The sequence below is a fragment of the Euleptes europaea genome, chromosome 7 (assembly GCF_029931775.1).
Source record: "Euleptes europaea isolate rEulEur1 chromosome 7, rEulEur1.hap1, whole genome shotgun sequence".
Lineage (NCBI taxonomy): Eukaryota > Metazoa > Chordata > Lepidosauria > Squamata > Sphaerodactylidae > Euleptes > Euleptes europaea.
Genome location: NC_079318.1, coordinates 22,149,305 through 22,293,483, shown reverse-complemented (window position 1 = coordinate 22,293,483; position 144,179 = coordinate 22,149,305). Strand labels below are relative to the sequence as shown.

Sequence of the window (144,179 nt, the reverse complement as noted above, 5' to 3'; positions counted from 1 at the left end):
AAGGCCCCCCCGCCTGGCTTCAGGGAAGCCCCCTGAAGGCGCGCCCGCGCGGGGGGGGAAACAGATCTGCGCCTCCTGGCCGGGAGCTCCCAGCTGGGAGGCGCAGATCTGTTTAAAGGGCCCCCCGCCCGGCTTCAGGGAAGCCCCCTGAAGGCACGTGGGGGGGGAACAGATCTGCTCCTAACAGCTGTTAGGCGCAGATCTGTTTAAATGCCCCCCTGCGCGTCTTCATGGAAGCCCCGTGAAGGCCCGCGGGGGGCTGAATTTTCCCCCGAACTCCGGATCTCGCCCGAATTCCGGGGATATGAAGCAGGGGAGTTCGGACTTTGGCACGGCCCGAATTTAAAAGGGCCGAATTTTGCCGAAGCCAAACTTTACCGAATTTTTTTTTTTCAACAGCCCTAATGGCAACCCCATGAATGAAAGTCCTCCAAAATGTCCTATCTTTGACAGCCTTGCTCAGATCTTGCAAACTGACGGCTGTGGCTTCCTTTAATGAGTCAATCCACCTCTTGTTGGGTCTTCCTCTTTTCCTGCTGCCCTCAACTTTTCCTAGCATGTCTTTTCTAGTGACATTTGTCTTCTCATGATGTGACCAAAATACGATAACATCAGTTTAGTCATTTTAGCTTCTAGGGTCAGTTCAGGCTTGATTTGATCTATAACCCACTGATTTGCTTTTTTTTTTTTTTTTGGGCTGTCCATAGTATCCATAACACTCTCCTCCAACACCACATTTCAAAAGAATCTATTTTCTTCCTATCTGCTTTCTTCAATGTCCAGCTTTCACACCCATATTTGCCTTTCTTGCATTGTTTTTATTATTCTGTAATCTACCTTGAATCTCAGGGTGAAAGGTGAATGATAAATAAAGTCCAAACTCCCGGTTGCATGTGATTGCTATAGGAACTTGTAGCCATACAACAGCTGTGAGATCCTATGGGATCTTAATTCAGGAGTGCTGTGGGGGTTCAACTTGGACTGGGACCATGGTGTGGGGAGTGGAGGGGCTCTTAGCCAGTCCCTAAATCAGTCAAATTGTTTTACCTTCCACAGCTACAGGAAGTAATCTGTTCTCTTTTTTTTTTTTTTACTGTATTTGCTGGTCGTGGTCCGTAATAAATACCTTTGATTTGATACAGGAAGTAATATCTCTGTACAACGGAACGTGAAGAATCTCTCTTTGAAAGCAACTTGTTTCTCATCCACTGTTTTATTTTCACTATTTCTTATGGCTCTTTCTAAGCCTCAGCTATTCTCTACAAGACAGGGTCTGAGGGTTCCTTTCGACTTTATGACTTTCCTACACAGAAAGCACACAGAAAGAAAACATGAGAAAACTGTATGTAGATAATCATAGCTCAGTATTTTAGAATTACTTATGTTATTTTCCAAGGCCGTTTATGCATGGGCATTTTACCTGGGGTTCCATGCTCACTCGACTCACACTTTTCTCTTGCGAATTCCAAAATAGCTATGCTCCAGCAAAAGTCACTAAGCTCAAATCCTTGAAATGCTGTTACGGAAACCCAAGTGCATTTTAAAAGCAAAACAAAATGGAGTTCTCTAAAAGAAATGGAGGGGGGGAGAAGAAGCCCAAGCCGCCTTTTTAAAATCCTTTCTTCTGCTCAGTCCCCGCCCCTTGACACACTACTTTGTAATTGGCTTTGGTGCTTACTGGGAGAAAAATATCCTCCCCCCCCAAAGCTTCCATGTCCCACACTTTGGCTTATGCACAGAGACTTCACCAGGGCTGATCTCAGGAGAGATCGAAGAATTGGATTAAAACAGCAACGGGAAGACCTGGGATTTGCAAGGGCTGAGCGCAAAGTCTTCTCTAATGGGTGGAAAACTCATGAATAACTCCAACGAACAATTGAGTCAGACCAGGGGCGAACATGAGTGAAAGTACCCATGCATAACCGACCTTTGTCAAATGTTAATAGTCAGGATTGTGTGAAATCCTAGACGCATATGAGAAGGGGGTAAGCTTCTCCTTTTCTGTAGCTGGTCATTTTCATCTGTCATGGGGAATTCAGTCTTTCAACCTCTCTGCTCCTTTCCCACCCAACTCACAAACAACCTGGTATGCCAGGCTCTACCAATCTTTTTCGCCTTTTCCTTTCCCTCACCAGTCCTTTGGCCCTTGGACTGCTGAGGCGCACCGTAGGCAGGCCCTCAGGCAAAGACTATGCTGCCCCCCACACCACTCAGACCCCACCAAGTATTGTATGAAACAACCCATATGACTTGCTGTTAGTGTGAATAGGTTAATAAATTGAATGCTTTTCAGTTGTTATGTTTCAGCGAACATCCTAGGAGAGAGGGCACATGATCCTCCTGCTATGCTAGGGTTGCCAGGTCCCCCTTCACCATCGGCGGGAGGTTTTTGGGGCGGAGCCTGAGGAGGGAGGGGTTTGGGGAGGGATTTCAATGCCATAGAGTTCAATTGCCAAAGCGGCCATTTTTCTCCAGGTGATCTGATCTCTGTCGGCTGGAGATCAGTTGAATTAGATCAGTTGATGATCATCATCATCATCATCACCTTTATTAGGCATTTACATCAGCATACAATAAACAGAGTTGAGAAAACAGTTAAAACAGGTTACATTAAAATGACGTTACTTAGAAGTACGAGCAAACTGCTCGCGAATCCTTTGTGCAGACAGGAGAAAACTAGCTACTTGTTGGGTGACAGAGGGGTTTCTATCAGATAAAAGCAGGAGATCTGCTACTACCTGGCAGTTGGCAACCCTATGCTATGCCCAGTCACCGTTTCGTATGAATAGCATGTATTTTAAGCTTTGGTATGCACAAATACATACCCACAACAGCCCTGGGTTTTTGATTGCACGTACCAAAGCTGGAAAAATGTATGTTTCCCCATTCACACAAAAAGGTAATTGCGCATGTTGAGAGGATCGTACATAGTGTGTTCTCTCAGTACGCAAGGTGGGAGCACCAAAAACATAACTGAAAATAGCTTTGTTACCTTTATGTGCACCATACATTACCCCCAATCCCGCTTCTTCATATTTATACCCCATCCTTCCAAGAATCTCAGGGCAGTGGTCATGAGCTTTAATGTTATTTTAAGAACAACATGCCCTGACCTGGATGGCCCAGGCTAGCCTGATCTTGTCAGATCTCAGAAGCTAAGCAGGGTCAGCCCTGGTTAGTATTTGGATGGGAGACCACCAAGGAAGTCCAGGGTTGCTGTGCAGAGGAAGGCACTGGCAAACCACCTCTGTTAGGCCTAAATCGCATGGTCAGTTAGCCCAGTTCCAGCCCCGTTCCAGCCCAGTTCCCTCCCAGTTTCACCAAGGATCAAATCTTTGCAAATGTCCTGTATCGAAGCGAAATGTACCTGCCTTTTCCCATTCTTCTTCTGGGAGAAACAGAAACAGAAACGGGGAAACACAGATGATTGGCATCACTCACAGCCAATCACGAGGCAGTTTGTGAAGAGGCAGGAATTCAAATTCTTCCTGCCTGCTGCTACTTGGGAGCTTTTTCTGAGAAAAAGAAAGCCTTTTTTAAAACGAGGCTTGGATTCCCCCCCTTCTTTCAGGTAGCTCCGTTTTTTGTTTTTTAGTTCTTAAAATGCTTTTAAAATTACAAGCGGGGGGAAGCCTCCATTTGTCAATTCGAAAGGACCAATCACCAGGAGCTGGGGGGGGGAGGGCTTACTCAGCAGGAACCCGCATTTTCTGTTTACATGGATCCATTTGCACATAATTTCGTCCCTGCTCATTCCAGGTAATGTGGGTTCATTTGATCCTGGGTGGAACGGGGATGGAACTGGGCAGGAACTGTGCTAAGTGACTATGCGTTTTAGACCTTAGTCTCTTGCCATGAAAACCCCAAAAGAGGTCGCCATAAGTCGGCTGCAACTTGAAGGCACTTTACACACACACAAGAACAACACTGTAAACACCAATTATTCCAGCACTACTACTACTACTACAACTACAAACATGCACACAGAAAGAGAATCCTAAGAATCTCTGTTTTCATGTTGAAAAGAATACGTTTCTGTGAGTTTACACCTCATGATTATGAGTATCCAATAACGACTTAGACTAACATTGCTAGATCCCCCCCAGTCATTGTCAGGCTGGGGGGCGGGGCGGGTAGTGTTGCCAGATCCAGATTGGGAAACGCCTGGAGATTTGGGGATGAAGCCTAGGGAGGACAGGAACCTTGTTGAAGTAAAATGCCATGGAGTCCACCCTCCAAAGCATCCATTTCCTCCAGGGGAACTGATCTCCGTAGTCTGGAGATGAGCAGTAACTCCAGGGGATTCGCAGGCCCCACCTGGAGGCAGGCATCCCTAACTTGGACTCATGCCTAATTCCATTGCAGGGCTTGTAAGAGACACAAGATGAGCCTATTGAATAGGCTTCCTTTCTGAACTCTCTCCCTGAACCCATCTGCTAAAAAAAAGGTAAGGTAAAGGACCCCTGTTCAAGCACCAGGTCATTCCTGACCCATGGGGTGATGTCACATCCCGACGTTTACTAGGCAGACTTTGTTTGCGGGGTGGTTTGCCAGTGCCTTCCCCAGTCATCTTCCCTTTACCCCCATTTTACTGACTTCGGAAGGATGGAAGGCTGAGTCAACCTCGAGCCGGCTACCTGAAACCAACTTCCGTCGGGATCGAACTCAGGTCGTGAGCAGAGCTTTTGACTGCAGTACTGCAGCTTACCAATCTGCGCCAAGGGGCTCCTAAACGGGGAACCCATCTGCTACCCAATATCAAATATGAATCACTTTCTCTGATACCCTCTTCTCCCAGTTCCAACCACTCCCCCCACATTCCATAAAAATCAAGTTCTTTCATTTGCAATAATTTAAGAAAAATAGATCATTCAGGCAATTGTACTCTTTGTGGCTATTTTTATAAATTCTTTAAGGTTTGTGTGTCAGTTTCATTTCAAATCTTTGTGCTATTAATAAAAAGCTTTGGAATACTCCCGAGGGAAGAATTAAAGCCACACCCTAATCTTACCTGAGGCAATAAAGTCAGGAATGAAAGAGAAGTGAATTCTCCTCTGGAGTTCTCTTTAACTTTGATCATTTTCTGTGGTATAAAAGAGAGCAGTCCCCTTTGAATGCATGCATTGGATACCTTCTTTGTGATTTTTTTTTTTTTTTGCTGTGGGAGGATGGGTGAGGAACGTGGGTGAATTGGAAGCTGCTTTATATTTTCCCTGTGAGATCACTGTGTCAGCGGGACAGAGAGGAAACGAAAGGCAGGAGAAGAAAAAAACCCTTTAGCATGGGAGTCTTATCGCTCAGCTCACAGACGGAATGGAGTCCCCCCCCCCCACCTCAAGGAAAAGAAGCTGGGCTGGCAGAAAAAATGCCTGTGATTTTACATACTCTATTTTCCAATGTAAATAGACTGCAGGGAAAGGAAAACCACATTAACTACTCGGCAGCTTCCAGCTTCTGAGTGTGAACATTCCCCCATAGTGGTTGTGCGGTGTCTCTATCCAGCATCCACTGTCGAGCTGTAACACTGTCGGAGAGTGCTAGCAGAAATCACCCTTTGTACCCAGGGACCCCAGGCCAAGCCTCCGCCTCCTCAGCTGTACTAAGCGAGAAGCTGAAAACTTGTCCTGCCTGCTTAGCTGCAGCAGCTGAGAAACCTCTCCTGAAGGAGGAGAGGGGAGCTTTATAGCCTGGCCGGGCTGCAGAAAGGAGTTCTTTTCATCCGCCCTGTAACAAAAAAAAAAAGGTGCAAGGAGAGGGGGCTCGTGAAAAAATACACTCTTATTTCCCGGCAAACCCTCATCATAAATGCAGATGTCTCATGTTTGATTCAAACATGCATTTGAATACATGCGCATTTAGTGACTGAAAGGTGGATTATGCCGTAATTTGTTTTCCTGTATAAATGTTTCATTTGCACCCTGTCATATTTCAATGGGCTTATCTTGTATACTGCCTGTTTGCAGGCAATGTTAGCACACTGACATTGTGCCCGTTCAGGCTGCCAGTCACGGGTCGTTTCCACACCAACTCTTTATAACGTTAAATGAAACGTTATATTTATTCTTGTCTGCACCTCCCCCCCCCCCCGTTTCGGGTTGGAGCCGTCTTGCGAATGTTGTATCGCTGTCTTATCCACAAACACGATTTCGTATCCAGTTCCCCGCCCACATCGGTAAAAACACCCACTGCCTTCCCAATTTTCCCATCACCTCCCATCACTTCCCATCACCTCTCCTCTTGCTAATATTTTCCATGTATTTAAAAAAACATATCCTGAAGGAATGAAGGAACGTTGGATCTCTAGCTCTTTGAATTAATCTCCCTTTCCTTTGTGCATTTTCTGCTCTTTTTAATCTTTATTTCTTTTCTGAACTGCTATTGGACTACCAAAGCATCGTTAGATCTTTGAACTACAAAACCTACCAAAACGAACGTTGGAGCATTTGACCAACCCCCCCGTCACGATTTCTCTTTGTCCTGGCCTTTGCAGACTACCAACTTGAGGGGCGGCAGGGGAAAGAGAGGTCCTCGCGCATGCTCTTTGTTATGATCTTGATGAGAGCTCTAAAAATAAGTGATGCGAGCGGATACGCGGATGCACGGCTCTCCGCTCTGCTCATCCGCTTTCTCTGCTTTCCCACACAATTTACATGTTTACAGTGGCTGCGTGGGTCACCAGGCTGCACCCAGCAGAAGGGGGAAAGAGGGGAGGCAGAATCGAAGCCACGCTGGCTGGGGGTAAAAGAACCCATGCCCAAAGTAAAAAAAAAAAAAAAAAGGAGGAGGGGGAAGTGTCCTGCGCATGTCCAACATCACAAATAACGTGACGCTCCCCCTGGGAACATAACGCTTCCCCCCCCGAAAGTGCAGACATTCAGCCTAACCCAACTCACAGGGTTGTTGTGAGGATAAAATGGAGGAGCATGACGCAAGCTGCTCTGGGTTCCCATTGGGGAGAAAGGGAGGGTATCCATGAAATGAATGAATAAATAAATAATACTCTATGGAGAGGGAAAGGGTGTGTGTGTCATTCTTTGAGGTTACAAACCTTTGAAAACCAGTTTGCCCCCAGACTCAGAAACAAAGGCCATTTCCGCACTGACAACTTACACTGTGTTATCCTCGTGGTCGATCTTTTGGGCCATGGATTTAAAGTCTTTGTCTGCACCCCATTGTATCCCTTCTCCTTGACCACACTCCCCTGGGGAGCGTCACGTCATTCACGACATCATGGATGCTGCCCATCTGCCACTCTTGTTCAACGCCCTAGTGCTCCAATGTTTCTTTGGTAGTCCGAGTGCATTAAAAAAATTATACAAAATTACAAAGCCCAGAAATGGCTTCCAGGGGAAAGACAAGATGAGGGGAGATGGGAAGGAGAAACGGGAGGCAACACAGTGGTTGTGCTCAATGGAGGGGGTGGAGCAAAAGTGTGTTAAACATGTCTGTTTCTCTGGGGCATTCATCTTAGAAATGGCGAAAAAGGCAACATTGTGGTATAAGTGTTTGCTGATAACACTGACATTAAACGATTGCAAAACGTTTCCAGTACCGAATGGAGGGAAAATAGTGCCGACACGAGGAAATAAAACGTTTCATTAAATGTTGTAAAAACTTGGTGTGGAAATGGCCAAAAAGTTGTAGCAGTTTTTCAAATTATGCCCCAGAATAAAATGTACAGAGGACAATCTTTGGGTGAAAACGCATGGTCGCTATAACTCCCTTTATGCCCTGTTTCGCCGAACGTGCGTTCGATCCTGGCTAAATCCTGGCTGAAGCAGGGAATAAAGGAGGCTAAAGCGACTGTGCATTTTTGCACTTTGATTCCTTCCCCACCCCAGTTCCCTAACCTTGCTTTGTTGTACTTCAAATTTTCTTTCATTTTAGTGGATTTGGCTTGTGAATCTCCCCCCCCCCACACACACATCCTTTTCTATATATGCTAGGAACTTTAGCAGCGCAGCATGAGGGCTGAATTGAAAGACAAACCAAACTTCCCTTCTTCAATCTGCTTCTGTAGCAGCAGCAGCAGCAACCCCAATACTGTTATAGGTTTCTGGTGTTATGAAGCCAATTCTCAGCTTGTGGGTCTGGTTATATTTAGACCTTTACTCACTATCTTCAGGGAACAGCCCGTACTTCCTTTCCTTTGGAAAGGTAAAGTCTGAGAATCAGGAAAAGTGATTGCAGATGTCACATTAAACCCTGGCTTCCAATTCTCCCCCTCCTTCAAAAAAATCCTGCTTTGTGCAAGCAAAATAAAAATGAAACAATATTCTAAACTCCTTTGTATTTATTTTCTTTTTATGTTACTGAAGGGTGTATTAATAAATAAGTGTGAGGGTGCTTTTTTAAATATAAAAAGTACCCAGTCAATCTTTTTTTTTTTTTTTTGCATGGTCCTACCTTATTTGAACAGAGTGCAAATTGGCAGGCATATTTAAAACTCACAGCCACACTGTCTTTGGGGCAGCCATGTATTTGCTGAAGTTTTGCCAACCTTTCCATTCTAACTACCGCCCGTGCTTCTCTCATTTTCAAGAGGACGCAAATTTGGCTGCAAAAGAAAAGAAAAGAAAGAAAAAGAAAGAAAGTAAAGGAAAAGGTTCCAGACTGAAAATCTGGCACAGAAATCTCCTACCAGGTAAGGTTTTGTTGTTGTTTTTTAAAGGGAGGGGGAAACACATTCTGGTGGCAAAGGGCTGTAGGGTCAAATGTTTGATACTGTCAACATTCTGGTTGTCAGCTCTTCTGGGGGAAGTGCTCCTTTGCCTTTTATTGCTGCAAGAAAAGCAAAAATTCAGTAGATAATCTTTTCCTGGCAGACAACTGTATGAAAGCATGCTTTTTCTAGGTGCTCATTTTTCTGGATATTTGTGGGATTCCCTGTGTATATGCCTGAATAAATGACTTTGTAAATTAACTAAAAGAAGTTCACCTGGAGAAAATGGCCGCATTGATCATTGGACTCTGTGGCACTGAAGCCCCTCCCATCTCCAAATCCAACCCTCCTCAGGCTCCGCCCCCAAAATCTCCAGGTATTTCCCATCCCACAGCTGGCAACCCTACTTCAGATTCAGACTTGCACTCCGAACCCTCCACCCCAGAACCTGCTGCCACACCAGCAGTGTTTCTCCAACTGACCCCTCAAACTCCTCCAAACCCTAAACCACCTCATTACTTGCTACTGTAATCAGGCACAGCACCTTTAAATACTGGCACTTTACACACACACACACAGTGTATTCCTGGAGGGGAGAGGCCTGTATCTCCAACACCTTACAGTAATACTTGAGGCCTCAGTCCACCCTCCCCATCAAAAAGGACTGTGTGAATGACCATGACAGCTTTCCTGAACAGTCCATGGCAGATAGATCATGATGGGTAGCCGTGTTAGTCTGTCCGTAGCAGTAGAAAAGAGTAAGAATCCAGACTAACTAAATTTCTTGCAGGGTAGGAGCTTTCATGAGTCACTGCTTTGAAGGAGTGAGCTGCGACTCACGAAAGCTCAAACCCTGCCAGAAATTTTGTTAGTCCATGGCAGCTGTCCTGAAGAGGGCTGAGATTGGCTTGGAGAAATGCTGTTTCCTGGGGAATGGGAAGCAGGCAGGCTCCATTCAGTTCTTGACAACTGATTCATAATGTTAAGAGATCTGTGAGCCATTCCAGGAAGACTTTGACTGCCTCAGATATTACCTACTCATTCCAGTTCTGGGTAAGTTAGATTACTTTTATGGTTGGCAATATCTGACTGCACATCCTTAGATCTAGCTACAAAAGATAGATTGATGAGTAGAATCATAGAATCATAGAGTTGGAAGGGTCCATAAAGGCCATCTAGTCCAACCTCCTGCTCAATGCAGGATCAGCCTAAAGCATCCCTGACAAGTATTCGTCCAGCCGCTGCTTGAAGACTGCCAGTGAGGGGGAGCTCACCTCCTCCTTAGGCAGCTGATTCTACCACTGTACTACTATTACTGTAAAAAATGTTTTTCTAATATCCAGTTGGTACCTTTCCACCCATAATTTATACCCGTTATTGCAAGTCCTATTCTCTGCTGCCACCAGGAACCATTCCCTTCCCTCCTCTAAGTGACAGCCTTTCAGATACTTTAAGAGAGCAATCATGTCGCCCCTCAACCTCCTCTTTTTCAGACTGAACCTTCCCAAGTCCCTCAGCCTTTCCTCATAGTACTTGTTCTCCAGGCCCCTGATCATCCTTGTCACTCTCCTCTGCACCTGCTCCATTCTGTCCACATTCTTTTTGAAGTGAGGCCTAGGGCTGTCGATTCAGTTCGTCCTGAACTGAAAACCGCCGAATTTCCCCCGATTCGGCGGTTTTTAGTTCAGGACGAACCAAACTCAAAAAAAGGCGGGAAACGGGGGAGCCGAATTCGCCGACTTCAGGGTGTTTGGCAAATAAATTCTGCAAATTCGGGGTTCGCCCCTCCCCGCGCACCTTCACAGGACTTCTCCATGAAGGCACGCGGGGGGCTCTTTAAAGAGATCTGTGCCTCCCGGCCGGGACGCACAACTCTGTTCCCCCCGCGCGCCTTCAGGGGGCTTCCCTGAAGGGGCGGGGGGCTCTTTAAACAGGGCCTCCCACTCTTTGGAAGCCCCGTGAAGGCCTGCGGGGGGGGGGGAATTTTCCCCCGAACTCCGGATCTCGCGCCAAAGTTCGCGGATCTGAAGCGGGGGAGTTTGGACTTCGGCACGTCCCGAATTTAAACGGGCCGAATTTTGCCGAAGCCGAACTTTTCTGAATTTTTTTTCAACAGCCCTAGTGAGGCCTCCAGAACTCCATAAGGACTCCAGGTGCAGCCTGACCAATGCGGTGTATTGTGGGACGCTTGACCTCTTGCAGTTTGGATATCATGCCTTTGTTGATACACCCCAAGACTGCATTAGCCATTGTTGCCACTGCATCACACATACTGCTCATATTTAGCGTACAGTCCACCTGTACCTAGGCTTGCCAACCTCCAGGTGGTGGCTGGAGATCTCCTGCTTTTACAACTGATCTCCAGCCGATAGAGATCAGTTCACCTGGAGAAAATGGCTGCTTTGGCAATTGGACTCTATGGCATTGAAACCCCTCCCCTCTCCAAACCCCACCCTCCTGAGGCTCTGCCCCCCAAATCTCCAGGTATTTCCCAACCCAGAGCTGGCAATCCTATCTGTACCCTAAGATCATGTTCACACACACTCCTACCCAGAAGTGTAGATTCCCATTGTTTTTATACTGTTGTAAGAGAGGTTGAGGATCTAGTGTTAGTTGCTGAAATCTGTGTTTTGGGTTAAGGGCTAAATGAGAGAAACCTCAATACTTCCCCCTCTGTTCCTTGCTTAAAAACAAAGAAAAGATGTGCTGGCGTATCAAAGTCTAGCAAGCTGCAAAGAATGTGGTTGCCTTGAAAAGACACATAATGTATTAGCAACTAGTTGCAACCAGTTGAAGGCGGTGGGGGGAGCAAATCGCACACAAACAGCACAATTGTTTAGTGTTAAAGCAACTTCATCTAAAAGACACGGCCCAGGATCACTGCCAAATATGGACATAAGGATGTGCGTGTGTTTATAATATATAAGCAACATGGCAAATGGAGGTGGACTTGATAGTCACATGATTCTTTTGTTTGTGAACGTTGTATAAAAGATCAGAGAAGATGTGTGCGCGTTGGAATTCTGTATTCAAATAAAGTAAATTTTAAATCCTTTTCTATATCTCTGGGAGTCCAACTGGTGATGTAAATTGGGACTAATGCAGGCCAGCCACAAGAACCAATTTTGGAAACACTAGGAATATTCTTTTAGGAAGCAAAATTCCAATAAACACCAGCTCTTGTACTTCAGTAATTAGAGCTGTGGTTCTCAGACTTTTGTACTTTCAAAATGCTGATTGAAGCTGGTCAGATTGACTTTGGAGCTGCACCGTGCAAAGCCATGTCAATGAAATAAATTTTAATGTCACCTGCTAATGCTTTTCCGTAACTTCACAGTTTCCATAATTGTCTAGTTTGTGTGAGGAAAAAGAAGAAACCCCTTTCTTCCATTCACAACGCTCACATCTATGCCAGCTAGCACGGGGCAGCAGCTGTTTCATATTTTGCAGAAGAATATCATAAAAAGCAAAATCTAATATGGAATGCATAGAAAAAGAGTTGTTCCACATTACAAAAAGTTTTGACTGGATTTTCCAAATACTCATTCCACAAGACATTCAATGCTGGTTACTTTCTAGATATGATACAAATTCATAGGTTTTTATTCCCTGATATCAAGGGGGAAGTATAGTTTAATTTCTAGTTTGTGTTCATTTCAAAATCCTTCCTTGCTTTTATTATATTTATTTTTATATACCATTCTTTTCATTTCCCGGTGTCCACTCCTTACCTCCCCAACTTGCTGCCTAAGCCCAGACTGGTATTGCTGCTAGTTGCCTGGCATAGCACAGCTGGGCAGGAGGCTGGTGAGCCAGCACAGTTGATTAGGAAAAGAATCTTTCCTTCCACACGTCCCAGGCAAGTCCAGTGCTATTTCTGATACAACTGAGATATCTTGCATTTTGGACATGTCCTAGGATGCATGACATGTTAAGAGGAGGAGACGTTCCCTGGGAGATACAGTCTCTGCCCCTTTACATAGAATCATAGAGCTGGAAGGGACCACCAGGGTCATCTAGTCCAACCCCCTGCACAATGCAGGAAATTCACAACTACCTCCCAAGATCACCCAGCTGGCTTCGTGTGTAGGAGTGGGGAAACAAATCTAGTTCATCAGATTGGCCTCCGCTGCTCATGTGGAGGAGTGGGGAATCAAACCCGGTTCTCCAGATCAGACTCCACCGCTCCAAACCACCACTCTTAACCACTACACCAAGCTGGCTGTACACATATTCCTTTCTGCAAGTGGATGGGATCGTTTCAGTGAAATGCATATGGAAACTCTTGTGTTTGGTGGAAATTCAAATTGTGCAGCAGAACTCATATATCATTCAGCAATTTCTCTGTTGGGATGCAAATTCAAAACCTCCTTGTAAATAAACGAAAATCACTGTAAAGGAATGATGACCTTAAACTATGTGTTTTAATAATTAGACATCATTTCAAGACTAAGAAAGGAATTCTAAATGAAGGCGTTTTATGGTGGAATGCTCCGTAATTACCTATGTCTTATTTCCTTTAAGTCCTGCCACTGTGTTTCGGAGATAAAATTCGTTCTGAATTCCTGGAAGTCAAGTTAGAAAAGTAATACATCACAGCCTGTTTCATCTTGCAGCTGTTTTTAGATTATTTTCCTTCAGTATGCATGCTCTACAAAAATCCACTGATATTTTTCCAGCTGTAGATATCCATTATTCTGCTTACACCTCCCCTCTAGATTTATGTCACTTGTGATAATGTTATCTGCCCATACTTGGAAAAACCCATATCAGAACCTTCTCTTTTGATTTGTAACTAACCAATAGCTCTGCATATATGGATTTCCTCAAAACATTTAAAATGTTGAAATAAGATATAATAAAATATACCGATAGATTTGTATTCTTTTCTAGAATAAAAAAATTCACTTTAAAATTTATTAAATATTCATACGTAAATAGCTGAATGAGGAGACATGTCTGGAATTAGTAACAAGTGGAGGACTTGCAAGGGGGAATCTCACCCCCCCCCACACTATTTCCTTTTTTCCTTCCCTGAAAATCCCCATGTGTGTGTAAAGTGCCGTCAAGTTGCAGCCAACTTATGGCGACCCCTTTTTGGGGTTTTCATGGCAAGAGACTAACAGAGGTGGTTTGCCAGTGTCTTCCTCTGCACAGCAACCCTGGTATTCCTTGGTGGTCTCCCAGGGCCAATCCTACTTAGCTTCTGAGATCTGACGAGATCAGGCTAGCCTGGGCCAGTCCCCATACGTTCTCTTTCCACCCAACAGCCAACTTATCTTAAACTGTCCCCATCTTCAGCTTTTCCTCTTCCTCCATCTGGCAGCCTGTACATGGGAAAACTACAGCCCAGTTACATGGTGCCAGCTGCAGGGCCAGGCCCAGTTGCATAGTATGGAACCCTAAAGGGTTTGTGGGGGGCACCTCACTTTCCCTGGTAGTTCCCTCTGTCCCTCCTCCTGTCAACCCCCATATCCTATCCTTTCGCCCTGCCTCCTTCTCACCCATCCATCAACCTACCTTTTATCTGCCCCCTCCATCTTGTGTGTCTAACGGCGACCGAGGTAAGGGGCTTTCAAGGCAAATGAGAAGCAGAGGTGGTTTGCCATTGCCTTCCTCTGCTGCATCTTCCTTGGTATTCTCCCTTCCAAGTACCAACCCTGCTTAGCATCCAAGATCTGACAAGATCTGGCTATACCATGTCACTTTCCCCCCATCCCCCATCTTAAGCTATATTTATTATTTATTTACTTCATTAATATCTCACATTTCTCCCCAATGGGTACGCAAAGCTGCGGATCTCCCAGATCCTAGTCTGAAGCTCTAGCCACAACACCACACTGGCTTTTGTGGGCTGGTTGCTGTTCAACAGTAGCAAACAGCTGGGACTGGCTGAGTCAAGCAAATTGGGTGATATCTAGTCACCTGGAGGTTGCTGCCAGACGTGGCCTTGATGAATTCCAACTCAAATGGCGAAATACTCCTGGAAATAGCCCTGCCTTCTCCCCCTGCCTTTTACTGACAGAAACCAAGGTTTGAATGCTAGCAATACTATTCTGGTTGCCTAGCAATGGCCACTGAAGATATCAATTTCTTAAAGCTACAGGTATTTCTTTAATCTTTGGCCAAGGGAAGGGGGTGTTTAAGCCTCCCTATGTATTTTTTTAGATTTCAGATTTTTCTACACACCAGGTGCTTTTTTCAGGTTTACAGAAAAATCTGTCCTGTTTGTCCATGGCTCCAGTCTTCGGATTTAAGTATCTATAGATAGGGCCATGTTCAGAATTATATTGATGATATATGAAAGCTTATTACTTTGTACTCTTTGTTATTGTTATATATAAGAGTTACGAAATTTTAAAGTTTAAAAATAATTTATTACATTTTCTCTGAAATTAATCTTTTATAGATTGAAGTACTTGAAATGATGCTTGCATTATTTGGTTATTACAGGATATTTAAGTAGCTTTTCAACCTTGTTTCCAATCCATTAAGCCACCGAATTAAGAAGTAACTTAATAACGACAACCAAGCTTAAGAAGCAATTTTTATCACAAGCTCTGCTACTGTGTATATGGTATTTTGTTCTGTGCATGGTTACTTTTTGATAGGTTAAATGTAGGGTGTGTCTTTTAAGTCAAATAAGGCTCTCAAAAATTGAAGTTAAAAATGTCTTGCATTGTCAGTATGTGAAGGATTTCTATGTCCTATTGTGGCATTTCAGGGTATTATCTATTTGGCTGGACATTAAAAGCATATTGAAATATTTGAAATGTAGGGTATAGCTGTTTCCCCCTCAATGGAAAAGACAGTCTTCCATTCAAATATCAATCTGTATATCTATATATATCTACTGAACTCAAATAATTTTTAAAACTTCAAATATTCCTTTGAAAGGTATGTTATTCAATAATACTTTGGTCCAGGCGTATTCTTGTCTTTGCCTAACCAGAGAAACCTAATACTTCTGTCTAACAAGACTGGATGGTTTCTGATTTCAGTATTGAGGGCCAGTGCTATCAGGAAGCAGTGTCCAAAGAAAATATACTGCACTGTTTCTTTTCAGCTTTTTGGCACACAGAAAGTCTTCAGAACTGTCAGTCATTGGGTTACGGTTCTCTTGAATAGGAAGACTGACTGAGGTAGGGTTGCCAACTTAGGTTAGGGAAATTCCTAGAGACAATGCCTGGGGAGGACAGAGATTGGTGAGGAGAGGGAGCTCAGTGGGGATGCAATGTCCGAGTCAAAGTTCAGCACTTTCAGCTGTCCCCCTTCCTGTGAGGTCCCTTCCTCCCATCAAAACTCAGGTTTTAAATTTAAATTTCCCACCTCGTATCACTTTTCACTGCATTTTTCTGCTACATTACATCAGTTGTAGGTTGGGTTGCCAACCTTCAGGTGGTAGGAGAAAAAGACACCACTGTACTACTATCAGGAGATTAGGAAATCAGTACAGGGGCGACAAAAATGTACAATAACAATTACTGTTAAGTGCAACCAATGTTTATCCTATGGTGTCTAAATACAACTATACATATAAACATACAGTGTTATGTACAAGCATACAAAAATAACAAGCACAACCAAACAAGTCCACATGGATGGTGACACAGACACTAACAAAATTCCCAAAAATGCAAGGTCTTTGGCAAGGTGCTGCATTCTTCTATAAGTCCCATGCAGGCAAGTGTGCAATTCTAGCAGAAATACCAATTTTAGAGGAGTAACTTGATGGAGGATACGGCCGTTTCAAATTCTTATGGGTAGAATTCTTCATCAGTCCTTCATATAGATTCCTCTAATATTGCACATCTTAAAGATTAAATTTCAAAATGCTGGATGCATGTTAGTTCCCACGAAGGGTAGTTATCATTAAGGCAGCCATTAAGGCAGCCATAAGGACCTGCACTGTGTTACTGAAATTAAGCTTTAGCAATCATTTTGTGGCTGGCCCCACCTCCTGCAGCAGGCATTTTATGGCAGCCTTTTGGTTGCTGCACCCACCACGCCATGTCAGAATTCCCAATGTGCCTGCAGGCTCAGAAAGGTTGGGGACCCCGGATGTAGAAAAATCTTCAAAATCCTCTTCAGATTTTTCTCGTTGCTGAGAACAAAATTCCACTCTAAAGGCTCATACCAGGTCAGCCAATATCAAATTCAAATAACCTTTAATGGCATAAGATAACAATTAATATAAATTTCACTCATATATCAAACAACCATAGAAACATAGTTAAATACATCAGATTACCCCCAGTTCTCTTTTTGACGAATCTTTAGGACGTTATTAAGAAATTTGGCCACCTCCACAGTGATGTCGGGAAACACATCTTTCAGTACATGTCGTTCTTTAGCTTGATCAGTCAAGCCCATTAGGTTAATAAAAATGGGGTCGCACAGCCAATATCAGTCTCGTTCCTTTTTGAACCCCCCAACTGGCCTTTAGGAGACAACCAGTTTCTCCTAGTTTCTATGGTATACCGTAGGAGAAATGGAAGTTCTAGAAGCAGGGTTTCCCAATCTTTTCGAGCCTGCGGGCACAGTTGGAATTCTGACATGGCATGGTGGGCGCAGCAAGAAAATGGCTGCCATAAAATGGCTGCCACAGGAGGCGGAGCCAGTCACAAAATGATTGCCACAGCTTAACTTCAGTAACAGTGAAGAGCTGTGTGTTGTGGTGACAGCGGCTGTCAAAGCAACATTTAAAAAAATCAACACAGCCAATTAAATCTCCAATAGTCCACCAGAAGCCTTGCAGGGCAAAAGCCCTCCTGGCCCCATCCACTCCCTAAAAATACTTAGGCAAGAAGATGTATCAATGAGTACCAAGGCACCTTTGGTAGGGTAGCCTGCTCCAGGTTGGGAAATACCTGGATATTTTGGGGGGTGGAGCCTGAGGAGGGAAGGGACGTCAATGCCATAGAGCAATATGGCAGTTTTGCAACACTTTTGCAGTATTGTGATACACGCAAGCAGCATGCTGCTTTTCAGTCAGTTGCTTGTTGCTGCTTTATCTCAAAGATTTAGGAATGAGCTAAACACAATGACAAAGCGGGAAATAAATGTTTTATTCATTTTTCTTTGCACAGCCCAAACTTTGCTCTGGATCAATAGGGTTGCCAGGTCCCTCATCGCAACCGGTGGAAGGTTTTTGGGGCAGAGCCTGAGGAGGGCAGGGTTTGGGGAGGGACTTCGATGCCATTGAGTCCAATTGCCAAAGTGGCCATTTTCTCCAGGCGAACTGATCTCTATCGGGTGGAGATCAGTTGTAATAGCAGGAGATCTCCAGCTACTACCTGGAGGTTGGCAACCCTATGGACCAATGAGATATGTGTTTTGTTTTGCTGTAAACAAATAATTCACAGTTAAGCTGTAAAGTTGGTGCTATTGGTGCTGTTTTCCCAGAATTTGAGAGAATGCCTCAGATTTAATTTGATGACAGTCTGAACTTTATTTACTTAGACTTAAATTACTTGAACCACTAAAATTGTTCTTGGCATGGAAATTGCAGAGAGTTTCACACTAAAGCCTTCTGGTCAAACCCTTTGAGGGTCATAATATGCTCAAAACTTTCCCCCTACAATTATGATCAATGCCATGTTCTGCCAAAAAATGTGTTTGATTTTTTTTTTTAGCATATTTCAGATTGTTGTATTTTTACTCTTTTCTGAAGGGTTTGTTCAAGTGTGTGTGCTAGGATTGCCAGTCCCCCAGTGGGGGTGGGAATCCTTGCCCCCTCCTGCTCCCATTTCCCACTGATGCTTGGAGCAGTGGCAGAAGAAAAATAAAGAAATGGCCATCGGGCACACAGTTTGACATCAATTCCAGGGAAAGACTGGAAGTGATGTCACAACTCTCTAGCAATCACCAGAAAATCTGTGGTAAAATCTTAGGGTTTTCAGCAATTCTGAGAGGAGACTGACATCACTTCCAGATTTCTCCCACAAGTGATGTCAGTCCTCTCTAGGAATTGCTGAAAACTCTTTGGTTTTACCATAGAGTTTCTGGTAATTCCTAGAGAGGCATGACATCACTTCTTGGTTTTTCCAAGAAGTTATATGATACAGTCGCCAACGGGCACCTCCATGATCCTGCCTCGCTGGTCTCCTGCTAGTTGCCCAGCTGGACTTGGCAACATACGTGCACATATTTAAGAAACCATAAAACCACCTCTCATAACTGCAGAGGAAAGAACTTGTCTTTTTCAGAGCAATAGTAATTGTAATGTATGGAATTGGGAAAGCAAACCTCATGCGGAGCTTGGAGTTTCTCCAGGCTCCTTCGCCTGTGTGCGCCTATTGGACAATTGACTACAGCCACCCAATTACGGCCCGGGGGATGTGTGGCCCCGGGTGGCTGGGTTGGGCATATAAGCCGGTTGTTGCACAGTTCTAGAGTTCAGTTCTAGTTCGTCAATAAAGCAATTGCTGTTGGAACTCCATCTCCAGTCTCGTGTATCACCCACGCGTATATTACAGTAATCATGAGAATTTGTGATTAAGAAACAGGAAGGTGTTGATGAAAGAGGTGATTTATGATAGATTCTTCCATTTGCAATGGCATGAGACACATTTCCAAAATAAAAAAATTCAATTAAGATGGCTATTTCTTCGGAAAGGTGTCAATCAAAACATGCATGATAATCTTAAATGATAGGTGTATACCATTTGCCACCCAGCCAGGATTAAAATTTGTTGCTAGTCTCCATAATCCTTATGGGAATTGATAGGATCTGCCAATACTTGGGAACAGCTGGCGCATGAAACACAGCAGGTGTGTTTTACTTGGAAGTTTAATGTATAGTTCAGCAATGAACTATACATTAAAACTAAAGAACAAGAACATGCTGTGATTTCTGAAAGTATTCCAGTCTCAAAGGCAATGTAGAGTTCCAAAAACCTTAGACCTACTGGGGTTGGATGAACTCCTCTGGAACATTCATACCATTCAGTAGGCCTTCTTCCTACTCTGCAAATGAAGGTCAGTGATTACTGATGGTAGACTGAGACTACTTGGAACCCTGGAAATGTCTAACCATGTGCGTTCAGCTTCCCTGAAGGACTGCAAACATTTTGCCTTCGTCCACGATCAGTTAAACGGTAAGTGTTTATGTCACTACATAAAACATCTGCAAAAGTCAGGGGATGTGCTAACCTAATGGCAATAAAACACTGTGACTAGAGAGGGAAAGTTATAATTACATCTTGAGGGAAAAGATCAGTTGTGAGCTCCGGCTGCTTCCTATTTTAGCCTTTGCAAAAACAACAAAGACCCGGAAGACTTTAGAATGAGGCAAGCCTGACCTGATCGGCTGTTCAGCCTTTATAATAAGTCTTTGGGGTAAGATAATCATGCTAACTCATGAAACGGAGCAAGTTAGCAACACCCTCTGTTTTTTGCAGTCTGTTTGCAAAGCAGCAGTAAAGAATGTACGCAATGACTCATTATCACTTTCTCATGGAAAATGGGGTGCTTTTACTAGGAAACTGATACATTATGGTCAATAACGCATGACTAGAATGTCCTTGGATTGTTCCTCCCTTGTCTCACTCTTTTTTATCTTGAGTTCCGAAAACTGAACGCATGGCGACAGCCCTCCCACAGCATTCCCGCAACTGGGTAGAAAGCATGGTGCGTTTTGCCCCGCCTGTAATGTGGGATTTTCGGAGAGTGTTTGGGGGTTTCCCCATCATTTTTGTCACCGCTTTGTGATTGGCTGGAGGGTGACCCAAATGCTGGGGGATTTCCTGGTTGCTATTTCTTGTCCTTTTTTTAAAAAAAAATTTTTTTAGGCTTACCAATATGCCAGTATACTATTGCATCAGCAAAAAAAAAAAAAAAGCATACCCCCCACAGCCAAATAGAACCCACCCCCTAGATTGTTTGAAAAGGCAAATGGCACATGTCAAGGAAAAGCAACACCCAACACCGTGCAAATAACACATCTCATGTCCCTGCAGCTTGCCGCCCATAATCTCCCCATTTGCACACCAAACCACAGATCCACACAGGCACACATTTGCAGTTTGTAAAATGTGAACATAATGGTGTAACTTAATAGGTACACGGAATGTGTGTGTGTGTGTGTGGGAATATTGGATGAGTTTTGTGAGACTGTTAGGTGCCCCAGCATGCAGGAACAGCAGGGTCGAGCACCAGAAGGTTGTCTTTCTAATTTGGCTTGTTGGTATTCTGAGACCCCTCCCCCCAAAAGGGAGAACGGGGAAGCAGATGAGGAATGGCGGACAATGGCAGCTAAGGCAGATATGTTTCATGGGTCAACTGGAAAGAAACTGGGAGGAGGGCTGGGAGGGGGAAAGTTGAAAGGTGGCATGTTGGGACTCAAGGGGACCGTCCCACAAGCTGAAGCATGCTCTGGCAAACACTTGCATTTGCCGCAAAACTGAAAGTAAAATCAGGAGAAAACTGGGATGGGAAAACACAGAGAAGTAGCGAAACTGAAGTGAGTCAGCCCTGCAGGCAGGAGAACATCATGCGTTACGACAACAGAGAATCACGATATTCGTGGGAGAAACGGAAGACAAAACAACTATGCGTTATCGGCCTATGAGGCATAATAAAGCACTGACAGAAGTAGTGAAGAATACTGGAAGTGATTGCCTTACAAACTGTATGGTTGTTTATCCTCAGCAAATTCAGTGTTTGCTAAATATATTACTTCTTCTAGCACAGAATCCCCCAAAGCCTTTTCTGCCTTTTCAATTATAGCGTTGAAGTGATGACAGATAATAATTTCCTTGATTTTTTTCTTGAAGTGGTTAAACTTAAACCCAGTATAGTTTTCCTGCTACACTGACTATCATATCTAAAAACCCTCCTTGTTCTTACATGGCTCAATCTTCTAGGAAATGCTGTAGATGCGATTTATTCAATCTTCTGTCCTGGAGTTGCTCAAAGCTGTCATTTATTGCAGTGATGACCTTCATTTTATTAAATACCCAATCAAAATACGCCTCTGGTCTTCTGGGAGGGAGAGGTATAGGAAGCAGGCATTCTTTTGACATACAAAAGCAGAAGCCAAGTTAGACCATGGGCCATCCAGGGCAGTACTGACCTCTCTGTTTAGTAAAGCCTTTCCCAAAGCATCATGCCAGGTTGTGTTTCCCAACACTGCTAGATGAAACCCTTAAATAAAAATGCCAGGCAGGTGAATTATGTATTCTACCACTAAGATATTCTCATTTGAAACTTTGGTAGAATTGATGACTAGATTTAGGAGGGCCAAAATGATCAGGGGGCTAGAGCAACTGCCCTATGAGGAGCGGTTAAAACGCTTAGAGCTGTTTTGCTTGGAAAGAAGGCAGATAAGGGGAGAAATGATAGAGGTCTATAAAATTATGCATGAGATGGAGATATAGACCTCTATCATGTCTCCCCTTAACCGCCTTCTTTCCAAGAGTCTCCCTCTCTCAAAATACCAGAATGCAGGGCTATGTGTTGAAGCTGGAAGGTGAGAGATTCAAAACAGATAAAAGGAAGTATTCCTTAACATAATGCATAGTTAAATTGTGGAACTCCCTGCCCCAGAATGTGGTGATGGCTGCCAACTTGGAAGGCTTTAAGAGGGAAGTGGACATGTTCATGGAGGAGAGGGCAATCCATGGCTACTAGATGGCTACTAGTCAATATGAATACTAGTCATGATGCATACCTATTCTCTCCAGTCTCAGAGGAGCATGCCTATTATATTAGGTGCTGTGGAGCACAGACAGGATGCTGCTGCAGTCGTCTTGTTTGTGGGCTTCATGGAGGCACCTGGTTTGCCACTGTGTGAACAGACTGCTGGACTTGATGGGCCTTGGTCTCATCCAGCATGGGTTTACTCTTTATTCATTATTGTTGGTTGTCACTGCCAAAGAAACCTATCAACACATAGGAGAACCTATACACACTGTGTCTGATGGATACCTTCTGTTGCTTTGTGTGCCACACTGAGTGGTAGAGCAATTGCTGGAGAACCAAAATAATATCCTGACATGGCACATCTATTCCTGTAAACAAGAACAGGAGCTCACTAGCCCCAGTGGCTTTTAGCACACCTGTAATGGGGCTGAAGATCTACTGCCAAATACTGTCAACTCCTTACACTGAGAAGTTCTTGTAAGCCTGAAGCGTAACATATGACACTCCATTAATAACTGTTTTGTGGATCCATTCTTTCTAAAAAGTGAATGCTTTGGAAAGCCAGTTGATGCTGTAATCTTCGCTGTACATTTGCCATTTTTCATGTGGAAATAGGCTCTGCATTTTATTCAACAGTTGTAATTACTGACATTCTCAAACCTGAAGAGTTAAAATCCCCTTTGCACAGATAAAAGTCTGGTTCATACTATACTTCCTCCATCACTTCCACTGCAGCTGTACATAAACTGGGATTTAAACTGCACCATTGGGAGGCAGCTGTCTATGAGTGGATTCATGAATGCCTGGAAACCTCGGAGCCCTTCAAGGTTTGAAATATGGAAACTAAGCAAAATCTTCTCATTAAAATCTGTCTCATTAGAGGTTATTTCTTGCCGGTGGGCAAGTAGGAGACATGTGAGACAATTATATACATATTAGCATTCCCCCCTTAGGATATTTTCAAAAGATACCTTTAAAGTACATAAGAGATGGAAATCTGTAATAGTAAGTCTGTATCTCAGCCCAGTCACATAAGCTGTTGTGAAATAAGCATGGTGGTCTGGATACAAGGATTGCACAGTCAGCTCAATAGCACAGCTCAAGGTGGTGTACCAGGGGTTTGTGCTGATTAGGATTTTGTGGCAGAGCGGCAGCATTGGCTGACCCTATGTTGCCAGGAAGAATGGCTGTTGCTGGATGTAGCACAGCTGAATTGTACCATATCGAAATAGACTAAAGCCAAAAATACTTGTGTGTGGATCTCTTATCTCCCCTCCCCCTACAATGGCTTAAACAGCCAGGGTCAGGGGGAGGGGGAACCACTTCCAACTAGAGAAACAGCCCACAAGGGATAAACAACATTCTATTCACAGTGGGTAGCCGTGTTAGTCTGTTTGCAGTAGTCAAAAAGGGCAAGAGTCCAGTAGCACCTTAAAGACTAACAAAAATATTTTCTGGTAGGGTATGAGCTTTCGTGAGCCACAGCTCACTTCTTCAGATACAGCTAGAATGTGAATCCATCGGTCTTTAAGTAGAGGAACAGTATGTAAATGTGAATAGCAGGCTTGATTGGATTAGGTGTGATATGCAGAAGAGTCTGTGATGTCTGTGATTTCTCCACACCCATCTCTCCCCTGGACATCACAGACTCTTCTGCATATCACACCTAATCCAATCAAGCCTGCTATTCACATTTACATACTGTTCCTCTACTTAAAGACCGATGGATTCACATTCTAGCTGTATCTGAAGAAGTGAGCTGTGGCTCACGAAAGCTCATACCCTACCAGAAAATATTTTTGTTAGTCTTTAAGGTGCTACTGGACTCCTGCCCTTTTTAACATTCTATTCAAGTCATCTATATCAAAAAAGACCATCACATCATGATTAAATATCTAGTAACAGCGGCAAGAATAGTAATAGCGACAATGTGGAAATCTGATTGTATCCCAGACGCTACAACCTGGCTGGAAAAATCGAGCGAATATGCCAATATGGCGAGACTCACCGATCTTCTAAAAGACAGAACATACGAATACCATCAAAAACATTGGGAACCCGTTTATATATTCCTGAAAGGTTGTGAACGATGAAACGATAAACCCTTGATGTATAATATTACATAGAAAACAGAGAGGATAAGGGAGAACAAGGGAATAAAAAAGAGTAAGAATAACTCATAAGTAACTATAGGTCAGAAAAAAAAGAAAGTTCTTGAACAACACAAAACTGGTTAAATGGGGAATAAATGTTAATTAAACCAATGTTTGATGGAGGTTAATCTTAAACTCAAGCAAATATGTATGCATAAATGAATTTAGATTGACTATGACCAGAAAAAGGGAATATATCTGTAACTCAATTAGGATGTTAGAAAAAGTGGGGGTATCCCTTCCCCCTCCCCCTTTTTTATTTTTTTTATTTTTTTTCTTCTTTTCTTTGTATTACCGTTTATATGTGAAATTAATAAAACTTGTTAAAAAAAGTCATCTATAGTTGCCGTTAAGGGCAAAATGATATGTGTGGAGTTCCAGTCATACAGTTTGAGCTTTGCCCATAGTTTAACCATCTGAAGGGCTGTGATGGGGGCCGTATGGGGGACTGAGCTGGTCAAGAACCAACCACAGAGTCAGTTAGGTCAGCACTGCTCTGAGTGACTGAAATATTGTAGTTACATCTTAGATGCAACTGACATATCAGGCGTAATATTTCTGAACATAAAAACGCTAGGGATTGATTTGTATGCTGGCTTGATTCACTCAATCAATTATTTATCAAAACGATCAGTTTACTTTGACATCTTCAAAAAAAAAAAAAACCTGGCATGTGGTACAAATCAATATACCTAATTCTCAATGTAGACTCATCAGTGGATTTTGGAATTTGTTTTGGAAAAAAAATCTAGATATTTTCTAATCAGGGAGCCCTGTTCTGAAGCAAGCCCAGGGAAGCTCAGACGTCACTATTGGCTGGACCATCAAAGTTGTCAGAGTTCTTTCACAATTGTTAATATGCTGAAATTTGGCGGATCAACTAGTCCAGGACATCCTAATTCCTGGAAAAGTCTATAAAAGTCTGTAGCATGCCCAATAAAGTGATGTTAGGATTGCAGCATCTTCTGTTCTCAGTCTGCCAAGTGTATGAAAATAACTCCCTGAGGATATCAAGTTTATAAAATTAGTAGGCATTTTGGCAATACAGATATCCTGATTCCAGTACCTAAGAACTTAATGGAAATCATGAGTAGCATTTTCTACATTTTGTTTACTATTGTGCAACTGGTGGTGGAAAGTGCGGTGAAGTCACAGCTGACCTATGGTGACCCCATAGGGGTTTCAAGGCAAGAGACATTCAGAGGTGCTTGGCCATTGTCAAGCTCCATATAGCAACCCTGGACTTCCTTGTTAGTCTCCCATCCAAATACTAACCAGGGATGGGAGGGGCCATGGCTCAGTGGTAGAGCATCTGCTTGGCATGCAGAAGGTCCCAGGTTCAATTCCTGGCATCTCCAGTGAAAAAGATCGGGCAATAGATGATATGGAAGACCTCCACCTAAGAACCTGGAGAGCCGCTGCCAGTGTTGAGCAGACAATACTGACCTTGATAGACTGATGGTCTGATTCAGTATAAGGTAGCTTCATGTGGGTTCATGTAGGGATGACCCTGCATAGCTTCTGAGATCTGATGAGATCAGGCTAGCCTGGGCAATCCAGGTCAGGGGCATTGTGGAACTAAACGAAGCTAAAACAGGCAGTTAGTAAAAACAACAGAAGCAAATTCCATTTCATTCCATTGCCTAAAGCTCCTTCACTTATTTCCAGAAGTAGATGAAGGCGTAGTTGCCAAATGCATCTTGCGTTGCACCTATTTAAGGCACAGAAGCTCCAGAGGAATTGCTGGCAGCTGCGGTTTCTCCATCACTGGTGCTGGAAGATGCTATTGTATGTGCATGGCTTTCCTCTAATTGGTGGGGAGGGGTTTCCTACATTTAACAATAGTTGTTTTTTCTAAATCTTCTATTTTTGGAGAGTCTCAAATATTTATTTTACATCCATAAGGAAGGCAGCCTTTTTTGGGTGGGGGAGTTCAGGGAACAAATCCATGGTTTTTATGTAGAGCCTGGGCTGGCTAACACACAGTCAGGTGCTGTGAACGAGAAGAGCGCAGAGAAGGAATGGATTGAAACGATGATTTACCACTCCAAAAGGCTGCACACTTTTTTCCAGGCATAGGAATGTTCTCCTTTTTTTAATGCAATAAACCTCAGACTGGGAAAGTGTGGTTTCAAGAGCATTTTCTCCAAAATCCACTTGGTAAAAAAATTGCCTATTTGGGTGATTCACTCTTTTTTTTTTTTAGCAAGTCAAAAGCATTTGTTTCAGGATCATTTCCCCACACAAATACATTTTGCTTTTTATGGCTTACCTTAAATGGCTGGTTTTTTTTTTTTTTTTTGCTCTATCTGACTTTCTACCTATTTTCAGGGAATTGTTTAACTCAAACAGGCAGTGTCTAGTAATTCTGACACTCTTGAATCCCTGGTTTCCCCCCCAATTGCCTGTACTTAGATTACTTTTTGCCACCAAGGATGGTTTCCATATATATATATATGTGTGTGTGTGTGTGTGTGTGTGTATGTATGTGTGTGTGTGTGTATATATATATATATATATATATATATATATATATATATATATATATATATATATAAAACGGGCTGTAAACATTGTCCTTCTAGAATCGCTAGCATTACTTAGACAGTGGCTTTACCTCACTGGAACAAAAGGAAATAAATAAAATAGATGAAAAAGGCTTTTCTCTTGGTTTTTGAGTTCATCACCCAAGGCCAAACCATATGTGATACTGAAATTACATGACTGGAATTCCAGATGTGTTATTTGGTCCTCAAAAGCAACTATGGGTTGGGACTGAAGCCAGGGGAAGGGTGGATGAATTCCCCCCATACCATTTCTCTGAATAGAAATCCCTCCTCCCCAGTGCCTGAAACACCAGCTGTCTCGCTCCCAGGTCTTAAAGCACCCTGGAAGAGCATGTTTGATCAGGAAAATGGAGCGGGAGAGGAAGAGTTAACCCTCCATTTCCCAGCATAGGAGTCCCAATCCAGATCTCACCTCCCATACAGCTGCTTTTTAAGACCAAGTGCCACATCTGGAGTTTCAATTACAGATACTCACTCTTTTAAATGGTGGTGTCCATTATGACATCTCTATCTCTCAAGCAGCAGGGTAAGGGGAAAAAACTCTTTAGAAAGCCATTGGCAGACAGATACTTGGTTAGATGGACTAATGGTCCAACTCAGTATAACACATACTCATTTAATTGCTTAAAAGACTGATACAATTGTTGCAATGCATTTGACTGGATAAACACATTTAACGGAAGATTTTTCAGGCTTCTGAAATGAGACGATATTGCAAACAGGCCTCTGCAGAAGAGTATCTCTTGGAATATTCTTGGTAACCAGAAAAAAAATTCAACAATCCAAGTTGTATTCCTCCAAGCTAACATGGAAAAGAGGGTCCCCTAGTCAACACAAGTGAAATATATGGGCTTGATATTTCTCATGATACTGCTCCAAAACTTTGATAGGTATTTGCTGAAATTATACTGCATACCAAATGGACTGCAGAGGAATATCAGTCCCATCCAAAAATGATGCTGCTTTTTCCGTGAGCTAGAGAATTGTCTTCCACAAATAGCATGCAGCAGGAGAAAACCTGGCAACAGAATTTTGGTTGTTCTAAACAGGTACTTATTCTTTCTGCCTCCCTTGCCTCTTTCTCTTGACAGATTCTTCTTACATTCTGTTCAGTACATCACTCTTCTTTTAGAACTGCTGGTCTGTTCTTGGGAACATTTTTAACGCAGCTTCAGGTTTACAGAAATGGGATCTTTCTGAAGTTCTTGAGACATGGGAGCCATCTTACAGAGCAGAAGGAAAAAACGAGAACCATCTATATATGCCAGGAATGGAAATAGGTGTGGATACCAAGAAATAGACTTCTTTTATCTCCAGTACCTAGATAGGGATCGGTCCGGGCAATGCTTTTTATAAGGCATCTGTGCTTCTCAGGAAATTACCAAGGTTCCATAAACGTAGACCAGTCATCCTTAAACTGTGTCTATAAGATCAAGATGAAAAACAGGATATGAAAATCAGAATTCCCTAAAGCAATTTGCCTAAAGCAAAATTCAAGGTATATTAAGAGGGCCTGCTCATTGAAACATCTATAGGAACTTCAAGGGAGAGCGAAAGAAAGTTGGTAAAATGTAAATTGACAATTTTCAGATGTTTCAGAGAGGAGACCAGCTTGCTGCACGGACACTGCTATGAGTACAAGCAGTGGGAGTTTGTGGTACGCCTGGAGAGGCACAACCATGGCCATGCTTTTGGCACAGAGCCCTAGGCCTTTTATGCAGGGTCATTTTCCCGTGGTCACGACTGCTTCGGGGCTTCCTTTTGATTGTGCATGCGTTTTCCAACCTTCAGAGGTTGAGTCGCTCTCCCCGCACGGTTTGCCTGCATTTTCCCTAGCCTTCCTCTCCTGGGATGTATTATTGCCTGCTTCCCCTCTACTGGAATCAAAGTTTGATTGCAAATTGCAATCAGCCCCCTCGGACAGTTGGAAGAAAATGTTATTGTTTTATGAACTACTTCAGCCAGCATGGTGTCATGGTTAAGAGCAGTGGCTTGGAGCAGTGGAGTCTTATCTGGAGAACTGGGTTTGATTCCCTACTCTTCCACATGAGCAGCGGAGGCTAATCTGGTGAAATGGATTTGTTTCCCCATTCCGCCACATGAAGCCAGCTGGGTGACCTTGGGCTAGTCACACTCTCTCAGCCCCACCTCCCTCACAGGGTGTCTGTTGTGAGGGGAAGGGAAGGTGATTGTAAGCCGGTTTGATTCTTCCTTAAGTGGTAGAGAAAGTCGGCATATAACAACCAACTCTTCTTCTTCAGATTGTACTCAATTGTTTTGCAAATGTTTTGTGCACAGACATTCTCACACTGCTTGCCTGTGGCAATCCTGTCCGCCATCTTCCCAATTCACCCCATAGAAAAAAATTCTGACTAGCAAGACTTCCGAGTTGACTTCTTGGCAGAGCCTTCTGTAACATTGTAAATAGGAGGGCTGCCCCAGCCCTAATCCTATATCCTTGCCAGTGAAGGCTTCTGCCCGCCCGTTAAAAAAACAAGACATTAAATATTGTTGGGTGTTGCATCTTGTACAAAACCTGAATTTAGCAGTCTCAAAGGCTATTGTGCGCAGCAAAGCCAATCTAGTCTGCGTCTGTGCAAAGAACAAAGTTACACGGAGCCTCTCTTGTCTAGTCAAACTAATATGTTTATTATAGGAACTCAATGTCTAGATAGGATAGGGTAGAGACAGATTTCTAATCTATTTTTTAAAATATATTTTATTAAATTTTAACATGACATACACACAACGTCCACTGTATACATAACCATTCACATACAGATTGGGCTTCTTCCAGGGTTATTGTTTAACAATTCTTAAAATCACAATACGTAACTATCTTAACAGTTTGTATAATCATTCTATTCTGTTTGCACTATGCTATAATGTATTATTTATAGATTTTATATTCAAAATTATAATACCTATCTAGTATTTCTGCTACAATCTTATTTATCTTCTTAGCACATTTTCACTCAACTTTTACTTTCTTTGTCGAAGGCTTTCACGGTCAGAGTTCATTGGTTCTTGTAGGTTATCCGGGCTGTGTAACCGTGGTCTTGGAATTTTCTTTCCTGACGTTTCGCCAGCAACTGTGGCAGGCATCTTCAGAGTAGTAACTCTGTCCTTCAGTGTTACTACTCTGAAGATGCCTGCCACAGTTGCTGGCGAAACGTCAGGAAAGAAAATTCCAAGACCACGGTTACACAGCCCGGATAACCTACAAGAACCAATTTACTTTCTTTCTTTTGAAAATCACTACATCTAATCTCAAAACCAGCATATATCAATACTAATATAGATTTCTAATCTAGTCTAACTAACTAGGATGGAGGGAGATACAGGACCTATGTCCTCCCCTCCTGGTGGCAAGACAGAGAAGTGTGTGTGTATGGAGTTGTGAAAGCAGGAAGGAAGGAAGTTTCCCTGTATTAGTCTACACCTCAAAGGGATAGTATCATAGCAGTAGAGAAAGGATGCCCGGTGCCTTGACCCCTCTATCTCTCTGACTCTTTTGTTTCCCAGGGAGATCCAGAGCAATCCGCCTTTCTAACATGCTCTCAGATAAGAACATGGAGCTAACCTTTAAAGTGGCCAAATTTGGATGGCAAGCTATGAAGACTGGGTTGAAATTAATGGATGAGTGACTTTTATTTATATTGACTGCAATTATGTATCATATTTTAAAATCATGTTCTTAATGGCTCCCCCCCGAGTGAGTGACTATTTTTTATCAAATATTTATTGGTGTATATAGTCGTTAACCTGCTACTATGTATATATTTTTTATCTGCTGGTCTTGGACCATATTAAATTGATTGATTGATTGATTGATTGATTGACTCTTTTGTCTAGTCCTCTGAGTCTGAGGTTAAACTTTTTTTGTTTTGCAAAGATCACAGGCTTGCTGCTGTCCAGCTACTGGAGGTGTCTGTGCTATAAAGTGGCACGACCTCATAATTGTTCCTTAACTTGTGCCACAGTTGCAACAATTGTTGGTCGACACTGGCTTAAAAGAGTGTCTGAAAGAAGACATACTAGGTGTTCCCAGCGATGTATTAAGAGTTTGGAAATGTTATAAAAAATACTCTTCGAACTTTCTATGCATTCCCACCAATGTATTAAGAGTTTGAAACTGTTATAAAAAATACTGTTCACACTTTGTTTGGCCCCTTTAGCTGTGAAGACGTCTTCCAACCATTTTTTAACCGTGGCATCCAAAAACCCTTTTAAAGTGATGTTTTTTATAACATTTCCAAACTCTTGATACATCGCTGGGAATACCTAGTGCGGTAACAGCCATAATCTGCTGAAGGCAGGTAAACATGAAACCATGACGAGGGTCGCTGCCTGCCTGAGAGCTGACTACCTCATGGTGCTGCAGTTCAGCAGGGCAGGCAAGACAATAAAAACCTCATTTCTGGCCTGTGCGCAACCACAAGTACACAAAGCATCTTTGCAAGGGCCAGACAGAATCAAGAAAATTCTTCTGGGACTTTGCGTTACGGAAGCTTCAAAAAGCTTTTGGAGGGGGCTGTGACTGCAGTCTAACACAAGCGATTGCGATAGAGGATCGGGATGCAACCTTGAGCCTCGATTTCTGAGAAAAGTGGTGTTCCAAGTAGACCAGTAGACTGGAATCTCTGCTCCCTTTGACTCCACAAATCAACCTAGAAATCTTTCTTCTGTGACTCATACGTTATTCCATGAGGGTGATTTTTGCACACCAAATAGCTGAACTATCAGTAAACTGCTCTTCCCACCCTCTCCAAAAACAGTTATTTCGGATGACATCTTGAATAGAATAGCACATGCATAAGCAGGATTTATTTTTTTACATTTGGAAGGTGAAGAGTGAATCCATGCCAGATTTGACAAACCTAATATGGAAAGATAAACTTCTGTGCATTCATGCATGTGCTTCTTCAGCCTCCGATTAAACTTTATGTCCCAATGGAAAGACAGATTTCTGTAGAGCCTAGGTTCTTAACTTGGGGGTAATTACTCCTGGGGAGCATAATTAGGTGTGTGTAGGAGGGGAGGCAAACTAACTTATGGAAGTTTTAGGGACCTCTGGGATACAGCAGATTCTTTCTTTGTCACAATGTTCTCCTGCTAAAGCCTACCTGCTAAGCCAGTGCCATATAGATTGGCTGGGTGGTGTTTTGGTTTTTTGCTTGCTTGTTTTTTGTTGTGCTGCCCTGCTCTGGGTGCCTCCTTTCCCATGCTGCACAGGGCCATGCCAGGTGTGTCCTTTGCCGCTCTGGGTGCATCCTTTGCCAGCACCAGGACAGGCGAAGCCAGGGATGGTGAAGGTGGGACAGATGAGGCAGGGGCAGCTGAGTCCTGCACCAGGCAAGGCAGGACCAGGCCGGCTACATCCTACACTGGGCGAGGTGAGGCCGGGGGCAGGGCAGGGCAGGGTGGCCCTGGAGTGGAGGGGCAGCCCTTATGCCATCAGCCCACTGTGATTTTTCCCCAGTAGCCTTAATGGCCAGTCTATCCCTGGCTCTCATAAGCATTGTGTGTTGATTCCTTTGATTATTTTCTTTTTATGAGCTGTAAATGGATCTAGGCCAACAGGAAAATTTAGGATGTAGCCTTCAACTGAGGAGGCAGGGCTGGGAATAGGAGAGGGGGATGAAACTGTCATAACTAGAGGCACCCACACATACCCTATTTACTCGAAAGGAAAATAATCCTGAATGAAAGACGACCCCCCCTCCCAGAAAAAAGTTGTATGCACACACATTTTATTTACTGGACCTCACTGTAACTAATAAGCAAATATAAGATGACCTTATCTTTTTTGATGGCACTCCTCAGGGAAAAACCTAGTCTTGCATTTGAATAAATTCAGTATCAGTCATGATTTCAGGAAAGAAACAGTAATAGAAAGCAGTATTTTTACCATGGTGTTTCACAAGCATTGTTGACCACTGCATTGAAAACCTCAGTGACTTTTTGCAGTACGGTACAGAAAGCATGAAATCTAACAAATTAAAGGTCAACTTGTGAGTCAAGTCACATAGAGTTAGTACAAAATACTTTAAAAAGAAATAGGTCATTCTGATATCTTCTTAGGTAGCTTCAACTAGACACTTTGCTCAGGCAAATAAAGAAGTCCTTGAAGCTAAATTAAAGTAGTCCCACATCTTTCCCCTCAGCCATAACAGAAGGCCAGTATAAAAAGGTACCATTGGAAGAGCAGTTTTGTCCCTGTGGATCAGGGAGGATCGAGTCGATGGACCATATCATATTGCACTGTAGGTTTTATGAAGCAAGTAGAATGAAGCTTATTTCTCCAATAATAAAGCGATGGCATGGAATTACTGATGCCGAAATAAGCCAGAAACTATTATTTGAGACAAACCCGGAGTTTATATTGAATTGTGCTAGATTTTTAGCTTTAGCCCTTAAAATTCGCAAAGATAAAGTGGTGATCTAAATGAAAGGCTACCTAGTAAAGATAACTTTATTTAGGTGATTTGTTGGGCTTTATATGTGTATTTTATATTTATAGTCAGCTTCAAATTTTATTGTGGGGTGTTGTATCCCATCCATTGCATTTGGATGGCGGGTTAGTTTTACCCGTGCATTAGACTTTTTGCAACTTTGCTGGTTATGAACCGAATAAAGAAGTACATAAAGTAGTCCCATACAACTGGAGAGGATGCTGTCAAGCCATGTCTTAAAAAGCAGCAAGGCTTGTTTTTGGGGAACAACAGGTGAAAAAAATGTTCCTGATCTCACTTTTGATTGGCTAAGTGAGAAACCAGTTCTTCAGTATAAGCAAAGACATTTTGTACCAAGTAGTTACAGAAATGAAAGTAAGCCCTTACTTTGCACTGTAGCCAGGTGACTCTTCTGCTCTGTGTGAAAAGCCATTGGTTGGTATCCAGAGTCAGACTGCTGGATCTTAGATGAAGAAGAAGAAGAAGAAGAAGAAGAAGAAGAAGAAGAAGAAGAGGAGGAGGAGTTGGTTTTTATATGCTGACTTTCTCTACCACTTAAGGAAGAATCAAACCAGCTTACAATCATCTTCCCTCCCCCTCCCCACAACAGACACCCTGTAAGGTAGGTGGGACTGAGAGAGTGTGACTAGCCCAAGGTCACCCAGCTGGCTTCATGTGTAGGAGAGGGGAAACCAACCTGGTTCACCAGATTAGGGTCCACCGCTCATGTGGAGGAGTGGGGAATCAAACCTGGTTCTCCAGATTAGAGTCCACTGCTCCAAACCACCACTCTTAATCACTATACCATGTTGGCTCTTAAACGTTCTTAAGAATTTGGCAACGATTTTATATACATCCAAACCCCAGTAACTGTGCCTTGCTTTCTTGTGACCTGGTAACTTCTTAGCCAAAAGGAAACTATGAATATCTAGTGCTCTAGATATATGCACTGGAGGCAAATGTTTGCATGCTTTCTGAGAATAAATACAGGTATATTTTCTAAGTGCCAACCTATAGATAGTGCTGGCTGGCATAAGCAAGAAAACAACTTATTATACCAATTTTTGTGTTCCTGCTTTACATCACTAGGACTATGACACATTTGTGTTATCAGTCCCTGTCTTGGGTGACATAGGAAACAGAGGAAAATTAATGGCAATTAAAAAAAATTCGTGGAAATGTCACAGTATAAAACTGTGCAGGGACTGAGCAAACATGAAACCAGACTTGCCTTGTCTGCACATCAGCTTCAACTTCCCTTTTACTTTCTTCGCTTTACTGGATGGCATTTACAGATTATAACCTTGTGACACATTTTGGAACCCTCCCCCTCCAACATACACAGTCCTCTCTCTTCTTAGCATATTGGCTCTTGTGTAAAAGGAAAGAGTGTGTGGGAGAGGTGATGTCATTAGCGAAGAATGCCATTGGTTTATCTGAGATCCACAATCATAGTGGAAAACTAAACAGACAAGCACTGTCATATCAACAAAAAGAGAAGGGTGGCATATGTCACACATCATAAGCTTAATTTCCTTGGCAAAAATACACAGGCAGTACAAAAATCATACATTTGCTAAAGCACTTTAAAAAAATCTTCGTAGTCTCCTGATATTTTTTTTATTTGATTTGCAGCCAGTAAGGGTATGAATGGGGTGGCATGCAAAACCAGTTACAAAAGCTAGGAATGGACGATAATTGCAAGAGCTGCCGTGCAAGTCTTGTTTGAAGTTTAGGAAAGAATAGGGCTGTTGAATTTTTTTTTTGGTAAAATTTGGATTTGGCAAAATTTGGCCCGTTTTTATTCGGGAAACGCCGAAGTCCGAACTCCCCCTATTCGGATCTATGGAATTCAGCATTAAATTTGGTGTTCGCGAATAAATTCGGCCGAATAATGCCATTTAAGCACTTTTGCGGCTTTCCGCAGCTCTGGGGGGGCATTTTTGCAGTTAGAGGTCCCAAACTTTCAGTGTAGCTTGAGGGGACCCTTCTTGCAAGAACCCCCACGTTTGGTGCAGATTGGGTCAGGGGGTCCTGAGTTATGAAGTCTGGAAGCCCCCCCCTCCACTTATTGGAATGAAGAGGAGCCGGCAATCCTTAATGTGCATCAGAGAGTGGCAAATCCAAGGCAAAACCTCCCATTGTTTCTGGGGCAGCCAGAGAGACTCACTGACCCACACTGACCTCAGGCGAAGGTGGCAACTAGTGAAAACAGCAACAATCACACTCGCAAAGAGGAGAGAAGCCCCCCCCCAGGACAGGTCACCCCCCCTTTGGCTTCCCCCCCACACACAGTAGAAGCCAGTCTATGGCTTCTAAGAGCCGATGTAACTACGCTGAAAGTGCATCCCGCTCAAAGGGTAAGTATACAGCGTAACTAGCATGGGTAACATATCTTTTCATTTCAACACTGCCAAAGTGCATCTTATAACGCTAGTAGCGTAAGTGCGACCTGCGCAAATTCCGTATCTTCAGGATTGATAGATTTCATGCTGCTGGATTCAAATCTTCCACAGCAACAATCACACTCGCAAAGAGGAGATCAAGCCCTCCCCACCAGGACAGGTCACCCCCCCTTTGGCTTCCCCCCCCACACACAGTAGAAGCCATTCCGTGGCTTCTAAGAGCCGATGTAACTACGCCGAAAGTGCATCCAACAACGCTCAAAGCGTAAGTAAACAGCGTAACTAGCATTGGTAACATACATATCTTTTCATTTCAACACAGCCAAAGTGCATCTTATAACGCTACTAGCGTAAGTGCGACCTGCGCAAATTCCGTATCTTTAGGATTGATAGATTTCACTCGCAAAGAGGCAATCAGCCCCCCCCCCAGGACAGGTAACCCCCTCAAATCACACTCCACAGAGGCAATCAAGCCCCCCCAGCAGAACAACCCCCTCTCAAAGCAGTACGGCTCAGCTCAACCCCAAACAAACGAACCAAGGAGGAGGAGTGGGTGCTGAGCGGAGGGAGACTCACGCCGCACCGCCGCACTGACTAAACTCCAGGCGAGGGTGGCAATGGGCAAAAAAGGCAGAATGCACACTCCCGCAGAGGCGAGTGCCCCCTCCCTGGCAGAACAGGCAACCCCCCCTCAAACCAGTATGGCTCAGTTCAACCCCAAACAAATGAACCAAGGAGAAGGAGGCGCAGGTGCCGAGCGGAGGGAGACTCACGCCGCACCACCGCATTGACTCAACTCCAGGCGAGGGTGACAATGGGCAGAAAAAGGCAGAACACACACTCCCGCAGAGGCGAGCGGGCACCCCCCGGCAGAACAGGCAAAAGCCCCCCTTTGGCTTCCCCCCCAACCACAGAAACTGCTTCCCCACACACATACACACAGGAGAAAAGGTATAGAGAAACCCCCCCAAAATCAAACTGTGTGGATGTCTTCCAGCAGGAGCAGAGAGTAGTAGTAAATCCAATCCTATTCCAGTAAGCAGCTCAGCTCAGGATCTCTCAGGAGCAGCAGCACCAAAATGGAAGGAAATGAATACAGACTCGGGACAAGATGGGAGTTTTTATACTCTTCTCCTGGCCAATTAAAAAGAGAGAATCCCTGCTCTGATTGGCCAGAAGAAGACCCAGCTTGGGCCACCATTGGCCGCGGGAGAATGCTGATTCGGGGGCGCTGAAATTGTACGTATTTATCCGGTGTCTGCTCGAACTCGCTGAGTTCGGCTTGTCGTTTTCCCGCCTTTTTTTTACTTCGGCTCTATTTGAACTGGAAACCGCCGAATCGGGAGAAATTCGGCTGTTTTCCATGTCGGATGGAACCGAATCGAGAGCCCTAGGAAAGAACCTACAAACTAGAGAAACTGCACAAAACAGGACTTAGGAAAACAGTTGCAACTCTGGCTCTCTGATGGGAGACACCTGGGGAAGCTGGGTTTGGGATGATCCCGGTTAACTGGGAGCTCTTTCCTAAGGGCTTCTTCTAATTGGAAAAAAGAACAGAGTGGAGAATCAATGAGAATCAATGAGGTCAATAGAGGGTTGGAATTAACTGTGGAAAACATCTATTCATTCCAATTTAAGATGCACAGTGATTCTTTCTCAGAATAAATACAGGTATATTTTTCTTTAAGATGCACAATAAGTCTTTCTGTGATTCTTAAGGTGATATTTACAAGGGCTGCATGTATATCCACACCTATATCTATAGAAAGCAACAGAGAAAACAAATGCCTTGACAGTCACATCAAGACTTCCTGTTGACTGATAGATAGATAGATAGATAGATAGATAGATAGATAGATAGTTTACTTACGGCCCTTGCCCAGTTAAAACAAAATAAATGGATTAAAATAGTCTTACTTCCTGTTGACTGTATTGGTGGCACTCTAACATCAGAATAAACAGTGATTTAGCTTACATGGCAGCCATGAAAACAGACAAGCACTTCCTCAACTCCCATCCATTAATGCCCCTCTTAAACTTGAGATTTATTGATGACATTTTAATCATCTGGAACATGGGAAAGAAGCACTGGAGAAATTTCACCAGGCCTTCAGCAACTTTCAACCCACCATCAACCTGAACAAGAACTAATCCACATAAGAAATATATAGACACCACCGTGCAAATACATTATGGAAGCATAAAACCACCTTATACCAGAAAGCTACTGATCACCAAACTTATCTATGTGTCTCCAGTCACCATCCTAAACAGTCCATTGTCTACAGCCAAGCTTCACATTACAGCTGCAGTTCTGTCTTTCCCCCACTAGGGGGTAGGTACGTCATGAAGTCCATTGCAATAACTTCCCATGGTTTGGAGGGAGTCTCTAACGGTTGTAAAAGTCCAGGCGGTTTGCCCTGAGATCGTTTGGCCGCTGCACATATGGGGCAGCTGCGGATGAAGGAGTCCACATCTAACCACATGCTCGCCCACCAAAACTGTCTCCATAGCAAATGCAATGTCTTGAGAAATCCGAAATGTCCGGTGGCCTTGGCGCCATGAACCAAACCCAAAACCTCCCCCCGCAATACTTTCGGAACATACAATTTAGAATCTTTGTACCAAAACTCCCCGCGTTTAATTAGAGTAGCTGGAAGGGTCTGCGAGGACAGTTCTGCTTGACAACTGCGAAAGAGAGTCTCCTTAAAGGAATCAGACAGTCCTTCAACCCCCTTCAGAGAGGAGTCAGCAGGCAGCTTGACCGGGGACGGGGCCAACACAGGGAGAGGTGGAACCTAACCTGTCCATCACAGTATCATAAAAGCTTCATATGACTGGACAACAAAAGGCTTCCAGATAAATCTTATAATGGTGTTTGGAATCCACTCCATCCATACAGGCGCCAGTATTTTACTTGCTCAAATGCAAGGCAAACTTTCTTCGCAGGAAACTATTCTCCACAATAAATTTCTAAATGGTCTGGAATTACTGACCTGTTCAGTGCAGCATTTTGGGAATAAAATATGACAGATCTTCAAATATGCTAAACAGGTGCTGAAGATGTTCTGTGATTTATGATACAAAACGTCTTACATTTTGAGTCCCGAGGTGAATTCAGTTCTCTTACAGAATTTCATGTATGATACAAATCAACTATTTTCTTCAGCGACAGAGAAAACAACTGCAGGAATTTTTTTTTAATGGACACATACCACTATAACTGACAAAGGATTATAAAACTAATATATGGCAATTAGTACAATACAGATATGACACACAAGCAGGAGGATACTTTGTACAGTATTTGAAGGAAGTGGAATGTACATAGATCATGCACAATATCAGTGAGGATAAATTGGAAGGGCTACCAGGATCTCAGAATGCTCCTGTTGTAAGAATTGCAAGACAGGAGCGTTTCATTAGGTCCAATGAAAATGCAGGATTTTCATTACTTTCAATGCAATGCACTCACCTATTACTGAGCATCCTTGCATTCGTTCTTGATTTCAGTGGATTTTAGTATGTGTCCTGCATGAGAGGAAGATGTTTATGGTAGATCCTTTTTTACCTCCCCCTTCTAACAATAGCCCTCTGCACCCCACAAAAAGCATTGGCGAAGATCATGGGAATGCCATGGGGGCGGGGAAGCCACTTGACTTGGCCACAGCCTCTCATGTCCAGAAGCATTTTGTCCTCAAGGGTCCCATGCCACTGGCAGTTCCTTCTGGAGATTACAGAGGGCTGCTGTGGGAAGGGGAGGTCAGTGAAAGATCCACCACTACAAGTGCCTTCCACTTGTGCAGCTGCAGGATCCAGCCCATCATGTCCTAAGTAGGGCTGTTGAAAAAAAAAATTGGTATAGTTCGGCTTCGGCAAAATTCGGCCCGTTTTTATTCGGGCCATGCCGAAGTCCGAACTCCCCCGCTTTGGATCCCCGGAAATTCGGGGGGATCCGGAGTTGGGGGGAAAATTCAGCCCCCCGCGCACCTTCAGGGGGCTTCTCTGAAGGCGCGCAGGGAGCCCTTTAAACAAGCCCCTCTGCGCTGTCTGCGCAGGCAGCGCAGAGGGGTTTAAAGACCCCCTCCCCCCCTCCCGGGAAGGCAGGCGGGGGGCTATCTGCGCAGAGGGGTTTAAAGACCCCCTCCCCCCCTCCCAGGACTCCCGGGAAGGCAGGCGGGGGGCCGTCAAGCGCCTCTGCACTCTCTGCGCAGAGAGCGCAGAGGGGTTTGAAGACCCCCCGCGCGCCTCCAGGGAAGCTCCCTGGAGGCGCGCGGGGGGGGGGGGTCTTCAAACAGATCTGTGCCTCCCGGCCGGGAGGCACAGATCTGTTTAAAGGGCTGTTTAAAGGGCTTCCCTGGAGGCGCGCGCGGGGGGGGGGGGAGAAACAGATCTGCTGCGGATCAGAGTGGAGTCAAAGACGCCCAACAGCGACTGGAATGGAGATTGTGATCAAACAGAAGCATCCCCGAGATGGGAACCCGGTACGAATCCCATTTCACTATCGCTTTGACTATCGGGAATTAGTCGCAATGGATGAATATCTATCACATTGCTCAGTGTATATACACGTAGTATTCAAACGGAAGGCTAAATGGAAGGGGATTGCACAATGAAATGCTCCTCCATCTAAAAAGCTCCTTGAACACAGAAATCTAAATATCAGTGAGAACAATTCGAATGCCGTTTTCTCTCCCTTATGCTAAAAGTCTAGGGATTTTTTTCCTCTCCCTCATGGGGAAAGATTCAACCATGTGATCCACAGTCTGAAGCGCTGCAGTCCAGGAACAGCACCCCCTTGTCATCTGCTATTTGTGCGAATCAGAACTTACTGGAGCAGAAGACTTGAACTAGGAAACGGCAGAAGGAATCTCGAATTCAGCTACTGTTCAAGGGTAAGTTTAGTTCACAAAATCAATCTTCCAATTTAGAGGTGGAGCGGAGCAAAATGAAGAATTTCCTGCCTGGAGCTCCAAGGTTGCTGGTATGGCATACCGTTTTGCACTGAAAAGGTTTCCCCTGGCTGTTGCCTTGCAGCGGGACCCTGCGGAGCGTTCATTTTTGTGCTCTCGCGCTCTCTCTTTCCCCTTTGGAGTCCTTTCACTGTACAGCTTCCTCCAACATGCCAGCATCTCCAGAAGTGAAAAATAGAAACCCCCTCCACTTCAGTTCCCTCTGTGTGCCTGTATCCTGACACTGGAGCTGGGGAGGCAGCGGCCACTGCTGCTATCTGGCCTCGAGCCTTGCTTCGACCCAGCTAATGAGGGCCAGGTGTATTCCACACACTAGCGGCGGCTGCCAAGGAGACAGCATTGCTGGAAGCTGGAGAAGAAATCCACGTCAGGCATGACTTCCCACTGCTTTTAAAGTCTGGTGATTGGAACAGTCAGCAATGTGATACGGATGTGCGTGAACCACGCACCACTGTGTGCATCTCCCTTTTCATAGTCTGCTCTGCTGTACAAAAATAAATCCTTGACTGATCATAAATTGCAGCCAAACATAGTATAAATAGCCCTTTAATAAAGAACGGACAGGGAAACTCATGAGTTGTTCTCCTAGGCCCACTGTTTTTATTTCTGCTTTCCAGGTTGCTGGGGCTGTAGTCTATGGAGATTCTTGCCCAGGAGCCCCTTACTTTGCTAACAGATGTAGGCTGGCTGTGCATCTTAGCGGGGAAAGAAATGTGCTCTAATGAAGTTCAGAACCACTCCCACGTCGGTCTTGTCACAAAAGTCCTATGCAGATTTACATCCTTCTAAGATTTATAAGGGTGTAACTCTACTTAAAAAAAGAGCCCCGTGGCACAGAGTGGTAGGCTGCAGTACTGCAGTCCAAGCTCTGCTCACGACCTGAGTTCGATCCCGACGGGTTGGTTTCAGGTAGCCGGCTCAAGGTTGACTCAGCCTTCCATCCTTCTGAGGTTGGTCAAATGAGTACCCAGCTTGCTGGGGGTAAAGGGAAGATGACTGGGGAAGGCATGGGCAAACCACCCCGCAAACAAAGTCTGCCTAGTAAATGTCAGGATGTGACATCATCCCATGGGTCAGGAGTGACCCAGTGCTTGCACAGGGGACCTTTACCTTTTTTTAAAACTCCACTTAGGATTGCAACGCAAGTTCTGCAGAGCGCTATACATACCGCTGTAAGCTATGCCATCCTACTTTTGGACTTTGATATTTGTTATGTTCACCTGTGTGTTACCTGGCACACTTCCAAGTGTTAGTGCTTAGCTTTAAAGACCTAAGCAGGTTGGGACTGGGATACTTAGGGATGCATTGGGAATGCATAGAGTCCTGCCTACCATTTAAAATAATCATCACCAGCCCCTCTCACAGTGCCCCCACCCACAAGAACGAGGCAAGTGGCAATGAGGGACAGGGATTTCTCAGTGATCACTCGCCAGTTATAGAATGCCCTCACCCTTGAAGTGTGCCTGGTGCCTATGTTATTGTCTTTTAAGCATCAGGTGAAAACATTTCTCTTCACTCAGACTTTTAGATCATTTTAACCCACATTTGGTATTTGACCTCCTCTCTACAGCCTGCCCTCTCTGTAAAAAAATATACAGTTGATTTTACTGGCTATTGTTCTATTGTTGTGAATTTTATTGTTGGCATTGCCTCAATCGTTTCAGCACTGAAATGATTCAGTGCTGAAATGCAGCACTGTTCAGTTGGCACCAAAAAGGCTTGATTCAGGTTCTTCTGTCACACCTACCTGCCAGCAGGAAGTCTTTGCACATCACCTGCCAGGATGGTGGCTTTGACTAATCAGTCCTTGGGAACACTGAACCTGAAAACCGATTGATAGCTCAGCTCAAAAACGCCTGGAGGATGGGGGCTACCCTTTTGCGGGCCCATAAAATTGGACCCCCTGTCCCAAACTTGGTCTGATCCAGCATGGCTTTTCTTATGTTCTTATATTCTTATGTGGACATATAAGGAAAAATGCATTTCCTTGCAAGAGAAGGGGGTAGAGACTTCAGTATCTGAAGAAGTGAGCTGTGGCTCACGAAAGCTCACACCCTGCCAGAAAACATTTTTGTTAGTCTTTAAGGTGCTACTGGACTCTTGCCCTTTTCTATTACCGCAGACAGACTAACACGGCTACCCACTGTGATTTAAAAACAGTTCTATTGTCAAATATTTGGCCACGCCTCTAGCTATTTCTGGGTCCAAGCCTCCCATCAGCATTGGGAAAAGGTTCTTCGGTTTTGCCCTGGAAATGGCTTTGCGGGGAACAGTTTTGTCTGAACCGCCCCGCCAGCCGGCAAGGAGGAGGCGAACCGTTCATCTGGCCCAGACGCACGGAAGAATAGTTTGATATTCAAACTAAAGTCAATGCATTTACCTGGGCTGAATAAAGACCTTGCATTCATGGCTCATTACCAATTCTGATTTCTCCACACCCATCTCTCCCCTGGACATCACAGACTCTTCTGCATACCACACCTCATCCCATCACGCCCGCTATTCACATTTACATACTGTTAACATTTACATTTTACATTTAACATTGGCTAAACTGAGGCTGTCGTATCTTGGTCATGTCATGAGAAGACAAGAGTCACTGGAAAAGACAGTCATGCTAGGAAAAGTTGAGGGCAGCAGGAAAAGAGGAAGACCCAACAAGAGATGGATGGACTCAATAAAGGAAGCCACGGCCTTCAATTTGCAAGATCTGAGCAAGGCTGTCAAAGATGGGACATTTTAGAGGACTTTCATTCATAGGGTCGCCATGAGTCGGAAGCGACTTGACGGCACTTAACACACACATACACACCATTTACATACTAATGCTTGTCTGAATTCACTCTCCTCTACTTCAAGACAGATGGATTCACATTCTAGCTGTGTCTGAAGAAGTGAGCTGTGGCTCCCGAAAGCTCATACCCTGCCAGAAAACATTTTTGTTAGTCTTTAAGGTGCTGCTGGACTCTTGCCCTTTTCTACAACTTCCTAGAGAGAGCGTAGTTTTTGCTTAAGCATCACTTCTTGGAAACTTCATAGAACTCCACAGTTTGTAAATGCATTTACCTGGGCTGAGTAAAGACCTTGCATTCATGGCTCACTACCAATGCTGATTTCTCCACACCCCTCTCTCCCCTGGACATCACAGACTCTTCTGCCTACCACACCTAATCCCATCACGCCTGCTAGTCACATTGACATACTGTTAACAGTTGCATACTAATGCTTGTCTGAATTCACTCTCCTCTACTTCAAGACAGATGGATTCACATTCTAGCTGTGTCTGAAGAAGTGAGCTGCGGCTCCCGAAAGCTCCTACCCTGCCAGAAAACATTTTTTGTTAGTCTTTAAGGTGCTACTGGACTCTTGCCCTTTTCCTAGCACGGAAGAACGTGCGCTTAAAACAGGCGCCCGGGTGGAGGGGGAACGGGTATCTCTTTTTTTTCCTGAATATTAGAATTTTATAATTTAGAATATAATAATTAAGGTATACTGATACCCTTCTGTTTTTTTTTTTTGTATTTTGTGTTAATTTACTTATTGTTTTGTATTCATTTTTTTTGTTTGTTTTATGTTATAAAATTCAATAAAAATGTGTGTATATATATATATATGTGTGTGTGTGTATATATATTTATATATATATATATATATATATATATATATATATATATATATATATATATATATATATATATATATATATATATAAAAAGGCGCCCGGCCAGCCTTTTGTCTCTCGGGTCGCTTTCCCCCCCCCCCAAGCAGCCCCCCCACAACAAACCCCAGGGGGCTCTTCTCCGTCCGACGCCAGGAAATCCCTTCGACGGTTTAGGATGGGGGGGGGGGCAAACGGGGGTCGGAGTCCCCGGCGCGCCCCTGCTTCTGTGTGGCTCCTCCCCTCCCCAAAGGGGGTGGGGGGAGAAGTGTGGTGGGGGTGGGGGTGAGGAGGGGTCCTGGTTCGGGACGCGGCCGGGTCCGGGGGTCGCCTTCCAGGCAGGCGGGCGCGGACCGCCAGCTGGGAACGATGCCATAGCCGCCGAGGCGCGGGCGCGAACGCGTTTCCTCCGCTGGCCGGCTGACAGCGCGGCACAGGAGCCTATATAAAGGCGAGCGGCGAGCCGCGGGGAAGCCACTGCAAGAGACCCCGGCCAGAGGCGAGGCGGGGTGGCTTTTTCTCTCCCCCTCTCCCCCACCGCACGCGCCCCCCACCCCCCACCCGCACCGCCCCTCGGACGGCGCCGGGCTTTGCGCGCCTCTGCGGCCACTGGGGTCCCTCGGGGAGCGGATTGGGGAGCCTCACGGGAGACGTCTGGCGCCAGGTAAGGGCTGGGGGTTTGGACCCGGGGGGTGGGGAGGGGGGAGAGAGAGAGGGGGGGGGTGGGCGCGCGCGAAAGAGGCGCGCGGCGCAACCCTGCCGCGCGCCTTTCCCTCAGCAGCGGCAGCCGCTCCCGCAGCGAGGCTTTTCCCTGGACGGTCAAGGGTTCAATGGTCTGTGACCAAGCGGACCAGATCAAAAGGGGGTGTGACCTACAGTTGACCCATGCAATTGACCCATACAATGATGTGACCTACAGTTGACCCATGCAGTTGACCCATACAATGATGTGACCTACAGTTGACCCATGCAGTTGACCCATACAGTGATGTGACCTACAGTTGACCCATGCAGTTGACCCATACAGTGATGTGACCTACCGTTGACCCATGCAGTTGACCCATACAGTGATGTGACCTACAGTTGACCTACAGTTTGACCCATACTGTCGGTCACGTCCCCTTTTGATCTGGTCCGCTGGGTTGCAAGCAACTGAACCCTTGACTGTGGCCATTGACGCCCGGGAGGTTCTCGCCTTGGGGTTCGCCGCTCTCTAGAGGCACATTTCCCCCCCACCCGAATTCTCAAAACTCTGCATGGGGGCTTATTGTTGAGTTTGGGGCATTTGGGTGGGGGAAATGGGCATCTAGAGAGCGGCGAACCCCAAGGGAAGAACCTCCCGTGCATAAATGCCCCCTCTATGAATCAACGTCCTCCAAAACGTCCTATCCTTAACAGCCTTGCTCAGGTCTCGCAAACTGAGGGCCGTGGCTTCCTTTGTAGAGTCCATCCATCTCTTGTTGGGTCTTCCTCTTTTCCTGCTGCCTTCCACTTTTCCTAGTATGATTGTCTTTTCTGGTGACTCTTGTCTTTTCATAATGTCTGAAATACAATGGAACTCGCTCCCTAAGACCCAACATTCCCCCAGCAAAAAAGGCAAAAAGGCTTTCTCCTGTCGGAGATTCCCTCCCTCCCCAAAGAACTCTTATTAGTGACCTCCTCGAGGGAGGCTCGCGGTTGTCTTTCCCCGCTGGCAGGGCCGGGGCTGCCATGAGGCGATCTAGGCGGTTTCCTGGGGCGCAGACCTGGCCTGGGGGGGGGGGCACCGTTTTCAACGCACTGTGCATGTGTAAAGTGCCGTCAAGTCACAGCCGACTTATGTGTGTGTGTAAAGTGCCGTCAAGTCATAGCCGACTTATGGCGACCCCTTTTGGGGGGTTTTCATGGCAAGAGGCTAACGGAGGTGGGTTTGCCAGTGCCTTCCTCTGCACAGCAACCCTGGTCTTCCTTGGTGGTCGCCCATCCAAATACTAACCAGGGCTGACCCTGCTGAGCTTCTGAGATTTGATGAGATCAGGCTAGTGTGGGCCATCCAGGCCAGGGCAATGGGCATCTGTGTGTGTGAAGTGCCGTCAAGTCGCAGCCGACTTATGGCGACCCCTTTTTGGGGGTTTTCATGGCAAGAGGCTAACGGAGGTGGGTTTGCCAGTGCCTTCCTCTGCACAGCAACCCTTGTCTTCCCTGGTGGTCTCCCATCCAAATACTTACCAGGGCTGACCCTGCTTAGCTTCTGAGATCTCAGGAGATCCAGCAAGCCTGGGCCATCCAGGTCAGGGCTTTAAACGCACTGTGTGTGTGTGCCACTCATGGCGACCCTATGAATGAAAGTCCCCCAAAATGTCCTATCTTTGACAGCCTTGCTCAGATCTTGCAAACTGAAGGCTGTGGCTTCCTTTATTGAGTCAATCCACCTCTTGTTGGGTCTTCCTCTTTTCCTGCTGCCCTCAACTTTTCCTAGCATGACTGTCTTTAAACGCACTAGTTTCTTGAAAAAAATGCAACTGACAATTTATATATTTTTTGGTTTTAAGATAAGTACCGCAACAGTGCTATGGAATATAGTTAATTATAATGTCTTATCACAAGTTTTGTGCTTTTATTTTTTCTACAAGACATCTGTTTTTGAAAAGTGGTTAGCAATTGGGGGGGGGCACAAGTGGTTACACACAGGAAGCTGCCTTATACTGAATCCGACCCTCGGTCCATCAAAGTCAGTATTGTCTACTAAGACCACAGCAGCTCTCCAGGGTCTCAGGCAGAGGTCTTTCACATCACCTACTTGCCTAATCCCTTTAACTGGAGATGCCAGGGATTGAACCTGGGGCCTTCTGCATACCAAGCCACTGAGCCTCAGTCCCTCCCCTTGCCTAGGGTGCAAAAAGGACTGGCACCGGCCCTGCCTGCTGGGGCTAAGCAGAGAATTGATGCTTTGGCTAGAGAACAATTCGCCGGGAAGTTTTCCTGCCGTTGAAAACGCATGGGAGCTGTGCAAGAGCCGAGCGAATCATGTGCCTGCCCACAGCATCAGAGAAGGTAGCCTTTGGGACAGGGACCTTTTGGGTCCCTACAGCCCCATAAGGATCTGGATGAGAAAGCTGGTTGCTTCCAGAAGTGCACATGCCAAACTCTAATAGGCCCCAAGAGTCTGGGGCAAAATCCACGAGGAAGACCTCCGCAGTGCGCAAGCACACCAGTTCACTTGTGCAAAAGAAATTCCCTTTCTCCCGAGCATTTTTAAAGGATTTTCTATGTGTCCGGGTAGGGAACGTTTTTGCGTGCCAGTCTCTTTCCTAATGTCTTGCTAGGGTAAAACTACTCCAAAGTACTAATCACACACAGCTCAAACAAAACATCTTTAGATCCTTCAGCAGGTGAGCACTGTAAGCACATGCCTGAATCTTCCAACGAAGTCAGTAGGACAAAACCATTCCCAACTTTGTCTTGTTCCTAGCTGTATGTGTACCAAAAAGTAAAGGTGCCCTGTGCGAGCACCGGGTCATTCCTGACCCATGGGGTGATGTCACATCCCGACGTTTACTAGGCAGACATTGTTTGCGGGGTGGATTGCCAGTGCCTTCCCCAGTCATCTTCCCTTTACCCCCAGCAAGCTCATTTTACCGACCTCGGAAGGATGGAAGGCTGAGTCAACCTTGAGCCGGCTACCAAAGGAACCAATAAAAGCACACCTTTGTAATGGGTTAGAGCCCTTTCCCGATGTTCAGAGAATGTGGAGAGGTGGAGATCAAGGACTTGCCTGCTGTCTTAGGGGAGGGGCTCAGTGGTATATCTGCTTGGCATGCAGAAGGTCCCAGGTTCAATCCCTGGCATCTCCAGTTAAAGGGACTGGACAAGTAGGTGTTGTGAAAGACCTCTCTACCTGAGACCCTGTAAAGCTGCTGCCAGTCTGAGTAGACAATACTGACTTTGATGGACCAAGGGTCTGATTCAGTATAAAGCAGCTTCATGTGTCTATAGTTGAACTTCCATACATTAATATCAAACTCCCCAATATACAGAGAGAGAGCCAGCGTGGTGTAGTGGTTAAGAGAGGTGGACTCTAATCTGGAGAACAGGGTTTGATTCCCCACTCCTCTATATGAAGCCTGCTGGGTGATGTTGGGCCAGTCGCAGTTCTCTCAACTCTCTCAGCCCATGTGGAAGCAGGCAATGGCTAACTATTTCCAAGCGTTTCTTGCCTTGAAAACCCCATGGGATCGCCATAAGTCAGCTGTGACTTGAAGGCGCGCACACACACAATATACAAAGACTCTGGGAGTCTGGTTTTGACTGGGTTACTGGTTGTATAGCAAGAGTCTACATGCATATGGCTTTTTACAGGCTGTAGTCATACCTTCAGATGAAGGCATGAATGTCCTCTCCCCCCTCACACCAGTCCATGCATTCACTGAATCTGGGGAAAGCCCCTTGGTCAAACCACGTAAAAGTGCTTGATCCCTCATATGGAAATAGTTACCTTCTTCAAGCTGTCTTGATATTGATGTTATCTTTGGATACATCTGGTTTGTAATAGGGAAGGATAAAGGCTTAGAGGTTCAGTCCTACACAGAGGCATGTCCCGCTGAGTTCAAGAGGACTTATTTGCTACTAAGCACACTTGCAGCCTCAGAAATACCCTTCCAGGAAAGGGTAGCTAGGATTGCAAGCTTAAACACTAACTTCGGTTGGATCATGAGATTTTAAATTTTTATCACTAAAACAGAGAGAATTTATCAAGAAATGTGCACCCTATTTAGGCCATCTATTCCTCTGCATGTGTACTCAGAAGTAAGTTTCCTTGAGTACAGTGTAGCTTACTTCCAAGTAAGTATGCATAGGATTGTAGTCTTAGATCCAGACAGAGATAATCACTTCATGCTAATGTAAAAATAAAGAGAAGCAGACTGCTATTTTTACAGCACTATGTGTGTGTGTGTGTGTGTGTGTGAGAGAGAGAGAGATACTGAGACAGACAGACTGAGATTTGCCTTTGTAGCATAAAATGTAAGTTAAATTACTTGTGAAACCCTGCTGGAAATACCATTATCTTTCAAGAATGTGGCTCAACAGCTAGCCAAAAGTGGATTTAAGAGATGGCAATAACTAGCAGACCTATATCTGAGTGCCTGGATGTCTCATGGAAAATTCCAAAGACAATTTTATTTTTGCAGTGTATATTCCCTTCAGTTTATTAGGCAAGATATTATCCCCTTTAATTGTTTCTGCATTTCCAAGGAATGTTCTCACGACTACCACCAAAATCAATTTAGGATTATGCATACACATGATCACAAATGTAGAAGTAGGGGCAAAACTAAGGAATAGACAGCAGGATCAAAAATTGCAAAAATGTCTTCCTTTGCACCAAAGAACAATAAAATTGATATTGGAGTAGAATTTTCTTCCAATGTAATGGTTTTCATTGTAAATTTATAAGGGAATGTGTTAATCTCTGAAAACAGGCAAAGAAGACTCAGTAATGCATACATCTTGGTTTGTTCATAGGCATTATGGTACACAGGAGCTGGCTGTTGTGGCTAACAATTTTGCTGACATTGTGGATGTTGTCAGAGGCTCAAGGTAGGTCATGAACAGTACAATGCCATATAGAGTTTCTACATGCCCACTGAAATCAGTAGGATTAGACTAGAGTAACTCTGTAATCTGAGCCAGATTTTTTCATAGAAACTACAGTAACAAATCAATTCTTTAAAAAGATAGGCTGAGAAAAAGTGATACCTGTTCTAAAGAAAGAATGCTCTCTTATGATGGATTTTTTTTTGGGGGGGGCGGTGGTGTTTGTATCTTGTTTATCCTCAAGAAAGCCCAGAAAAACTCGCATGGGATACTCTGGGGTCTCCAGATGCTGATCCAATCCAAACTTATTAAACTTCAATAATGTCTCAGTATTGGGTTTTCATTGACAATTTACTGGAACCAAAGATTCCTGATTTAAACTTTTTTCCCCCCAGTTTCCCTTACTCCTTCCACTTGTTGGTCAAGCAGCAACAGCAAATAAGTTGTTTGCTGAATATGGTGTTTTGTGCTAAATAAGCTGCAGTTATCCATATGTCCATCCAGAGGCAGTATTGGATATAGCAACAAAGCTTCATACATACTGCTGTTCTCCCTTCCAATTGGAGGAGTCATCACTCTATGGCAGAGCTCATAATATTGAATGTTAAGTATCCCAGGCTCAGAGCCCAGCATCTCCAGTTATAGGATATCAGACAACAGACCTAGGGAACACGTTTGTTCTGCTGCATTTGAATAGATTGTTAGGCTAGATCAGCGGTTCCCAAACTGTGCTCCACGGAGCACTTGGTGCTCCGCAAAACATCTCCTAGGGCTCCGTGAAGAGATTGGAAAGAAAAATGCTACTGTCATTTGGTTTAGTTTATAGGTGCTAGGCGAAAATTAGTGACAAATTTCTCTCCTGAAAAGTGCTCCATTACTAAAAAAAATTGGGAACCGCTGGACTAGATGAACCGTTGGTCTGAATTGGTATAAGGCAGTGCTTGATTTAATTTGGTAATCTATCGATGGCCCTGGATACTTAAGAAACAGTCTCATGTCAATGATGGAGTTCCTGTGTCTTCTGGCAGTCATAGGCCATAGGTCTTGAGTCTGCCAGCCCTGATTTCACTCCTTGTATTTTAAAACTGTATTATGTCATTAAAGGTATTTGTATTGTATTTGTTTTGTATTGTATTGAGTCTGCCAGCAGGCAGGCTGTCGCAGTGCTAATCCCAGAAGCACATTTAGGTAATCTGAGAATCCTTGTACTATGTAGGAGGACCCCATACTGAAGCTCTCCCCAACACCAGTGTCAGTGCTTTAATGCCTGCACAGGAAGCAGCTGCTGTGCATGCTCTTCACACTTAAACCAGGGCTTCTCATGATGCTGGCTGGGGCAGGGCAAAATAGACCACTTCAGTAGCTCCCATGCTGCTGCTGCTGCTATGTTAACTACCTTGGATGAAATCCACTCATATATTCCTTCTTTATTTAGCCGGTGTGTTCAGTTGACAGTGCTGAATTCAGATTTCTGTTTAGATTTGAATCCTCTGGGTGGTCTAGAAAAAACTGGACTCTCAACCTCCCATCTGGAAAAAATGGAATATGAATAACTTAGCTCCTCTGGTTGTTGTGAAGGCAAAAGATAATAGCGATAAATCATCTGGTAACTTTGAAGAATCTTTATAGTTAGTAATGCTAAAAACTATGCTACAGAGAGAAAAGTGTTTGAGCTCATTAATGTTGAACGTTTCTCTGCTAACCATGTTGCTACATGTTGGTGGCTTCTGCAGATGGTGACAGAGAGGATGAGACTACTTTTGACTTACTGCAAATCAGCAATATAAACAGGAAGACAATTGGAGCAAAAGTGTTTCGGGGGAACATTTCCAGTGGCCCAGCATACCGTTTCATCCGGTTTGACCACATACCTCCTCTTAACAAAGAGAAATCAGAACAGATTATCAAACTGATCCAGCAAAATGAGGGCTTCATCCTCACAGCCACCTTGAGGCAGGATAGGAAGTCCAGGGGAACCCTCATTGGTCTGGAAGGACCTGGTATCTCTCAGCGACAGTTTGAGATTATTTCTAATGGCCGAGACAATACCCTGGAACTTTCCTACTGGGTAGATGGCTTCCGGAAGGTGTATCCTTTGGAAGATGTGGACCTAGCTGATTCCCACTGGAAGAATATCACAGTGCAAGTAACAGGAGAAAACTACAGTCTCTATGTTGGCTGTGACCTCATTGACAGCCTAAACCTGGAAGATCCTTTCTATGAACACCTAAAAGCAGAGAACAATAGAATGTATGTGGTAAAAGGATCCATCAGAGAGAACCACTTCCGGGTAGGTAACCTAAAAGAAATATACCCTAAAATGATGTTTGACTTTCAACATAATAATAAATGTGTTTACTTGGATTTATGTGGAGCCTGAGTTCAGTGAGGCTTGCCTCATGGAAAGTATGGTTACAGTGCAATCCTAAGCATGCATTCTTAGAAATTCATTGGGACTTACTTCCAACAAGTGTGTTTAGGATTGCAGCTATGGTGTTATAAAGTTTAGGCCAGAACTAGATGTGATGGACATCACAGGGCATTGTCCAAAACATCAACCCCTTTACAAATCCCTGTCATTATCTGCTCCCCATAATTTGTAATTAAGGAAATACCATCCTGGGATGAGGAAATGTGTGGTAGACAATAACAAAATGTCACACATTCCTTTTACTACACATCACTATGGGGAGAAAGCCTGACTCAGGATTACAGTTTTTGGCAGCAACCGTATGGCTCACTTCATGTCTAGTTCTGGCCTTAGTGTCAGGTTAACCACATAGCATTCCTGTGTAATTTCCCCAGGGACCATCAGTTTTTTTGGCTGTTTGCCTTTCCTCCAACTAGAAGGCTCCTTCCTCTTTTAATATGTACGACCAGAGCTTCAAGTGCTGATTGTTAAAGAATTACCCACATAAAGTACTGAAGTGTACTTTAGCACTATTGATTAGAACATCTGGGTGATGTACAGCACATCTGGAGACTGCTAGGTGATATACAGTGCATTTGGAGGTGATTATATAATTATTCCCTGGTCATTGATGGTTGCTGTACAGCTGTTGCAGTGAAGTACACAGCTGGAAAGGAGAATGAGGCTGTTTTCAACAGAGGGAGGGTCAGTTCACATGGTCTACATGAGGTGGTGGTCAACGGGTATTACCTTGACTCCTTTAATTGTTGTGTTCTTAAGCAGAAAGCCTACCTCTTACAGCTGTTTTAACAACATTGAACAAATACGAGAAACAGCACTACTGTTTCTTCCTGGAATTGCCCTCTTTGGCCTTTCTCACTTCAATTTTAGTACTTCAGTACACTTGTCTGAGTACCAAAAGTATCTGGGCACTGTCAAGGGTGAAGTTCTTATAGCTGGCTCCCAAGTGTTGCCACGCCACAATGTGTGTGAGGGGAGTGCATTACAGTGCAATTCTAAGCAGAGTTACACCATTCTAAGTCCACTGAAGTCAATAGACTTAGAATAGTGTAACTCTGTTTAGGATTACTGTGTTAGTTACTCATACCTTTTCGAAACTGCTTTTCTGTGGTTTTTGTAATTAGATCAACTACTCAGTAGTGGTAGATCAATCCTTTCCTTTCTTGATGTTGGTATTTCAGTTTTTTAAAAGGGACATAAGACCAAATTGAAAACTCATGTTCCCTGTACAGTGAATGGTGCACATATGTACTGTATTTTCCACTCCTGAGTAGAAAAATGAAAGTTACACACTTGTGTGATCAAGAATTGGACACTAGAATGAGGCTATGTGGAGGCAAGCTCATTTCTGAAGTCTACATTTTATTTCACATTCGGGAATGCAAGTCACAATTAAGACACAGTGGGGTTTTTTGATGGGGGAACTGCAGTCTGGCCCAGATGATGTTATGGAGAGAGGCGGTTTTGCTCCCTCCAACTATGTTCCTGAGTGCTGTTGCTTACTTTCTCTTGTTTGTCAATGATTCTCATTGACTGATATGGGACAAAGAGAACATGTTCAAAGAGGCAACACCGAGGAAGATAAAATCTGCCCCCGCACAATGCAGTGGGCAGAACATGGGTTACCTCATTCTAGCAATACTTCCAGGTGCACCCCTTTAATTTCTCCAATGCAGGCAAAAAGCTGCTCTTCATCTGCATAGGAAAATGTAGTACACTATAATTGAGAAAATAGGGCCATCGCGACTGTCTGTTTTGGAGGCTAGACTCTGGGGCATTACATCCTTGCTGAGCTCTCTCCCCAACCCTCCTCTCTACCCCCAAATATCTAAGGATTTCTCAACCTGGAGTTGGCAACCTTGGGAGCAAGGGTCCCTAGACAACCCCACAATGCCAATGTCATGGAGAAAAACTATTTATACCTCTTTTCTCAGTGCCATAAATGAGTTTAAAAACCTATACCAATTGCTTCTTTACAGCACAATCCTAAGTATAGACATACCCTTCTAAGCCCCTTGGCATCAATGTTCTTAGAAGGATGTAACTCTATTTAGGGTTGCACCGGTAGTCATTTTCCCCCTGTAAATAAAGAAGCCCTAAACATTTTGCAATGCAGTACTAAGCAAAGTTACTGGGGAAGGCACTGGCAAACTACCCCGTAAACAAAGTCTGCCTAGAAAATGTTGCGATGTGACATCACCCCATGGGTCAAGAATGACCTGGTGCTTGCACAGGGGACCTTTACCTTTACTAAGCAAAGTTACACCCTTCGAAGTCTATTGAAATCAGTGGATGCAGAAGGATGGAACTTTGCCTAACATTGTGTTGCTTTTCTTTTTCTTTTTTTGTAGGGGAAGTCCTCCAGCACTTTCATAATTTTGGTTGCTCTTTTCCATCTCTGTGATCTGACACATGGTACTGAAAAATCACTTTAATCCCCTTCAGTACATTTGGTGGTGGAGGAAAGTGCTGTTAAGTCACAGCTGACCTATGGCAACCCCATAGAGCTTTCAAGGCAAGAGACCTTCAGAGGTGGTTTGCCATTGCCTGCCTCTGTGTGGGCTGAGAGAGTTCTGAGAGAACTGTGACTGTCAGTCACTGAGTGCTCTATTATTCATCTGAGAACAGTAATAGCTAATTTATGTTACAGTGTTGTAATTAGGGAGAGTACAGTGCAATCTTTAAGTGCCTTTAAGAAGAAGCCCCTGAAATCATTCTTCGGGTCTTTCTGGGGGCACTGGTACAACCTGGATCAGTGAGGGGCTGACGTGCATGCAGGAGTAACGGCCCCTGGGTCACGCTGGCATGAAGGGCAGTGAAGAGGGAGAAAAGATCACCCTGTTTCCTTTCATGTTTCAACCAAGAAGAGTTGGTTATTCTTGCACAGGCAATCTTTGTTTTTTTCTTAGTAATGAGAGTTCGGAGGAGCCCCGTGGCGCAGAGTGTTAAGCTGCAGTACTGCAGTCAAAAGCTCTGCTCACGACCTGAGTTTGATCCCGACGGAAGTCAGTTTCAGGTAGCCGGCTCAGGGTTGACTCAGCCTTCCATCCTTCCGAGTACCCAGCTTGCTGGGGGTAAAGGGAAGATGACTGGGGAAGGCACTGACAAACCACCCCGCAAACAAAGTCTGCCTTGGAAACGTCGGGATGTGACGTCACCCCATGGGTCAGGAATGACCTGGTGCTTGCACAGGGGACCTTTACCTTTTTCATGAGTGTTTAGGTGAGTGGGTAAGGAAAATGGGGGAAAGGGGGTGTTGCCATGCTTGTTCAATGTTAATGTTTTAATTATATATATGTATTTATGGTTATAATTGTAAAAATTTTATACTGTTAGCTGTCCTGAGCCTGGCTTTAGTCGAGAAGGGTGGGATATACATATAAAAAAAATAATCTTAAGCAAAAAATGTTCTAAGCCCATTGACTTGAATGGATTTATAAGGATGTAACTCTGTTTAGGATAGGGTTGCCAGGTCCCTCTTCACCACCGGGGGGAGGATTTGGTGGTGCAGCCTGAGGAGGGCAGGGTTTGGGGAGGGGAGGGATTTCAATGCCATAGAGTCTAATTGCCAAAGTGGCCATTTTCTCCATAGAATCATAAAGTTGGAAGGGACCACCAGGGTCATCTAGTCCACCCTGCACAATGCAGGAAATTCCGAACTACCTCTCCCCCCACCCCCAGTGACCCATACTTCATGCCCAGAAGATGGCCAAGGTACCCTCCCTCTCATGATATGCCTAAGGTCATAGAATCAACATTGCTGGCGGATGGCCATCTAGCCTCTTCTTAAAAACCTCCAGAGAAGGAGAGCTTACCACCTCCCGAGGAAGCCTGTTCCACTGAAGAACTGCTCTAACTGTTAGAAAATTCTTCCTGATGTCTAGACAGAAACTCCTTTGATTTAATTTCAACCCCCTGGTTCTGGTCTGACCTTCTGGAGCAACAGAAAACAACTCGGCACCCTCCTCTATATGACAGCCCTTCAAGTACTTGAAGATGTTTATCATAGCCCCTCTCAGTCTTCTCTTAAGGCTAAACGTACCCAGCTCCTTCAACCTTTCCTCATAGGACTTGGTCTCCAGATCCCTCACCATCTTTGTGCCCTCCTCTGGACCCGTTCCAGCTTGTCCACATCTTTCTTAAATTGTGGTGCCCAAAACTGAACACAATACTCTAGTTGAGGTCTAACCAGAGCAGAGTAAAGTGATACCATCACTTTACGTGATCTGGACACTATACTTCTGTTGAAAAAGCCCAAGATCACATTTGCCTTTTAAGCTACCGCATCACACTGCTGACTCATGTTCAGTGTTTGGTCTACTAAGACCCCAAGATCCTCTTTGCACACATTACTGCTGAGACAAGTCTACCCCATTCTATAATTATGCATTTGATTTTTCCTACCTAAATGCAGAACTTTACATTTATCTTTGTTGAAGTGCATTTTATTAGTTTTAGCCCAATTCTCCAGCCTGTCATGATTATCCTGTATCCTGGCTCTTTCTACCGTATTTGCTACCCCTCCCAATTTTGTATCATCTGCAAATTTAATAAGCATCCCCTCTATTCCTTCATCCAAATCATTTATAAAGATATTGAACAACTCCAGGTGAATTGATCTCTATTGGCTGGAGATCAGTTGTAATAGCAGGAGATCTCCAGCTAGTACCTGGAGGTTGACAACCCTAGTTTAGGACTGCAACTGCACACTAGCTATTATCCCCCAGGGAACCCTTGGAATGGTAATTCTGTGAGTAGGTCTAGGGATCTGTGCGAGAACTCTCATTGTCTGTGACAAATTACAATCCTGTATTGGTTAGGAAGAACATGATTGGTATAAAGCTAATATGACTGTGTACTGTAGATGAATCCTGCCACTGCAGTGGAGTTTAGAATTCTTGGTTATGTGCCAGAAAGAAAGAAATTGCTTGAATATTATTTTACAAGCTGTAAAATTCCCACTATGTTTATTCACAAAACTATTCATTAGATAAGTAATATTTATCACAGACATAATTGTCTCTGTATTACTGAACTAACTTCAGTCATAGTGGAAAAAATAGAACCCGCAACATCTGTTATTAGCCTGCCCTTATATCACACATTTTTTTGGTTATCTAATTTTCAGGGTCTCCTACAAAATATTCACCTGGTTGCTGGAACTTCAATAGAGGATGTTTTATACAACAAAGGATGCCGAAAGGGCCAGTCAGGTAAGGAAAATTTTGTACTACTAGTTAAATCATATGTAGGCTGGTTTCTTCCACAGCAGCTATTAGAAAGTTTGATGGATTCAAAGAATAAGAAAAAAAAACATGACTGGCTGTAAAGCCTATTGATGATTGTGAATGGTTAGAACAGGGATTTTAGCATAGCTGGTAGTCTACAGAATTGGAAATAATTCACTTGGAACTTCTCCACTTGGCCCCGTTGAGATGAATACAACATGTGACATAAATAACTAGGCAATTCTTTCCACCATCAGTGAAGTTTGTACGGGGAAAAACCCTCTGTGGTAGAAGTCTTTTTTGCCATAAAGTTTTTGCCCAATACCAGAGTGTCCCTGTGTTGTCAGCGATGTGATGACATCATTTCCTTTTGCTGCTACAAAGTCCCCCAGCAGTCAGCTGATCAGCACTGAAGGTAGAGACCCCAAAGTGTTGAAATCTCCTTTCCCTGGTGGGGGCCTGGGAAGCCTATGGTGGATGGATATTTATCAGATAATGGCTGCATTCAACACATAGCAAAATGAGATTAAACGGAGGTAGGTTTCTGGGCTCCCCTGATTCTTCTTCTTGGTAGAAAACTTCCCAGTTTGATCAAGCTTCCATGTGATGTTTGAATGCAGGCACCCAGGTGAATGGCAGTTTGCTTTCTCCCCAAAATCCAAGATTCAAAGCTGGGATTGAACTGAGATTCAAAATCCCAGTTTGTGGGGAATACCGGTAAACAAATTCCAGTTTGCTGAAATGCCTGCGTGAGAGCTTGATCCAGCTGGAAAGTTTTCAGTCAGGCTTTGTGTGAGGGGAGGTGGGAGGAGTGAGGGGAGCATGTGAGCACAGCACAGCACTGACAAACCTGTGTTTAATAGTCTAAGTTTGTCAAAAAATGTCTGAATACAGCCAAAATTAATTAATGATAGCTTTATTACCTTGATAGGTGACTGATGTCTACAACTATGAATATGCTTGAACCATAACTCTTCAATTCTTGCTTTGAAAGTGTTATCATTGTATGTTGATTGGAAAGATTAGAAGTATAAATTACTGAAACTGCACATTAAAATGATACATGCAGAAATCCACATTGGGTTGCCAAGTCCAGACTGGGGAAATCCTGGAGATTTGGGGGTGGAGCCTGGGCAGGGTGGGATTTGGGGAGGAGAGGGACCTCAGTGGGACATAATGTGTCACAGCCCACTCTCCAAAGCAGCTGTTTTCTCTAGGGGAACTGATCTCTGTAGTCTGGACATCAGTTGTAAGTCCAGGTCCAGGCTCTACCAGGAGGTTAATAACCCTATCTACATAGTAGTTCTTATTCCTTCCATATAGCAGATGTACAATTTTTGCTTAATTGTCCTTTGAAAGTTTTTTGGGGGGCGGAGAAGTGATCAAATGAAGGAAATATGTCCCTGTAACTTCTATGCGCACAGTTAAGGAGTTTTATAGGCCAGTCAAAACTAACCAACAGAATCACTTAAACATGAGACACAGGAACGGGGCCATGGCAATTCTTCAATATCAGACCGCTGACCGCCTCCCTCCCGTTATAAACTAAGGAAAAAGAAACAAATAAACAAGAAACACATTTCCTGCAGTGTGCATGTGTTGATAGACATGTACAACACCTCAAAATAAGCTGGAGTAAAAATGAAAGACTCTTGGGAAAATATTTAAAATAGAAAAGAGCTTTATCAATTAATAAATAATTTTTTTAAATGTACAACAGAAATTTGATACTGGTAACAAAGACCAACTTAAAAATGCAAGACTTGCAAATAACGTGTGTGTGTTCACGTTAGGGATGCCAGCCTCCAGGTAGGACCTGGGGAACCCCGGAATTACAAATCATCCCCAGACAACAGAGATCAGTTCCCCTGGAGAAAATGGATGCTTTGGAGGGTGGAATCTATGGCATTGTACCCCACTGTCCTCTCCAGGCTTCATCCCCAGATCTCCAGTTTTCCAACCCTACCCTCCCATCCCCCACCAGTGGCCAGGGGGGACCTGGCAAGCCCAGTGCGTGTGTGTGTTACAGATGCTCCAAACTAAGATTGAAGCAATAAAACTAAGGGCAGACAAAAGGCCTGAGAAGAGTCAATCTGCAAAAAATTAGCCAAACCAAACAAAAATATCCAATAGCTAAGTGGCCTAATCTCAGAAGTGCACAGTTTCAGGTAGGGTGGCCAGCCTCCAGGTGACACCTGCAGAGCTCCTGCTATTACAGTTGATCTCCAGACGACCAAGATCAGTTGCCCTGGAGACAGTGGCTGCTTTGGAGGGTGGAATCTATGGTATTATACTCTGATGAGGTCTCTCCCCTTCTCCAAACCCCACCCTCCCTAGGCTCCACCCCCAAAATCTCCAGGTATTCCCCAATCCAGAGCTGGCAACCCTAACTTCAAGGCATGACCACACACATTCTCAGTCATGATTGCACTTACTCCTTCCAATATGGAAAGCATGTGACGAACCAAATGCAAAACTTGCGTGTCCCCAGAACAAGTTCAGGCCTCCCAGCAAATTCCCACTTGTAGATGTTGTCTGGTTATCGAGTGCCAGTAAGAACTGTGGTTTGAACATTTCTGAAATAGTTTGAATGTCTGTACCCCTGGTGGTGCGGTGCTCTGAGCCTTAATAAGATTCTTAAAGTGCTCAGGCCAAGGCATGATTGAGGTTGGTGTCAAAATCTGAAACTGATGATTGCAAAAGCGTTACATGTGCAGTTTCAGCACACAAGCTTTTATGCTCCTACATAGCAAGAATACTTGATTTCATTGAGTCAAGATGACACTCAAGCAAACGGCAGTCTTTGATGAATTGCTCTGTGATGCTGTCTTGCATTTTTAGGGTTTCCTGTCTGGAGGCCAAAATGGCCAAGTTATTTAAATTACTGAGTGCTGGAAATAATTGATTACGGACTTTGCAACACTGTTTGCTCAATAACTGTCACCATGATTAGATTGATGAGCTTTCCCGCCAAACCGTTTGGGTTTGATTTTTGTGTGTCTGATTATTTACAGATCCAATGTCTGGGTTTTGTTGTCATTTACTCTTTGCTTACATGGTGTTAGAATTTTATTGCTGCCCCAGAATTACTCCTGATTTATTTATTCATTAGATTTTTTACCTGCTCTTTCCCGACCAAAGTGGGTTCGGGTGGCTTACATCCAAAAAGGCTGGCTATGATGGAACCGTTGCAGCCTTCAACCATAGGCCTGGCAGAACACCTCTATCTTACACGCCTTGTGGAACTGAGCTAAGTCCTGCAGGGTCTGGGTCTCATTTAACAGAGAGTTCCACCAGGCTGAAGACAGAGCTGAAAAAGCTCTGGTCCTGGTTAAGGACAGCTGGATATCGCTCAGGCTGGGGATCTTGGGTTGCCAACCTCAGGGTACTGGTAAATAAAGGTTAGCCTGCTATGTAGTTAGTTACAAATCCAAAATAGCAGCAAATCAAGCATTCATTAAATGCAAAATAAGTTTTTGTTCGCTTCAGGCATGTAGTCATCATACAACTTACAATTATATAGTCATTGTTTGTGATGTATTATGCAAAATAAATCATAAACAACTTGTAGTCACAAGCGTTTAAATTAAATTCAAAAAGTCTTATGCTATTGTGATTACATCCACATCTTCTTGGTGCAAGTTTGGCAATATATTCGCATAAGACTTTTTGAATTTAATTTAAACACTTGTTACTACAAGTTGTTTATGATTTATTTTGCATAATACTGCACAAAAAGTGACTATATAATTGTATGTTGTATGATGACTACTTGCCTGAAGTGAACAAAGACTTATTTTGCATTTAATGAATGCTTGATTTGCTGCTATTTTGGATTTGCTAACCTCCAGGTACTAGCTGGAGATCTTCTTCTACTACAACCGAACTCCAGCTGATAGAGATCAGTTCACCTGGAGAAAATGGCTGCTTTGGACTCTATGGCATTGAAGTTCCTCCCCTCCCTAAACCCCGCCGACCACAGGCTCCACCCCAAAAACCTCCTGCCGGTGGCGAAGAGGGACCTGGCAACACTACGGGGATCTCCAGTAGGTTGTTATTTGATAGCGTAATGCCCTTTGAGGGGTGTATCGGAAGAGGCGGTCCCATAGGTACAAAGGTCCCAGACCATTTAGGGTATACCAGTTACTTATAGAGTTGCTCTTGGGTTTTGAGATTCAGTTTTAGGGCCTCAGAGCAACTGCTGAAATAACTTCTATGCATGTAAATTGGAGGCAATAACCTAACTACGTTTTACTTCTAGCACATAATTAATTTGACTTTTAAATGTTGTGAGAGTAGTAAGTAGAGCTTTCCAAAGCCACGTGATTGTGATGGCCAACCCTGAGTTTGGAAATTCCTCGAAATTTTGGGATGGAGTCTTTTGGTATACTGGTCAAAGACCACAATAATTTTTTATGGGGTGGTGTCTGGGAGGGCATAGTTTGGGGAGGGGAAGGACTTCAAAAGGGTACTCTGCCATAGAGTACGCCCTCCAAAGCAGCCACTTTCTCCAGGAGAACCGATCTCTGAAGCCTGGAGGTCAGTTGTAATTCCAGGAGATCTCCAGGCCCCACCCAGAGACTTATGACCCTAGTTTATTCACAGATGACATGTAGTACAATTCCTAGTGTTGTGTGGATGTACTACTGTTAGTACTGCTATTCAATATGCTATCACTAGGCCCTGTCCAGTGACAACACTGGGGCCTAACCCATGAATTGTGGGGGCAGGTCACCTGCAGGTGGACACCTACCTCCTGGCCAGGGCCCCCATTCCCCACTGTTGCTCTACAGGCCGGCAGGGGTGGTGGTGGTGGGGAAATTGGCGCAAACTGGAAGTAACATCAACACCTAGGGGAGCTTTGCCATAGTGTGTTGTGTGTTAAGTGCCGTCAAGTCGCTTCCGACTCATGGCGACCCTATGAATGAAAGTCCTCCAAAATGTCCTATCTTTGACAGCCTTGCTCAGATCTTGCAAATCGAAGGCTGTGGCTTTCTTTATTGAGCCAATCCATTTCTTGTTGGGTCTTCCTCTTTTCCTGCTGCCCTCAACTTTTCCTAGCATGACTGTCTTTTCCAGTGACTCTTGTCGTCTGGTGATGTGACCAAAATACAATAGCCTCAGTTTAGTCATTTTCACTTCTAGGGTCAGTTCAGGCTTGATTTGATCTATAACCCACTGATTTGTTTTTTTGGCAGTCCATGGAATCCGTAACACTCTCCTCCAACACCACATTTCAAAGGAATCTATTTTCTTCCTATCAGCTTTCTTCACTGTCCAGCTTTCACACCCATACATAGTAATAGGGAATATGATGGCATGAATTAATCTAGTCTTGGTGGCCAGTGACACATCCTTACACTTCAAAATCTTTTCTAGCTCCTTCATGGCTTGCCATAGAGTTTTGGGCAAATGTTAGAGCATTGCCCCCATACATTGACATCCCTTCCAGTTTGCACCGGAAGTGATACTGCAACTCCAGGGACACTGGAATTAATAGCCCTCCATTTCATTTAGTATTATTAGTAATGTTTCTGGAGAAACGAAGAAATGAACTGATTTCTTTATGACTAGATTTTAAGTCACAAACTCTTCTATGTGATTCTTCCTGTTGTGATAGTGCTTAAATAAAAATACTTTATAGTCACAGACGTTTCTGTAAGTAAGGTAAAACCAGTACGGACAACAATAATATCTGGCTGTCTTAATTGTTCTTGTGGATTTTTAAAGAAATATGCATTTTACTTTAAAAAATGTGAAGTGTGATATAAAATGGGCATCAGCAGACAGTCTGCAGAACCCCCTTTTGGTTCAGCCTTAGTTCTCACAACCTATAGTTACGATGAGAAATATCTCCAATAACTAAGAATTCACAGCTATTTTTTGAGGAAACGGATGTTAAATAAGTGTTCCTGCCCGAAAGACCAGTCATGCACAATTGGTGATTTATTTAGTTTGGGATAATCGCCTTTCCTTGAAGAGATTATAATTATAAGACAATTTTATTAATATATTTGCATTAGCTTTCCTGTTACAAACATTGTAGCTTATAGAAGAAGAAATATAAAAAAGTTTTACCTTTCCAGCATATTTTTAATTCTGAGATCAGAATGTTGACAGTAGTTCAGCTCAAACCTTTTGTTCACAATAAATACAATGTCTACAATTAGAAATATAAACGATCCCTTCTTGTTTATAGCATTGTATATTTTGGTATTATATTGTCTTCCTAAAGGGTTGTTTTCTATTGCTTCAAATGAGGCTCTTTTAGAGCTGGAATATAAACTGAAAAGGCATGACTATAATGGGAAGAGGATGCATCCAATCTTTTTCTTGGGTATAATTTGACATGAAACATGTTCAAAAAGAGAGGTCGTTAAAACCCACCTATTATCCCATTATTTAATTTGAGTCCAGATTTAGTCAGAGAAGAGCTGTTACATATACATAACTGGTCTTTCTTTGTTCTCTTCTTGTCAGCTGAAGTGAATACCATCAATGAGAATACAGAGATCCTTCATCTTAACCCTTCCATCATGACAGAATATGTTGGTGAAAAGACAGAAAAGAAGGCAGAGTTCTGCGATCGCTCTTGCGAGGAGCTTGGATCTATGTTTACTGAACTCACTGGACTGCGTATTGTTGTCAACGGCTTAACAGAAAATCTACAAAAAGTGGTAGGTGTGCCCCAAATGTTCAGACACTGTTTTGCGGGAATAGTTTTAGAAAATCTGTAAAAGCCAGAATGATGAGCCAAGAGCACAGTCCTAAGCCTTTTGTTTAGTTGTAAACTGGTCACTGCCATTGAGACCCATCCACCTTTTGAAAATGACCTGAAGCTCTTTGTTAATTGGTCTTTAAAGGGCAGAGAATGGAGGGATGATATATTATGATGTTATCCCCAGCGTTGGCTATGCTATGAAGCAGACTGCTGCCTCCAGTAATAGATTTTGAGTGCCAATTGTCAGTTATTTAAATTGTTATTATATTTTTAACACAAGATGGATACCATTTGGAGATTGTGCCTCAGCTGCAAATAGGGCTGCCAACCTCCAGGTACTAGCTGGAGATCTCCTGCTATTACAACTGAACTCCATCCGATAGAGATCAGTTGCCCTGGAGAAAATGGCCGCTTTGGCAATTGAACTCTTTGGCATTGAAGTCCTGCCCCAAACCCCGCTGTCCTCAGGCTCCACCCCAAAAACCTCCCGCCGGTGGTGAAGGACCTGGCAACCCTAGCTGCAAAAGAGTTTTGAGCTGCCACCATGTTACTGTGGCTTTTCACAATTTTCCAGAAATTCCGTATTAATTTATTCTCACTAGCCAGAGGAAGTGGTGTAATGAAAGAAAGCAGGAAGAGCCTTGCTGTGAGGGCAATACCTTACCAGGGGTGATAGCCATTTTTTAAAAATCAGAGATGTGTATTCCATCATTTCAAAGAATGAACCATTTTGAAGGATAAAAATGGGTAAGGGCAAAAAACAGAAGATGTCATTCCCCCCACCCCCCACCCCCCCCGCTGAGACATTTGAAATGATGGGTCTAGGTTGGGGTGGGAGGTTATGGCACAATGTAGGTGTAATGAGCCCAGTCCAGGTACCTGTGACAACCTCTGTCCCTACACCAAATGTGAGGTACTGTTATACTTGTTCAAGGGCAGGAATAGTTGTATTATAGCAATTAGCAGAGGAATAGGAACGCCCATCTTACCAACAACAGCGTTATTTGCCAAGACTACATTACTGGTGCAGATGGAATTAGGGACCAATGCAAAGTCATACTTTTGCAAAGGCCCATAATAGATAATCATCATAGTATTTGTATGTTGTGTGTCATAACTAGGGATGTGAATCGCATTCAGATTTGGAAATATTCAGAAATTCCAAATAATGCTATATCCAGAATAGTTACAAATAACTGTGAATCCAAATTTTATAGGCTAGGATGCTTTGCAAGAAGAGGAAAGTAAAACCTGTTCCTCAGACAGCATCGCCTGGCTTCTTGAGAAACGAAACAAACATTCCCCAAACAGCCAAGCGTGAAGGGTAGTGCTCCCTGATTGTAGTTTTACCATGGTTTCATGCCCAGATTGCAGTAATTTTCTAAGGCCTGGCACTGTTACTTGGCAATAATGGATGTTGCTATGTGCACTTGCCACATCTTCTCAATTTGGGGGGGGTTTGGCATAGGCACTGGGAAAGGGTCAAGGGACTGAGGAAAATCTTTTTAAAAATGGTTTTACCTTTATGTGGGTTTTTTTTAAGGTGGAAAATGGCTATTCCTATTGACTTTAATGGATATTGAACAACAAATAATAATTGCTGGAGCAAACAAGACCTGCTCACCATTTGTTTTTGGCCTCACTTGCACACAGAAAGTCATGGCCCAGTATTTCTCAAATTTAGTTCTCCCCCAGCAGCGTACGGCCTTCATGTTGGCCAGGCTAAATATATTTCCTTCAGCTATGGTTAGTGGCAGATATAAGAAAGTACCACGTGAGAAAAAGGTTTTGTAGTTGTCATCTTAAAGAACCAGATTCAGTCCATCATATCCTCTTGCGCTGTCCATTTTTTATTCAACACACACAGAGAGAATGATGGTATAGGATAAGAATGGTAACCATAGAGCTGTGTCAGTGTAATTGTCATTAAAGGGTCCAGATGCCTTTATTAGCTTGAAATATTAGAAGGAGATCTTTTTTAATGTTAGTTATATACTGATTTTAACTGATGGTCATTTTATGATGGAACACAATTTTTTTTCTTTTAAGGTGTCTGTACAAATGCATCTGGAAACACGGTTATTATGCCAATAAAGGTTTATGTATGTGTGTGTGACTTTAATGGATATTCAGAAATTCTGGATTTTCTAATTTCCGAATTCTGAATTTGAAGGATCCTGATTCTAAACTCCAGTCCCAAATCCAGTTTTTTATGCTAGTTCACATCTCTTGTAATATGTAATGTAGCTGTGCTGCCTTAATCTCTCTCTGTGTATAAATATAAATACACTCAGTATACAATTCATATACATACTGAAATGTTATTTAGGAGTGAATGAATGTTCCTTGTTTGTTATTACTTGGCTCTTGATTGCTTGTCTGTTTTCCCTTGTGTCATGAGTCAAATTCATACATTTGAAACAGATCTGAAGTACTTTAATGTGTGTCTCAAGAGTGAGATCATCTTCCATTCTAAGGAAGATGAGTGATGTTGGAAGGAAATTTTTGTTTTGTTTTTGTAGAGTGCATTGAAATTGTGTAATTTTGGCAAGCACTGTTAGTAAAATTAGCTGGAAAGTTTGGGTCTAGAGGAATAGTCACTGAATACTTTGCTTCTTTTTGGCTAGAACACTCAGTTGGGTAAAACAAGCATCCTTACTGAGTATTCTAGCTTTATAGTCAAAGGATAGGGTTTCATACTTGTTGGCTTGTGCACAGTGTAAAGGTCAGCTTGCCTTTACTGATGTGTTTTTTCTTTCATTGTACAGTCTAAGGAGAATGAAATCATGTGGGAATTACTTGGCCCCAACAAAACACTCAGGAACCAGTCAGCTTGCTGGCAAGATGGGCGTGAATTTGCAAATAATGCGCAGTGGGTTGTGGACAGCTGTACGAAGTGTAACTGCCAGGTGAGGCTTTAGCATGTATGTGACTAGTTTAAATTCATAAACTCACACACACTGGTTTGGGTGAAGTGACTTCTTAACTTCGCATCATCATCCAACATGGAGCAAGGAGCACTAAGTTCTTTGAGGAAGCTTCCAACTGTTGGGCTTTGAGTCTGAGCCTCGTTACAGATATAGATTGTAGTCTTGAACACATTTATTAGGAGTTGTTCCACTGTACACAGTGGGATATTTCCAAATGTACTCATTTAGGATTGCACTGGCCACCTGGAAGCCTTGCCATTTCAAATGTCCATCACACACTAAGCTATCACAAGTAGTGTCCCCAACAGAGGGGTTGAGAACTTTCACATGATAAGGTGGTGATCAGGAACTGCTCTTCGAAACCTTTCAGGGCAATCTGATTCAACAGACCTAAGGTTGCTCTTTCCTATGCCACTGCAGTCACCATGGCATGCTAACTCTGGCATGATAGCTTGCCTCTATGTATGAACACCTGTTCTGGGTAGAGTCTTCCGTGTAACATATGGGCAATTCTGCTTGTGTCCTTTGCCTCCAACAGTCAGAGCCCTTCCTTCTTGTTCTCAACAGTGCTGCACAAGTGATTTCTTTCATAGTGGCATAACCTTAATGGTGCACTAGTACAGCTATGGGAGAGGAGAGCTCTTTTGCCATCCTCTGGTGAGCTGGAGACCCCTCCAGGAGTGACTTGTTGGACTGTGATCTTGCTGCCACACAGATGCCTCCCCTCGGAGCAGGTGTGGTCCAGCTGGTCCATGGTAGTCTGGGAGGAGCTGGGCATGGGCTCCCAGAGCAGAGGTGGAAGTAATAGAATCATAGAGTTGGAAGGGACCACCAGGGTCATCGAGTCCGACCCCCTGCACAATGCAGGAGATTCACAACTACCTTCCTCCTACACCCCCAGTGACTCCTACTCCATGCCCAGAAGATGGCCAAGATGCCCTCCGTCTGATGATCTGCCTAAGGTCATAGAAACAGCATTGCTGACAGATGGCCATCTGGTCTCTGCTTAAAAACCTCCAGGGAAGGAGAGCTTACCACTTCCCAAGGAAACCTGTTCCACTGAGGAACCGCTCTAACTGTTAGAAAATTCTTCCTAATGTCTAGACAGAAACTCTTTTGATTTATTTTCAGTCTGTTGGTTCTGGTCCAACTTTCTGGGGCAACAGAAAACAACTTGGCATCATCCTCTATATGAAAGCCCTTCAAGTACTTGAAGATGGTTATCATATCAAGTCGACCCCAACACTGGATGCCAGTCTCATTTAGTCAAACAAAATTTATGCAATGTGCAGATTTTGGGGGGATTTTTGGACTAAAAGTGTGGAGGTGTTCAGTTGGCCTAATTTCTGAACAATCATTGTATTTTTGTTTCCTTTGAATGTAGGACTCTAAGACAATATGTCATAAAATCACATGCCCAGCAGTGCACTGTGTCAGCCCATTATTTATCGATGGCGAGTGTTGTCCTGTCTGCTCTTACCGTAAGTATGATATATAAGATGATGTACATTAAAAATCTATATAGTGAAGAGCTGCTAACTCATGCACTTTTGCCAAGTGCTTCAAGTACTGCCTACAAGGGCAGCCTCAGGCTGCTGCTGGCACTCACTAGACTTCCTGTGCTGGCTCTACTCACATTGCCAGCTTATCTGTATGGGTGTTGTTAATATATTAGCCCCCTTTAGTGACTTCGGAAAATATTATCCCTTGTATTGTTCAGGAACCTCGTGGCGCAGAGTGGTAAGCTGCAGTACTGTAGTCGAAGCTCTGCTCATGACCTGAGTTCGATCCCAATGGAAGTTGGTTTCAGGTAGCCGACTCAAGGTTGACTCAGCCTTCCATCCTTCCGAGGTTGGTAAAATGAGTACCCAGCTTGCTGGGGGTAAAGGGAAGATGAATGGAAAAGGCATTGGCAAACAACCCCTTAAAACAAAGTCTGCCTAGAAAATGTTGGGATGTGACATCACCCCATGGGTCATGAATAACCCGGTGCTTGCACAGGGGACCTTTACCTTTATTGTTCTCCTTAGTTTTTGATAGGTTCTCAAAGTATAGGGTATGGTTTTGAGGTGTGGAGGGAAAAGGGAAAGCAGTAGAAGAAAAGCAATGTTTGGGCCTTGTAACAACAAGAGTGGCTTACGGGTGGATTAACACTCCAGGCTGAATCAAACCTGTCATTTGGGTGGATAGGGTCTTCACACCAGAAGTTCTCACCCACAGTTTGGATCTCTGTCTGGATCATTATTTTATTAGGCTTCCACATACAAATACCTAACAAGGCAGAGGTAATCTCTTTTTTCCCCCTTCTGATTTGTAGCTGATGACAGTGAAGAGGGCTGGTCTCCATGGTCTGAATGGACAGAATGCTCTGTCACATGTGGTTCTGGAACCCAGCAGCGAGGAAGGTCATGTGATGTCACCAGCAACACTTGCCGAGGCCCATCCATTCAAACCAGAATCTGTTCCCTTGGCAAATGTGACAATCGCAGTGAGTGCTATAATGTTCCCCATTTTTATTGTAGCTCATCCTTTGGGAATTCAGTTTTATATATGAAATAATTGTATCCCTGTTGGGCAACACTCAGGTGACTCATTAACTTATAGGATTGCCAATCTCCAGGTAGGGTCTAGAGATCTCCCAGAACTGATTTTCAGACTATGGAGGTCAGTTCCCCTAGAGAAAAGGCAGCTTGGACTCTATGGTATCATGTCACTACTGAGCTCCCTCCCCTAACTCCACCCTCCCAGGCTCCATCTCCAAATCTCCAGGAATTTCCCAGACTTAGCAACCTTATTAACTTCACCATATGTTAAGATTTGACCTGAAGTATTTTGAAGTTGTCCCATTTTTCTACAATGAAAATAGATGTATCACTAGGGTTGCCAGGTGGGTGGTTTTGGCGGGAAATTGCCTGCCAATTCACCCGGCTTCTCTGGAGCATGGATCCTGTGCACATACGATGCGATGACGTCACTTCTGGGTTTACCCCCAGAAGCACTGCATTGCTGTGGCCGCTTTAGCACTCAAACAAGTGCTAATGCGGCCATGGCAATGCTGCGCTTCCATGGCTAAACACGGAAGTGACGTAATTGTGTCATGCATGGATGTGTGTGTGGTCACCCCAGCCCTGCTCCCTAAAACCTCCTGCTGATAGAGAGGGGGGACCTGGCAACCCTATGTATCCCATACAGCTGGCAGGTATCGCAGGAATTGCTCTGAGTGATCCCATATGGGAGCTTTTGTGGGGGCATTTAAAAGGCATATTTAACTGAATTCAGCACATGAGAATAGCAAACAGATGATTGCCTTCCCATAGGCTAACATTGCTTGAAGGAATCTGTTTGTACCAGCACACAGAAAAAAGACCCAAGACACCAAATATATGGATTAAAATATGTTTTAGGAATGGCCAGTCTGCATTAACAAAACCACTGCCCTAACTTTTACTGTGGGTTTACTTGTGTGTGTGTAAAGTGCCGTCAAGTCGCAGCTGACTTATGGCGACCCCTTTTTTGGGGTTTTCATGGCAAGAGACTAACAGAGGTGGTTTGCCAGTGCCTTCCTCTGCACAGCAGCCCTGGTATTTCTTGGTGGTCTCCCATCCAAATACTAACCAGGGCTGACCCTGCTTAGCTTCTGAGATTTGACGAGATCAGGCTAGCCTGGGCCATCCAGGTCAGGGCGTGGGTTTACTTACTTTAATTATATTTCTCACATGGCCAATTCAGCCCTGAACAACGTCACACTAAGATCAAAATAAGAAAAAGAAAAAGTAACTAACAGATCCATAAAGAAATTAATACTTTTTAATCTTAATTGTCTGGGAAAGAAATTTGGCAACAGCCAATGTAATGTTAGAATCCACCCCAGCTAAAATAATCCTCAAATTCTCCAATCTAGAGGCAGATTCACGGATAAAAGGCTTTATCCATCTATCCCTAGCCTCGCAGGTCACAGCCAAACAAAGCATGCTGAAGAGTGTCTATTTGGCCAGAACCACACTGACATACTCTCTCACAATACGAAACCCTATTTAAACGACCTATTAATTCCCCTGATGGAATGGCATTCAGTTTAGCCAGCATAAAAAGTCAACTGTATCTTGGGATTGTCATGTAACAGTGGCCCAAAAGATCTCCTGGTAATAATTGGCATCCAGACTGCTAGGGAAACTGGGGGAAGGAATGTCTACCTAGATACAGGCTTGCTCCCTGTGTGCTTTAAGTAAGTGGGTTAAGAGTCATGGAGTGTCAGAGTGAACTATAAACAATGATAGGAGAAACTGGATGAAACTGCAACTGTACTGAGCCGCCTCTATTTCTGTAGTGCTATCAGCTTTACCCTGAATGTGGATGGGTTGTCATATCTTGAATTTGGATAAATATCCCTTCCTCAGTATGATCGGGACTCAGAGATTTCTGCCCATTAGGGCCTCTGGGTCGCAGCTGCCAGAATAAACTGTTTTCTTGAAATAACGATTCGGGTCTCTCCCCCCCCCCCCCCGAACCCCTGGTTACCACAACAGTCAAAAAATCAAAATACATTGGGAAGGATTTACTGTGGGTTTCTGCTAACATCACCCTAGTATGGCCACCAGTGTTTTATTCAAACCCATCCATTGCCTTTGTTTATTGTAGCCTGCACAGGAAAAACCAGACCTAATTATAATTAAACCACTACCCCTGAACCACAAGGAACAGGAAAAAAGGCTTATTCCACACCTGTTTGAAAGAGGCCCAGAAATTCCTGCTTAGGGTTGCCAAGTCCCCCCTCTCCTCCAGTGGGAGGTTTTGGGGACAGGGCTAGGGCAACGATCCCACATGCATGGCTGCACGTGATGCGATTACGTCACTTCCGGGGGTAAACCCAGAAGTGTTGTAATCGCCTCGTGCGTGCCTGTGCATGCGTGCAATCCCTGCCCGAGCCAGCCGATCGCAATTGCCCATCAATCAAAGCAACCTGGCATCCCTATTCCTGCTTGACCCCTAAAATGTGAAGAACCCACAGCATGGATGGGCCAGCTTGTGGCAAAAAACTGCAATGGGGAGGGGAAGCCATTTTAAATAGCCCCTGTCAAATTCCCACTTCATTGGCTGGACTTCAGTGGGAAAAAAAATGGTCCTGCTCAAGGCCAATAAAAATCTTGTGTGTTGCTCCAAAAAGGGGGCTGGCACAATAACTGCACCCCAGCATAATTAGCTGTGAACTGAGCTTATTACGCTTTTATACTACTCGTCCTAAAAAAAGAAGGAAAAAACCCTCAGTGTAGCATGCATGGATCTCCCTTCTTCCATTTTACCCTCACAACAACCCTGGAGGGAAGCTTGGCTGAGAGAGAATGATAGATCCAATGTCACTATTAGCTTCATGGCTTAGTGGGGACTTGAACCCAGGTCCCCCAAGTCCTGGTCTTATTCTGATTCTTCAAACCAATATGTGCTAACTGCTAAAGGTGGCTGCGGAAACACTGGTAAAGACAGCCCTTAGCCAGTGGTTATAGAGTAGGATTTAACATTACAAATGAATATAGTTCTTTGAATGCTTATTAGACCTCTAAAGGGAATTTCTATTAGAATTTTTGAGAATTTTTGAGAATGCGAATGCGGGTACTTGAACTGTGATTATTTTTTCCCTCTGGCCAGTACTTCAGGATGGTGGCTGGAGCCATTGGTCGCCTTGGTCTTCCTGTTCTGTGAGCTGTGGAATAGGCAATATAACTCGCATACGACTCTGCAACTCCCCGATCCCACAGATGGGTGGGAAAAACTGTAAAGGCAGTGGCCGGGAAACTAAAGAATGTGAAGCAGCCCCATGTCCAAGTAAGTTTGTTGGTTTGAATATCTAGGTTACAAGTTCTGATAGAACAACACCTTCGATGTTAAGCATTCATTAGATTAAGCAAATTAATCTTTACCCTGTTCCCTTGGAGTCAGCATCTGGAGGCTCCTAGGCCCAAAGTAGCCCACTTAGAATTGCCATGTAGCCCTCCGATTGCCAACTAGAAATAAAAAAAAGTGTAGGCCAAATGGCATTTATGGCAACAATGCCAGCAATGAAAGTATGGCTTGAGCCACCTCCAAGCGCTTTAGCACTCCCATTTCAAAGAGAGCCCTTTCAGAATATCTGATGCTCATTAAGGCTATAAAGAGACTACAGTAATATGCTATCAGATACAATTGGATTCCTAGGCTAGCTTTGTCCTGGTGTGCTACTTGTTCCTCCACAGAAGTTTCAGAGATTACTCTTGTAGTTTGGGTTTAGCAACATGTGCATGAAAGAGTTCTATGAGGAGAGTAGAATGTTCTTTGTTGGTGTGTACCATCCATCATACTTGTTTATTTCACTGAAGTAATTAAAGGGGCCCCAAAACTTTAGCTCGAACAAGTGAAAATATTTCCAAAAGAGTTCAGGTTGAAGGGAGTGAGGAAGGAAATATTTTCCATGCAAATGACACTATTTCGAGTTTGTGTAGGTGTTCTGTGTTTCTAATGCAGCGGTATAGTGACTGTTGGTTTTTTTTTAGTACAAAATAAACTCTGAACATACTCTGACTCACAAAGGCTTATGTGGGAATAGGGTGCTGCCAGATTCCTGTTTTATTCAGCTACCCATCTGGATGATCGTCTTGGATGGTGTACTTTTCTAGTTCTAGAAAATGGCAAGGGCTACAGTCCACAATCCAGTCGTTCTACATTATCCCTCTGTATAAGCGCATTGTGAATACTGGCCAAAACAGATACAGCAATAGCTTCCAGTTGGGGCAGATTCTGTTGAGTGTTTGCAAAGATTTCTAGCTCCTTGGCAAGGCAAGAAAAAGGATTTGTACTTATTCTGTTGCGGTGAATGCAATGACATCTTGAAATCAATTAATTAAGATAATGTATGTGGTCACTGTACTGATGCTTATTGTTGTCTGGGCTGTATTACCTAAGCTAATTTCTCATGTTGTCTGCCTTGTTCCAGTCAATGGTCGATGGGGCCCCTGGTCTCCATGGTCTGCTTGCACAGTTACCTGTGGAGGAGGGATTCGAGAAAGGTCTCGTCTCTGCAACAGTCCACCACCTCAGTATGGTGGAAAGGCATGTGTGGGAGATGTCATGCGGTATGATATGTGCAACAAACAGGATTGCCCAGTAGGTGTGTATGGGGATATTCTGGGTAGCTTGCTTTTATTTATATAAATCTGCCCACGCCTGTTCATGTGAAATTTGAGCCCTGCAGAACGGCTGGGTTTCTTAACAGGGATCAGCTGTAGGAGGGGCCATATCAAAGTGATAGTACAGGATTTTCATGCAGAAGGTCCCACGCTCACCCCCTAGAATCTCCAGTGAAAAGGATCTTAGGCATATCCTCTGCCTGAAACCATAGAGAGTTGCTGACAGTAGGAGTACGTAGCACTGGGTTAGAAGGATCAGTAATGTAGTTCAATAGAAGTCAGTTTCATATGCCATCGTCGCTGTGCCTTCTTATGACCAAGTTACATAGTATATTTCATAACAAGTATACTCATAATAATTGTCAGTATAGCCAACTATTTATAATAGCCTACAAACAAAAAAGGAAAAAATGTTTATAAGTAGTACAGCCAGTCATTGTTCTACCACTTCTACCATTGTTCCCTCCCCCCCTCTTTTTACCTCCCTTCAAACAAGATTAGTTTAGTGTGGACACTACTGAGAACTCTTTTGTGCTCTTCTGGCAGATGGATGTTTGTCAAATCCTTGCTTTCCCGGAGCAGAATGCAACAGTTATCCTGATGGTTCTTGGTCCTGTGGCCCGTGTCCTGCTGGTTACCTTGGAAATGGATCATTCTGTGAGGACCTGGATGAGGTACACGAGGCTTCAGTTTGTGTGGAAATATATCTTTGACCCCTCCCATTGTCACCGTTGGAGGTTTCCCATTGAGATAACTCAATAAATCTTTCCGCTTGTTTTCTTGGCAGTGTGTGGTAGTGCCAGACATTTGCTTTAAATTAAACCAGAATCACCGTTGTGTAAACACAAATCCAGGATTCCATTGCTTGCCGTGCCCTCCACGCTACAAAGGAACTCAGCCGTATGGGGTGGGCCTTGAGGCTGCCAAGAAAGAAAAGCAAGTAAGTGTTGTTGAAAGAAGGCCAGTGGCCCATGACAAAATGGAAAATATAATGCATCTGGTATAAAAGGTATGGTGAAGGGAGAGAGTGCTGTGCCAGTCCCAAAATCTGATGAAAATAAAATGACCTTTCAATTTCTGTCTTCCTGTAGGTGTAGAAGTACATATGGCATGATCAGAGAGCATATAGAATAAGATACGTTTCAATTTTGCTTGACAAACAATGCAGTCCTAAGCACAGTCACACCCTTCCAAGTCCATTAAAGTCAATGAGCTTAGCATGGTAGTAACTCTGTTTAGGACTGCCCTAAGGTTGCCAACTCCAGCTTGGGAAATTCCCAGTCATTTGGGGATGGATGCTGAAGAAGGCAGAGTTTGGAAGGGGGGATGTTCAGCAGGGATGTGATTCCATAAAGTCCCTCTAAAGCTGCCGTTTTGTCCAGGGAAAGTGATCTCTGTAGTCTGGAAATCAGTTGTAATTCTGGAAGAACTTCAGGACCCACCTGGAAGATGGCAACTGTAGATTGCCCCAAAAGTCTTCTGTGTTGCTTGAAATATTATTCCTTTACCAAAGAAGTTCCAGTGAGACTGAAAGGTTATAGGACCAATCTCACCTGAGCGCAGCCCATCACCTGTACAGATGATCTGTTGTGTTGGCAACTCACCTGTTTTGTTGCCATGGTAGGCAACATGAACAGGGAGTTTCTCAAGCTTCTGGTGGGCTATAGTTGACAGTTGGGATGCATTTGGCTTGATAGGTCAAAAGGCATATACAACTTTGGGAAACACAATGTTTGTTCAGACCCAGTTATTTACTTACATTTGGGTCTCCACTCACTAGCTTTAAGTGTTTAAAAATCTGAATGACATTTTATACATATACTTCTGTCAAACCAGATTTGCAAAATGAGTTTCTGAAAGGCAGTCATACAGAAGCTTGTAAAATCAAGCTATAGTAGCACTCAACAACATTTCATAAATCTCAAAGTAATACTGCTGCTGTTTCAAGTATATTTGTTGAAAGGAAATGAGGTTTGCTGCATCAGAGCAGCCTTCTCTACACTCTATATAAGATCCTACGCCACAGTTTACTTTACATAATTCAGCTTTGGTTCTGTGTTGTTGTTTTTTAACATACCCTTAATTCTTACTGAATCTCAGTGTGAATCTTTGTGATCTACGTTTTCAGGTATGTGAACCTGCAAACCCTTGCAAAGACAAGACACACAACTGCCACAGATCTGCAGAGTGCATCTACCTGGGTCATTTCAGTAATCCCATGTACAAATGTGAATGTCTGACAGGCTATGCTGGTGATGGATTCATCTGTGGTGAAGATTCTGACCTTGATGGATGGCCCAATAATAACCTGGTCTGTGCTGCCAATGGTACTTATCACTGCATAAAGGTATGTAAGAAGAAGAAGAGTTGGTATTTATATGGCGACTTTCTCTACCACTTAAGGGAGAATCAAACTGGTTTGCAGTCACCTTCCCTTCCCCACAACAGACACCCTGTGAGGTAGGTGGGGCTGAGAGAGTGTGACTAGCCCAAGTTCACCCAGCTGGCTTTGTGTGTAGGAGTGGGGAAACAGATCCAGTTCACCAGATTAGCCTCCACCACTCATGTGGAGGAGTGGGGAATCAAACCCGGTTCTCCAGATCAGAGTCCACCGCTACAAACCACTGCTCTTAACCACTACACCATGCTGGAAAAGCCATTAATGGCATAATGGTAACAAAATGAGTCAGTTACTGACTGCAAAGGTGGATGATCCATTTGTTTAACTTCTGTTGATTGAAAGAATGACAAATGAAATATTTCACTTTTACTCTCTTATCCTCTTGTGACAAACTCTTAAAACCCTTGTAGGAATATATTCTTGGCCAACAATATCTATATTATTATTAAAGTCCTCTTGGGGACCATCAAACAGAACTGAATGTATGATTATTAGATTTCTGGTACCACATTTGGTAGGAATTGTTGTTGTTGTTTTGTAGTGAATCTCTTCTTTTGTTTTGCTGCTACAAACTAACATGGTTACCTATCTGGAACTACCAAAATTCACTTTGGAATGTAGGTTTTCTGAAATTCATCCTATGTGACAGTGGTATTTTTTGCCTCCTCAGTGCATCAGATATGTACTGATACATCAGCTATCACCATACTGTGTTGGTAATTTAGGCCAACCCTATTAGCAAGTAAATTAACCAATCTTATTAACAAATAAATTGAATAATTAATGAACCACAAACTGAATCAGAATCCAGAGCCATTAAGCCAAAAGCAATCAAATACCAGAGGAACAGCACACATGGATAACATAGTTGTCCAGAAACAGTTAAAAGTCCTGTGGCTTAACGACTAACACAGTTATAGTGGCAAAAACGTTTGTGGGCTACAGCCCAAAATGTTAAGATGAAATCCACAGGCTAGATGTTTTACAGGGCTGTCCTAAGCTGAGTTAAACTCTTGCTGTCCAAGGGCTATTGGGCTGAGAACTGAATATATAATTTACTACTACTCATCTTTAATAAACGTATAACAATTTTATTATAAAAAAGAACAGTATTTTATTGGAAAACATTTTATATTGGAAAATTATGGCCACAACTAAAATTAATGGCAACAGTGTTATTGACGCATTGGCAAAGCATGGGAAGGCTGGATGGGGGCATCAGCCGGCCCGTTGCGAACTGATGCGGCGTGAACTCCCAGCGGTCCTGCTGGGAGTAGTAGAGGATGACGGTATGTGGGATACACATGGGCTTGCGCCACTTGGTGTTCCCCCGTCACTCAGGTAGAGGCCAAACCTGCCGCCCCCTATGCGGCAACTCAACGCCTTGGCCTCCCCCAAAACCCCTTATTGGGGTCCCCCAGTTGGAGGAAGGGGCACGCAGGCCGCTTCCCCCCATCAAAACCCATCCAGCCCCATGCGCAAACCGCCTTAGTTGTGACAAATATAGCATAACATCAACATCTAAAGCCCTTAGGGAGGGAGGGTGGGCCAAAACCGGAGACAGACTGAGGCAACGGGCGGGAGCCGCCGGGACATGCGCAGTGGGGGAGGGAGCCGAGCCAAGCCTCCCCTGCCTCGCGACAGCCTCCCGGCCCTGCCCGATTGGTGGGGGGCAATCGGCTCCCTAGCCCAGTCAGGTGAACCCCCATGAAACGGGGGGGAGGGGGTGATACCAGGAGAGCGAAGCAACTCTGCCGCTCTCCGCCCCCGCCCCGGACACCAAAGCTGGCTCCAGGTAAGTCTGGAACCTTTGCTTCTAAGTCCACTGAAGTTGGTGGGCTTAAAAGTGTGTGACTCTGCTTAGGATGGCATTGTTAGTCCATTATAGCAGGCTTGTAGCCCTCAAAAGGCTATTAAATTTAATGGCACAGGTCTTCATAAGATCCATATGACAATGTAGGCTCAGAGTCCTAAATGTTTATTAAGGCTGGAATTCTGTGCACTTTTATTGGGGAGTAGCCCCTTTTGAACTTACCAGAACTTACTTTTTCATTGTCAGGTGTCAAAAATGGTAGTCTTTAGAGTGCCCTGACACTCTTTGTTTCAACTACAACAGACTACCGTAACATGGCTGCCTCTGGTTACCCTGGCCTACTGAATATGTGAATTTGCTTTGTACTTCCCCCAGGTGTTTCCGGGTGAATGTAAACTATATATTTTATACCATTCCCATTTTCCAAATATTTGGGATATCCCATCAGCTGTTTGAAACCGATACTGATTCTTTCAGGATCCATATAAAAATGCTGAAAGTGTGTTTTTACATGCAATACAAAATTAATTTCCATTGAGGTCATATTCATAACATTCATTATTTTCTCTGCATTATTATTGCAGCTTTGCATGAAGAAAGCATATTGTCTTCTAAACAACAAGGGAGAATAATATTTCATGCTGAAAACTGACTACCCAAAACTATGCACATTTACTTAAAAGTAAGTTCCATTGTAGTTCAGCTGGGCTTATTCCTAAGTAAGTGTGCATAGGAGCACTGAGTGAGATGGTATGAACAATATAGAAGGCAAGCAATATTTTGGAAGATGAATGAATTGTGTTTAATAATCACAAAATAATTCTAAAATGCAGATTATTGCAGATCATATCTGTTCCATTGAGCATGTTTCATAACATAGGCCATTTCCACACCAATAACCACAACGTATCCTCATGTTTGATGTTATAGTTTTGGCAGCGAATTCTAAGTTTTTGTCCACTTGTAGCCTCTTTTACTGTAGTATTCCTTCTGTTTTCACCCTATTTGCACTTTCCCAAAACACAATATGCTCCCTGCTCCAGCGGTCCGTTCTGTATTCCACTCCATGTGGAAACTGGCCCCTCCTGGAGTGCCAAGTGTTAACCCTTCAGTTGCTTTCTCACTGCCTCCTAGTTAAATTGGGGTGGGGGTTGTCCAATGCACCAACATCCCTTTGGTAGCCCAAGTTCATTAAAAAAAACCACCCTAGAAAATAACTGCTGGAAGGAGAGGGGAGGGAGAAGTGGGATTGGGAGGGGAGATGGCCTACACAGTGAGCAGGATCAGTGCAGGGCCTGGGAAATGAGTTGCATTCCAAACATGTCCACACCTTGGGGGAAGTCATCCTTAAAACAAGGTTAAAGGAAACATTGTGGTATAAGTGGCTGTAGATAACATGAGGATTAAACAACTGCAGAACGTTTCTAATCCCAAATGGAGAGAAAAAAGCATGGACATGAAATAATAACACGTTTCATTTAACGTTGTAAAAACTTGGTGCGGAAATGGCCATACACAGCATAACCAATGCCGGCTGTTCCAAAGATGGCTCCCTTCTCATACTGAGGCCCAGAGCTCTCCGTAAGGCGTAACCCATTTATTTTTCATAGAAAGCTAGATATTCCTCATTTCAAAATGTTTTATTCCTGATTTTTCATTCTATAGAGGGTTTCTGTGCAATTAATTATACTTCAGGGACTAAGAGACATGTTTGTAATTTGAAAATAGGATGTGATATAATAAGACTATAGGAAGGAACCAGGAATAAACATCTCTGCTCATGACCAGGAAGGGAATACTAGACTTTTCTGGAGTGTAAAATTCAAACACTGAAGTGTTTTGGCCTTGGCTGATGTCTGCTTGCTAGTTAGTTAATGTGGCCAACTCAGCATTTACACTTCATATTTCTTCCTCCCCCCCGTCATCAGGACATACTTCATTTGACTCAAGAAGCAATATGCAAGATATGCTTTTATGAAGAACCTAACATGCTGAATCCATTTAGAAGAGGCTCTTCCCAAAATCCCAGCCCATTATTTTTGTAATACGTATGTGGATTTAATAGAGGTTAAATGCCTTCTTTTAACAACCTAACAAAATTGTCAGGTAGTTACCATTATTACATATTGACAATATCATCTAGTCCAACCAAAGATTGCCTTCTATTACCAAGTCAAACTGAGTGAAAATTGATTACATATGCAATTTAATGTTCAGTCTCTAGACATGGCTTCAGAGTCTGATTTTGAACCTCTAGCCTCCCTTGTGGGGCATGCACATGTTTAACTAATGTTTGAAACTCTTATAAATGGAATGATGTTGTTTTGCGTGTACAGGATAACTGTCCTCTTCTGCCAAATTCTGGACAAGAAGACTTTGATAAGGATGGCAAAGGCGATGCCTGTGATGAGGATGATGACAACGATGGTGTAGAGGATGATAAAGTAAGCTCTTTTCCTTCAGTATGCCTGTCTTCAAAAAACCCACATATGGACAGCATCTTGAAGTTGCCAATATTTATTCATATTCTAATTTATCTAAGGAAATCTATTGGATCCATATATAATGCAGTGGAAGAAAGCGGTCACCAGGGCCCAATATCAGCTGAAGCTTCAGCACTGGAGAATAATTATTCCCCCCCCCCTCCAAAAAAACACACCTATTCTACCTTTCATGCTTTTTCCAGTTGAAAATGCCCCCTCCCCATGTGCTTTAATTCCAGATACGCAGAAAAGGCAGCCACAATCTGCCTCTTTTTATTTATCAAAGTTTAATACATCTGAAGATAGGGGAATTTTTTTAAATGAGGGAAACTGTAGAATGAGGAAAAATTAGTGTTGCAGACCTGACCCATATAAATCCTCTGTATCTACTTTTAAGGGGAAATAAGATATTGTGGATAATATATACCTTTTTCGAGCTGGATAGCTTACCGGGGACACTGAGTTTTATATTATCAACATTTAGTGTCAATACAATTTCTCAAAAGCTCTTTTCACAAATGACAGTGAACACATTTACAATTTGTATGCTTAATTTATTTTAAATACGTGGGTTGAATTACGTTTAGTGCGTGTACATCTGAATGTATGATACAAACCTGACCTTTATCCCGGTACTGGTCCCTAATTTCAATTGTGTTGGCTCTTTCTTACAAACATATGTACACATATGCATGCAATATGTACAGGTATGCATTGGAACATATGAACAGGGCTAAAAAATGGAACACTCCATGGGTCTAGGTTGGTTTTAGGCCTGTGTTGTGACACTGCACGATAACATGTTTGTCTGAGGAAAAGCTTAATTCTGCTGAGGCTAAGATGATCTATCATATTCATCCACCAGGATGTGCTGAACATTCCTCATTGAGTGATATATATTATTATTAGCATCAGAATGAGACCCATTTGGGAATCCCAGTGGGAACACCATTCTGAAGTGTATTTCATGAATAGAAGGGGGAAATCCTTATTATAGTGTAACAACTGGGAACCCACAAGGACTTGTGGGAGGTATCTCATCTCCCCTTCCCCCACTATTTCCTCTTTCCTTTTCCTGAAAAGCCCCCATAGCCTCTCCTCTTTTTCTGCTTCCTTCTCCCCTATGGTTGCCAACCACCAGGTGGGGCCTGGAATCTCCCAACCACAGAGATCAGTTCCCCCTTAGAGTTGCCAGCTCCAGGTTGGGGAGTGCCTGGTGGTTTGGGGGTGGAGCCTTGGGAGAGCAAGGTTTGGGGAGGGATATAATGGCATAGAATCCACCTTCCAAAGCAACCATTTTCTCAGAGGAACTAATCTCTGTTATCTGAGCCCAGCCTTCAGCTCTACACCATATTTTTCGGATTTTGGTTTATTAACCTGAAATTTTTGAATATCTGGTATAAGCCGAATACTTAATAATAATTTATTATTAGGTCTATGACCGCAGTCTTTGACCAAGGGAGGAGGAAAGGAAGGGAGGAGAAGACGAGGGAGGATAGGAAGCATAATACATAGTAAACGTAATAAGGATAATACAATCTTAAGTTAACAATGCTAAAAATTAGGCGTCAGCCCAGTAAGTAAAAATCCTAACTAAAATAAACTGGGGGCGGAGCGAACTGACTAAAAATTGCCAGAGGTAGGCGTTGAGAGTTCTTTCTTCTTAAGAGCAACCACTCTGGCCAAAAAGCGGGCAACATTCGATGTAAGCCGAATACTTAATTTGGCTATTTTGGATTTTTCAAAAAAAATCCCTGTCTAATAAACGCAAACCCCAAAAATACTAAAAAAAAAAAAGAAAATTGGTGCACACTTCTAGTTCTGAGAAGTTTTTTTTAACCCCCCCCCCTTTTTTTTAGATTTCACATTTTTTCTGCAAACCTGGGCTGTTTTTCAGGTTTGTAGAAAGATCCATCTTGCCTGTTCATAGCTCCAGTCATCCAATTGAAGTATCCTCAGATTTGGCTGACTTCGCTGTCAGTGTATAGACAAGTGGGGACCTGCAAGAAATTTGCAGGAGCAGCTATCCCATTCCCCCCACCTTTGCTTCCTGCCTTCACCGCCTTCTTCTCTCTTTCTCTCACTGTTTCTCCCTCCTGCCATCCCTTTTATTACTCTCTCTCCTCAATGCCTTTCACTTTCTCTTTCTTTCTGCCCCCCCCCATCATTCTTTCTCTCTCTAAGGGGTACCTGGCAACCTTGTCCAGATTAGTTGTAATAATAGTTGTAATAATCCAGGCCCTCCAATGTATTATTTTAAGATTTCACATTTTTCCACAAACCTGTGGCTTTTTAAAGGTTTTTAGAACGATCTGTCTTGCACGTTCACAGCTCCAGTCACCAGCTGCAAGTATCCTCAACGTTGCTTTTAGAACAGAAGAATATAAAATAGCTTTTTAACTTTACTTGTATACCTTATGTTTAATCTTGTTTTTCTTTTTAGGACAATTGTCCTCTTCTTTTCAATCCCCGTCAATTTGATTACGACAAGGATGAAGTTGGTGACCGCTGCGATAACTGTCCTTATGTGCATAATCCTGCTCAGATTGACACCGATAATAATGGAGAGGGAGATGCATGTGCAGTGGACATTGACGGAGATGGTATATTTATTCATTCTCCTATATCTTGTATTTATTCAGCATTGCAACAACAGGTTCAGAATAAATTTTATTTTTCCATTCGGAATAACTACTCGTACCCCCAAACAATGTCACATTATAGCCCAACATGCTCACACATGTGTTTAAAAAAGGCTGAGTGTGAGTGCAATCTACAAATTAGATAGTCCATAATCTCATTTTCTCCATGTCCATTCTCTTTGATTTATGTACCAAAATAACACATTGCCCAGTCCTAATAGTTGCTTAGGATAGAGCTGGCCACTGAAACAACACAACAAGTAATATTATAATGCTTTATAATATTGTTGTGCTTGTTCATGGTGCAAATTATGAAGTTGCTTTCACATGCTTGTTGGATCATTGACATAGGCCCTGATGTAGCTCTAGTTATATACACCAACAACCTGCTAATTTTGCAGCTAGTCGTGAAAGAATGCAAGTGAAGTTTCACATTTAAGTTCACACTAGAATGTGCATCCCATTCCGAGCAATGTCTTGCAGATAGTGAGGCACTTCTCACAGACCAATACTGCCCATAGTTATATATGGAAATTTCAGCCGTATGTTTTAAATCATTGCAAGAAACTGTCACAATCCTGCCATAGCTGTGCATTTTAAAATCCTATTAATTTCAATGGAAGAGTTAAGTGTGCACTTAAATCATTTCCAATGAACTTAGTGAGACTTAAAAGGATTCATTAAGCTTTGCTATGCCCTTTCTTTTTATTAAACCAAGTTTCTGAAGACTATTTCTGGCTTTATAATCGTTCCAACAATTTTTTAGATTTGTTTTTATTTACTTAGGAATTCACATCCTGCTTTTCCATGTAAACGTAAGGTGGCTAACTAATGGAGAAGCATAGTTCCAAATACAAAACATCATTAAAATAATTAAAACATCTCAATGGAAAATATACAAAGCTCAGTCCAATTAAAACCCATAAAACTAACCAACCTCCAGAATCCTCTGAAAAGGAAATGTTGAAGAGTACCATTTTACAGAAGGTTATAAAAGCTGCAGACTTGAGCTCTACTGTAACTTTCTTAGTGACTTATCCTGGTAACTTTCTTAGTGACTTATCCTGTCAAGTTTGGGGCCATACAGAAAAGACTTCATATCCCCTTCCCCATGAATAGCGGAACTTGAAGGAAGGCCTCTTCAGCAAGTCAGAGAGAGCACTCCTAAAGAAGCTTTACTCAGAAGTAAGCTTCCTTGTTATTTAGTAGGGTTTATATCCAGGAAAACATTCTTAGGACTGCAGCCGTAATGACCAAAGGCTTATATATAAGTAGGATAAGTTTAAAAAAAATAAAACAATCATATTCATTTAATACTTTTGAATAATGTTATAAGGAATAAAAGTATAATTATGGTTGAATCTTGGGTAATGACTTGCCTAAAGTATGCCTAGATGATGTGCCAGCCAAATCAAATGTCTTCACCAAACCTATTTGCCAAAAACCCTTGGGGAAGGAAGGAAAATTTCTCTTTGGGCGCTAGAGTAATAAAGATCCCAAATTACACTTCTGGCTGTGGGGTGTGTGTCAGTAAATGATATAGTGATATTTAGGGCTATTAAACTGGCAAAACTGACCTGAACAGAAGCCGAGTCCTGAAAAATCTACCAACCTAAACATCTTTGGTGTTTTTTGGAATACTTCAGGGTTTGTGGTTTGGGCGCAGATTGGAAGCAGAAGCATCAATGTTCTTTGAAAGGATGTAGCTGCTGCATATCCTGGCAGCTTAATCCCAGTTTTTCACACTGGGAAGAAATTAGCAGTTAAGCCTTGGATTTGGTCCAGTAAACATTTAAAATGTTGGCTGTGTCTGTCAGCTGAATTGCTAAAGCTTTTTGATCCAAGATGGTGATGAGGAAGGCGGACGCTAATACATGGAACTCTAAAACTTTTGAACGTTCCTCCTAGTGTTAAGTTTTTATGACTATTCAATGTAGTTTACTTACATGTACTTCTTAGAAATATATAACCCATCATCTGAAATTAGCCAAGGAAACATACAGCCATTAAAACACATATAGAAATTCTAAATATAACTATTACCATAAGGGAATCATTTTGTTTGGCAAAATCACAAGCATCATTATCCACCTTTCTCATTGAGATTCAGGATATCTTACAGGGTTATAAAACAATGCAGTAAAGACCAGTATATTACATACAATGACCAAGGCAATTAAATTGGATCGTACAATTAGAGAACAATGAAATAAAAACAGTATAATACATCAAATTGGAAAAATGATGCTTTGATTTCATCTTAAAATTGTATAAGATGGTCTATAGCTCTGTCTGTTAAACTCTGTCCATTTTATAGGAGCCATTACCAAAAATGCCTTCTTCCGATCAAACCTTCTTGCCAAACAGAGCAAACTTTGAGTTAGATGTCTCTTAAGATTTGCTGTACTCAGACTGCATAGGGCTTTAAACAGTATAGCCATGACCTTTAATTAAGCCTGGACCTTGATAGATACACAGTGGAGTTAACAGGCTGGTTATATTTTACCTTTCCACTACTGTAAGATAAAGTGTCACGTGAAGTTTTTGTTTGTATGGTTGAGAGTTGGGCAGAATAGAGCCATTGAGAAAGTGAACAGGAAAATAGCTCATTGAAAAAAGCAGTTTAACCAGCATGGAACCAAATGACAGATCCATACAGACCTCATACTTGGTTGTATCCATTTATAATAGGATTGCAGTTTACAGTAATATGGCAAGACAAAGGTACCCTATTTGACAAGCACAGAATTGTGCAGTGGCTATATAAGGGCATAACATTCACTGAGCCATTGTAAAACTGCCATCCCATTCTATACTACCCAAGCAGGTAGAGCTGTCAATACAAATATTTAAGAATGAAGAGTTACACATCCATTCTTAAAATGTGATTACTAAACAAATGAGAGTTTAGGACAGTGTGCAAACAGAATATATAGTGAGAAATTCATCTGTCTATTACATTCTTTTCTTCTATGATCTCAGAGCAACTGTAGTATAATTGTCTCAAAAAGGTGGTAAATCAGGGATGACTCTTTACAAGAAACTAGCAAACTCACGAAGGTTGCACTGTGAAAGTGGGATCTAAACTTTCAGTGTTGTTGGTATTGCTTTTTCATCCTGTTAGATGTTTTCAATGAACGAGATAATTGCCCATATGTCTACAACACAGACCAGACAGATACGGATAGGGATGGAGTTGGCGATCAATGTGATAACTGTCCACTGGTGCACAATCCTGATCAGGTAAATGAAAAATGCACTTCTGTATGGGGACTGAATGAAAGGATTCAACACACTCTGTAGAGATGTGATAAACTACTACGCAGTTCACTCTCTGAGCTATGCTTTTGGGTTTCTCAACAATCCTGTCTCCCCCACCTTCTTTGCAAGGCCTCAAGTGTAATTTGGAAGGAAAGGAGGTGGAATGAAGATCTGAAAGATGCTGTATATTCCCATCATCTACCTTTCTCTATGTATTGAGGAGAAACCATTTCAAGATATAGGAAAGTGAGAGAAAATAACTACTTCTCCTAAAGTTTCTTTCAGACCGATGTTGGGTTTCCACATGCATATTCATAATTCAGTAAATTCCACATGAAGACCTGCATGCATGATGCAGCCTAGACATAGATTCCATCTTGTCTTGTCTCCTGTAAGCACAATACCTTGCAAAGGAATCATCAAGTGAAACGTTTATAATGTTTATTCATGTGTGAATCTTCCATATGGCCAGCAGGAAAGCTAGCCTTGTTTTGGTGTGAGCCTTCATTCTTTCAGTCCATGTTTCAAGGTTAAACATGTGATTTGGGAAGAGGAAATAAGGGTTTTTTGCTATTTTGCAAGCACAGTACCAAAGCAAATACACTTGTTGAAAAAAAGTAAATAAATGCAGAAATGTAGCAGCAAAGCTTCCATTGCTCACTTCTTCTCATAAAGCAAGCTACAGGCACTAGTGTGGCACCTCCCTGCTTGGTCACCATCATGACAGGAACTGAACATTTTGTTGGTGGAGGCAGAAAATCCAACTGGCATCTCTGCTGATAAAATGCAGAAATAAATGAAATAATTGACCATTTGCTGCCCTTGAGGCAAAATTCTAGAGACAGGCTTTCTCACCCTGTCTAATGTAGGACTGACCCTGACAGGGCAAATCAGAAGCATCTTTTATAGTTCCCTAGAAAATGAAATATTCCTGAGAATCTCACCAAAGCATTGATTTCTACAGATTTTGCTCTAAAAAACTTCTCACCAGATTAATTTTGCTGTGGAGGAGTGCATGACTTCTGCATGTGGCTGGAATAAGTCATATGTGTGTAGGAGCGTGTGGGAGAGTAGAGGGGGTTTGTTGTTGTTGTTTGGCCCACCAGGCAATTTAAAATTAGTAACATCAGTCCTAGACCAAAATGGGCTTTTTAGTCTTGTATTCGTGCTGTACCCTACTTAATCAGAATTATGTTCTGGAAGGGAAACAGCCCAGTTTACATGGGACTAAGATTTTTCTGCTCAGAAACCCAATGCACTATTATATTAAAGGCAGCTATGAATAGTGAAGTCTGGAGTGAATTGAATGCACAGTTGTATGAAAAAGTCAGTCTTCAAGTTTGGAAAGCTCCAGTACTAAATGTTTGCCTTTGATTTGGGTGAATGGTTTGGAATTTCTAATTGTGCAAAGTTATTTCTGCCAGTTTCTCAGAGCTTATAAAAAGGGAATGTTGCTGAGGTCAATAGCAGCCACTCATATCTAAAGAATGTTGCCTAGGCAAGACAAGCTTCTTTGAAGAAGTCCAGTTTTTCTCAGTCTCATCTGTAAAATCTTACAAAGGGGCCTAAGGCTAAAATCAAGAACTTTGGAAGGGATTTCTGCATTGGTGCTGGGTTTGTAAAAACAATTGCAGCAATTTTTCCTTGTATATTGCGATGATGAATATTGCATCAAATATACACCCAGGACATACAACAATGCCTCCATGCCAGAGGACTAGGTCTGAGCCAGCCATACAGCTTTTGGAATTTTAACATTTTATTAGAGCTGATTTTATTAATTAAATGTTTTAAACTATCAGCCTTACCCCCCATTCCCAAAATCGACAAAATAAACAAAACCAAGCCAATGATCTGGTTTTTGGCCTTAACCAAACGCTGTTGCATGCAGGAAGTTAAGCAAAGATCTCTGTAAACCTCAGTTTCCTAAATATCTCTCAGTCCACACATTAAAACTAGAGGACACATGAAACAGGCTTATACAGAGTCAGACCGTTGGTCCAAATAGCTCAGCTGCTGCCAGTAGACAGTACTCTCCAGCAGATAATCCCACCAACTGCAACCTGGGATTCTTTAATGGGAGATGCTGACAACTGAACCTGGGGCCTTCTGCATGCAAGTAAATGTTCTACCATGGAGCCATGGCCCTTGCCCTAGGATTCAGCGTGGAATGCTAATCTAAATATTCTTATTGAAATCATAGAGATTTTCAGCAATGACTCATGTAGAAATGCAACAGGTAGTCAAGTGTGCTGCATCTTTGCATCGGGAGTGATTGGTTTATTCAATCCTGTGTGAAGCAGAGATGTAGAAGAATTACCTATGTCTTTTACTAGGCATCGCAACCAGCCTTTTTTCTTCTTTACCTCTCATTAGCATTGGCAGATGAAACTACATTTTGAGTTCTAGAAGATCCCAACCCAGAAAGTTGAAGCAACAGCCAGGATGCAAAATGTAATTTAGGAATTTTTAAAAGCAATCTTAATAAGCATTCAACATACTATTTCTGATTTTTAGAATTTTCTCCATCAGACGTTGTCACCAAACTACTGGCTCTACCAAACTACAGTTGTATAATTATTCTTTTGGATGTGCTGTTACCAAGATTCCAACGCTGGTTCTTTTCTCCTCTTTAGACTGATATAGATAATGACTTGGTTGGCGACCAGTGTGACAACAATGAGGACATAGATGAAGATGGTCACCAGAACAACAAAGATAACTGTCCTTACATTTCCAACGCCAATCAGGCTGATCATGACAAGGATGGTAAAGGGGATGCATGTGATTCTGATGATGATAATGATGGGGTCCCAGATGACCGAGACAACTGCCGCCTGACGTTCAATCCTGACCAGAAGGATTCAAATGGTAAGAAAATTCCACAACCACCAAGCCCAACTTTCTTTTTCATATGCATTGAAGCTGTGGCAGCCCATGGAGGTAATTATTGGTGTGGGGGGGTCTCCTAAACAGAACTTAACAGTGAATAGTATAAAGAAGGTTCTCTAAGTCCAAGCAAACACCTGGATTAGAAAGTCAACCCAATTTTGACCTATTTATACCACAGAAGAATCTGTTTAGGTGCTGATTTGCCTTTAGTGTTGGCTCCAATTTTGAAAGTGTTTTTAGACACTTTCAATATGGACTCTCTATTCTTCTGGAAGTGTGCTGATATTTCTTATCACTACAAATATTTGTTTACCTCCTTTAGAGTGTTGCTTTCTTTCTGAGACTCAAGATGGAATACAAAATTATAAAAATGCAAACAACAACAACAAAACAACCCACCAGTATACTTGAGGATGGTGAATTTGTTTGTGTGGGAAGAAACATAGGAATACATTCAGCATCTGCTTAGGTGTTGAATCAGAGATACATACAAATGTACTTTCTTGCCGAAATTCTCAAGTGGATATCCAGCAGGACCTCTCTCACTGTGTGTGTGTGTAAAGTGCCGTCAAGTCACAGCCGACTTATGGCGACCCCTTTTGGGGTTTTCATGGCAAGAGACTAACAGAGGTGGTTTGCCAGTGCCTTCCTCTGCACAGCAACCCTGGTATTCCTTGGTGGTCTCCCATCCAAATACTAACCAGGGCTGACCCTTCTTAGCTTCTGAGATCTGAGGAGATCAGGCTAGCCTGGGCCATCCAGGTCAGGGCACCTCTCTCACTAAATAGCTTTTTTTTGTATTGAAACTAAGGCCTTTGCACTTTGAAGATAAGAATGCCCACAGATCAGCTGAGCCACAGCAAAGCACTACATTTAGAACCCAAGCAAACCCAGTTCTGCTTACAAGACTCCAAGCATATGTTACAGCTGGAGCAAATATCTCTTCTCTATTAGATTTGTGAACAACTCTTCTGTGAGAGATTTCCCATAGAGTAATTGTCTTCACTGGGGCAGTGCTGTGGGGTGGTCAGAGTGTTAGACTATGGGGTATTTTTCACGGTGGATTTTGGTTCGGTTTCGAATCGGAGCAAACAATAAACTGATTTAAATAGCTTTTTCATGGCAGTGCAGATTCTCCCCCCATCCCGAGGCATTTTCAATTTTTCACGGGAGAAACAGCGCACTTCTCTGCCCTGCTTACGTCTGCTGCCGCTCATGACTCACTGCTCCAAATCCACCTAATCCCGCCCACTCTTCCCATGATCCTGTGTGTGTGTGTGTTTGGGGGGGGCATCCTGAGAGCGGCAAATCCAAGCCAAAACTCCCATCACCCTTCTGAAGAGAGGCAGCCAGTCTGCTCTGGGTCTCCCAGCTGGTGCGATCCTATGTGTGTGTGTGTTGGGAGGGGTATCCTGAGAGCGGCAAATCCAAGCCAAAACCCCCATCACCCTTCTGAAGAGGGGCAGCCAGTCTGCTCTGGGTCTCCCTCCAGCCGGTGCGATCCTATGTGTGTGTGTTGGGGGGGGCATCCTGAGAGCGGCAAATCCAAGCCAAAACTCCCATCACCCTTCTGAAGAGGGGCAGCCAGTCTGCTTTGGGTCTCCCTCCTGTCGGTGCGATGCTGTTAGAGTGGCAACTCCCCCAGCCAATCACCGTTCTTGGGGGAGGAGAAAGGAGACGTCCCGGGGAGCGAAGCAAACATTTTTTCATGGGCATCCGAGCAACAAAACGCTCTTCTACTCGAAAGTACGGCTCAGAAGTGGTTTGGATTGCCTCTCTTTTAACCCGTCTTATTTTGCTCAGTGGGGGAAAACACGGATCTGCAGTGAATAACCAAAATTTGCCTCCGACGCAAATCAGCATCGAAACAGCAGCAAATCTCCGTGAAGAATACCCCTATGCCTGGGGCAACCCAGGTTCAGATCTCCAAGTGTAAATCTGGGAGAACCTGAGACTTGGAGGCTGGCAACCCTATGTACATGGCTCCCCCTGATCCTCATAACAGCCACCCTATAAGTTAGGCAGAGACAGAGAATAACTATTCATGATTATCCAGAGAGTTGCATGACAGAGCCATGTACATAGGGTTGCCAGCCTCCAAGTGTAGTCTCAGGTTCTCCCAGATTTACACTTGCCCTCCAGACTGCAGATATCAGTTCCCCCTTCTCTCTCCCTTCTCTCCCTTCTCTCCCTTCTCTCCAAACACTAGGCATCCCCCCCCCCCAAAAAAAAAATCACCAGGAATTTCCAAAGACAGAGCTGGCATCCTTACACCTTGAAAGAAGGGTAGAATAAAAACAACAAATATTACATCTAGGACGGTAAGGACTATAAATAGAGCAGGCATGAAGAACCATCTTTGACATAACGCCTCCACAGAGCTGGAAAACGTGGTGGGTAGGACAAATGTTTTTGTTGTGTCTTGAAGGAAAGGCAGCCTTGTCTGCAGTCAGCACCAGAAGGGGCATTGACAACATATGTGATAGATAATTAAAACCTTATTTGGACAAAGAAATTACTACTTTGATGCTGACAAATGGAATAAAACTGGGAACATTCACTTTCCCCCTTAAGTATTAGGAGAAACGCGTTCTGGAGCGTGCACCTGGTCAGAATTTGCAGTTCAACTTGGCTGCCTGCCAAACAGCGAGTGGAATGTGGAGCCATTTTCTCACAGAAATGAACTGCAGAAAACATTTGAGGTGTCTTACTGTCTCATTCTCATTGGTTTTTTTTCTTTTTTAACAGTCCTTAAAAAATTCTTTTATAACAAAGTCCTTATTTTTTCCCTATATAACAAAGTCCTTAAAATTAAATCTTATGGTAAAGAAACATGCCTCTAAAACATACAGACTTCTCTTGATAAGAGAAATTAATGTAGACTCTTGGTAATAGAACATGTGAATTTTTTTTGCTCATGTGGAACTGGCTATTTTGGTAATCTCATTATTCTCTTTTTAGCCCTTAGCCATGCATTGCCAGTATAAGGGAGCCATGTTGCTATGGTATGGTCCCACACTGCAGTGGTCTATATATACATACTGGGGCCATGTGGGTTTTTTCCCACTATTGTTGCCCAGCTGGAAGGAAGGGTGGTAATCAGTTTGAAAAGACTTATTCAGCTGGACCTCCTCAGAAGGAGAAGAAGAAGAGTTGGTTTTTATATGCCGACTTTCTCTACCACTTAAGGAAGAATCAAACCGGCTTACGATCACCTTCCCTTCCCCTCCTCACAACAAACACCCTGTGAGGTAGGTGAGGCTGAGAGAGCTCTAAGAGAGCTGTGACTGGCCCAAGGTCACCCAGCTGGCTTCATGTGTACAAGTGGAGAAACCAACCCGGTTCACCAGATTAGCGTCAGCTGCTCATGTGGAGGAGTGGGGAATCAAACCCGGTTCTCCAGATTAGAGTCCACCGCTCCCAACCACTGCTCAACTGCTACACCATGCTGGCAGACAGCAGGGCCAGGAGGAACTTACCTGCCTCCTCCAAGCTGCAAGCCAGATCAAGACTGATCTGACATGCAGCTTGGAGTGGGAGGTGGGAGCAGTCCTAGCTCTTCTGTCTGCATGCTCTGACTCCATGGAGCGCGCAGACAGCGGGGCCAGGAACCCAGACATTTTGCACTGGGAGTGCACGCAGGGGGATTGCTCACCCCTTCCTGCTTCCCCACCTGCTGACCATCAGATGGTCAGCAGGCAGCCCGGTTGATTGGCGGGCAACTGCCCGCCACAACAGAGCAGTAGAGAACCCTAGTCAACACACAGAATGCTTCTATAACTTGGTTTTGTTGGTTGCAGTCTCTGTGAACTGGGAGCTGTGCCATAGATAACACATTAATCAATGGAGATTATAACTACATTCCATGGTTCAGAACAGCGGTTATTTTCGCCCCATAGTGTATTATTGCTATTTTCCTGGAAGGTAAACAATATCCACCATAAATGAAGAATGTGTAGCCAAAAGCTATTTTTTGCATGATTTACCATGATTTCTTACTGTAATGACAAAAATACACGGCCACAGTCTTAAGTATTTCATGAAAGAATGTTGCTGAAGGCATCTGATGACACAGAGATATAATTTGTAATTCAAGAATTCCAAAGCTCCTCTTTAATACCAAGCTCTGTAGCACTCAGGGCTTGTTATCAGGCCTTATTAGGATATGAAGGGAAGGATTATCGGTTGTTTTTCTCAGCAACTTTTATTTTTTTTGTTCATGTTCAGTTGAGAAATTGCAGATATTGCTTTTCAGGAAGATCAGTGGTATCCGAAAAATAGTGGTAGGATCTGGTGCATGCTATTTTTTTGTGCTTCTGTGTGGTTGTCGTGTAATAGAGCCTCCCATGCTTTGAATCAAAACATATTTTCTTTAATCTGGCTCTCATTCTGGAAGTTGTAGCTATTTATTAATGGCGCCATGAAAGACTTTTTAATTGACCAGCATGTCTCCATCTCTTGGGGGTACACCCTGATACATTACAGTTGTTGTCCTTTCGGCTTCTACAAAATGACTAATTTGCATTTACTTCTCTGGAAAGGAAGCAATTTCTCACCAGCATAATTTCATTCCAGTTTCTCCAGAGGGTAGCATGGCTGCTGAATTAGGGTTGCCAGGTGCCCACTCCATTCCTGCCCTCCATTGGCCACTGTTGCTCCATTGAGCAGTGGTAAGGAAAAAAGGGGGAATACATCATAGCTGGGGTTTTGATGTCATTTCCAGGTTAAGACCCAGAAGTAAAGTAGCTGACCCCTTGCGATGCTCCAAGACAGGGGTGTCAAACATATGGCCCCCAAAGGGCTTTTCTCTGGCCCTTGGAACCGAGGCAGCTAGTCCCCCTTTCCCCCTCCCCTGACCTTTTCTGAGCTTCCCGGAGCCGCTGTTGCCCCACGCACCAGCCGGGAAGCTTTCCCCTTCCCTTTCTGGGCTTCCCAAGCCCAGCCAAGATCCTTCCCCACTCCCTTTTTGTCTTTCGCTTCCTCGCTTTCATTCTCTTTTTCTTTCTCTCATCTCACTTTCTCTCCCTCTTTCTTTCTCTTTATCACTCTTTCTCTCTTTTCTCCCTTTTTTCCTTTCCCTTTGTCTCCTTTTCTTTCTTTCTTTCTTTCTTTCTTTCTTTCTTTCTTTCTTTCTTTCTTTCTTTCTTTCTTTCTTTCTTTCTTTCTTTCTTTCTTTCTTTCCCTCTTTTTCTTTCCTTCCTTCTTTTCTTCCCTCCCTCCCTACCTCCCTCCATTTATTTATTTATGTACACATAGCCCGGCCCGACCAAGTGACATTTATGTCATACCGGGCCCTCCTAACAAATGAGTTCGACACCCCTGCTCTAAGAACTGACCAAATATCTATGGTATTTTCAATGGAGTTTAGGGATTTCTAGAGGAGGAAAATGCGGCGGGGGGTGGGGGGAATACATTGTCACTAATGTTTTGATGTCACTTTCAGGTGACCAGATTTCTATGGGATTTCCCATAGAGTTTTGGAAATTCCTGGAGCATTGTGGGAGGGGGGCACTTACATCAATTCTGGTTCTTCACCCAGAGGTGACATCAAAGCATCAGCAATGCTTTCCCCTTCCAGACTCTGCCCCCAACCAGCTCCCAAGGAGCATGGATGTGAGCCTAGCATCCCTATGCTAAATTTACTGTATTTTGTCAGGTCTGACTAGGTTTGTCCAAACGTCATTCCATTCTGTACCTGGCCCCAGTGTCTAGGTATTTCAGTGTGCACCCCAAGGTCCAGTTGCAGCACTAGATATATGATATACTAGATATACACTGTACGTTTGCATAATTCCTTCTGGAGATAGATACTTTTTCCTACGGAGAAGAAGAGTTGTGAAGATAATCTGAAATAATACTATATGTGTGGTTTTTTCCCAACTTGTTTCACAGGTGATGGCAGAGGTGATATCTGCAAAGATGATTTTGACAATGACAGAGTCCCTGACATTCATGATGTGTGTCCTGAAAATGATGCCATTAGTGAGACTGATTTCAGAAAGTTCCAAATGGTGCCCCTGGATCCTAAAGGAACGGCTCAGATTGATCCAAATTGGGTTATTCGTCACCAGGGCAAAGAACTCGTACAGACTGCTAACTCAGATCCTGGCATAGCTGTAGGTGAGTATTAGAATAACCTGAAATCATAAGCAGAGTCTGAAACCTGTACCATACCTAATGCTAAATGGAAGAAGTGCAAGCATTTCAGCAAGTCCATGCATTCACCTGAACCACATAGTAAAGCTTGTCATGGAATGTACCACTTCAGGTTCCACATGTTTGAATATTCGCTATGGAGTAAACTCCCTGCATGTGGGGAAACAGCAAGTTGTGCAGAAGGCGAGACTAGACTGAAGAATCTTCCCTGATATGCTAGTGGTCCAAGTAAAGGGAATTTTTTTGTGGCAGATGATTCAAGCTTATGTCTCCTCCACTTGTAGCCTAAACGGAACAGTCTAGGAAAACCTCTTTCACTTTGTTTGACAGAAACACACAGCAGCTTTGAAAATACCCATAAACAAGTCATATTTTTACAGAAAAAGTAAGATTCTATAATGTAGCCCCGGTATGATCTGTTAGTAGCCTGCAGACTTCTAAGTAAATATCTTGAAATTGTTGCTTCTGTTTTCATTTTTAAAACCACAATGACTTATTTTTCATAGACCTGAACTGTAAAATGTGAAGGCACTTCAGTCAAAATTCTGTGTAAGCACCGATGAATATCTATTTCCTAAACAAATTTAATTCATTCAGTAAGGGAAGGGGCAGATAATGCATAATGTCAAGTAACAGACAAGTGAAAGGTACATAATATCTTGTTCACCCTGGGAAATAAGGAAGGTATTAAGTATAATAATAACAGATAGTAATAACAGATGCCTGAAACCAAGTAGACCATTTTGAAAGGTGAGCAAAATAAGGACATTTTACAATCAGGCTATTGAAGTGGCTTTCTGGTGAAGATGTCACCAGAATGTCAAAAACACTACAACTCCTGAGATGCTGAATTTGTACCCTTTTTCATTCTGCTCCAGGTTATGACGAGTTCAGTTCTGTTGACTTCAGTGGTACATTCTACGTTAACACAGATCGGGATGATGATTATGCTGGGTTTGTCTTTGGCTATCAGTCCAGCAGTCGTTTCTATGTCCTGATGTGGAAACAAGTTACTCAGACCTATTGGGAGGACAAACCCACCAGAGCTTATGGTTATTCAGGAGTATCACTTAAAGTAGTAAACTCTACAACTGGCACTGGAGAACATCTGAGAAATGCCCTTTGGCATACTGGAAACACTCCTGGACAGGTATGAGATTATAAATGAAGTCTAACTGTGGGCTGCCTGTATTAGCATCCCCCCCCCATCTTCCTTAACTGGTAATTATATTATAATCTAATTTTAAAAGCAATATGTGGTACTCCAGTTCTTGTAGGTTATCCGGGCTGTATGACGGTGGTCTTAGTATTTTCTTTCCTGACATTTCGCCAGCAGCTGTGGCAGGCATCTTCAGAGGAGTGTTACTCCTCAGAAGACACCTGCCACAGCTGCTGGCGAAACGTCAGGAAGAAAATACCAAGACCACGGTCACACAGCCCGGATAACCTACAAGAACTGATGAACTCTGACCATGAAAGCCTTCGACAATAATTTGTGGTACTGTTTAGAAGATTTGATTTACCCAACCTACAACACATGTCTGTTGATTCAGGCTTTGATTGCTGCAGTGGATATAACATTAGATATAGCTATGGAAGATCCAGGCTCCAATTCCTGCTGCGCATTTCATTTCCTACTAGGGAACTGTAGCTCACCCATGTAAGGCTTACTATGCTACTCTAGCTGGAGCTGTGTGTGGAATCCTGTGGGCCTTTTGGCCACTAGGCATGATGAAAGATAGCCATGACAAATGTACTCTGGTCATCTCTTATGGTAGGAGAAGAAACAGAATGGGCAGAATATATTGACACTCTCTAAGGATAGGGTTGTGCTTCAGCTACAGAAGCCACACACAGTCATTAATATGCCATTGCTCACTACTGAGAGGGTTTATTGCTCAGTGGTAGAGCACAGAAGGGCCCAGATTCATTCATTGGTACCATCAGTAAGAAGTATCTAAGCAGTAAAAGCTGGGAAAGACCTTTCTCTGCCTTAGACCATGGAGAGCCCCTGTTAGAGCAAATTATATTGAGCTACTAATAAAGATGGAACAATGATTTGACATCATAAATGGCAGACTAATATACAGATGACCCTCTTAGCATGTTTCCTTTATACAGGATCTATAACTGAGTTGTAAGATTCAGAGGGTAGCTGTATTGGTCTGTAGTAGAATAACTAGACTCAAGTCCAGTAGCACCTTACAGACCAACAAGATTTTTGGAGTATAATTTTTTTGGAGTTAAAACTCCCTTTGTCAGATACGAGGCAAAGGGAGCTTTGACTCTCAATAGCTTATTCTCTAAAAATCTTGCTGGTTTCTAAGGGGCAACTGGGCTCAAATCTAGCTGTTTGTGAATATTAGGTCCCAGATCTGAATTACATGGCAGTGAATTCCACAAGTTAATATGCTTTGATTGCAGAATGTTTTCTTTTTTCTGACCTAAATCTACTGCCTATCAATTTCATTGCCCCTCTAATATCTGGTATTGTGGGGGAAGTGACCCCCCATCTGTATCCACTTTCTCCACCCTCATGAATAGTTTGTATGTCTCTGTCACATTCTCCCTCAGTCATCTTTTCTCTAAACATAAAGACCCAAACTCTTTAGCCTTACCGCATAGTAAAGGCACTCCAATCCTATGATCATTTTGGCTTCCCTTTTCCAGAATACAATATTATTTTTGAGATACAGAAACCAGAACTGTACACAGTATTTGAAATTTGGCCACGCTATAGATCTGTGTAAGGGCCTTACTACCTGTTGTATTTTTACTCCCTTTCATTATAAGAGTTAGCAGAGACTTTAACTTTTTCTTGCCACACACTGAATAGACATTTTCATCTGCTTCAACCCCAGGATCTCATTCTTGGTCAGATATTGCCAGTTCAAACCCAATCAGTATATATTTAAATGGTATTTTACACATGAGGTTTCTCTTTTTAATTATCTCAGGTGCGTACCCTGTGGCATGACCCTAAAAATATTGGCTGGAAAGATTATACTGCCTACAGGTGGCATTTGATCCACAGGCCTAAAACGGGATTAATAAAGTAAGACATTCCTTGAAATCGCTGGTATTTCTTTTCCATCTGATCATAAAATGAGGTTTTATATTGTAGTTTGTAAGCAAATTCTAGTGCTGTGTCACTTGGGTCATGGCAGTCTGTCTGCTGGTTGCTGGTTGATTTGAGACAATCCTGAACAGTGTGCCCTTTCCCTTCAGATGTGTTCAATTTCCTTTGAATGCTTCAGAGAAACAAATCCATAAATAGATTAAAAAAATACCTCAAACTCCTGGAAAGTAATTTTTTTTTCTGAAATAACCCACACTTGGGAGTTGGGAGGGGAAATAAATATCAAAGCAAAGCTAAAAAGAAGATTGAAAGATGGAATTTTTCTTCTTTGTGCTCTTGGAACTTGAATAAAAAAATTAATTCAAACGAAGGCGTATCTAAGTAACATCACACTTGTGCTGTTACCTCCGAGCAGTCCTGATTGAAATACAAACATCCATTTATGCAATTATTCACAGAAGTTATTTCAATAAAAAATAAATCAAAACCCCTATTTACACAACAGTTCCCTTTTTATGAGTTTAATGCAATGACAACATTCCCGTTCCAATATGATGTTGTGAAAATGGGGCAGGCACAGGAACTGCTCAATGGACCTAGACCCAAATCCCCACTGAAATCAACAGTTTCTTCCAAGAGTCACTGATCTGTTGCCGGAACCATTCCTACAACACCACCTTAATGTGGGAATATTGTGGACAAATTCCAGACCAGTTATATGTGTTTGCACCTCAATACCAAAAAGAGTGCTAGTCAAGAAACGAATATATTTATTGCAGTGCACGCATGTGTAGGCAGCAACCTCCTCTGTTGTTTGTTGTTGTCTGTAAAAGATCTCATGCCATAATAAACAGGTTAGTCTCCACAGTAGTCTGTGTCTTTTCCAAGATGGATAAGTTTGCAAGATGGTTGGCAAAACCAAGTAAGGCCAAAAAGTTAGTACCCGGGGGGAAATCCAGAATGAATGAGATCATAAGGCTAATTCAAGCATTTAGAAAATAGGAAATGATAGAGCCTTATGAAATAAACCACTTTTGAACCGCAGGTCATGTGTTTGAATGGTCCCCAAATTAATGTCAGCTTTACAAATTCAGAGGACTTTTTAAAAACATTGGGAAGCATTAAAATACACAATTAATGGACTTATGGTCTAAAGTCCAGGGAGGTGTATGTCACAAGCTACTTTTGCATCTTTACACTGATTGTAGTTGTGCCTAGTTGTAACATCCTAGCACTTTCAGAGAACATACAGGAACAGCACCATGAATTCAAACATAGTAGTCAGCAGCTCTGTTTGATATATGATATACCAGTTTCCTAGTTATATGATATACCAGTTACCTGAACTGACCCTAGAAGCTAAAATGACTAAACTGAGGCTATCGTATTTTGGTCACGTCATGAGATGACAAAAGTCACTGGAAAAGACAGTCATGCTAGGAAAAGTTGAGGGCAGCAGGAAAAGAGGAAAACCCAACAAGAGATGGATTGACTCAATAAAGGAAGCCACAGCCTTCAATTTGCAAGACCTGAGCAAGGCTGTCAAAGATAGGACATTTTGGAGGACTTTCATTCATAGGGTTGCCATGAGTCGGAAGCGACTTGATGGCACTTAACACAGTTTCCTAGTCCCTCCTACACCAAGGAGGAGAAGTAATCTGAACAGGCCTCTAGGATATGGCATACTGGCTCTTTTCCTAGAATGTCTGGAAGAAGAAGAAACTCAGCTGGGGATGCACTACTCCACTTCTATGGTTGTATCTTAGTTCTGCACTTTAAAAATAGCCCAGACTATATGACATCCTGAACGTAGGTCTTCGATGTAACCTCTGCGTCACTAAATAAAATGTTGACTTGCCAGATTAGAACCATTCAAGTTTTAATAGCTGGTAATTAATTCTCATTTGACTCATAGTTGGTAATGTAATTCTCATTTGAGCCATAGAGTAACTGGCATTTTCCCCCCCAGGAGTCAAGTACCTTTTGATATGCATCCAATCCTCATGAGTCAGTACTGTGCCCACTATATACATTACACAGACAAGGTGATGCCGATCCAATGACTATTAGTTATGCTTCTGCCTTGTTGAGATTAATGCAACTTAAATTTGGTCACAGTTAACTTGTCCAATTGTTTTCAGTGGTCCTTAAGCATGGCTAACTTTCCTTGGTTTGGAGTCATATGGTACTCTGTTATCATTCATCTGCACTGTGCCAGGAGCAGTATTGCTATGAGTTTCTCCCACATTAAATCAGGTCTGCTTTGACTGTTTTATGTTTTCTCATGCTCCAGCATCTAGCCACTACTACTTGAGAAAGAGCAGAGACAAAGCGCTGTTGTAGAAAACCCCCAGTAATTCAACAAAACCAGAGTGGTTCTATTCTGGTCTTATGTCTTTGGCCATGAAATGTCTATGCTGTTTTTAATTGCCTTTGAACACAACACGAGGTAATGACTGTGTAATTTGGCTTCCATTGACTATATATATACCTCACAACATCATAAATCTGTCTCCTGAGAACACAATGACTTATAAGCGATTGCTACTTTCTCTTCCGAAAAGGGACTGAAGACTCATTGGCTAAGGGGGAGATGGGAACGTTGGAGGGAACTGTTGCTATGGAGTGAAATTGTTTTATTACCACTTGCTTTTATGGTCCTGGGCCAGCAGCAGCCTGAAACTTAAATTTCCTTTGCATACCAGAAATTCCATCATATCCTGGCACAAGAGCTTTTGCAATCATGATGACCTAATTTTCCCCCTCCCCTGCTTTTTTCACTTTTTAAAATTTTTGTTACATCTGGCCTGATAAAGAGTTCAAGGAAACTCAAAAGCTTGCACACTGTCATGTGCCATTGGGTTGGTCCTAATAAAAGGTATTACAGGGATTATATTGTTGGCTTTTTGGATTTTAATTGCAAAACCCAGAAACTAACGGTGCAATCCTATGTAGAGCCCAATCCTATGCCTTTGATTTCAGTGGGCTTAGACTGGAATAACTCTGCACAGAATTGCTATAACTGTTTAAAGTTAGGGGAAAGGGTTGCTTCAAAACAGACTCATCTGCTGTGATATACTTATCCCTTTCAGCTGAAGCACATTATAGCATCTGTTGTCAGACATCACCCGGTGTGCTCTGAGGCTATGGTGTTCTTTCTGCAACTTGTGTGTATGGCCTTCCTTCAGTCTTTTGTACCTTTGAGTGTGAAAAGGGAAAATCAGCTAAACATTAAATACTGTGGTGGCATAACAAGAGATGAGTGAGAGTTAAATTGTGTGTCTAGATCTCTCATCTAATATCTGATTGCTTATAGATGTACAGGATGCATGAACATCAAACATATGATGTTCTTTCTCAACACCAATCTGCCCTACCAGATTAGGCTTGCACTAAGAAGGAACTAGAAAATATGGTTTTGCAGAATTACTTATGGAGCATCATCGGTAGTGGAGGGGAAGGCTGTCTGTGGCAGTTGGCCAAGGTGGTTGGTGTCACGAGGGTTTGTAGGGTGGACCATGTGCTAGAAGTCATCTTCCTTGGAAACTTGTTTGAGACAGTGACACGACACTTCTTCTTAGGCTCTTCTTGCAGCTAGAACAATAAGATGTCATTTCAAGCACCATGCTTGACCTACATTGAATCCTTCCTTCACAGGGTGATAGTATATGAAGGAAAGCAGATCATGGCAGATTCTGGACCAATCTATGACACGACCTATGCTGGTGGGCGGTTAGGTCTTTTTGTCTTTTCACAAGAAATGGTTTATTTCTCTGACCTCAAGTATGAATGTAGAGGTAAGTTGATGCATTTGGAAAATTCTCCCACATGTAATATGTATAACCCGCAAAGGAAGATTGCAATGAATATGGAAACAGGCTAGTTAAAAAAATCATGTTCATTTCATTGATGCTGTATAATTGAGCATTCCCAGTTGTATGTGTGAACTGAGGTTATGGAAAAGCACAGTGATGGGCCATTGAGTGATGTGAACATTCTGTCAGTGGTACTGGATCTGAGATGTCTCATTCACATTTGTGCAAAACAGGAGGACCTCACCAGTGGGATCACTCAATAAAATACAACAAACATCTTTTCCCCTTCTGTACCATTGTATTTTCATCTCTGCTTTGGCTCATTCACATTTGCAAATTATTGCTTTCTCTTATGGTCATCAAGTAATGAATGTGGATGTGCTAATCAGCCCTTAGAGTCATTAACATTCATCCCTGATACTGCTATTAGTTCCATTTAATAGCTTTGAACTGTTCCAAATCGTTTCATATTGGAAGGAGAATTAACAGGCTGCAGTCTTTACATAAAGTAACACTTCTGAATAATCATGCTTAGGAATGGAGTGTTTAGTGAGGGGCCTGAAGCAGCCATATGTACACCAGCCTCAACATAGCTAAATTAGCCATGCTTTCAGACAATAGTCAACCTGATTTGCAGACTGGCATGATACACACTGCAACGTGTGCCATTGTGTAATCTCTACATGTGAGTTGTTTCCAGGTTAGGCTTATGAAAATAGCTTCAGTACTAGTGACGTTAACGCTGTTGACCAAACCCATCTGAATCCAGATTGTCATGCTTGACAAAGGAGGTCTAAAGTATAATGCTAAGCATTTTCTCAAATCATTATGTAACTGTAGAATTTGTAGCAATGTAAAAAAAGGAGCAAGAGGAAAAGGTTGTGTAGGAGGTAGAGTAATGGACTGGGGAGAGAAATTCTATCATAACCATTATGTTTATTGATCCTTCAGCAAGTCATATGGATAGCTTTGTTAGTCTGTTGCAGCAAAATTAAACAGAAGTCCATGCATGCATCTGATAAAGGGACCTCTGATTTGTGCAAGCTTATGCTGGGATAAATTCTGCTAGTCTTTAGGGTGCCACTGGGCTCCTGTTTAGTTCTTCAGTAAGCCACTATTTCTTATGTCAACCTGCAGCTCATGATTATTGTAAGGATAAAATGAAATAAACCTCCCATTAGCCATCCTGAGCTTCTTGATGGAAAGGCAGGATTCAAATCTGGTAACAGTTCATTGGTGCATATCAGTTTTATTGTGATTTTTTTATGGAATACTCTTGCTGTGTCCTGATAGTCTATGGTTTTTGTTAGCCTCTATGAGTCTCATTTATGGCCAGAATGAATAAATATGCCAGACCTTTTTGTGTTCAGTGTTTACTCTCCAAATACTAACCAATTGCTTTGCTCTGTTGCAGATGTCTGAGCTAAGGCTGTTGTGTAACCAGCAAAGTACTGTAGATGCTGTTCAACCTAGACACCTCTGTACATCCTGGTACTTCAACCCCCTCGCTCCCCTTTTGGCTCACTCCCCTGACTTTCTACTTCCATGCTGCCAGGAGAGATTCCCCCAATCCTATAACAAGTGCCTTTGAAGAGCTTCGACTGGCAGGGCCTAAATGTGAGCATTAAATCCACCACTGAAGCAAAAGCAGATTGATGTGTAGAATTAAAATATGGCAGACACATTGTTCATTGTTAACAAAATGGTGTTTACATTTAAAGCACTTAATGTATTTAAAGTACTTAAATACTTAATGTATTTATATAAATATGGGATAAAAGGGGGTCTTACATCATATAAAGAAGGAGCAGCAAGTTCTTAAGATGTCCACATTACTTTCTCAGATCAGGGCTGGGCCTTGGTAACATAAAGACTAGGAGGTCAATTTCAGCAAAATTAGGAAAGACCAAACCGTATCTTCCCTCATTAAATAACAAGCCATTGGAAAATATGGCACAGCCAAACAAGAACGTGGTTTATAATGTCCTTAAAATGTTAATGATTTTTGAGATGTATCATGTGCTTGGAGATTTTAGAATAGAGCTCCCTCTTGTAAAAACAAATTCTAACACAACATTTGGTGTTGTTTTGCTTTAATAAGAGGTATTGCATGGCTTTTGTTTTTTTAATTTCAACAGTACAGCTGGACATCCTGAAGGACTCTTTAGGTTTGCTATTGCTTCTATTCTATGAGAGTGAATTTGCAATTATTTTTGTGGGGTTATACACATAAGAATGTTATTTCAGAATAGTTCATCCAGTAATGTGGATTTTATTGAATGACTCCCCCCCCCCCAACCCCGTATACTCCATGGAAATGACTTTTAAGACTCCGGTTGTCATTCACCAATCCTTCAAAGGGTCATAAAATGACCCCAGCATGAAAATTCTTTCTGTGTGAATATGCACACAAAATTGTTCCATTTGCCTTCATGAACAAACCAGTACTGCACAAAATCCTGCCAGCATCACTTAATCAACATTCACTACAGCTGTTCTATTAACATTAATAGGACTGTTCTGGAGTAAAAAAAAATAGGCTGTGAATCACTCTCTTAAAAATGGGTTCCACTTGTCTAATTTACACTTTTCCAATTTTAATTTACATTCCCTCTTGTGTCTCAGACCCACAACCAGTATTTCACTTTATGCCGTGTAATATACTGCTCATGGCTGTGTGGAAGAGTACCTAGAGCTTGGCCACTGTGTTTTTTAACATCCTTAAACGTTACGCATGTATTCAGTGCAACTTAAGCAAAGGGCCGAATTAAACATTACTGTTTTAAGGAGCTGGTTCCAGGTTTCCTTGGAATGGTGCCGCGCGGGGGGCTTTTTCCTCCCCCCTGAAGTCATTTTCCCATACCAAAACCATCCCGGGGGGGGGGTTATTTCCCCAATTTTGGTGTGCCACGCATACAGATACTCTACATGGAGCAGCAAAAATGAGAAAATAAATCCCCCCTCCCAGTGCTGTTTTAGAGCATTAAACAGCCATTGGGGGGGCAGGAGCCCTACCCCCCTCACAGTGCCATTCCAAGTCCATTTGGGCTCTCTTCCTCACAGGTAACATTTAGTTTGGCCCGCAGTTACACCCTGCTAAGAAGTTTGAAGTCAGTGGGTTTAGAATAGGGTTGCCAACCTCCAGGTACTAGCTGGAGATCTCCTGCTATTTCAACTGATCCCCAGCTGATAGAGATCAGTTCACCTGGAGAAGACGGCTGCTTTGGCAATTGGACGGTATGGCATTTAAGTCCCTCCCCTCCCCAAACCCCACCCTCCTTATGCTCCACCCTGAAAACCTCCTGCCGGTGGTGAAGAAGGACCTGGCAACCCCAGTTTAGAAGGTTATACTTTGCTTGAGATTGCTCTGCCCCTGGACACTCTCAGAGGGTGGAACACTTCTCAGTATTTTCTCTTGGAAGAAAAGCATTACCAAGAACTTCATCTGCATTAGCAATGGAAGCATTTCTATGGGTATGCCAGTTCTGAAGAACTATTTGTGTGCACAGAACATTAAGAGGGAATGGCTTGTGGCCGTGTGGCCCATTTCCCCAGTACTGCTACAACAAGCACTTTGATGCCTAGATCTGGGTTTTTGAGGAAGTGCCAATGCTACCATTACCAAAAGCTGGTAACATATTACGGTTCCAGTTATAAGGATATCAATGCTATTTATTGTTATAATGTGCAGCTATGTTTGCCAGTAATTTATTTGTGAAGCACACCAGAGAGCACATTAGCAATGAAACACCTCAAAGAACATAGCTATGGAACGTAGTTAATGTTACATCTTGTAGGTATGAATGTATTTGGTTATATGTGTGATTATATGTTATAATTTTTAAGATACCCTGAATTGTCAAATAGTCATAACCAGTTGAGACCCTATGAGTAGAACCATAATATATACCAATGGCCTTTTTTTTTTTTAATGTATGTCTGCTGTATATAGGAATGTTAAGGAAAACTGAGCTGAAGATATGTCAGCTTTTATTCTATCCAGATACAACAGTTATTCAAGTACACAATAATATGCCAATATTTAACACTTTTTTTTAAGTTGAGTGAGTTTTGCCCATGAGTTGATGTAGTTTTATTCATGGATGAGGTTTTCAAGAGAAGAACCATCACACTGTTCCTGAGCCTTGTGCGCACTGCAGCACACATGGGCCTCTATCCCAGAGAATGTACATAAGCTAGGCTTGTACATGTGCAGCTGTGTAAAAAAAAAAAAGAAGCTGGGATCAACTGCTCAGCAAAAGAGAAGAGGACTAAATCTAGTTGCTATGTTGGAATCCAGTTCTCCTTTGTTTTTCACTTCACTGTGCATGTGCAACCCTGACCGATGTATTGGGTTGGGAAACCGCATGCAAGATTCCCCATCCAACCAAGGCTATGCACACAGAAGCCTCTAGCGGGATGAGGAGGCTAGAACATATGTGCGGATGGGCAACATGTTCCCATGCCAAAGGGATGTAGGCCCAGAGTTGGGCTTTGTCACACGACTGAAGTGAATGAGGCAGCCTGTGGGGATGGAGGCTCCAGGCGTGCATGAAAGCCTCTATCCCCACAGCATCACAGCGGCAATCTCTTGCCTCATTTGGGGGATATGACAAGCCTATTCATTTCAGCTGTTTGAAAACAAACTTTTAAATAGATTCTGATGCTATATACCTTGTAACGAATCAACAGTTTCTGACTTTATTGCACATTCTTAGTTTTGCCATGTTAACATTTTTTAAAGTCCTCTTTATGAGATACGTTTTTTTATTTGTTGGAAATGGTGTTTTTTGCGATTTATATTTTTAAATATTTTAAAAATGTAACCCAAGGTTTCAGAGAGATGAATTGAGGGGGGTTTCATTTCTGTAATGACTATGTTTCCTTTGAATAAACAGACAAGACCAGTGTTGGGACTAAGATGTTAATATTTAGATTGTACTATATTTGCCTATACTATGTAAATTATTTATGATTTTTCTTTTGTGCAAATGTGTGTGTGTGTGTGTGTGTGTGAGGGAGAGAGACCAACAAAACTTACATTTTGTTTTGCCAAAGAATGTAAATAACTATTTATTTGTCTGCATAGACAGAATTTTAACCATTTAATGTCCCTCATTTATTCAAATTTTTTTATACATTTAATTATAGACAATAAACCATAAAAAGTTTTATTGAAAGTGTTTTCTTTACTTTTCTATAGTTTTGTTTTTAATCAACAAGAAACCCAAGATGACCCTTCTTCTGGAACATCTCTTTTACTGAAACCAAGCACCCTTTCTGTGATCTTGTTAAATAGCTAGCATTGGCAGGAATGAAACTCAGCTTCTGTGGCTGATGCCACAACTATTCTCTCCTCTCCAGCTTTTAGTTGACCTTGCTATTCTGTTTTTTTAAAATTTCTTCTCAGCTTATTTTTAGCCAATGCTTCTAATTTTTATAAGATCTGTGCAACGGTAACCTGTTAGAATTGTTCCCAATTGTTGATTTTATTGTTCCCCCTTGTTATGCTGTTCTCATGCCTTTTATGTCATTCTTTACAATAGTAATCTGATACCATTTTATAGCAATATTTGACGAGTGGGATATAAATCATGGAAATAATCTCTTATTAAACTCCTGCTCGCTTTAATGGGGCATTTGCTGGAGATGCTCATTGTGAACTGTAACTTTGTTATGTTCCTGTAATCAAGAGATTCACACCTGTTTCTTGCTGTCATCAGCATTGTGGATGGGACTTTCTGCACTGAAACAGGGACAACTTCTTCAAATGGATCCATAAGATGACCATTTGCTCTTCTAAATTCTAGGTAGAACAAACATGCAGAAATCAGAACAGATGAAAGGATTAATTGAGGATTGGCCCTTAGTGTTTAAGGACGCAAATCATAAATGTTCTTCCAGATACCCTTTAACAGTACTTATTCCTTGCCAGACTATTTCTGCTGGTTAGAAATCCATAAATTTAGATGAGATTTCTTATTGGCAAAGCATAATGTCTTAAACTCAGCTGAGATGCAAGGGAAATACAATAAAATTATTACAGAAGGACGCAAATGCCCATTTTGGCTGGATCAAGTAGGCTCCCTAGCCCACACTGTTTTAGCATGTTCACAAAATAATCTTACACAGAATAAATCCCTAGATAAAACAGCTAATGACACTTTCTGAGAAGTAGATATGGCATTATCTGCTATCAAGTAGATCAGTGAATTGTGCGAGAGATGTGGCAACTTTTCTTTTTATAGTGTCCTGAAGAAATTAATTTTCATTTCCCCCCTTTTATTAATTGTGAAATGGCAGATTAATAGCTAATGGCTATTAAATCTAGGGAAAGGAAAGGAATTATTTGCTGACCCAGGGTTAATTAAAAGGAACGTCGCTGTTCAATAAATTCAAACATTTTAAAAGTTAACATTTTATTAAAACACAACTTTATTAAACAACAACATTATAAACATTTAATTGTAAGGAATTGGATTGATTTTGGAATAAATTGGCCACAGCTTGGAATTGGCAAACAGCTGCGACCCTTGTGGCGCAGCATGCGTGATGTGTCAAGTGCCCAGGCCGTGTGCACAACGGCCATGAAGTAACCTCCGCCCACAGCGCTCCCGCTGTGGGCAACTGGGATGGCAGTACCAGGATGACACCAGGACGAACGCCACTGGGTGTTATACCCACCACTTGGGAAGAGGCGGACACCTGCCCTGCCGCCAGGGCATGTCCCTGAAGCCTCTCCCCAAACCCCTGGGATAGGGTTCCCAAAACCAGGGAAGCGACCAATTCCTATGGAGCTTCCCCCCCAAAATGACACATCCACATGCTAAACCGCAACAAGCTGCAAGGAGACCGAACTCACTCACGGGCCCCTGCAGCCGCAGCGAAACCGAACTCAACTCTCGGACCCGAACTCAACTCTCGGACCCTTGCAGCTTCCGCCACACTTCACAGCTGAAGCCAATTCCTTAAGCCTCCCCGAACATTGTGCAGCCAGAGGTCCATGCCCCAGCTGGTGAGGTGCACGCCATCCCGGCGATAAAGTGACGCTATGCGGAAAGAAATGTCCCATTGTCGTATGATCATTCCGCCTAGTCTGATCACTGCCCTCCCAACAGCGTTGGAGATTTTCCTCCTTGCCACGTCTACCCTTTGCACATTGTGGGCACCTCTCCAGCACCTCCTTTCTAGGAGATCCGACCAGCAGATCACCGTTGCTGGGCATAACGATGCCAATGTCGAAAGATCACGACAAATCTCAGTAGCAAGGACTTTGCCTTGAGTATGTACTAAGTCGTTTTCACCCAGTTGGAGGACCAGTGCATGAGGAGCTCCAAACCTTTCAAGCAAGTGATGAAGGACCGGCATCAGCGAACACCAACGCATGCCTCGTTGGCCGAACCATCGCACCCGGACTGCTTGCTCCAGTCCCAAATGCTGTCCCCATCCAGATGCAGCCGCATAACGTCCATTCCAGAAAACGATGCTGTTGCCCACGACCCACACAGTCCGCCATGGTCCTAAAACTCGGAGCACAATTAAAAGAAAATGCGGTCAGGCCTGACATAAGACTTATACGATGCAGAACGCCATCGGCCGATGGCTTGTATCTGGCTGACAGCCATGCCCTCCCCAGCCGACTGTGTGGCTGCTCCTATATGAAAGGAATGGCCACTAAAATCGGACGTGGGGAAGCCCATGGAGCTGACCGAAGCCTTAAAAACACTGATAAATTGATAGTGGGTCAGCGGTGTGCAATCAGCATGTATCAATAAGCATCCTTTTATGTGTGGCCGTATAGCTAGAAACCTTTTTAAAGCTCTGACAGGGCAAGGCCGGACAGTGGTGGCCTTGTGCAGCCGGACACTCATCCCTTTTCCAGCCTGATCAGTCTTAGACCGACGAATGACGATCGTCAGTGCTGAGCTGTGAAGGCATATGTCACCCAAAAGTAAAGCCCTGCTGGTCAAATCATGCGGGATTGAGCCACAAGTTCGCTAAGTCGGAACGCCCCAAAGAAGGCTAAAGAAAATGCCGCCTCAAATAAGGTGGCCTCATAGCTAGAAGTGCACAAGGCAGTAGCCGTACAATCCTTTTTAGCATAGCCAAAGTGACTGGCCTCCTGACGTCCCTGATGGACGGTGCCTCGCGTTGCCAGCCCTTGACAGCCTTTCTGGCTCGAAAGGATGCACAAGGATCATTGAAACCATGTGCTTTTGAAAAGAAAGAAATAGCCGCCATGTGAACTCCGATAGTCCTAGCAGCGTAACCAATGTCTTTTAAATGGGCTAAGTAACGTAGAGCCAAAGTTTCTGTGACAGGCCACAGACCATCCCGACCCATAATGGACAAAAAAACTCTCAAAGTGGTGCACAGCTCTATCATATGCCCGAATGGTGGCAGGGGCCATTGAGCTCCGGATGCCGGTCATAATGACGTTTCCCCAAGAGCCCATAGCTCTGCTGGAAAAGGTTGTGGTAACCGGTCCACTTCTGGTGCCAGGAGACGGAATCTGTCCATCTGAAAACGAGACAGAGCATCCGCTAAGCAATTGTCTAGGCCTGGGACATGTTGGGCTGTCATAGAAATGTTATTGGCCAAAGATGTTAACACAAGGAAGCGCACAAGGCGCATGACCCTGACTGATCTGGAAGTTTGCCTGTTAACCACCCTGACCACAGCCTGGTTGTCGCACCAGAAGCGAACTCTTGTATTCTGAAAACGGTCAGCCCAGATGCAAACGGCAACCACGATGGGGAATAATTCTAAGAATGTTAAATCCCGGCATACGCCTGACCCCTGCCAACCCACAGGAAGACGCTGTGCACACCTTTGTCCATTAAAATCAACCCCAAAACCGATGCTGCCTGCAGCATCAGACTGGACCTGCAGATCCCGTCCTAAATCAAGGCTGTGTTGCCAGAGGGATATGCCATTGTATTGCTCAAGAAACTGAAGCCACGTTTTTATATCCTCTTTCATGCCCATGGAGACCCTGATACGATGGTGTGGGGCTCTAACGCCCCTCGTGGCTTGGTTAAAACGAGCACAGAAAGCCCTGCCCGGGGAGATAACCCGGCAAGCAAAATTTAGATGGCCGATAAGAGACTGTAACTCTTTCAAGGTGCATTTTGCTTTATTAGCAACTAAAGATAGCAAAGCCCTTAAAGCCAGGAGTTTTTCTTCAGGCAAGCTGGAAGTCCCATTGATGGTATCGATCTGAATGCCCAGAAATGTAAGGACTGGTGAGGGTCCCTCTGTCTTTTCTGCTGCCAGTGGCACCCCTAATTCCTCAGCCAGAGCGGCAAATGCTGTCAAAAGGTTGCCACATAAGGGGTCACCACGAGGTCCGATAAATAAAAAATCATCTAAATAATGAGTTACTGTGGACGACCCTGTACACCAATGTATTGCCCATTCCAAAAAGGAACTGAAGGCTTCGAATGCAGCACATGCTACAGAGCAACCCATTGGCATGGCCTTATCTACGTAGAAGGACCCCCCAAATTTAAAACCAAGTAAACAAAAATCTTCCGGGTGTACTGGAAGCAACCTAAAAGCTGATTGAATGTCGCATTTTGCTAACAAAGCTGAATGCCCACAAGATCTTACCAAACCCAACGCATGATCGAATGAGGAATATTTTACTGTTGACAGTTCAGGTGGAATCCCATCGTTAACAGATAACCCCTTTGGGTAGGACAGGTGATGTATCAGCCTGAACTCCCCAGGTGTCTTTTTGGGCACTACTCCCAGAGGAGATACTCTCAGATTGGGGATAGGTGGGCAGTTAAAGGGGCCTGCAATTCTGCCCAGGTCTAACTCTTTGTCGATTTTTTGAGCTACTACGTCAGGCATATCTATGACTGATTTTAGGTTGCCCGATGACATAGGTGGTCTAGCATTAAAGAATGGAATGCGGAAACCCACAGAAAAGCCCTTTAACAGATATAAAGCTCCCGCCCTATTTGGATAATGAGTCAACACAGATCTTAAATTGTCCAGTTTAATGGGTTGCAGGCCAGACCCTGTAGACGCCCGCGTCTACTTGGTAGCAGATGTGGTGGTATTGGTGGAACTGCTATCTTTCTTGCTACCTGAAGGGCCTGACCTGCCACCCCGAAAGGGCTGACGACCAAAAGTGCCGCCCCGTGGGCACGTGGAACGAGGGTGGGGGCCAAAACACACCTCACAGGAGTGGTCATATCTGCATGCTTTTCGTTGACATTTACCAAACCCATAATCCCAGCAGAAACGTCTATCGGGATCCCTACGAGGTTTTATAGGCCATGCGGCTTTGCTGACCTCGACTCTGGGCTTCATAATACATGGACCAACTTTGAGTAGCCATAAATTGCTATTGATGAGGTCCCAGCGAGTCCTCTGATTCTTAGACGCCCGTTTTCGGAAGGCTTCATTGTACTCTAAGGCAGCAGAATCACCTGCCAAAGACCTAGCCTTGAGCACATTACTCTGATAATTTAAGAGGTGCCATGCCCTTTCAGGGTAAGAAGAAGCAATGACACTCGCAAAGATAGTAAAACCGGCCATCCATTTATCAAATGACCTGTCCCCAACAAACGCTTTTTCTTTCCGCTTATCTTTTGAGGATGGCCTGGACTTACGGCCGTCTTCCTCCTCGGGCTTTATGAGGGAGAAGACATCTATATAATAGCCATTGAGAATATCCTCCCTCAACCTCCTGGGAAGGTGAATACCAGGAGGATCCTCGTCATCCTTAAATGCAGGAGGGAGGATGAAACCCCTGTTAAGTGGCATAGGTTCCCACGTCTCCCTGGCCTCCCCTTGACTTGGCTGTTTTGGTTGCTTCTTTAGACGCCTTAATGCCCAAGGAGGTAAACCAGGCACAGACGCAGCTGAAAGCCAATAATCATCTGCCCCATCAAGTGAGTCGGTAGAAGTGGAAGACTCACCGTCGGAAGAGGAAGAAGACGAGTCTACCGTTCGCCTCCGTTTCTCTGTCCTCCGCCTGCGCCATTTTTTAACAGCTTTCCCGCCTTTCTTGGGACGTCTCTGTTCAGGACTACTCGAGGATGAGCTAGAATGGTCAGAAGAAGGAGAGTCCCCGCCACCCCTAGTGCGCTTTTCTAGGCGACCCCTATAAGTGTTGAGGCCACTGGGGCCAGGCACAGCATCGTCCTCCATTTGACATGCATTCCACTCATTTATCTTATTAGAAAGCTGTTGAACAGCATAAGAAAGGTCCCGTAAGCCAGTGGCATTTGATTGAGCTTGTGCTTTAGACTTAGCCATTTGGCTTGTGGCTTTGGCCCTTCGAGTAGTGCTCCCAGTACGAGGAGATTGTACTGTGTTAGCTCTGGTTGTGCCTATACCAGTGGCCCTAGGGCTTATGCGTCTGGTTTGAGTGTGAGACGGCATTTGTTGAAGCAGGACCAGCACGGCGTCTAGTAGAAGCTAATGCGGCCCAAGAGCGTCTAGTCGCCCCGGCCCTCCCCCTAGTCATTGGGATAGAGCCCTGTTGTTCAAAAGTAGCCTTGCATTTTGAAGCCATGTTACAATGCAGCTGTATACAACCACTCTGAGTCAGAAGTTATAGGGGGATAATGTATGACAAGAAACAACAAGCTGTCAGCAGATTTAATTACAGGTCACTAAGATAGCAAGCAGGATGTAAATGCAGCTGTATATGCTTGAATGCCAAGACTGCAATGCAGCAGGTATGATAATTACAGATCACTGAGATAGCAAACAGAATGTAAATGCAGCTGTATGTGCTTGAATGCCAAGGCTGCAATGCAGCAGGTATGATAGTATATAGCCTGAATCCGCCTCCAATAGGAGGAGCGGTGACCCTTAACTGCCTCCAATAGGAGGAGCAGACAGTTAAACCTATCCCCAAATAATCAACGGGGGGGGGGGTAAAATAAATGCGCGATGACAGACGTGTGGCTAATTGCAAGATTGCCAGGCAGCCACTCTAACTACTTAGAATAAGTAGGAAAAAGGGGGGGGTAGTGATGCTTACAGCAAAGAAAGCATTAATTTCCACAATAAGCAGTGAAAAGTCCCGCCTGTTGTTGCCTCAGGCGCGCTGGGCTAGCGGCCCAGAAAGCTCCAGCCAGCCCCCCTTCTCTCAAAATGTCTATCTGGGCTTGTCCACTCAATTTAAACGTCTCTCTGTGCTTGTCCGCTCCCGTGCCAACTCGCCTCCACCCTTGGCGATAAGTTCTCTCTCGGCTTGTCCGCTCAGCAACACCACAGCACTGTGCTCCAATACCAACCGTTCCGTTTCACAAAGAAAACGGAGTGAGCTGTGGGCGGGCCCGTTCCCCTGTTATATACTGAGGGGCCGAGGCTAGCCACGCCCCCACCCAGCTCCCGCCTTTCGCCCCCATTGGCTGGAGCCCTTCCTTGCCCCAGCCAATGAGAAGGCTGTATCCGGGCAGATCGGGTCCGGCACGAGCCTCCGTGCGCGCGCAAACGCACATGTTGGCCGGCCGGACCCGATCTCCCTCCCCCTCTGCCGCGATCACTCCTTCCTCCCCCCGGGGCAGCAAACATGGCTCCTGAGAAGGCGGGAACCCGAGCTTAGTCAAACTTCCATGATCTCAGTAGTACAATATAAGTACTATATAGCACCAGAAAGGTTTATCACTACGCACACAAAAAATTACACCTTTGTACAGTTGGTTAATCTGGAAAGCCTCTCTTTGTTTGCAGATTTCGCAATGCAGGGTTTTTTTTTTTAACCACCACAGGATTATTGGAACAGGTAAGAAATTTCCCCAGCTATGTCATTAGAACTTTATAAGCTTAATCTTACATAATGATATTACATAGCAGAATAGTTGGAAATTCTCCCTTCTTCGCCAAACACAAGACGCCAGCATAGGCAGCACAGAAGCAGCAGCATATAGTACCCTTTGTGCATCAGACCAAGAATTGCCCTCCCTGATGCATTAAGCAGAGCGGAGGCACAAATGAAAATAAGGTGGATGCTGTCAGGGCCTCACTGCCTTTGTCTCCCTGGCAGCCTCCTAGCAGCAATGGATGTGGGAACAGACAGCAGGCAGACAGGTCAATGGGATTGCACAATACAACCTGCCTGTGCCACCATAGAGCTGATATTTCTGGAACCTTGTTTTCTGATTCTGCTATAAACCCGATCCTGACAAATCTCAGCAGCACAACCTACACAACAACTGATCCTTGACTGATCAACATAATAATATCTATTTAGTTACTGCTCCCCACATTTATGCTGCACTCCACTCTTCTTCCAAAGAGCTCAGCTGGCTTGTGTATGACTCCCAGATGGTGGTCTATGCAGACATGGGCAGATCTGCCTAATTTCAGCAATAAAAAGTGATGTAATGGAATCTTAAGTTTGTTTTAATTCCCCTAAGCTATTGGGAAAGGCAAGACATAAATGTTAAAGTGAAAAATTAAATGTGGCTTCAGATTATTTCCGGGGGGCGGGGAGGGGTGTCCATTTTCTATGTGCTTTGCATTCACTGAAATGTCATGGTTTTCCCCGAGACTGTCTTTAATGCTCCTGGGTATTTTATTATTTGTTCCTTCAAATTCAGCTCTTCCTGCATGCTCTTTGTGGTATCAGGTAGGGTTGCCAACTTCCACGAGATCTCCAGACCTCAAAACTCCATTCCCTGGGAGAAAATGGCTGCTTTGGAGGGGGGCCGCTATAGCATTCTACCCACTGAGCTCCCTCTCTTCCCCAGGCTCCACCTGCAAATCTTCAGGGATTTCCTAACCCAGAGTTGGCAACCCTAGTATTTTTTAAAATTTATTTAAAGCATTTTTATGCCAGCTTTCCTCCAGATTGGGGTCCCCAAGGTGGTGCACATAAAACATGAGAACAATTAAAAGCAACATTAAAATGATAAATCAATTTAATAAAAACACATGAAAAATAATAGTAGAGCTAGGGAGGAGGATCAATAAAGAAAGCCCTTTTTCAGGTTGCCTCAGATTGCGGGTGCAGCTGTAACAGGGCCTTCAAAGATAGCTGGAGTAATCGAGTAGGTTCATATGGAAGAAGGCAGTCCTCAAGGTATGTTGGTATCAGGCTTACAGGGATTTAAAGGTCAATACCAGCACCTTGACTTGAGCCTGGAAGCAATTTGGAGGCCAGTGTAGACGGAACAAGACTGGAGTGATATCATCCCTTCAACCCACTCCAGTGAACACTCTGGCCACAGCTTTTTGTACCAATTTCAGCTTCCAGACTGTTCAAGGGGAGTAATCTAAACTAGATGTTACCACACTGGCATGATCTTTCCCAGGAAGGGCCACAGCTGGCTCACCAGCTGAAGCTAGTAAAAGACACTCAGCCACTGCTGCTACCTGTTTATTCATCAGGGGACCTGGATCCAGGAGCACCCCCAACCTGCAAAACTGTTCCTTTAGGGGGAGTGCAACCCCATCCAGAACAGGGGATAACCCAGTTCCTGGGTCAGACCTTCCTCTCACCAGTAACCTCCCATAACCAGGCCGGAAACCGGATTAGAATGGACCCAAATAATATGCTTCGGGAATCTGAAGTTGCCCGGCCAACACTTGCCCATTCACCTTGCTCAAGAATGGTATATTTGAGACGGGACAGTAGCTATTTAACTTTCCTGGGTCCAGAATAGGGTTCTTTAGGAGTGGACACACCACAGTGCACTTCAAGGCAGGTCAACCATCCCCTCTATCAGAGAAGCATTTGCTGTTTCTTGGACCCAGTCTGCCAGCCCCCTCCCCCTGCAGATTTAAGCAACTAGGATGGGCAAGGGATGTATAACCAGGTGGTAGGTCTCAAACTTCCAAGAATCCTGTCCACATCTTCAGACTGCACAAGCTGAAAGGTATCCCACACAACTGAACAAGTCGGCATCCTGGGACATCCTTGCTCAATAATACTGTTACTGCTAATGAAGGGTCCAAGTTGGAATGAATGCATGAGATTTTATCTGCAAAATAGTTAGCAAAATGATCACAGCGGGCATGGGCTTGCACCAGTAGCAGGAGTAACCCTGGCTGTTGCAGTAACACCCAATTGCTGGCTTGCTGGTTCCTACTGCCCAGCTGCCAGCCAGCCTGCAACACTTCAAATTCTGCAGCTCATGCAGTGATGGCTCCTTCCTCCTCCTCCACTCCTTTGCCACCTTTCTACAGCTCATGTATCAGTGGGGGGGCATGAAAATGGCTCCTTTCTCACCCTCCCACTTTGCCACCCCTCAAAGCTCTGGCCAGCCGTGGCATTAAAAAAAAACCCTGTCTGCATTTATTTTTATTTTCCTACTTTTACAGTGTCTGACTGGCAATAAAACATTTGTACCTTTCCACTGAAAACTCTATGTTTGCCATCCTTCCTCATTGCAGTCATTTGTTTCCTTTCACAAAGTGAAAGTGGCTTCCTTCACAGAACTCTTCCTCCTCCCGTCCTGTCAGTCTGCCATTAGTTCCTATAGGGGAAATTTCAAGGGGGATGGAATGGCTGTTTTTCAACCAAATGACATGTAAATTGCAGCAGAGTGGATGCTGCCTGTCCACTAAACCCCAAGTTGCAAGCAAAGGGGGCGAGCCCCTGAACAAGCTGCCCCAGCTTTCTATTTTCCCAGCCATAGTGCTTGCAAAGAATAAAAGGGCTCCGTCACCACATGGGAGTGAGTGAGGATAGGTGTATTGGTGGGCACTAGCCCTGGAGACCAAAGGTAACCTCCACGTTCAGAGGCAATAAACCTCTGAATACCAGTGCCAGGACACAACATCAGAAGTTCATGGAAGATAGGGATATCCATGGCTACTAGTCAAAATGAATACTAGTCATGATTCATACCTATTCTGTCCAGTATCACAGAAGCATGCCTATTATATTAGGTGCCATGGAACACAGGCAGGATGCTACTGCTGCAGTTGTCTTGTTTGTGGGCATCCTAGAGGCACCTGGCTGGCCACTGTGTGAACAGACTGCTGGACTCGATGGGCCATGGTCTGATCCAGATCCAGCATGGCTTTTCTTATGTTCTTATGAGAAGGCCTTGGCCTCTATGCCTTGTTGTTGGACCTCCAGAAGAACTCTTTGGCCACTGTGAGAGACAGGATGCTGGACTAGATGGACCACTGCTTTGATCCAGCAGGGCTCTTCTTAAGTTCTTACATTCTTATTTAAGAGTGGCTTAGAATCAGTAGTTTAATATGTAAGCCACCAGTGAAGATTATGCAACTGTATAAATATTGTTATAAAGAAAAAGACTTACAATACAAATTGTAATAAAGTAAGAATGGAACATTTCTTAAGATACTCTTACAAATAGGATAGTCTAGTCAGGTCTTAGATTTTGGCTTTGAGACTTTCTTTTGAGGCTCATTCTCAGGGTGGCAAATTGAAATGGCAATGCTGCCAGCTAGACCACACAGGTGATGGTTTCTTCAGTGAATACTTCAGTATATACCTACATGTGGTAACTACTGCAATTGTAAATTGGAGAAGCAACACTCCAGCACTGAAAACGTATTTTACATTTAGCATAACAGTTAATTGAGAAATTATTTTCCTAAATTTTTGTTCAGTGCCCATGATTGTGACAACCCACATTCACAGATACCATTTGTTACAATTTCTAGCAGTGTGTGGATTTACTACCATCGGAGCTCCTATTTAATGTGATATCACCGGTGCCTGCCCCATGAGTCTCTGGGTTTGGTGTGCCGAGGACTGGCAACCTTTCTTACAGAGTTTCTAAATTCAATCTTCCTGTTTAATAATCATCGCTTGGTCTTCATGACCTCACCTAAATTTCCCATTGTCTACATATTCCATGACCACTATGTCTTCTTCCTTAGAAGGGTCTAGAATATCCTAGACATATTCTGGCAGAATTCCTACTTGTCTTTCCCAAGCAGGCAATTCACTATGATGGACAGACATCCCCCTATCTGCATTCATAGCAAATCTTTTACTCTGATCAACCTTCTCATAGCCATCTGTAGCTGGTAATGTGCCAGACAGTATCAAGAGTCAATAGCCAAAGCAACATTTCTATCCAATGCCTAAATAATCAGTAATTAATGTGTTCTTTGGCCCTGACCTGGATGGCCCAGGCTAGCCTGATCTCGTCAGATCTCAGAAGCTAAGCAGGGTCAGCCTTGGTTAGTATTTGGATGGGAGACCACCAAGGAAGTCCAGGGTTGCTATACAGAGGAAGGCACTGGCAAATTACCTCGGTTAGTCTCTTGCCTTGAAAACTCCATAAGGGGTCGCCATGAGTCGGGTGCGACTTGACAGCACTTTACACACACACAATGTGTTCTTTGACTAGAGGCTATTTCTTATAATCTTATGTTACAAAGTCTGACACCAAAGTCTTAGAACCTGAAGAAACTGGAACAATTTAATATGAAATGTTATTAGAAGTCATTAAGATATTTTTAATGTTCCTATTGAAACTAACTTCATGCTTGGATCTCTTCAACTATAATTATGATAGGAACTTATAATACAACACCTCAGAGAATCACAGCCTTAAAGAACAATCCTATAGACAGAGTAATATTGTTTCTTGGCATATTACTATTGGAAGACATATTACTATTGGAAGGGCCTGACAAATTGATTAATGTATAAATGTTTGGCTCATGTAATTTTGGATACAAAGCAAGTATTAGTCCTAATTAAATACCTTGAGATTGAAGCATACTAATTTACTTCATTTTAATGGTTTGAAAGTTCTCTGGGGACCCCCAAATCCAGCTTCAAGTATTTCTTGTTAAAACTTTGGGGACCATCAAGATGCAATTATAGAAGACAAAAGCCAGCTTGGAGCACCTTGCCCTTTCTTGGCTAATGGACAACTATTCTCTGTAATACATTCTTAAACACTAATGTTATGAGAGTTTTGTGACAGGAAAATTTCTTCACGACATCTGTTTTCATTTCAGTGTGTGAAAGTTTACATTACAAAACAAATGGAAAGGGGTAGGCCAAATTGACATGCAGAATGGGAAGATCCTCATCATACTTTCAATCTCAGATATTAGTTTCGCCCAGTAAATCATGCAGCAAAGAGAGAGGATGGAGAGTTACTGAAAATTTCCCTTGTACTTTTCAGTGTGCAAAGGAGTTAACTGTATCTCGTTTGTTATCAAAACATCCCTGTGGCATACTTTTTAAATATATTTTGGTTGTCATGCGAAGAATTGAGGCTACAAAACTGAACCCTGCACAAAACAAGCCAAAGAACTTCTGCCATGTTCCGGATCAGAAATCAGATTGGGGATCACTTCAGCTAGATCATGCGTGGATATACAGCTAACCAACATTCCAGTCCACCTTCGGCCATTTATGCATGGAAAGTTTTGCTTTGGATTTTCCGCTCTCTAGATGCACATTTTCCCCATCCAAATACTCAAAACTAAAAAATAAGCCCCCATGCAGAGTTTTGAGAATTTGGATGGGGAAAATGTGCATCCAGAGAGTGGCAAATCCAAAGCAAACAGGGTTGCCAGGTCCCTCTTCTCCACTGGCGGGAGGTTTTGGGGATGGAGCCAGAGGAAGGTGGGGTTTGGGGAGGGGATGGACTTCAATGCCATTTGGTCCAATTGCCAAAGCAGCCATTTTTTCCAGGGGAACTGATCTCTATTGGCAGGAGATCAGTTGTAATAGCAGGAGGAGGTTGGCAACCCTAAAAGCACAACCTCCCATGCATAAATGGCCTAAATCTCTAATCTGGCCTAAGACCAAAAACTGAAAAAGTACAATTCTGTTTAACAGACTCTCTTACATAACTGCTATATATTAGTGCAATGCACTGTATGTGGAGCTGCCCTTGAAAAGTATTCAGACACTTCAATTGGTACAGGATGCTGCAGCCAGGGTGCTCCTGAGTGGGTCATAAGGACCATATCATTCTAGTCTTGGTCCATCAGCACGGGTTCCAAATCTTTTTCCAGGCACAATGTAATCCAGGTGCTGACATGTAAAGCCCTATATGGATTTGGACCACCATACCTGAAGGACTGTATATTCTCTTTTGAACCAGCTTGACCACTACAGTTATCGTCTGAAGCCCTACTTCAGCTGCCTCTGCCTGGGACATTAGGTAGGAGCAATCCAGGAGAGGCTCTTCTCCACCGTGGCATCAAACCTTTGGAATTCTCTACACGGAGAGACTCACCTGTCCCCTTCTGTTGCTATCTTCTGCCAGCAGGTCCCCACTCCCTCGGTGTTCCCTCAGCGATTGTTCATTCCTGCCATATGTTTTAACTGTCATTTTTATATAAGTGTATTTTATTATATTGGGAGGGAAGGCAGCATGGTATAGCCTGATCTTATCAGATCTTGGAGGCTAAGCAGGGTCAGCCCTAGTTAGTATTTGGATGGGAGGCCACCAAGGAATACCAGGGTTGTTATGCAGAGAAAGGCAAACCACCTCTGTTAGTTTCTTGCCTTGAAAACCCCATAAGGGGTAGGGCTGTCTATTCGGTTCCATCCAACATGAAAAACCGCTGAATTTTCCCCAATTCGGTGGTTTCCAGTTCGGATAGAGCCGAAGTCAAAAAAGGCGGGAAAACGACAAGCCAAATTCGGCGAGTTTGGGTGGACGCCGAATAAATTTGGGCAAATTCGGCGTCGCCAAATCAGCATTCTTCCACAGCCAATGGTGGCCCAAGCTGGGTCTTCTTCTGGCCATCAGAGCAGGAATTCTTCCTTTTGAATTGGCCAGGAGAAGAGTATACAAACTCCCGTCCCATCCCAAGTCTGTATTCATTTCCTTCCATTTTGGTGGAGCTGCTTCTGAGAGATCCTGCTTACTGGAATAGGATTGGATTTGATTTACTTCTCCCTGCTCCTGCTGGAAGACATCCACACAGTTTGATTTTGGGGTTTTTTCTCTTTACCTTTTCTCGTGTGTGTGTGTGTGCGCGCGCAGGGGGGGGGAAGCCAAAGGGGGGCTTTTGCCTGTTCTGCCGGGGGGCTTGATCTCCTCTTTGCAAGTATGATTGTTGCTGTTTTCACTGGTTTCACAGTGTGGGTCGGTGAGTCTCTCTCTGGCTGCCCCAGAAACAATGGGAGGTTTTGCCTTGGATTTGCCGCTCTCTAGATGCACATTAAGGATTGCCGGCTTCCATTCATTCCAATGGGCGGATGGGGGGACCCCTTCCAGACCCCATAACTCGGGACCCCCTAACCCACTCTTAACCAAATTTGGTGGTTCTTGCAAGTAGGGCCCCTCCAAGCTACCCTGAAAGTTTGGGACCTCTTCCTCCAAAAATGCCCCCCGGAGCCATGGAAATGCCGCAAATGTGCTTGAAATGGCTTTATTCCGCCAAATTAATTCGGGAACGCCAAATTTCATGCCGAATTCCACGGATCCGAATAGGGGGAGTTCAAACTTTAGCATTTCCTGAATAAAAACGGGCCAAATTTTGCTGAATCCGAATTTTACCGAATTTGTTTTTTCAACAGCCCTAATAAGGGGTCACCATAAGTCAGTCGCGACTTGACGGCACTTCACACACACACATTCTATTGTATGGTATATGTTAACTAGGTTTTAACTGTGATAATGATGTGCTTTGCTTGGTTTTAATGGCTTTTAAGATGTATTTTTATTGTGTATGTTGTTACTCTGTTAGCCAGGGAGTATACATTTTGTTAAACAAATAAGTAAAAATTGATTCAGTTTCAGCTCCTTCTCTTCTCTTCAGACTTTTCCATTTGGCATGAATGCAGAAAGCACATCAGGAAGTAGTGTTTCTTACCAATGTGCTAGCTTTTCTATGTCCAGGGAGTACTTTGATGTCGGAAGGCATTCATACATTCACCTGAAGTCTAAAAATGTTCAAACCAACGAGGGCTATAACACATGGTGGTAGATCAGCCCTAAGTTGATGGTGGCAACTTACAAGATGGACAGAAATATTTTTTTATGAAACCAATGAAGAAGCCTCTTGGGGCAAGCAACCTCTTGGGACTTGCAAGCATTTTCAAGATCAGAACAATTTCCTATTTAGTGATAATTAAGACAACCCAAATTGACTTTTTGAAACCTCAGTAACAAAGCACCTTTATATAAATTGGTTGTTTGTAGAGTTTCTTTTAAAAATGGAAATTCAGATGTGTGAACAGCAGCATGTTTTCATATAACATCTATCAACATTTCTAGCCATACTTTGAATAATTAGTTTCAGATCGCACTTGTGAGATTCCACACGCCAATGCTTGACTTTGGGGGGCTTTATTTTTAGATTTTAAAAATAGAGACCAGACGTCCTGACAGGATTGGGGGTAGAGACACCTAATAAATCTATGCACAATTTTTAAATCTGGAGCTGCAGTACAGTATCATCTTCTAAGCAAGGTACAGAAACAAGTCCACTGGACCAAGAGGGCATTCCTAAGCACAGTTACACTCTTCTAAGTGCATCGAACTCATTGGGCAGGCAGCTCATTCCTGAAGGAGGGGTAGATCTGTGGTTGCTGGCAGTGGCACAGCTCCTCCTCCTCAGAGGCTTACCGGTAGGGTATTTCTGCTGCTTTTATTATAAATGTGCATATGTACAAAACAAGACACTAATGCTCATTCTGGCTGTGTAATCTACACATTATTTGCAGCCAGAAATGCCCTCTTTGAGCATATACAGCCAGGGTAGCTTTAAAGAGAAAAATGTGCTTTTTCTATGATGTCCTATGGTACGGAGGTACCCCCCCCCCCAATAAGGGTTGTAAATTATAAATACATTGATGCTTTAGGAAATGAGGCAGAACCTGCCACTCATAAGCCATCCTCATATGGATTCCACTAGCACCATTCAACAAGGGAATACTAACTTGCTCATTAATTTGTTTTTTTAAAATGCAGCTTCTCAGCCAAAAGACTTCCAAGGCTGCTTTCATTATGTTCATGGCAGGAAGCCAATCCACCTTGTGCAAACTTGAACAGAACATTGTAGGGTTGCCAGCTCCGGGTTGGGAAACACCTGGAGATTTTGGGGGTGGAGCTTGAGGAAGGCAAGATTTGGAGAGGGGAGGGACTTCAATACCATAGAGTCCAATTGCCAAAGCGGCCATTTTCTCCAGGTGAACTGATTTCTATCAACGGGAGATCAGTTGTAATAGCGTAGAGTTGCCAGGTCCCTCTTTGCCACTGGTGGGAGGTTTTTGGGGTGGAGCCTGAGGAGAGCGGGATTTGGGGAGGGTAGGGACTTCAATGCCGTAGGGTCCAATAGCCAAAGCAGCCATTTTCTCCAGGTGAACTGATTTCTATTGGCTGGAGATCAGTTGTAATAGCAGGAGATCTCCTTCTAGGACCTGGAGGTTGGCAACCCTATAATAGCGGGAGACAGAAACTGGGAAGCACTGCGTGAAGGAGCAGGCCTTACATCTCCTTGTTCCATCTCCCTGTCACATATTTTCAAGCGATCCTTTTGCATATGTCCCCTTGTCCTCTGCGGCAAATTTCAGAAATGCTGACTGGGGCTCAGGCCCACAGGAAGCAATAAAAACTCCCCTTTGAGGAACAGCAGCCTGCTACGCTCCTACAGCCACCTACCATCTGGGCCTCAGACGTGGTGGCCTTATTTCAGAAGCAGCAGCTAAACAGAGCTTCCTTCTCCCTTCAGGACTTCAAAAGCACAGTGTATTTCAAAAGCAAACCCACAGGAACTAAAGCGATTGCAGCACACAACTAAAAGCAGCACATATTCCATTAGCAGCAAATGCGACCACCAAGGAACATTCCTGAACAATTCTAGGAAAGCAGGCAGATCCTTAATATGTCCTTTCAGACATTTGTGCCGATATTTTTATAGCAGCAAACAGCACATGCGTACCTTCTATACATTAATTTCATAAGCATGCATACTTACATATAGCACTCCATATCCCAGCTCTGCCCCACAGTTCACAAAAAGGAATTCCCAGTTTGCAAAATGGAACCAAAATAGAAGTCCATGGAAAGTGTATATGGACTCTATGGCATTGAAGTCCCCCACATTCCCAAACTGTGCCCTCCTCAGGCTCCGCCCCCCAAAAACTCCCACCGGTGGCGAAGAGGGACCTGGCAACCCTGAGATGGATTGACTCTGTAAAGGAAGCCCTGGCCCCCAATTTGCAAGACCTGAGGAAGGCTATTAAAGATAGGACATTATGGAGGACATCGATTCATAAGGTTGCCATGAGTCAGAAGTGACTTGACTTGACGGCACTTAACACACACACACATGGATGAATGTAGGGTTACAGCCTCCAGGTGGTGGCTGGAGATATCCCGCTATTACAACTGATCTCCAAGCAACAGAAAAAATGGCCGCTTTGGCAATTGGACTCTCTGGCATTTAAGTTCCTCCATCTCCAAACCCCGCCCTCCTCAGGCTCCAACCCCAAAATCTCCAGGTATTTCCCAACCTGGAGCTGGCAACCCTAGATGAATGCCATAATCAGCTGTTCACAATTTGAAAACACAGGATTAGTTGTAGCATTACACATGTATCAGGAATCTGGAAGTGATGTAATGCCTCTCTAGGAATCACCAGAAACTCTATGGCAAAACTATAGAGTTTCCAGTGATTCCTAGAGAGGGATAGTATCACTTCAGGATTTTTCCTGGACGTGATGTAGTGCTGTTGCACTGGTATAGGGTTGCCAGGTCCCTCTTCACCACTGTTGAGAGGTTTTTGGGGCGGAGCCTAAGGAGGGTGGGGTTTGGGGAGGGGAAGGATTTCACTGCCATAGAGACCAATTGCCAAAGCAGCCATTTTCTCCAGGTGAACTGATCTCTATCAGCTGGAGATCAGTTGTAATAACAGATCTCCAGCTAGTACCTGGAGGTTGGCAACCCTATGCTAATGTGCCCCCCATGTCCCTGTTGCCCCAGACTGCCACTTATTGCAGTCAATATCTTCATAAGAGTTCAGAACAACATTTTTGTTTAATTGTTATTTATATACAGAACTACATCTGGATTCCTGTCATTTGTTATTCCTGAGTCATTATCTTAGAATAATATTTCAATGTGATTATTATTTCCTAGTCATTGCAATATTTGAACTGTATTTATTTCTCGTTAGTAATTTAATAATCATATGCAGTATATTCACAGAGTTTGCTATGGCAATGCATTTTTTCTGTTGGTCTGTTCCACTGCTGCTCCTGTGTCGTGGAATGGTCTCCTGGAATCTGCCAAGAAGGCTGGAGCTTGATGGCTTTCCACAGGGCTGGCAAAAAAGCATTCTGTTTAAATGGGCCTTCTTTTGAAGGACTCCAAGTCTGTCTGTCTGTACTTCCTTCCTTCCTTCCTGTAAATTCATAGTGCTCTGCAGTTTTGGGGACCTTTCTGCATTGTTTTAATTTGTATATGCTTGTCCTTGTGGTCATGTTTTAGAAGTCATTTGGGGCTGAACAGGAAAGGCAGGATATAAATTCATTTCTTCCTATGCCCAGTTCTGAGTCCCAGGAAAATGGGAAAGCTTGCGGTACTCCAGATAGCAGTCTCAGAAGTACCACGAGGATTCATAAACCTGCATTCAATTCCCTTTATGCATCCCACATGCACTTTCAATTCCCACTTACTTGCCTGCTGCTTCAGTAAGTGGTAGCAGCTGTCACTTCAGCCATGGAGAGAGCAGGTGGAAGAAGTCTTTCTCCCAGCCTCCATCACCTTGTTTTTCCTTTCATTCCTTTGATACCAAAATACTGTTTTGGTGGGATCCAAGGCACCACCATGTACATCCAGGGCAATGCAGTCCCCCAGGATATCTGACATTAACGCTGAAGTCTGGATAGAGGGAGTTGCTTTTTTGTGGAGCAGCTTAAGAGCTTTGGGAGTGCTCATGGACTTGCTGTTGGAAACACAGGTCGGTGCAGTGGCTAAGAGCCGTGCTTTGGTAATCTTGTGATTAGATTACTGCATTACATTGGGCTGCCCTTGAAGACAACCCAGAAACTGCAGCTGGTCCCGAATACGGCAGAGTGACTATTGTTATGGACTAGCCAACAGGAGCATATCTTGCTTATTTTGAAACTGCTACATTGGCTGCCAGTTTGTCTCCAAGATCAGTTCACGATGCTGGTTATGACCTTTAAAGCTCTGCCCACATAGCTGAAGGGCTACCTCCTCACGTGGGTTCCAGTGCGCCAACTATGGTTTGCGCGCAGGCTGCTACCTGCTTGCTGTTCACTTGGGGTGGCCCTTCTGACATTGACCAGCGCCTGAGCCTTTTCCATCGCAGTTCCCGATCTAAGAAACTGGCCATAGTTTTAAGAATGGAACAAAACATACTACCACACGTACTGATTAATTAGATAATCACTGGGGAACAATATAATGTGATTTGATTTGGTTATTTTTGTAGTTTTAAAATAAAATATAAAAGAAGTATAGAAAGATGTTAGTGTTCCTTGCATTGTTGACGGTAGTCGTCCGAGTTCCAGGACTGGTTATAAGAATCTTGTGTTGTATCAGCCGTGATACTCTTCACCTTGAGATCTGAGGCTCTGCTCTGCCCCTCATCTGAGAAGCATCTGTAAATCGACTTCTCCTTTTCATGCTGTTCAGGGCTGAAGTAGCTTTGGTTTGGTTTTAACCTTACTGCAGCCTCACCAAACAAGTTCTTTATGCTTGACTTGAGACGATGGAAATACAGACTTGTAATGGCTAATTTTAAAAAACATAACCCAACGAATATTTTTCAATACAGACTGATTTTCCTCCCTTGGAAATTCTGTAAAAATGTAGATTAAGGAACACTTTAAAATTGCCAATCATATATTTTTTTTAATAGAGCAGCTGTGCTTTTCCTTCTCTCAGAGCGTTTTTATTTTTTTGGGAGTACTTAAATTATTCCTGGAGTCTAAAATACATTGCCAAGCCATGGGGGAAAAATTTTGCTGCATGATTATAAAACAAAAATTTCCAGTATTGGATATCATAGGTCTGATCGTGCAAAGCCTTCCATATGTCAAACACACATTAGAGTCAGTTGGAATCTTATGTGGAACGTTTTACAAGTTATTCAAGGTATGCAGAGCACAGTCAACTGAAAATTTATCAATACTGAATGGGCGTACCTGCCAAACAGGAACTTGTGTGGTCCAGTAGAAATTATACCTGAAGTGGTCAGAGACATGTATTCAAACTTGGGTTGCCAACCTCCAGGTGGTAGCTGGAGATGTCCCGCTATTACAACTGATCTCCAGGTGATAGAAATCAGTTCCCCTAGAGAAAATGGCTGCTTTGGCAATTGGATTATGGCATTGAAATCCCTCCTCTACAAACTCCGCCCTCCTCACGCTCTGCCCCCAAATTCTCCAGGTATTCCCCAAACCGGAGCCTGCAACCCTTATTCAAACTCCATTTTTTTCAAGGGATTCACTGAGTGATTTTGAGAATAATGATAGGAATCAGCCAATGAAGTAGGGTTGCAAAGTCATAGCCTACAACCCCCAGAACAATTTAAGGGGCTGGGGCTAAGCCCCACAGCAGCCCATATTGTCTTTATTTACAGCTGCAATGTTCTATGCGGGGAATCATCTGTGGAACCCATCCCTGTCCTGAAAACTGGTACGTTTCCAATCCCAAGGCACGTGTTCCTGCGTAATGATAAAATACCAGATAAAAAAGAATCTTGATGAAATTGTACATATAATATCATCAATATTATGTTTTTGTATTGTTTTATCTTTCCTTCTTTGCTTCTGTGACCCATAGATCCTGAGCAGTTATTTCTTAGAGGAAAATATGATGGAGAGATATTTCGCCACAGCCAGTGTTATATTTGGATCTCTGTTCATCAGCAAAAAGGGGACTATTTTGTCTCTTGTTATGGGGGCAGGAATTCTCACCAATAGGGGGGTGATCCATTTATCTCGGTGTTTAAAGAGGGGGCAGTATTGTTTTATCATGCCTGCATGTACAGAGGAAAGGAAAAGACATGAACGAATTGCAGGAACTGAAAATTATTGGATAGCGATTTCCACTGTTCTGCCCCATTGGGTTGACATAAGACGTTCTTTTTAGTTGGAGCGATGCAAAGGTTCGTTGCTCTGAAACAGCCCCCTGAGATCAAGCTGTCCATCTTCTTATGATCAAGTTCAATGGCGATTGCATAGAACAACTGTAGATACAGGACTCTGGGATGGGAGGTGTTCACGTTGTTCTTACACACTGGTTCGAGAAAAGCCAAACAAAGGCTTTGCCTGACTGGGGGGGGGGGGAGCGCGGGAATCACATTTCTGCATTAAACGAGCCATGTGGTTCCTTCCAGCAAATTCTTCCCCCAAATTTTGAGTGGAGAGGAAAAATTTATTCTGGTTGGAATTCTGTTCTACTGTTTTATAGCGAGTATATCTAATTAGCGTAATTAGAGAAGCTGCTTCTAGGAGAAATGTTCCATTTTTTCATGCTTTGGCTACAGTGTCTCGTATTTCTGACAGCGTGGAGAGCCTACTTAAAGGGCCTTTTCTAGCAAGCTCGTGGAATATTTCAGTCCTGGGCCAGGATCTAGTTCAGGGATCCCCAACATAGTGCCGATGGGTGCCATGGTGCCAGCTGGCCCCTTCCCTGGCACCTGCCAAGTGTTTTTAGACAATGGGTGGGGCCAGGTAAAGCTTTTTGAGCTTTTGATACTTATGGTATAATTCAGACAATAGCTTCATGTGAAGTACTTCACCTGTGCAAATAGCAGACTGATATTCTAAAAACACAATGGGACCTGATTCGGACTAAATATAATTGGGCTGCATAGCTAAAATGCTTAATGCACCTAACTGGGACTTCAACCAAGGTCATCATATCTTCCCAGTTTTAATGTATTTTTTTTTAATAATCCAGGTAGAAGTTGAGAATAACATCACTACATCAAATTCAGCTCACTTTACAAAAATCATTTATGCTCTTATATATAAAAAAAGCTAGATCGAACCTCTTTCCCTGTACACACATGCGAGGAGCTCTCACCAGCCCTTCAGCACCAACTGTTGTTGTGACAAGTAATAAAGGGTAAAGGTAGTCCCCTGTGCGAGCACCGGGTCATTCCTGACCCATGGGGTGACGTCACATCCCAACGTTTACTAGGCAGACTATGGCCGAAAACGCACGGGCACTTACTCCTGTCTCCGCCCAGTCTCCTCCCCCTTCCACCCCGGATTTCACGAACCCGGGCTGGTGGACAATCTGTGCGGTGAGCCTGGTCGAGACTGCATGCTGCTCCTGGCTTCCAATTTCAAATCGCCGGACACACGCAATCTCTTCCCGGCATGCGCAGCGCCATGTCTTGATTGGTGGACTCAAATCAACCAATGACAGCCTGCCATCCCTTTTTTTTGAAAACTTTTGTTAAAAATTCGCCATATCGAGCATTCGAGTTTCCAAACCGCAATCCCTTGTGACGCTTTAGCGTGCTCCATGACCCGCCAGCGCTTAATGTGAACCCTCGAGACCTCTGCAGAGTTTCTCGGGATGGAAAGTCTCCATGTGCAGGCAATTTTGATTGGAATCTTGGTGGGGGAGATGCGAGTGTTACTGGAAACTGTGCTGACGGCCGTCAGAGGCGCTTCTGTGATTTTGTCCTCCTTTTCTGCAAGAAGGGGCAAAAGAAGGCGAATGATGAGAAAGCTGACCCTTGGTAAAAGACCATTCAAAGCCAAGCCATACTGCCCCGTTACAACTTTCTTCAGAAGATCCCGAAGACAATTTTTCACCCTGGCCAGTGTCCCCATGCAACGTCGTGATTGGCAGTACCCCAAGAGCACGGACTGGTGGGAGCGCCTGGTCTCCCGTGTTTGGGGCGACGAACAGTGGATACAGCACTTCCGCATGACCAGAGCCACTTTTTTCGAGATGGTGGGGCGGCTTCGGGGAGGTCTGGTAAAGCGGACAACTGTCATGCGGTCACCCATTTCGGTGGAGAAGAGGGTGGCGATAGCACTGTGGTACCTTGCAAATGGGCATGCTTACAGGGTTGTCGCTACCCAATTTGGAGTGGGCCCCACCACCGTGGGCGAAATAGTGCGTGAGGTGACTGTCTGTATTCAGCGTGAGCTGTTCAGTAAAACAGTACGCCTGGATGGAGAAGTGTACAAGGTGCGTGGTCCTGTGTTTAACTTTCGCATGCTTTTCTGATTAGGATTCTGATGTATTTGTTGATTGTGGGGAAGGGTGGTGTGTGTTTCGTGGGACAGCCGTCAAAGAAAAAAAAGTGTTTCTGTGAAGCATTTGAGGTGAAAAACGAAAACGCCATGTGTGGAATAATGGCTAGCACTCCCGTCCACGCTGTCATGTCGGACGCATTCCCCCTTCTGTTAATGCTTTGAGCCTGAACAATGCACTTCCACACCACAGAGAAAAAAAATTTACTCCCCTCAATCAGCTTTATGATCACATCACGGCCATCATCAATTTCTGTGTCTCCTTTTCCTTAAGGTGCTGCGAGATTCATAATACGATGGTGGCCACGTCTTGACCTCGTGGTTTCTTAACCATGGTTTCCGAATCCTTCCAAAAGAGCGAATCTGAGAATATTTTTTGATACGCTTTGCAATCTATTTAACCTTTGAAAACATTGCTTTTCAGAACATGGCGGGCTTCGCGAGCCTGGGGATGCCCCACTGTGTGGGGGCCATTGACGGGTGTCACATTCAGATCCGGAACCCAGGAGGAAAGGTGGCAGAGTTTGGCAATAGGAAGAATGTTTCGTCCATTCAATTACAAGGAACGGTGGACCACACAGGCTGTTTCATAGACTGCGAGGTGGGCTGGTCCGGCCGAGCTCACGACGCGTGTGTTTTCGCACGGTCAAATCTATGCAGGGCAATGGATAGTGGGGTTTTTATCCCAGGTAATCCAACCATCTCTTTGGGGGGGGTTGTTGTCCCCGCTTTGATGATCGCGGATGGGGCATACCCCATGCGGCGCTGGCTAATGAAGCCTTACCTTAGACCTTCCTCTCGAAAGGAGAGGTTATTTAACCGTGCCATCTGTCGCTCTCGCAACGTTGTTGAACGAGCATTCGGTCGTCTGAAGGGGCGATGGCGCTGCTTGTTTGGTCCACTGAGTGTGGCTTTGGGTAATGCTAACGCAATTATTGCGTCTTGTGTCGCATTGCACAACATCTGTGAACGTAAAGGTCACGCATGCTGTTGCTTGCTTGACAGAGTTAACGTGTCTGATTGTCAGGAAGAGAACGATGTGGTGGTTCATCGAGAGGCTTCTGAATCCTACAACCCTCACGATGAACGTCACCTTAACATGGGCAAGCGGATTCGGGATGTTATAGCCACCCACATTTGCAGTAACACAACTCACTGAGATCAGAGAGTTGGAGCCTCAGCAATGAGCATTTCTCCTACACGTTACCGCGTTCTCAACTTTGGATTGTGTTTGACACAATAAATTTTGATTTTTTCAGTTGACATTGTGTGTTTTACCTAAATGATAACTGTCAATAACTTGGAATATGACCGTGTGAAAGTATTTTGACAAAAAAATGAAATCCGTTAAAAAAAAGGATGGGTGTCTTTAAAGGGGAGATTTCCTCACTTCGTATTTCTAAAACTGTGGGGCCACTCATGCTCTCAGCCTCAGGTGACACACGAGCAGATTAAGATCAGGCTCTCTAGAAACTTACTCTCTGCTAAGCAACTGGCCACATGACGCTTGCGATGCTTTGTGGTTCAGACTGTCTTCACTTTCACAATTATTAGTGTGAAAAATTATTTGGATGATAATTCCTCATCACTCTGCCCCTGTCGCGAGCAGAACTCCCTCTGTGCTGCAATTTGGACTTATAGATTTGACGTTTGGGGTATGGGCTGTTCACTGCAATGATGACCACTAATAATGGAAAAATGATTCCACGCAATCTTTCTCCGTGGGACATCATTCATGTGCATCAAACATTTGTTTTTCTGAGACAATTCTTTAGGTATACACTGGTTGGCCAGAGTGAGAAAAACTCTTCCATGAATTTGCGGAGTCTACAACGGCTCAGATTAATTCTCATTGAAAAATAGTATCACTTTAATCACTCACTGGTTAACTGTGCATATTGGCACCTACAAAGTTTTTTTTTGATTACAAAAGCCTGATTAATCACGCATTTGAAAAGAGAACCGGGAGTACGCACAGGTGGTGTTCAAGGTGACTTCAGCGGGAGAGATTTGAACGCATTGGATCCTGAAGCGGGGGATATGTTAAGGAGAACAGATGCTCTGGCGACTGAAGCACTTTTGACAGGAAAGCATTAGTCTGGTGAAGGCAGAGCGGGTGGGAGCAGGGAGTTATCAACAACTAAGGAGGGGGTCCATTTCGACAGGAATGTCCCTTGCACAAGGAACCATCCGGGTTCCGGCGTTCAATTATAAAAGAGGCTTCGAAAGCACTTTCTGCAGTCAGATGACAATGCAGGTTTTCCCCCCATCCCCCCTCTGTGGCGCGGTGCATAAATTATTAAAAGTTTGCCCGCACACTAAATGGAAGTTCTTACTTATAAAATACATACTAAAAAGAAGTGACGCGAGGAATAGGGAAAACAGGTTCATGAGCTCAAGCAACTTTATTTTGCCGGGGTGCATGGATATCTCATCCCTTTCAAAAAACCCATGAAAATAAAGGATTTTCCATCTGTGGGTCTGGGAATGTACAGCCATTGGCCAAGATTTTTAATTAGGCGGGGTCCTTTAAAAACAATATCAATAATTGAGTCTACTTAGCCCGTGTTAGAAGTGTAGCTTACCACCCTTATTTGCAAGAAAAAAAATATTGTTTAGTTTGGGGTATTAGGGGACGTCACAACTGGGCATGTGCAGAAGGGATTGGCAAGGTCGCTTCAACGGGATTTCGATATCGCGATCATCTCGTGGGAAACACGTGTCCTCAAGCGCTTGCCCTTTCCGCTTGCAAAGAGCCTCATTTCCGAACCCTTTGACCCCAACCGAAGCAGACACTATTGAAAATGGAGTCGCGTCAGTGGGGCCTTGAGGAACTGAGGCTCATGATCCGTTTTCTGGATGCTCGGGGGCTTGGTTTTAATGTCCTGGGACACCCAGAGACCGCGATCGAATCACTTTTCGAACAGATGGCAAGTTCGCTCACGGCCTTCGGCTGGTGGGGGAGGAGTGGAAAACAATGCTTGGCGAAGTATCGCGGTCTTTGTTTGGAGTTCGAAAAAGCGCGTACTCTACTGGCAGCGTCTAGAGTGCAAGAGGTGGAGATGCCAATGTTGCACGTGCAAATGATGCAGCGTCATTGGTTGCATTTTCTGAATCCGGGGGCGTTCGATCCAGATGGACAGACAGAGGGATGTGTGGGTAAGTCCCAGTATTTAATACTCTGCAGTGGTAAGACTTAAGTAGAGGGAGGATTACTATTGATCTCCAACTCAGCACACCCCATCGTTGGTTGAAATCACCCTTAACGGAGAATGCTTCTAACAACCAAGCTCTCAGGGGGATGTACTAAAACGAATGACAAAGTCAGCCCATTGGCAGCAATGGGAGAGGCTGTACAGCCCATTGAAGATAATGGGGGAAAAGAGTGTCGGTTGACTTGCATTGACTCCATTGAAAGACATTACAGCCCAAAAACGGTTGCAAAGAAAACGTGGAATGGATTTCGCAGTACGGTTTCTAGACTGTTCTGAGGTGGGGATCACAGACCCCAAAGGGGATTGAAAGCCCCTGGGACCCACAGAGGTGTTCTAGCCCCTGGGACCCCCAGAGGTGTTCTACAGTGGGGATGACAGACCAGCAAGGGAATTGAAAGCCCCTGGAACCCCCAGAAGTGAACTTAGGTGGTGATGACAGATCCTCTAAAGGAGTGAAAGCCTCTGGGACCCCCGGAAGTCTTCTTGGGTGGGGATGACTGCCCCTGGGACCCCTGGAAGTGTTCTTAGGTGGTGATGACAGATCCTCAAGGGGAGTGACAGCCTTTGGGACCCCCAGAAGTCTTCTTGAGTGGGGATGACAGCCCCTGGGACCCCTAGAAGTGTTCTTAGGTGGTGATGACAGATCCTCAGGGAGAGTGAAAACCTCTGGGACCCCCGGAGGTGTTCTTGGGTGGGGATGACAGCCCCTGGGACCACTAGAAGACTTCTTAGGTGGTGATGACAGATCCTCAAGGAGAGTGAAAGCCTCTGGGAACCCCAGAGGTCTTCTTGGGTGGGGATGACAGCCCCTGGGACCCCTAGAAGTCTTCTTGGGTGGTGATGACAGACCCCCAAGGGGAGTGACAGCCTCTTGGACCCCCAAAAGTCTACTTGAGTGGGGATGACAGCCCCTGGGACCACAAAAATGTTCTTAGGTGGTGATGACAGATCCCCAGGGGCTGTGACAGCCTCTGGGACCCACAGAAGTCTTTTTGGGTGGGGATGAAAGCCCCTTGGGACCCCTAGAAGTCTCCTTAGGTGGTGATGACAGATCCTCTAAAGGAGTGAAAGACTCTGGGACCCCCGGAGGTGTTCTTGGGTGGGGATGACAGCCCCTGGTACCCCAAGAAGTCTCCTTAGGTGGTGATGACAGATCCTCTAAAGGAGTGAAAGCCTCTGGGACCCCTGGAAATGTTCTTGGCTGGGGATGACAGCCCCTGGGACCCCTAGAAGTCTCCTTAGGTGGTGAGGACAGATCCCCAAGGGGAGTGTAAGCCTCTTGGTCCCCAATAAGAGTTCTGTGGTTGGGATTAGAGGTACTGACAAACCTAGAAATTTCCTTAGGTGGTGATCACAGATACCCAGGGGGAGTGAGAGCGTCCAGGACACCCATAACTGTCTTGGGGTGGGTAATACAGTCCATGAGAACACCGGAGGTGTTCTTGGGCGGAAATTAGAGGTCACCAAGGGAACAGAAAGCGTCAGGGAGACCAAGAACAGTAGTTGGGTTGGCATGATAGCCCCTTGGATCCCTGGAAGTGTTCTTGGGTGGAGATGACAGATTCCAAAGGCCAGTGACAGCCTTGGCGAGATCAAGAAGTGATCTTGGTAGGGGATGTCGGCCCCTGGGACAACTTGAAGTGTTCTTTGGTGGAGGTGACATATCCCAAACGTGAGTGAAAGCCTCTGTCTCCCAGATGCTTTGACTTCCCGTTGGAATCTGTCATTATCAAGAAAGAACACTTCAAGGGGTGCCAGGTACTTTTATCCCTGCCCAGGAATACTTCTGTGGCTCCCGGGGGATCTCACTCCCATGGTGGATCTGTCATCATCCCCTAAGAACCCCTCTATGGGTCCCCGGGGTTGTCATTCCTATCAAAGAACTCTATTGGGTATCAAAGAGGCTTTCATACCACTGGGGGATCTGTCATCACCACCAAATAATACTTCCGGGGGTCCAAGGGGCCACTGTTGCCCACCCCTTAAATTACTATGGCAATCCTGGAGTTGTGTCCTACCATTGGTGATCTCACCTCACCACCCAAACACATTGCTCGGGTTGCCTTAGGCTGAAATCCACTCTCAATAAATATTAATGCTGAACCAGAGGCTTTCATCACCCTTGGGGAGCCTTCCGTGTTCCGGAAGAGTTCAAAGATTTCTGCTGAAGTTCACGGATCTCTGGTTAATGGTTAGGAAGTAAATTTAAAAGGTGGGGTTTTTTTTTTTTTAAAGGCAACATTTCAAGTATAAGTTTGAATTCAGAACTGACTCTTCTTTCAACAGTAAAAAAGGGGTTTTGACAATGGCCACATGACGTGGTCCACAAGAGTCAGGAGTAAAAGTAAGGGCTGGAAACGGGCCAGCATAATGAACCTCGACATTGCTTGTCTAGTCATATTTTCAGGGGTAGGGATTCTCCGTGATATCACTGCGAGCCAGGGGAATGCATGAGAATGTATCCCCAAAACCGACATTTCAGCATGGGCTACGTCGGCTGCGAGGAAAGGTTTTCTAATTCACAGATGATGACTGCACTTGGGTCTTCAAATTTGCTTGCTGTTGACGTGTGTGGCCATCGGATCAAGGGGTTCTTTGGGAGAGTTGATAAAGCCTGAGCTAGTCGGACAGATGAAAAAAAAGACCCAAACAGGAATGAAGTTTTCTGTAGAAGGGTGGCACCTTTTTTACAGGGTCCAATTTTTTTGGTGAAAGGCGGTTCTCCTCTCATCAATGATTAGTGCGAATGTGCTAATGCCGAGCGGATGGATGGATTACTCATTGACTCAAGATTGTGAGTTTGAAAAGAGAGAGGATCGGTGGCGAGAGTTCAGTGTAGATTCACAAAAGTACAGGTGAACTCTGTATCATTTGTTAACATGCAAAGTATTTTCAATAACGTCACCATTTTCTTCCATACCGAACAGGGGAGGAGGAGAGAGTGGACCTCGCATGGGCCAATGTCAACCCGGGGGAGAACACAGTAAGAGGTGGGTGCGTTGTTGAAATGCTTTCTCGTAGAATTTCTGGTGCTGTTGTTCAGCGCTCACTCGCCAATCCTGATCATGAAATAACATTTTTTTGATATATCATTTCCTGAAAACGCCTTGAATTAAGGCTTAACTTACTTCAGACGGTTGCGCTAATCAAAACCAGACCAACTGTGTCTTTAGTCTGCCATCTTACCTTTGAAATGCCACGGCGATCCAGGCCCTCCTTCTGTTCCTATTGACTCTGTTGTTGTAGCCTCACCGTGTTGTTACAGGAACATGACAATCAGATTTGCTATAAGACTTAAGTTGTTAAACACCCCTCTTTTTATGATCACAATTAGAGTTCCTGGACCACAGCAGTAATGAGATGACCAGTTACAGTGATTTCCCCTACATTCCGCCTATAGTATAGGAGAACCTTATCATATTTTTTTCCAATCAGGGGAAGATGGAACTCAAAAGGGGGGGGGGAAACTCTCACACAATGTGGTTTGGGGAACTGAATACTGTGCTCAATCGCTGATATGATTTCCGGATGTACTATTGGCGGTTTTTATCTTACCAGGTCGAGGAATTTGTCCAAGCTATTTACTCCTGGCTCAGATGGAGAAACGTTGGAGTTATGACAGTAAGTTCCAGTGTGATGAGCGGCCATTTTTGAATTCAAGAACTAGGGGCCAGGTTTAGTAATGCAGTGTTAGCCAACGCACGGGGCAGATCTTTTCTCGATTATCAAGAATTGAACGGTAAGTACTAATGTTTGCCCAAAACATGCAAGTCATCATTGTTCTCTCTTCTTAAATCTTAGTGCGCCTACTTGAGCGACGTCTGAGGGTAATGGAGCATCGCCTGGATACCATGGTGGCCCATTGGAACAGTTTGAGAACACGAGGCAACTGTTCTTCTGGATTTTGATTCTCATTTCGGAACAAAGCCAACTGGTTTGGTTAAGAATCTCACTTTATTTGTTGAGTAATCTTTCATTTTGCATTCTTTTTAAGTATTGCATGTTTGAAAATTGTTACCATTCCAACGCTTCGGAATCACACCTTTACTGTTGAGAAAATTTAGGGTAGCCATTAAAGTTTTATTGTTTTTTGCAATGGTTTATAATTTATTTTACTTTTCATTGTACAGTGGAAGCTCACAAAAAACTTAGGTTAAATGGTGCCCTCCATTGTGTGATTGCTGACCAATGTTCACATGTTTGCAGGTTTAATGGGGGATGCACGCAACGTTAAACCAGTGTGACTCCTTTGGCAAGGACAGCGCTTTGTGGTGCATCATTGTTTGTGTCAGGGTGGGATAGATCATCGTTTGGAGAGATATTGCATGCGTTCCATCTTCATTCCTTTCCAGGGTGCCACAACCTCCTTCAAAGGGTTTTTATTCAAAGCACGGCTAAACACCCAACACAGCACGCTTACTGTCTTCTTCTAAAAATTGGGTGCACCTCGGCAAGGAATGGGGGCATCTACAGCGGGGTTGAGAGGCAAAATGCAACCTCTGTTTGACGTGTCGGGTAGGATGCGCATAAACTTAGGATGTCATGGCCCATGACCGATGTTCCCACACAGGTAATGTTCCCTCGCATGTATACACTCCCTGGACGTGACCACCTTACTCACGGCATGGAAAAGCACATGTTGCCATTTTGGTGGAGTTTGGGTGAGGGGTTTCCAATTATCTACGTCTCATGGGCAGGGAAGCTTTTCTGTCTAACCCTTGCTCTCACGCTTCCCCATATGATGTATTGACGAAAGTGGACTCATTGCCGTTTGATGTCGTTACCCAGAAGTGCGAAAGAGACCAACCAAGTCAAATGTCAGGGCAACGTGAGTGTTGGAGACTAAGGACCAAATTAGCGTGAGAACAGTTTGGACACCGCATTTCAAGGGGTTTTTTGTTTTTGTTTTTTTCTTCCCCTTTGTTATACATTGTTGTCAACAGATTCCAACTTGTTAATCTCCTTTAGCTCTCTCAATTTACAGTGGTGAGTCGGAGGCTTGTGAACAATCAACTCTCGAGTGTTGGCCAAAACACAGTTTTTGATGCATTTAGAACACCAGGGAAAACATCTCAATCTGACTCCTGATGCAAATTTAAATTTACCAATGAACTTTTTTGCACGCTGCAATACTGTTGCCGTGCTGCATAATAACGTCTGGTTAAGAGAGTGAGGTTGGACAAGTTCATGGATCTTTTATGCCCAACTGCGAGCGGTTCTTTTTCACAGTGATGGTTTGGAGGGGAAGGTCGCGTGCTTGAGGACACGCTTTGATTATCGTGCCTACTCGCCACATGAAAGCATATGATGATCACTGTCTTCTGTGGAAGCATTCAAAATCTAGTGCTGAATGGTTACAGGGTCTTCTTTCGATGATCGCAATATTGGCTCCTATTGTCAGGCTACGATCAGTCACCACATCACTTCCCCCCCCCAAGGCCATGATGACATTGTTGGATGTTTAAAGTACTTATCCTTAGGGTTAACCCAAACAACGCGTTTCTTGCCCCACAGAAACTGCAGCATTGCAGTAACTCCGATGAGGCCGCACACAACCACACATGGACCAGCGGGAAAAATTTCAATTGTGAAGGAGCGATGTGACGGGGAAGGTCTCCAAACTTTTCTGAGTAAAGAGAACACAGAATGCCATTGTTGAGACTTTTCATGACTAGCTGGGAGTGCTTGTGATCTCTAGGAAGTCTTGGCCTCGGTCGCATGTCAGCTCTGCCTTGGCGCAAAAAACAGCGATTCTATGGTCTTTTCTCCTTTCCTGGATACAGCCAACATCTCAGTTTGAGTCATGACCTCTACTTTCCACCCATCCTTCTAGTAGATGGATACGGTGGGAACGATCTGAGGAGTGCCCAAACTCAAACGTTGAGAAGAGTTGACCATTCCAGGATTGTGAGAGACCATTCCTTTGAGTTACATTTGACAATCCACTTCCCAAACTGACCTTTTGACCTCACATCAATGTAGCTTGGATTGTGTGGGACTCATTAATGCATCTTGCTATACCTTTTTCGAGTTAAAAAGGGATTATCAAAACGTCCAGAGCATGAGCAGCAGTTTAAGTGTCCCTGTGACTCTTCAATTAAGAAATGTTGGGAGCACCCACTTCTCCTTGCAGTGGGTCCCATGCTTAATACCAGATTTCGCAGAAAAGTTTATCTCTTTCACCAGGAGTCCCACACCAATTGATGAAATCTGCTTCGATTTAATTTGGTTTTTTTTTTATTTTTTGTGCCCACCTGTTTTATCCCCACCCTCCCTAGGATGTTTGAGTCGTGCACAACGGATTTCAAGACAATTCAGCAGACACTCTTTCACTGAAAGGGAGTTCCCAGCGCGCAACTTAAGTCTTGTAGGAGCTGTCACCGCGGCACGTAGTTTCTCTCTCATGGGCTTCTTATTTTTTTCCCCTTAGTTAAAGCTTACTCAATAGGTTAGAAATGCCCCTTGACATCTCAACAAACATAGCATTCGCCCAACAAAATCAACTTGACATACGCACTCCGCTCTTGTGACATGCCTTGCCCATTGTTTGATTCCAGTAAACCGAAAGTTCATAGATGGTTAAAATATATGGAGGCATTGTTAAGGTAGCACCAAGCTTGTGTTGTCTAAAGAAGGAAATCCCTAAAATGCGAGAATGAGCAAATGTTCAGACCATTTGACCCAGACTACAAATTTCCAACTCGCTTTGGTCTGGTGCAGTGTTTGCTTGTTTCGGAAGGCACATTAATCTCATGCTGGTTGTCGATGGAATTCTTCCACAGTGCTCCCTCTTTAAACTCGTAGGAGCTATGGTTCGTGAACCCAAAAAATGGGTCACATAGCAGATGCATCATCTTTCTGTTACGCCATCTTAATTGTGAATGCGCAAGTCTAAGTTCAGCTTTCAGAACTGGGAGAATAGGAGAGATGTCAGTATTGAGAGTGTCATTGTCCCATTAAGAGTGAAATCTCCATTATTAATCACATGTGGCTAGAAAAGGGGTGTCTAATGGCGGCATGCGCACCTTTGTTAGACACTCTCCAGGAACAGTTTGCTATCAAATTACATTTGTTCCCATTAGAAGCGAGGGGAGAGGCTGCACAGCCCTTTTTAAGTGATGGGAGAGAAGAGAGTGTTGGTCAAATTGAAATGAATCCCGTGAAAGACATCACAGCCAAAACACAGTAGAAAACTCCACCTGGAATGCATTCCCAGGTGCACGCTCTAGACCGACAGTAGGAGGTGGTGACAGAACCCTAAGTGATGAGAAAGCAACTTGGACCAAATGAATTGCTCATGTTGGGTAAGAGCAGATCTCCAAGGCCAACTAAAACCTCTTGGACCACATGTAGAATCTTAGACTGGCAATGACATCCCCTGATACCCCAATCATAACTCTTCAGTGGTGAAGAATGATCCCCTAGAGGATTGATAGCGTCTTGGACACCAGGATTTTGTTTTGGGTGTGGATGAATCCCCGTGCCACCCCCAGGCTTGTTCTCATGGTTGGGTGACAGATCCCCATGTGCTGTGAAAGCAGATTGGACACCCAGAAATCCTTAGCTTGTTTAGATTTCCACCCCTGGTGCCCCCAGAACTGTTCCTCGGTGAGGATGAGAGATCCCCGAGGGGAGTTACCGTTGGGATCTGTAATCACTAGCGATCATAACATCTGGGTTTCAAAGGGCAGCCATCCCCATCCAAGTAACCATCTGTGGGTCCAACGGGCATGTACTCTCTATGGTGATCTGATAACACCACCTAGCAAGAATGGTGGAGATACCGGGGTCTCGCCTTACCATTAGCATAAACGCTCAGGGGGTTCAAGAGGCTTCAACCTCCCTTTGGGATCTGTTTTCACCTTCAGTGTTCAACTAGAGGGGATCACGGTGCTTTCTGTCATAAATAAAAAAAAACTCCGCCGGAACAAGATGCTTTCTCTCCCCCACGGGATCTGCTATCCCCATCTCTGAATGGTTTTGAGAACCTTAGCACAAAATTCCAGACCACGTTTTCATTGCTACCTCTGATGCGCTCTATTGATTTCCAATGGTGCCAATGCAAGTCCACCGACACTCTCTTTCCCCACAATCTTACATGGGCCGTGTTGCGTTTGTGACTGCTTTCAATCGGCTGATCTGTCATTCCTTCTAGAACCTTCCCCTCACCGTCTCTATCACTGAACCGGTGCATGCCTTGAACGCACTAACAGAGGCGATTTCAGATATCTTTAAGCTCAAGCACGATTGAGTGCATTGGGGAGTATCCATTGCGCAGAATGTCTACAGCATTCATGATTCCGCATCCAACCTAAGAACGCGTTAGTCATGGACCCACAACGCTCCTCCGCAATCACAGCAAATGCACGGAATGTAAAATTTGGACACTTTCCAGGAAAACTTGTACATGGTGTGACATTTTCTTTTGGGGACATTAATTTTTAATTTAGGAAAAACAGTAACCCTCAAAGTCAGTATTCGAGAGGAAGTGTCTTGACTAGGGAAGGAAGCGGAAGTAGTAATTTGCCCTGCTTCCTGTGCCGACTGTTTATTTTGTTCCGGTGTGTTCCCAGGATTGTTGTTGAGCTCCTCGAGTGCACACTCCAAAGTGACATCACGGTCCTTGACTCCGCAGGAGACGACAAGGAAACACACGCTTGCCCTTGGCAGGTGTCTTGATTTAAAAATTCCGCGCCAAAGAAATGGAACTTTTTGGCAGCGGGGGGAAGAGTC

General features: G+C 43.7%; 1 protein-coding gene across 1 annotated transcript; it reads left to right on the top strand.

Annotated features, from left to right (window-relative positions):
- The first annotated feature begins 50,020 nt into the window (after nucleotides 1-50,020).
- On the top strand, nucleotides 50,021-104,606 carry THBS2 (thrombospondin 2). Its single transcript, XM_056852332.1, has 21 exons — nucleotides 50,021-50,094; nucleotides 51,825-52,381; nucleotides 57,651-57,735; nucleotides 64,231-64,427; nucleotides 67,240-67,380; nucleotides 68,786-68,882; nucleotides 69,719-69,889; nucleotides 73,045-73,221; nucleotides 74,366-74,539; nucleotides 75,105-75,232; nucleotides 75,346-75,498; nucleotides 76,687-76,905; nucleotides 81,109-81,216; nucleotides 83,699-83,858; nucleotides 87,022-87,140; nucleotides 89,795-90,029; nucleotides 95,943-96,170; nucleotides 97,085-97,356; nucleotides 99,164-99,261; nucleotides 102,943-103,082; nucleotides 104,515-104,606. Exons 1-21 carry the CDS (start codon nucleotides 50,025-50,027, stop codon nucleotides 104,520-104,522), a joined length of 3,537 nt encoding a protein of 1,178 aa, XP_056708310.1. The 5' UTR covers nucleotides 50,021-50,024; the 3' UTR covers nucleotides 104,523-104,606.
- Nucleotides 104,607-144,179: the final 39,573 nt, after the last annotated feature.

Coding starts and splice junctions, on each gene's coding strand:
- THBS2 (XM_056852332.1), top strand. CDS start 50,025: ATGGTACACAGGAGCTGGCTGTTGTGGCTAACAATTTTGCTGACATTG. Junction 74,540..75,104: donor CAAACAGGATTGCCCAGTAG/GTGTGTATGGGG, acceptor CTCTTCTGGCAG/ATGGATGTTTGTCAAATCCT. Junction 75,499..76,686: donor CTGCCAAGAAAGAAAAGCAA/GTAAGTGTTGTT, acceptor CTACGTTTTCAG/GTATGTGAACCTGCAAACCC.